General features: G+C 33.2%; 12 protein-coding genes and 1 pseudogene across 19 annotated transcripts; 5 read left to right on the top strand and 8 right to left on the bottom strand.

Moving 5' to 3' along the window:
* Positions 1 to 14448: 14448 nt before the first annotated feature.
* On the bottom strand, positions 14449 to 20825 carry LOC132033001 (probable serine/threonine-protein kinase PIX13). Of its 3 annotated transcripts, XR_009408646.1 has the most exons (7): positions 20579 to 20825; positions 19803 to 20134; positions 16936 to 17071; positions 16010 to 16149; positions 15771 to 15894; positions 14843 to 15393; positions 14449 to 14788 (listed from the first exon to the last, which is right to left on the bottom strand). XR_009408646.1 is itself a non-coding variant. In XM_059422836.1 (6 exons), exons 1-6 carry the CDS (start codon positions 20646 to 20648, stop codon positions 14939 to 14941), a joined length of 1257 nt encoding a protein of 418 aa, XP_059278819.1. In that variant the 5' UTR covers positions 20649 to 20825; the 3' UTR covers positions 14449 to 14938. The 3 variants fall into 3 exon arrangements, 2 of the variants coding, with proteins under 2 accessions (XP_059278819.1, XP_059278820.1); XM_059422836.1 differs by having other exon boundaries at positions 14449 to 15393; XM_059422837.1 differs by having other exon boundaries at positions 14449 to 15393; positions 16010 to 16146.
* Positions 20826 to 32211: 11386 nt separating this feature from the next.
* Positions 32212 to 38321, bottom strand: LOC132033002 (probable serine/threonine-protein kinase PIX13). 2 transcript variants are annotated; one of them, XM_059422839.1, is made up of 6 exons: positions 38071 to 38321; positions 37327 to 37649; positions 33912 to 34047; positions 33522 to 33658; positions 33294 to 33417; positions 32212 to 32881 (listed from the first exon to the last, which is right to left on the bottom strand). In XM_059422839.1, the coding sequence occupies exons 1-6, from the start codon at positions 38138 to 38140 to the stop codon at positions 32427 to 32429; spliced, it is 1245 nt and encodes a 414-aa protein (XP_059278822.1). In that variant the 5' UTR covers positions 38141 to 38321; the 3' UTR covers positions 32212 to 32426. The 2 variants fall into 2 exon arrangements, with proteins under 2 accessions (XP_059278822.1, XP_059278821.1); XM_059422838.1 differs by having other exon boundaries at positions 33522 to 33661; positions 38071 to 38316.
* An 8844-nt stretch (positions 38322 to 47165) lies between these two features.
* On the bottom strand, positions 47166 to 51207 carry LOC132033003 (probable serine/threonine-protein kinase PBL21). Its single transcript, XM_059422840.1, has 5 exons — positions 50444 to 51207; positions 49692 to 49870; positions 49325 to 49514; positions 48271 to 48662; positions 47166 to 47800 (listed from the first exon to the last, which is right to left on the bottom strand). Exons 1-5 carry the CDS (start codon positions 50529 to 50531, stop codon positions 47543 to 47545), a joined length of 1107 nt encoding a protein of 368 aa, XP_059278823.1. The 5' UTR covers positions 50532 to 51207; the 3' UTR covers positions 47166 to 47542.
* A 5040-nt stretch (positions 51208 to 56247) lies between these two features.
* LOC132035251 (glycosyltransferase family 92 protein RCOM_0530710-like) lies at positions 56248 to 58307 on the bottom strand (annotated as a pseudogene).
* Positions 58308 to 62724: 4417 nt separating this feature from the next.
* On the bottom strand, positions 62725 to 68223 carry LOC132032998 (uncharacterized). The gene is made up of 9 exons (XM_059422831.1): positions 67780 to 68223; positions 66895 to 66934; positions 66693 to 66771; positions 66547 to 66592; positions 66372 to 66470; positions 64967 to 65035; positions 64548 to 64890; positions 64320 to 64474; positions 62725 to 63828 (listed from the first exon to the last, which is right to left on the bottom strand). Exons 1-9 carry the CDS (start codon positions 68134 to 68136, stop codon positions 63010 to 63012), a joined length of 2007 nt encoding a protein of 668 aa, XP_059278814.1. The 5' UTR covers positions 68137 to 68223; the 3' UTR covers positions 62725 to 63009.
* Positions 62725 to 74418, bottom strand: LOC132032999 (uncharacterized). Of its 2 annotated transcripts, XM_059422833.1 has the most exons (10): positions 73930 to 74418; positions 73170 to 73209; positions 72955 to 73033; positions 72796 to 72841; positions 72621 to 72719; positions 71186 to 71254; positions 70769 to 71111; positions 70535 to 70689; positions 69261 to 70075; positions 62725 to 62970 (listed from the first exon to the last, which is right to left on the bottom strand). In XM_059422833.1, the coding sequence occupies exons 1-9, from the start codon at positions 74332 to 74334 to the stop codon at positions 69305 to 69307; spliced, it is 2007 nt and encodes a 668-aa protein (XP_059278816.1). In that variant the 5' UTR covers positions 74335 to 74418; the 3' UTR covers positions 62725 to 62970; positions 69261 to 69304. The 2 variants fall into 2 exon arrangements, with proteins under 2 accessions (XP_059278816.1, XP_059278815.1); XM_059422832.1 differs by lacking the exon at positions 62725 to 62970 and having other exon boundaries at positions 69029 to 70075.
* A 13609-nt stretch (positions 74419 to 88027) lies between these two features.
* On the top strand, positions 88028 to 93543 carry LOC132032996 (uncharacterized). The gene is made up of 4 exons (XM_059422830.1): positions 88028 to 88341; positions 89207 to 89413; positions 92698 to 92895; positions 93180 to 93543. Exons 1-4 carry the CDS (start codon positions 88075 to 88077, stop codon positions 93318 to 93320), a joined length of 813 nt encoding a protein of 270 aa, XP_059278813.1. The 5' UTR covers positions 88028 to 88074; the 3' UTR covers positions 93321 to 93543.
* A 385-nt stretch (positions 93544 to 93928) lies between these two features.
* On the bottom strand, positions 93929 to 98131 carry LOC132032995 (probable trehalose-phosphate phosphatase 6). Its single transcript, XM_059422829.1, has 10 exons — positions 98051 to 98131; positions 97293 to 97374; positions 96964 to 97104; positions 95968 to 96039; positions 95766 to 95861; positions 95602 to 95658; positions 95383 to 95484; positions 94958 to 95035; positions 94700 to 94840; positions 93929 to 94280 (listed from the first exon to the last, which is right to left on the bottom strand). The coding sequence occupies exons 2-10, from the start codon at positions 97359 to 97361 to the stop codon at positions 94134 to 94136; spliced, it is 903 nt and encodes a 300-aa protein (XP_059278812.1). The 5' UTR covers positions 97362 to 97374; positions 98051 to 98131; the 3' UTR covers positions 93929 to 94133.
* Positions 98132 to 108290: 10159 nt separating this feature from the next.
* Positions 108291 to 121367, top strand: LOC132032993 (uncharacterized). The gene is made up of 13 exons (XM_059422824.1): positions 108291 to 108838; positions 112511 to 113696; positions 114674 to 114892; positions 114981 to 115204; positions 115704 to 115778; positions 115936 to 116007; positions 116118 to 116216; positions 116552 to 116623; positions 116724 to 116838; positions 117525 to 117593; positions 117715 to 118015; positions 119881 to 119953; positions 120478 to 121367. Exons 1-13 carry the CDS (start codon positions 108719 to 108721, stop codon positions 120904 to 120906), a joined length of 3054 nt encoding a protein of 1017 aa, XP_059278807.1. The 5' UTR covers positions 108291 to 108718; the 3' UTR covers positions 120907 to 121367.
* A 209-nt stretch (positions 121368 to 121576) lies between these two features.
* LOC132032994 (uncharacterized protein At5g43822) lies at positions 121577 to 126238 on the top strand. Of its 4 annotated transcripts, none has more exons than XM_059422826.1 (7): positions 121577 to 121593; positions 122225 to 122373; positions 122676 to 122794; positions 123768 to 123947; positions 124511 to 124567; positions 125111 to 125178; positions 125810 to 126238. In XM_059422826.1, the coding sequence occupies exons 2-7, from the start codon at positions 122242 to 122244 to the stop codon at positions 125851 to 125853; spliced, it is 600 nt and encodes a 199-aa protein (XP_059278809.1). In that variant the 5' UTR covers positions 121577 to 121593; positions 122225 to 122241; the 3' UTR covers positions 125854 to 126238. The 4 variants fall into 4 exon arrangements, with proteins under 4 accessions (XP_059278809.1, XP_059278808.1, XP_059278811.1 ...); XM_059422825.1 differs by lacking the exon at positions 121577 to 121593 and adding an exon at positions 122097 to 122158; XM_059422828.1 differs by lacking the exon at positions 121577 to 121593 and having other exon boundaries at positions 122165 to 122373; positions 125128 to 125178.
* Positions 126239 to 128072: 1834 nt separating this feature from the next.
* LOC132032991 (uncharacterized) lies at positions 128073 to 130782 on the top strand. The gene is made up of 4 exons (XM_059422822.1): positions 128073 to 128180; positions 128856 to 128994; positions 129641 to 129774; positions 129856 to 130782. Exons 2-4 carry the CDS (start codon positions 128908 to 128910, stop codon positions 130520 to 130522), a joined length of 888 nt encoding a protein of 295 aa, XP_059278805.1. The 5' UTR covers positions 128073 to 128180; positions 128856 to 128907; the 3' UTR covers positions 130523 to 130782.
* A 1400-nt stretch (positions 130783 to 132182) lies between these two features.
* LOC132032990 (U-box domain-containing protein 44-like) lies at positions 132183 to 138136 on the top strand. The gene is made up of 4 exons (XM_059422821.1): positions 132183 to 132471; positions 133208 to 133776; positions 133888 to 134197; positions 136193 to 138136. Exons 2-4 carry the CDS (start codon positions 133222 to 133224, stop codon positions 137767 to 137769), a joined length of 2442 nt encoding a protein of 813 aa, XP_059278804.1. The 5' UTR covers positions 132183 to 132471; positions 133208 to 133221; the 3' UTR covers positions 137770 to 138136.
* Positions 138137 to 138945: 809 nt separating this feature from the next.
* LOC132032989 (F-box/kelch-repeat protein At5g42350-like) lies at positions 138946 to 141951 on the bottom strand. The gene is made up of 2 exons (XM_059422820.1): positions 141592 to 141951; positions 138946 to 140823 (listed from the first exon to the last, which is right to left on the bottom strand). The coding sequence occupies exons 1-2, from the start codon at positions 141601 to 141603 to the stop codon at positions 139087 to 139089; spliced, it is 1749 nt and encodes a 582-aa protein (XP_059278803.1). The 5' UTR covers positions 141604 to 141951; the 3' UTR covers positions 138946 to 139086.
* Positions 141952 to 142559: the final 608 nt, after the last annotated feature.

Genomic DNA, 142559 nt, shown 5'->3' with positions numbered 1-142559 from the left:
CTTTGTTGACATATATATTTGTGACAACCTTCAATTTAATTCTCCTACATTTGCGTGTTACATTTTTATATTAAAAGTATCAATATGTTGGATATACTCTTAATAAATTAATCAAATGTTGGAGTAATTTATGTTTGTTTGCAGCTCCTGAATACTTAAGAGACTGGTCACACGTGTTTTGACGTAAGCTAAATGGCTATTTCATATTCGACTTCTCCTTTTCTATAATTATAGATGATAAAAATATATAAATTTTATTCTTTATGTCCTGACATACGTACAAATCCCTGAATATCTACTACTTTATATCTAGTATTCAAAATTAGTAATTATTGTAGTACAATATACATCTCAAGTATAAACACATATTTACAGATCACCGAATACCTGCTTCTTTATAAGTTGTATCTTCAACTAACCTGATACATTGTATAGTATAATCAAAAAAGACAATCACATGAATTAAAATATGTTTTAAGCGTGGATTATTATCATAAGAGATTTTTAATATATCATATGATTCATGAATTTTAAAATTCAAACATTCTCAAATTCATAATTCTAGATTATTTCCAGTAGACGGTCTATAAAAAAAATCTGTAGATTAAACAGATAAATTACATCATGTTCAAATACTACAGGTTTTCCTTTTATTTTCATTTATTTAAAGCCACTGAAGATGTCTCCAAGATAGTTTATTACTCCCTCCTTTTCATAATAAGTGTCACCTTAGCCAAAAAAAAATATCTCATAAGAAGTGTCATCTTAGGAAACCAAAACATAAATTGACTAGCTTTTTTCAATTCTACCCTTAAACAAAAAGTGACAAGATAAAGATATATCTAAATGGTGATTGGAAAAGTCACATAGTAACTTGGTATTGTTGGATTATCAATGTCAAAATGTTTACTACTTGTGCATGCTCTAAAAAGAGAAAAACGTAATTTATTTTTATTATACAGGGGTAATTAAGTAAACTTCACATTACATTATTGGTTTCTAAATATGCGTGTTTTTTTGCTAAGGTGACACTTATATATTATGGGACAGAGAAAGTAATACAATAGAGTTACCCGGTATATGTACTATGGATCAATAAAATATTTTTTAGAATTAGTCGAGACATACGTAAACTGGTCCGGGGCCACAATTATAAAAAATATATTTTTAATTGTACAGTATATTGCCTAGATATAAAAGCGGATTTAGTACTAAATTGCCACCAAATCATGGATTGACTCATATGAGATTAACAGTTAAGAGACCATCATGAGGAATACTAGGAGTGCTTTTCTTTAATCTATTAAGGATAATTGATTTTTGCTGTAAGGCACTAGAGTTTTTAATGTGACTATAATTAAAATTTCTGCCTGCTTTTATGGAAGAGTTCTTCTTTAAAATAGAATATGTGCGAAAATAGGAAATGTGCAATTATTTTATTTTTTTCCTGGTCATTTAATTCCAGTAGAACCTAGTAATAATTGTTGAAACTCTAGGATAATAATTCAGTTTCCTATCCTTTCTCTCATTTTTTTCTTCTTTTTTCTTTGTGGAAAAAAAGTTTATTATCATAAAATTCTGATTTTTTTTCTTATTCCAATAGATCAATACACCTTACATTTATATCAGCATCTTTAGTGATATTGAAATTCTACACCTATATAGATAATTCAATAAACGGAAAAAGCTCAAATATGCTATTAAACTATCGGAAATGGCTTTCTTATTCCACTAGATCAATACACCTTACATTTATATCAAAGATCTTTAGTGATATTGAAATTCTACACCTATATAAATAATTCAATAAACGGAAAAGGCTCAAATATCTTGCTATCAAATGGAAATACATCTACATCTATGCTAAATCGTCATAGTTTGGCTCGTTTATGCCATCGCCATTATCAAAATGGCTCATTCACGCCATCGTCGCTACCAAAATGGCTCATTCATGCCATTTTTCTTTAACACCAGTTTTTCAATATTGGATATGACACGTGGCCTCCAATTAGAGGTCCATGTCGTTTAATTAAACTAGCCCAATTTTAAATCCCAAATTAATTTAAAAAAAAAAAAGCGACCCAAATTAATGAAAAATGGCATGAATGAGCCATTTTAATAACAAAAACATAAATGGTACCCAAACTTCGACAGTGACATAGATGAGCCATTTTCGATAGTTCGATAAAGATATTTTGAGCCTTTTTTCGTTCAATAAAATCAATTGTCACCAAAGACGTAATAGGTGCGGTGGTATGTCGTATTTTCCGACTTAAAACTTATTGTCATTTATGTTGCATGTAAAAGGTGCCCACTCCTCTATTCAGACTTAAAAACTATTGATTGTTTAAAATATTTTTTCTATACAATTAACTGATATCTTCATCTATTTATAATTATTGTAATGGCACTCCATCCGTCCCAATTTATATGAATGTTAACCTATTTGAGGAGTTAAACAACACTTTCTTTGACTCAATTTCAAACATAGATTCTTTAAGTATTTTATAATAAAATCTAAATAGTTGAAAACTTCATAAAAAGTACTATAAGTCTACATAATTAATAATTCAGAACATATGAAAAGATTTGAAGAAAATCGTAATCAAAGAAAGAGTTATTTGACTCCCCAAATAGGTTAACCCTCATATAAATTGGGACTGAGGGAGTAACATTTTTGAACTCTTATCCTGAATTTATTTATGACTTTTCAACAAGAATTCAATAGGGCCAAAATTAATCTGGTTAACGTAATTGGGGTAATGAATGGTTTACTGAATGTGGTAGATATCTTTTTTTTTTTTTTTCTCTGTCGACCATAATAGCAGTAGTTATTTGTTGGCGTGGACAAAATTGCGAAGAGCACTAAGAATTCTAGGTCCAGGCCAAGTCCAAATGTCCCTGTACGTGTTTAATTCCCCACTTTGTTTCAACAACCAAGCGTATATTATCTATGAAGGTTATATTGGTATGAATAGAATTTATTCTTCACCTTTAATCAGATGTCTCGTGTTCGAGTTTTTATTTTGAAATGAAAAAACGTCCCGATAAAGAGTGTTTCTCCTTTAATAATACTGATTAATTACGATTTAAAAACGAATATCGAACGCCGAATGAAAAACCAATCCAAAAAACTACTCCCTCCGTCTCAAAATATTTATCGTCCTTACAAAAAATACTTGTCTCAAAATATTTGTCGTTTTATTTACCCAAGAAAAACCTAAGTGGCTTTTTTCCATTTTACCCTTGTATTGATTACATCAATGGGCTGATTTTATGAGTTGACATACCAACATTTAAGAGGTTTCATCTAATGAAGTAAATATTTATTGAGGAGAGAGAACATGATGAAATATGTTAAGAGGATAAAATAGTCAAAATGCTAGTTTTATAAATGCTTTTTTAATGAGCGTGTAAATAAAAAATGCGACAAATATTTTGAGACGGAGGGAGTAGCAAACTTGCTAACGTCTTGAAGCCAACAACTGGGAGATAAAGACATCTGAGTGAGTGCAGCACTTCTAGAATCACCAATGCAGTTCAACACCTAAGCAAGTTAGTCATTTTGTAAGATCATTTATGGCTGCTCAACCACCACACTCACTCTGTGGGAATTTAATTTCTGGCTACGAGTGTGTTTGGCTTGACTAAAATAACTCTTCATGAAAAAAAATATTTTTCGTGGAAAATGACTTCTGCTTGTAAATAACTAAATATGGGGAATCATTCTCCCCTGATGGAATTTTTTTTTTTCCCAAGGATAACATTTTCTATCAGCCAAATACCAAAAAATATTTTTCGTGAAAAACATTTTTCTTGAAAATGATTTTCCTCTTTCCAAGTACACCCCAACTAGTTTTTTCCCCCTGTTTCTTAACATATAGCTGGAGCTTATTTATTCGTATTTTTATGTTGGATCAAGAAACATGTAACCTTAATCCTGTGGATTATGGATTTCTGCAATACGAGGACAAAACGAATTTCAAAGGCAGCATTACGATTAGATATAGTAAGAAACATAAATAATATTTAGTGGCATTTTCGGGCAAAATTGGTGGTACCAGTTGGGAAGATTGTTAGTGGGATTAATGATGATAGATGCAATTTTTTAACTCAGACCTTATATTCCAATTAAATTTCCACTTTTCTTTTAAAACTTTCTCCTATCGTTTTGCAAATGTATGTGTATAACTATATGATCTTCGGTATCCACGAATTTGATTAATTCAAAATGTACTCCACGTAGCGCCTATTAATAAGAAAAGCGCTCTCAGTCCATAGTGAAGCCAAAATTTTTAGTTAAAAGTGTTCAATTGACATGTTTGAGCCTATGTAGTGTGGCTCCGCAACTACTTCCTATTAAAAATTTTATCATTTTTAGAGCTCAAACACGAAATTTTATAATTAAGGATGGAAAAATCTCTCTTTTTTCATCACATCCGTCGATGTTGAAGTTTCCTAGTGAACAATTGTATCTAAATTGCATCTAGATACGGTACTTCATTTTTTCCTTTTAGAAGTTTTCAGGCTTTGGATATATTTTTGGCACCTCAATTGATAAGATTTACTTCAAATCGACAAATGTCCGTTATATATAATTGTTTAACTCATGTTTGGAGCCATCATAAATCAGAAAAGGAAAATAAAATAAAATTGCATGACTACTTCATGTTAAAATTAATTAAATTGGAATAAAGTCAAAGAGGCCTAACTGATCGAAATAAGCATTAATGTGATGTAAAGTCATGTAATGAGAAAGTAAGTGATGCTTTTTATTAGCCATTACCTTATGGATCCAGCTGGAGTTTGCTTCTTCAAAGTCGAAATGTTAAAATTAGGTTGATGATTAAGAATAAAGCAGACCATATATAATAGCACTAGTATTTTATATGCACTTCTAAATGATGTTAGAATGGAAGTTTTGACGAAAAGTTTTTTCTTTTTTTTTTTTCCGTAGAAAAAAGCTAGTATTTGATGAAATTGAAGAAGATTTGCACATTCATGAGATTTGAGGAATGAGTTAGAGTAGGATTGTATGATTTGCCATCTTTTTTAAACAATAATGAAAAACTAATTAATCGGGAAAGGTGTGAATTTTTTTTAACCTACGTTAATTAAAACCTGTCTTTATTTGTTGTAGAAACTCGAACACCATTTTTGGTGCGTTTTCAATTAATTACTGATAATTTTGACTATTTAGCAATAGTCCAGACAGAAATTTCACTAAGTAGTTCAATATTTATTGTACATACATAAGAAAAATTAAGTTTATACATATTATATAACTAGTTAATTGACCCCGCGAAACATTTCATTGTATAACTTAATTGATGTAGAAAAGATATGAAAAAAAATTATAATACAAAAAATAAATGTATAATCTTAGACAAATATTAATAAGATGAAAAGTTAAAAGCATAAGGATAAGATCGATATGCAAAAAAATAAAATAAAATAACAAATCCAAAAAAAAAATTCTATTGTGAAGGGAAGCTAACTCTTATTTCATAGAGAGAAAAGTTATATAAGTGTTCTCGCTCTTCCTTTCCGTTTAAACGCTTTTCAGAAATGTTGTTATTAGTTTAATAATATTTTGCAAATAAAATAGTTAAACTCTCTTTACCTAGTCTCTTTAGAAGATAATGATTTTATTAACACATGAACGAATAATTAGTAAAATGAACACACCAAGTAAACATTTTTCATACTAAAAGTCTATATTTAAACTCAAGTTTCTATTTTATTTTCACTTTGTAAAAGAATAATGTAAGAAGTAAAACCAAAATATTCTCGATGCATTTAGTTAACCTTCTAAGGTCAAATAGGGCTTCTTGTTCTTCATTAATCGTCAATTTCTTGCTCATGCCTATGCACAATCTGACCCATCCTTGTCCTTGCACTTTATTGTTTGACGGGCTAGCTAGTATACATGTTGATTTCCAAACAAAAAATTGTTCTTTTAGCTTATTATAGGTGTGGTAATAGCAAAGGTAAAGTTGTTATATTATAAATTTTTAACGTTAGAAATAAATAAATAAATTAATTAATTATTTCAAAGAAATCAAAATAAGAGTGGTAAGCGTAATATTATGAATCACATGAAAGGTTGGTGCTATGAAGTAAAACATGGAAGGAGGTTGTTGAAAATTATCTGTAATTAGTATATAGAATATAAAAAAAGGCATCTTTAAGAATTTCATAAATTTAATTTATGAAATGATATTTTTCAAATACTCTAATCTCAAAATAACCAAACAATAAGTTTTGTAAAAATTAGAATATCTTTAAGTTTTTTTCCCAGAAAATAATGTAAGTATACAAGTTTGTAACATTAACATAATTGTAACTTAAATTTTCAATAACTAAAAAAATCAAATCAAATCATAACTTTAACCAAAATAGGAAAAAAGTGATCTTTTTTCTTAACAATAATTAAATACAAACAAAAACTAAACAAAAGTTTGTTGATATATCTAATCATTCAAAAGATAACAAATCAACAAAAAAGCACAAATCTTAGTACCTAAATCAGTGAAGGTGTTTTTTAAAAGTTGCTTGGTATTTTGATAAATGAGGATGAAATAATGAATGTAAATAAATTCGACAATGACAAGCAAAATCGTAGTGAATAAAGTAACACTGATGAAATGTCTTTCTCCAAAATAAAAAATAAAAAACTAAAAAATATTTTTTAAAACTATTGTTGACGTACATTTTGATTTGTTGGCGATATGTTGTTTCCTAACGTAAAGTTGATCTTAATAAGAGAAGTGGATTAATGTGAACTGTAATGGAATTTTTTAATGAAAAGAGCTTTTGCTTTTAACCACAACCCATTGCTATTCGTAGGCATTTGTAGCGTTTATTGAAGAGATGCAACCGTTCAGCCTTCACATTTTTAAACGAAACAATTGATATTCCCTCTATTTCATAATAAGTGATTTTTTAGGCTTTTCATTTTGTTTCAAAATAAGTGGTGCTTTAGGATTTTCAAGAAGAAATTGATTTTCTACTTCCAAAATGACTCTTATTTACATAATCAAGAATCATTAAGCTTTTTCTTTTCTAAGCATTTAATTAGGGGTAATTTAATAAAAACACTCCTAATTTTCTAAGAGTGAAAGACTTTCTTAAGGGGTGCGTATAAGCCTAAAAGTCACTTATTATGGAATGGAGGGAGTAATAATTAATAGAAATATGTGGGAAAAGGCAAAAAAAAAAAAAGGGAAAAAAGATAAATAATAATTCTGATACGTGAGAGCGCCATGTCGCCGGATCTATGTCCTGCAATTATATAGATATATAGATTTTTTTACGAATAGGGTACGAACGAGCCCCTTACGTTCTCTAGCTTCGGCTCGTGAAAATCACAACAGAATCATTAGGAGCAGAGGTAGAAGCTCCGATAAGGGTTCGACAGAACCCATATACCTTTTGTTTAAATAATGTATTTTGTTAAAAGTTCATTAAATACGTACAAATATTAAAGTTGAAACCCAATTATTATCTCATCCTAAAATTCAGAACACATAGAGTTAAAATTTTGGCTCCGCCTCTAAGAAAAACTATTAGTCGCTAGGGTTATGAAAATCTTATACAATGTTTATGATTTGATTAATTGTTGAAGGACTCGATCTTAGTAAGGACAGCAAGAATAATATTTAAATATTTATTTTAAATACAAAAATTCCATAGTTACATAAATTTAAAAAATAAAATAAAATACAGAATGACTATTTTGTAGAGTTTTGTAATACTCCTAATTCTTTTACCGCAAAAACAAATTTTCAATTATTTGTGTGTGAGCAGGAAGAAGAGAGATGGAAAGGCTAAAGAGAGTAATGATTGACACTCATATGAGGGTTAATCATAATGTTTATGTCTTTTGTTTTTTGCTGGCTCATACATAGCCCACGCCTTGGATCATGCAGCTACCCATACGCTGCTAACTTTAGATTAGATTCTCTCTTCTTCTTCTTTTGTTTCTTTGCTTGTAATGTAATTTGCCCCTGACCATTGGGGAGCCAATTATCAACTGTTTTGAACCCTCAAATTACCTTATTCACTTGTCACTTTTTTGCCTGAAAAGTCCTAAGGATAGTACTAGTATTTGTTTTTGTTGCTTTTCTTTTTTGTTTAGTAGTATTAAAGTCAAAAGTGAAAATCCAGGTCGATTTTTATACTTTCTTGTGCCACTCTCTACTCTTCATTCTTTTTCTCAACCAAAAACCCTTTAGTATGTATATACCTATGGATAGTATAGGAGATGCTGGATAAAGGAAAGGTAACATAGGAGTTGATTTTATGATCCTTTTGATTTCTTATCCAGTGTTCAATATATGCTTTTGAGCTCGCTTAATTCGCATTCACATCCGAAAGTAGAGGCAGATTTAGAATTTAAATTTAATAAATTCAATTTCATCTCTGAAATTGTAGGCTCATGGTTTAATAATTGGAAAATTCCTATTGCCTTTTGTTGTTTTGATTTCTCATCTAGTGTCCTCGATTTGCGTTTACGCCCGATTAATTTGAATGCGATTGCTTACCAAAATCACAAGCTTTCACAAAGTCTTATGACCATATATGAGATGAGGCTAACACCTGCATAGTGCTAGAAGGTCAAGAAAATTTGTGACCTAATGAAAAAGGAGCCGACGATTGAAGTCACGGTGAACGGTGCTCATAACTATAAAGATCTTAAAATAGCAATATTTTTTATGGGGTATTTGCATTGAAAAGTTCACTTTAGAAAATAAAGGGCTGAGTGCAGATAGTAGCTTATTTTCTAGAGCAACCGCCCATCAACATCCAATGACCATAGAAAAGCTTAATACAACTGCTTTGAACCCAGCATTAAATGCCTCTATTAATGAAACTGGATTCCAAGTATAATTTGGGCAGGAAAAAGCTTATACCGAGAAACTCTGCAAAATACTGGACCTCCTAACTCCAATTAATGCTTCCCTGAAAATGAAATCAGTGCAATAAATATTTTCAATTTTCAAACAGACTTCCAACACATCTGAACTTTGCTGTCATGAAGTTTTTTTTTTTTTTAAATGAATGTAAATCATGTATTTTATGATATTAATGAAATTAAACTTGAAAGCTACATGCACCAAATAATATGTGCTATAATTGACGATGCAATGTATTTGGTAGGGTTAATTGGTTCCAACATATCTCGTAACCTTTTTTTTTTGTTGTTGTTAATTAATTGTCATACATTTAATAAAGCTTTCGAAGATTCTACATAATTGAGATAATACATAATACATATCATAATCTGCCTAGCTAGATTAAGCATGTCATGTTCTTGTGGTCCTTGAGAATTAAAGTGGCATCCTGCTTTCTTTTTTCTCTTTAAAGTTGGAGCATTTAATTTCTTTTTTCTGTGATGACCATTACTAATGTATCAAATTGTCATTGAAGAAGTTTATATCAGTTATCACATGCTTCGAAGCCCTTTCCAGTCATCTACTCATTCAGAAATGATGTCGCGAATAAATGTCCAAATGGAATTTATAACTTAGGACCAAAGTTGCGAACGAAATAATGCAAGGTATTTATGACAATTGTTTGAAGATGTTTCTTGAAGAAGTATTTGTGGGGAAAGACTTCAAATTCTATGCGCTGACGGGTACTATAACAGATATTTATATAATTAGGTTACTTATAAAGTAATTAAATGTAAAAATCAATAATAAACATTAATCGATAACTTACTAAAAAAATGTAATCATTTACTATCATAGATTAAAATTCACAAATAGTTTTACGATTCTTCGCACCATCAATGCATGTAACTTGAATAAAGTTATAAGCTTCAATGTAGCACCCATGACGAAGGGCAGACTGACAAGGGCAAACCAAAGAAAGAACTTACAGGCTTCTAGGCTGGCAAGTTTCTGAAGAAAAGATTTACATGACAACTTAGGCAAGTAATTATGGGAATGGAGAGAAACGTGAAAAGCTTTATATAAGTCAGGTATAACACAAATTCACATAGTCCGCTCTTTTAGACTTGATGTTAGTATAGCCGAAAAAACAAATCCGTAAGATCTGTTGAGCCAAACGCCCAAACAGACAACACATGTTCTGCGTGGACTTGAGCCCTGACAATCAATTTTTCCTTTTCTTTCTTTTTGAATATTTGTGCTTGTTTCAAAACCAAGGACAATTTTTTTTTTTTTTTTTAAAAGAACTCATAGGACCCTTGAGGAAAACCAATCATGTGTAACTGCAAATTTGCGCAATATGTCAAACATTTCATCCTAAGAATTGATGCTTTTGGCGAGACAGACCAAAAAATTCCACAGCCGTAATGATTTTGTAAGGATTCATATTTCACAAGCTGTCAAATTTAGTTTCAACATTTCGTTGCAAAATAAATAGTGAAGAATAATAGTAGTACATCACTTAAATTTGCTTCAAAAGATGTAACACACTAGGCAAATCATACTCCTCTTAAGTAAAAATGAGAAAAGAACAAGGCCCATGAAAAAGCCCCTTGAAAATCATACTGTAGAATGGACAAGCTAACGCCAATATTCAATATGAACAAAGAGAAAATCTTTAACTACAAGTGATACCAATATTCAATCTGAACAAAGAAAAACTATAACTTTTTTGGCGTATTAAAACAGATAGAATCTATATATCACCCCCACTTAAAATTTCATAGCCGGACTTACATCTCTTTCACACTGAATACCTCAATCAATAAAGGGTCCACACTATATAGCAACACATCTATCTATAACATATAATCAAACTCAGTAGCCATCTCAATGAGAAACAAGAAAAGCAAACCAGAAAAGGAGAGACAAAAATAGAAACAGAGAGATCAATTCTCTACTCTTTTAATAGGCCAGTAAATTAACCTGATTTTGCTTGTATACTATTTGAAATTGTTTAATTTTATCCCCGTTATATCTTGAGTCTACTGATCACGTTGTTTGCTATTAATAAATCATTTTGTATTCGTAACGAGCTTATAAATAGAGCTCCAACGTCAAAAGCCAACTCCATATGTCAAAAATACATTGAGAAAAAATATCTAAATTTGTCCCCCTACTTTTGACTATGATTTAAAATTGGCGTCAAATTAAAGCTCAATTACAACTCAAGGGCAAAAATGAGACTTTTTCATTAACGCGGGATAATACATATAATTAAGAGCAAAAATTGCACAATTTCAAATAGCTAGTACAGGGACAAATTTGATCAATAATGATAATAATGACAAGATAGAATTGCATGTTAAATAGGGACTTTTTGATCATGCTGAATTGCTGAGGCATGATGGGTTTTAATGTTATTAATCCCCAGAGATTTACATTGTACTATAAGAAGACAACTTTACATCTATGGGCTCAATAGTTAAATGATTAAGCATGCAGTTCCTTTTTTTCTTTTCTTTTTAAATTTTTTGGGTCGAATCTCAACTTTAAGTTCAAGAACAGTACTAGTACAAATTCAACTCTATTCTTAAAGGACTGCACACACTTAGACGCATGTTTCTGCAATTAGTAGACTTTAGCTTTGGGATTTGAAAAATGATTATTATATTATATGCTTTCCCTTTTTGTTAAGGGAATGTTTATTATTAAATTCATCATGCTACAATCTTCATTATACTTCCGGCGGACATGGATTAAAGTTGACAAAAATAAACGGATGTATATTTGAATGCAACATTTGCATGTTCAATCGAGCACAACTCCTGGATTAAAGTTGACAAAAATAAACGGATGTATATTTGAATGCAACATTTGCATGTTCAATCGAGCACAACTCCTTTTTTTTTTTTTTAACCTCACCGTATACTATATTACTACTATAAAATTATTAAACATGTACATATGTATTGTATCCTAAAACAGTGTCATCGAAAAGGTAGTTTCTTATTATCTATGTACTAGATTAATAAACGCTAAAGGTTCTTTTAATAAGTTAAAATTAGACATAAGCCGTATGTTAATTACTTTTAACTTATGATTTTTCAGCTGATATTCAATTTATTTTAACCAATTTTTTTTTAGTTATAATAGTTCTTGTGATTCCCGAAATGCTCTTCTCAAAACAGAACTCTTTAACTCCTCCCCGAATTCTGTTTCCATCATCCCTCAATCTCTTTGTTTAGATCCTTTTTAACTTAATCTTTTAAAGTAGCTTAAAACGCATTTAAGCCAATTTAAGAACAAATAAATTTTAAATTTTCAGATGAAACTGAGAACTTATTATTTTTGGGTAGGGTTCCCTTTAGACGTGCTATATAGGAAAGCAAGTGTGTTTTCATGGGAATAATTCGAGGCCTGCAATTAATTGACTGCTGAAAAGACCGTTGAACTACCCTCCCAAAATGATAGAATTGGCACTCTCTAATCATTTCTTACTGCTATGTAAATCATTAATAACACTTTTGAGTAATTTTCAAGCAACTGTATATGACCCCATTACTCTTACTCCTATCTCTAGAGCCCATTCGTCTACCTATTCTGGGCTGATGATACTTTTCGGAGAAATAGATGACGAAAATTTATATAGCTTAGTCTAATCACTAGTTTGAGTTTATGATCTAAATAGTGTCATTAACTATCTGTTAGTTGTCCAAATAATACAAATTAACGAAAATTCAAATTTCTGGCATTAGAAAATGACATATCATTGCCGCCCATCATTTTGCCACGGTGTAGATGTCATGTGAATTTTTTAATTAAAAAATCCACACTGTCATAACCTATATTTTAAACAAAAACAATTAACTAAACTTTAAAAATAAAAGATGGAAAGTAAAACTGCCAAGGGTTTTGATTTGCCGCAGTACTACAAAAGCCGGAATCTAACGAACTCTCAATGAAATATCTTCAAAAACTATATGAAGATCAAAACTCTAACTTTAATATAACCTCATAGATTCTGCTTTTGACATTTCAAAAAGTCGGTCGAGATGAGGTTGGAGATCACATTTATGCTTAAATATTATGTAAGAGCTATCAAAACACGCTTCTCGTCATCGTCGAAAATTATCTCCATTTTCTTTTTTGGGAGACTCAAAATTCGACTTATTAATAGTATCTATTACGATCAAGTAGCAATCTACCCGATATGCTTCATACATACTTTGAACTACAAGAATATTTAGGGCCTGTTTGGAAAGCCACCCAGGTAATTGGAATTAGATGTAATTGACTGTAATTACACAGTTAGGTGTGAACTGGGTGTAATTACACTCTCCAATTCTCAAGGGGGGAGGGGTTGAGAATTGGGTGTAATTACAGGGTTACAGTTTAGTTTATTTCTTTTTTGTTTATTTTGATTTCTTTTTATTTTTAATTTCTATTATTTTAATTTCTTTTGATTTTTTATTTCTATTATTTTTATTTCTTTTTTAATTTTACTTTTTATTTTTTTTATTTTTTTAAATGTATTTTTTTTATATATATTATTTATTTTCATTTCCTTTCTTATCATTCTCAACCTTTACTTCTTGTGGTTCCATGTAATTGCTCGTATTTTTTTAAAAATTTTATTTTATTCATTTAGCATAACCGTGTTATTATTCCAATTTTGAAACTACACCTCTTAATATTGGAAAGAATGCGTCATTAAAAACTTGGCATATAACGAGTGACATTATTAAAGTAATTTCGTTGTGAATGAGGTTATAGATTTATATTTTCCCTTTCTTTTGAATTATTTACTTAAGTTGCATTGGAACTTACTTATGTAATGTTGGAATTTGACATAAGAGTATTATGTTAAACTTTTCTTTTGGATTTTGAATTTAGGTTATATTTCAATTTTAAGTTATTTGCTTTCACATTGCATGTTATTTATTTTTCACTTACATTTGATGGATTTTTTGTTTCAAACATTTGAATAATGTTATATCATTATATTTATAAATATTATTTTTTGTCAAACATTCAATGCATGACGTTATCACAAAAAAAAAGTCTTCTTTTAAGTTTTATAATTAATTAAAATTAAATATTATTAATTTGAAAAATATATATCAATTATTTTTACAATATTAGTTACAAATATATGATTATAAGTTAATATATTTTCAAGAAATGATATGTTATTAAATAACTAATTTAATATCATTTATAAAGACAAATATTTTTTAAATATTAATTTTAATTTTTTTATAATTGAATTTTATTTTTAAATTAAACTAACTGTGTAATTACACTCGTGCAACCAAACAGTACGCTTGTAATTACATTGTAATTACGTTATGACAAACAAACAGGTCGTTGTAATTACACTACTGTATAATTACTACCCTAGTAATTACACCAATTCCAATTACCAGGTGGCTTTCCAAACAGGCCCTTAAAATACTTTTTTTTTGTACATACCCCTGCAATCAATCTGCTTGGCCCTTACTGAAAAAAAATCTACTTGCCCTTTCTTAGGAGAGAGTGACCCAAGGGATAAAGACAAGAAATTAATAAAGGTAAATCAATGTTGAAAAATATGATACATGATCACCCTAGAAATGGATCCAAAAATTTAAAATATACAGACAAAAGCAATACAATCATATCTATTCAGAAGAAAAGGTAAGTTAAATGGGCCTAAAAAAAAGGTAAACATTACAGTGATAAGTGGAATTGCCCTTTTTTGTTGACGTTGACTATCTTCAGTCTGAATACAGACATATGCCAGCTTTCTCATGATTACCTAAGACCATTTCAAAGTACCAACAGGTCTCAGTGGGCCCCTTAAATGGGCCTGACAATTGGGCCTTGTTTGGATAAAAGTTGGACTGGGCCTATGGTGTACACAAGCCCACAAATCAAAAAAAAAAAGAACATTTGTGACGGACACATAAAGATATTTTGTGAAATCGACCATATAACTAAACGAACGTTTGTAACAGGCCATTTAACCGATAAACTCATTTGTATCTCCCTTTCGAGTTTCAGTAGCTGCGGTTGATAGGAGCATGATGTGCTTGATTGCCAATGTAATTACCACTAGCCGTTTTCTTAACGTGCAAAGGCGACCGATGCCCAGAATTGTTGTGATTTCGATGTTCCCGAGGGTTTTTTTTTCCTCGCGTTCTCATCTTGATACCGTTACATTGTTCCAAACACTCCAAAATTTCTTCCATGGAAGGTCTAGTTTTAGGATCAGGCTCAAGGCATTGTAGTGTGATTTCTGCTATTTGATATGCAGCCTTTGATGGGTACTGTCCTTCTAGCCTTGGGTCCATTATTTTCCTTAGCTTCTTTTTCTCAGATAACATGGGCCTGGCCCAAGCCACTAAATCATGCTCCCCAGTGGGCCTGTTAAGATCCAGTACTCTCCGGCCCGTAAGTAATTCTAGTAAGACTACTCCAAACCCATATACGTCACTCCTCACGTACAAATGGCCTGACAAAAATGAGGTTCCATAAGACTTTTTCAATAATGAATAAAAAGGTATAATAATCAAGATTTAAAAAAAATTAAATAAGGATTAAAGACCAAAATAGTTGTTGAAAATAATGTGCCAGATTTTCCGGCCAATATTAATAAATTAGTTAGGTATATGTGTTCTTGGAATTTAGTGTTTGGATACTAAGGAGTTCACATTTATTTCATAAAGGTTGATTTTTTCACTTATGACTAGGTCAAATCTGCAAATGTGTGAACATAGAAAAGTCTGGGGAAATAATATAATTTTAAGAAGTCAAACCTAAGCTTTGATTCTCCTAATAAGCAGATGGTCTAATTTATAATCGAGGTGTGCATAAATTTGTTGAAATTACCAGTAGCCATGTACTCAGGGGCAGCATAGCCATAAGTGCCAACAACTTTAGTGGTCACATGTGAGTCACCATTTACTGGACCCATCTTAGCTAGTCCAAAATCAGAAAGCTTTGCATTATAGTCCTGTCACAAGAATAATATTTCAAACCAAACATTCATTAGTAATTGTAAGAACTGTATTTTTTTTTTATTTAAAAAAAAAAAAAAACTAGAATGATAGAGAAGTAAAGAAAATTACCGCGTCCAGTAAAATGTTGGCAGCTTTGAAATCACGGTAAATAACTTGCTTCTCTGTGGTGTGTAAAAAAGCAAGTCCTCTTGCTGCTCCTATTGCTATGTTCAACCTTGTATCCCACGACAATGCTTCTGCACCTTCTTCTAATATATACAATATCCAAAAATAGTGTTATAACATTTTGAATTAAAAAAATAAGAGTTCAACCACTATACACCTATCAGATCACTTAAAAGATAACTACAGGTAATTGTTTATAATAAGTAGGTTTGGACATGCAATGTCATCTCATGAGATGAAATCAGCGTTTGGACATGCGATTTCATCTCATGAGATGAAATCCCAAATTATCCAAAAAGACATGATTTGGGATTTGAAATCATGATTTCAAAAAATATAAATGTAAAATTTGACCCATACGCTTATATTTTGTAAAAAAAGACCCTTAAGTTGATAGATATATTATTCGTACCATGTGGGAGGATTATATTAAAGAGTAGTTACATTACTTTTCATGTTAAATTTTCCTTTTCTTGAACTAAAGTTTGATCAATTGATGTTGTATTTTTTAGAAAGGTCTTCTAGTAGCGTATTAATTTTATTATGAACTATGATTTACTCATTTAGTCAGATTGTATAAGAATTCGAAATTTTTTGATGGTTTTCACAATTTGTGGGGTTTTTATGTTTATAAAAAAAACTGCAACTTAAGAAATCCAAATTGCATATTCAAACAAGATTATATTTCATCTCATGATTTCGTCTCATGAGATGAAATCATGTCCAAACGGCTCCTAAGAGGAACTTGTAATATGAGAAAATAAGGCAAGTAACCTTTACAACATATTTTATATAAATTGTTGATGTGTATAAATTAAATCAAGCAGGTTGACAAAGTTATAAGGATTAGTAAAATAATAAGGGCTTACTTCTGAAAAGATGACTTTCTAAGCTTCCTTTCGGCATGTGTTCATACACAAGAAGGAACGTTTTTTCTTCCCAGCAATATCCAATTAGTTTAACTAGATTCGCATGACTAAATTTTCCCAGAAACTTTACTTCAGCCTGCAAAAACAAATATTAAATAATCAATTATCCATAGATTACAATAGATATTTTCTTATAGCCATCGCTATTTTAATGATGTAATGATTTATGCTTAATCTAATAATTTAGTAATCAAACAGTTGAATCGTTGAGTAATCGATTAAAAGTGACATAATAAATAGGAAACAAAAAGACGAAGAAAAAAATGACAATTTTACCGTTTCAAATTAGAAAGTTAACTCATAACGTTGACTTCTGGATTTCAAATCAGGGCTTGTTTCTTGTGTTTGACTTAATAAGTTTACCCTTTTTCAAATCTCCTTTCGAGTCAATAATTTAACTTTTTTTTTAACCTAAAAATAACTATAGGTAACTATTCAAAATAAGTCATGAGATTAGCTATCTTAAAAATAAAACAGACAAGTTGTCATAATATGTTGAATTGTACCGTGTATATAAGTTTGGACATAAGATAATTTTTTTTTTCTGGTTTTCAAAAATAAGACAGACAAGTTGTCATAACATGCTGAATTGTACAGTGTATATAAGTTTGGATATAAGATAAAAAGTTTCTGATTTTCATATTTAACAGCAACGACTGTCTAGAGAGGTAGAATATATACAAAACTTACCCTACCATTGTGAGCCGGAGAGCCAAGAAAAAGTATCAATTTCATTCCGTATAATTTTGATATTTGTGTTGAAGTGGTGATATTTCTTCTTCGTGACTTAAATTTGATGAGCATATCTTCCACATCGATAGTACGGAGCAGGGGCGGAACTACAGGGGTGCAAGGGGTATCAATCGAACCCCCTTCGTCAGAAAATTGCACTATATATACGGGGTCAATTTTTTTATTCATGTATAAATATTAATGTTGCATCCCCTTTATATAATGCTGAACTCAGCTCAGCGGCTGAGGTGCTTACTATTGAGCCCATGGTTGCAGGTTCGATCCTTTGTAACAACACTTTTTAACTCTTTTTCATTCAGTCCCTTTTTCTTGAATCCCCTTATCAAATGTTACCCGCCCCTGGTACGCAGAACCATGTGGATACTTTGAACAGTCAAGCTATATTATCTTCAGGTGGAAAAAAAGAAGCTATATCATCTTCAGCATTTTAGGCAGTTAATTTTGGACTGGTCCCCTTTATTTATTTGCTTTCCTTTTCTCATAGAAGTGACTGGTCAGTTATTAGCTAATCTCTCCGTCTCAATTTATATGACACTTTTTATTTTTCGAGAATCAATTTGACTAAACTTTAAAGCTAAATTGGATTGGATTAATTTAATATTTTAAGATTAAAAATTTTATATTTGAAAACTACATGAAAAATACTATAATTTTTAACTTTTCTCATATCAATTTGATGAAAAAATACATCTTAAAATATTAATCAAAGTCCATGCGAACACGGGAGTGTAAAGAAAAAAACCACATTTTAATAATGTGAAAAAAGTTATAATATAATAAAATAATCAAGAGATGTATACAGAAGTGACAAGACTATCCGAGATCATAATGTCAAGAAAAATCAATTTCAAAGAGGACATACAACATACTATAATAATTCTATAATAAAAGTAACTGAATTCTCAAAAAATCACAAGTTTGACTTTGAATGCTCTATTTTATTGGTTTAGAATTTAATATCTCTAGTGTTAGGTTATTTTTTACACAGTTGTAAATTTCCCATTGGTCGAACGTCATGGCATGTATATCCTTAGCTTCCATGACCGTGAAATATGGGAGAAAATAAAAGAGAAGGAATTATTCTGACCAATATTGCTTTATGAATAAGAAATGCATAGACCACCAAGGGTGTAGTGCGATGGTCAAAATAACTTTAGCTTCCACTAGAGATCTCGATTTTGAGCGCAAAATATGAAGGTGCATTAGCATAAATGACCTTTTCTAAGATTAAATTTTAAATTATGTATTCCGTCAACATAGTGGACTAAATTCGTAAAGAGCACTTTCAAAGACAGAATTTAGCCTTTAAAAGTGTATTTTGCACAAAAAATCAGAGGTCTTGAGTTTTGAATGCAACGAATGAAGGTGTATTAGCACAAATGACCTTTTTCGAGACCATCTGTAAAATCATGTCTCCCGTTAGCTTAGTAGCCTAAATTTGTCTACAGAAAAAAAAAAAATCATTCAACTATTTTAAATGTGATATTTAGCCCACTGGAAGATAGAATTAAAAAAGGTGCTCTAAAAAAATATCATGTGGTGCATATAATCTAAGGAAAAAGGGTCAAATTTACTATTTTGCTATGTGAAAATAATCGATTTTACCCTCCGTTATACTATTCGTAGAAAATACTTCCGTCGTTTCTTAAATAGTTTAAATATACCCTCCTCCTTTAAGGTTGTCCAAGGTGGAGCCCACGTGACATGTCACCTCAGCCTAAGCTCATTTTACTCCCTCCCCACCACTTGTTCTTCCCACTACTATCTTTTCTTTCTCTTCCACTGCCATTATCACCTTTAAACAATGTTCTACTCATTTAGTCAGCTTACTCAACTGACTTTGAATTAGTCAAGCAGCAGCAGCACAACAACAACAATAATATATTCAGTGTAATTTTACACGTGAATGGGAGGATAGAGTGTACGCAGACCTTACCCCTACCTCAATTAAGAGATAGAGAGGCTGTCGACTGTGAATTAGAGGGGCCAATAAATTTCAGATATTATACCAATATTGCATGGGAAACCAACGAAGATATATACGAGTAACAAACCTGCCATTCCTTGAGACCTTGTTCACTCTCAGGATTTGATTTTTTAACAGCAACTGGCATACCAACTCCAACTTTTGAAGGAGCAAATGTTTTATCATCAACCCATCCTTTAAATACTGTACCAAATCCTCCTTCTCCTAACACTGTATCGGGTCGAAAATTCCTCGTTGCACTCTTCAATTCTGCTAAAGTAAATATTTTTAAATTTGGAGTAATTATTTTCCCACTTGCCGGGACTTCCACTCTCACGGTTTCACCGCCATCACCGCTAGGCTGCGCCTCCACCGTCCTTGTGTAACTTGCCGAAGGAGTACTGACATGTTTCTTGATCACTAGCAAGGGATCAAAAAGCATAAACATATAAATTAGAGTATGAAACTTTTTCTTTGGTACAATCAAATTAGGGAACAAAAAGTGTAGTCTCCAACCGTAGCGGTGAAGTCAGAATTTCCACTAAGGAAATTCAAAATATAGAGAAGTAAACGCACGAAAAATTCAAAAAATATCAACATATATACTATATACATATATTTTTTTTATCTTATATATATAAAGTGTAATTTTACGGCAAAGGGGTTCGGATTGCGCCAGACGGTACTTTGACCAGGTAAGAAGTTTAAGAGTGGATGAAAACTTTTGCTATACATATACATACTATACCATTTTGTAGCTATAACAACAATATGAGAGTTTTCAAATATAGAAACTAAAGGCGTTCTTTCTGCGACATACTAACAATGACGAACTGATATATAAAGAGAGTATAGAGTAAATACCTGAAGGAGGGCTAGAAAACCTGGAAGTGGGAGGAAGAACATCTACAGGTTTTGGCCAACAATTTCCCATTTTTTCTTCGGGTTTTCCTTTGTTCTTTCTCTAATATTTTTGGGAGAACAAGTTCCGGTGCTGCTACTAATTAATAGTAACAATCTTTATGGTGAATAGCTTGTAGTTTTCTTGAGGTTGTGGTGTGGATTAATTTCTTAGAAGGAGAGAAGGAAGGAAGGAGGAAAGATGGTTGGCCAAATGAAAACTGAGAGACGTCTCTTTTATATTCACACTTCATACAAAAAATAAAGACTATACATACACACTTGGTTGTATTTTTTTAAAGGGAAAAGGGTCAAAAATATCCCTCTACTTTGAAAAAAGGGCTAAAAATATTCTCTGAACTTATTTTGGGTCAAAAATACCCTCTCATCCTTAAAGTTTTCAAATGTACCCCACTGACGGAAATTATCCCCAAAATAACCCAAAATTATTTTTTAAACCCGTTTCATCATTTAAACCCGACCCAACTAAATAATAACCCATAAGATCCCTTATTCCCCCAATTCCCTCAAACTTCAAACCTACATATTGGGGGAATAAGGGATCTTATGGGTTATTATTTAGTCATTTGTTTAAATGATGGAGCGCTGTTTAAAAACCGATTTCGGTTATTTTGGGGATAATTTCCACAAGTCAAGACAGTATATTTGAAAACTTTAAGGATGAGAGGGTATTTTTGATCAAAAATAAGTTCGATATATTTTTAAATTTTTTTTCCAAAGTAGAAGGGTATTTTTGACCCGTTTCCCTTTTTTAAATTATTGATAGCACTACTTTTGGTTTTATGGAGTTATTCAATTGTATCCTCCCTACCCATCCCTCTTAGATCTTGGCCAATAAATTTTCCTAACAATATTTTCTTCGATTTTTTCATTCGTTGTTTGATATTTACTTTGAGATATCGATTAATTTGAATTTACGCCGCACAAAATTTATTATAGAGATACTTTATTGTGAAAAAAACGATAGTCCGGTGCACAAAGCATTCCGTATTAGAAGGGTCCAAGGAAGAATCACACCCTAAGGGGTGTGATGTAGACAGTTTAACTGGCTGCTTCCAAGGCTCAAACTTGTGATTTAGACATCTCAAGAAGACAACTTTACCGTTGTTCTATTGCTCCCTTTCATGCACATTATTACAACAACAACACACCCATTGTAGTCTCACAAGTGGGGTCTCGGAAGGATAGAGTGTACGCAGACCTTACCCTTACCTTGGGAGGTAGAAAGGTTGTTTCCGAAAGACCCTTAGCTCAAGAGTGTACGCACTTTAATGTATTTTTTAAAATTATTACTACTTTTGCAGTTTTATGGGCTTATTCAATTGTTTCCTTTGCAACCAACACCTCTTCTGTTGCCCAATAAGTTTCTCTAACTACTTTTTCTAACAAAAAAATATATATATAAAAAAAAAAGTTTCCCACCTTATGTTTGATATTTTTTTGGGATCTCGACCAATTCAGATCACACTGGATAAGATAGTTCTTAAAGTGTAAAATTTACAAATAGCTGATTTTTAGCTCCTATAATAGAATACAACCGGTATCAAGTATTTTCAAATTTTAGAGATGAAACTCCACAATATGATCATGAAGTTTTACTTGCAGAATTTAAAACTCTATAAAAGTGGCTATTTTTCAAAGACTGGATCGAAAAAATGGCTACCTGTGCACTGTTTCTACCTCATTAAAAAGAAAATGCTCTTTATTAGGATTTTCTTCATTCCAAAAAAATTGAACCGAAACTTTTATGTTAGCGTGGACGTGTTCCATCCATCCCATTACAGTTTTGACCGGTTCTAGCTAACAAGACTAGGATGTCTTCTTCGGATCTGATAAAGATAAAAGTAGACATGAGTGTAGAAATTATCCCGGGATTATAATCCCGGGACTAATTTATCCCATATCTTGGGACTATTTTATACCATCTCTTAGAAGGTATAAAATAGTCCCAGGATAAGTGGTATAAGAAGGTATATCCCAGCTTATACCATGAGATGTATTTTATACTTTATTTGGTACAAAAAATTAGTGCTGGGATATCCCAACTTATACCTTCTACCAAACGGCCCCTAAGAGATGATGCATTTACGTTTAAGTTTGACATGTGAAAGTTAGTAACTGATTCATTTAGTTGCTCTACTTTGAAAAAACTTTCTTCAAGGTCATATCCCAATGTTAATTTTATAGACTATTAAATAATAGTAGAAAATGTTGTTTGGATATATTGAAAATATATTCTTCGCCATACCAAACATATTCTTAGGAACATTAATTTATTTTTCCTTGATATCTAGCCACTGCTGTGTTTTTAATTTTTAAAAGGGGGTTTGTGGAAATTTAAAGTAGTAATTAGTTTATAAGTCAGTACAAATTAAAGTCGAAAATGCATAGCAGTCGTGTGAAGTGGTAGTACGCTGACTTGATGATACTCTTGTGAATTTTATTGAGGTTCATTAACTCTAGTTGTTTAGCATTTAATTTTCTTTTTGTTCTAATTAATATTATCTCCTTTAGCTATTTGCTTTTATTTTAATTTCAGTTTGTTAATTTATTAGCCTTTTCACGACAATTCAGATGAAATTGTCGATTCCTAAGAACCTTATACTATAGTCATCTTGTATATGTATTTTACAAATAATTTTGTGTGTTCTCTCTAACAGCTTAAATTTTTAGATGAGACGGTCATACACTTCAACATGATATCAGAGCAGGCAGAGGTCCTGAGATCGAATCTCACGTCCACACATTATAAAAAGAAAATTCCACGTGCTTGACTTATGAAAAAGAATCAGGCCCGCGTGAAGGAGCGTGTTGAGAATATAATGAAATAATAAAAATGTGCTCTCTCTAACAGCTTAAGCTTTTTGATGATATGATCACTCACTTCAACAAACATAAACAACCAAAGTTGCTCTGAAAACACACATGCAAACTGCAATGGGAACAAATTATTAATTGTATGGAATATAATATATGCTCTCAAACATGAAAATGTTGGTTCTTATATTACAGACGGTATCTTAGATAAGACAAGGTACCTGAATTTAGGAGTTTTTTTTCTTTTCTTATAAAAGGTGCGTGTAATTAAAAAAAGGAGTCAACTATACCGCGTCACACGCGTCGAAAATATATGTACTATAAGCAGATCTTCGTGTACCTTCTAAAATTGATTGAATTCGTCAGAAGTTGTAAATATAATAACAATGATCCTTTGAAATTTAAAAGAAATTCTTGAACTTTAGACTCCCATTAAATCCGGAAAGCAAATTCATTTATTCCACCAAAAAATTGCGCTGCCCTTCTTTTGGGATGGTCTTTAAATATTATCCGTCATATTTGTGATCTTTAAATTTTGCCCTTCGCTTGAAAAATGGCATTATACCTGAGGTTCTGGGTTCGAACCACCACTCAAGCATAAATTAAAAAAGAAAAACGTAAGGCAAGACTTGGGTCGCGTGTATGCCGGACCCGGCATACACTTGTTAAGGAATAATCAAAGTTATGCCGGACCCGGCATACTTATGCCTTATAAGCAAACTTTTAGTTAAGTCTTAACTAAAAGTCTGCCCATCAGGCAGAACTTTTCCTTAAGACATAGTTTAGTTGTGCCTTATGGGACAGACTTTTAGTTAAGGCATAACTAAAAGTATGCTCCATAAAACATAACTTTTCCTTAAGACATAGACTTTGCCTTATAAGGCAAACTTTTAGTTATGCCTTAAGGAAAAGTTCCGCCCTTTTATGATACTTTTAAGTTATGTCTTATCGGCGGCACTTTCGATTAACGCATAACTAAAAGTATGCCCCTAAGGCGAAACTTTTCCTTAAGGCACAAACTTTGCCTTATAAGGCGGAACTTATAGCTATGACGGGTCCGGCATAACTTTAGTTATTCCTTAAGAAGTGTATGCCGGGTCCCGCATACACGCGATCCAAGCCTTGTTTTGCGATTTTTTTTTTAATTTATGCCTGAGCGGGGGTTCGAATCCAAAACCTCATGATTTCTACACGAAGTTCAGGATTGCAACACGAAGGGCGAAAATTAAAAACCAACATTTTGAGGGGCAAAAACTAAAGACCATCCCAAAGGAAGGGCAATCCTGCGAATTGCCCTTATTCCACATTCTGACAAGTGACGGCCATTTACCATATATTTACTTCTAACATTGAAGAGGCGAATATAAATTTTGAGCGTAATTTTTTTTACACTATCAATGAATTTTAATCTATAATCACATAGCTAGTTAATTATCAATGTTTATATTAGAAATTCACTTGTGTGACTTCATTTCATGCGTATATATATTCTTTAAACTGACTTAATCTCGCGATGTTAAACTTCATAAATTTTCATCTCAAATTCTCAATATATCCCGTTACATTTAAGATTTAACTTATAAACTAATGGTAAAGAATTTATGTTGTAAAAAATTAACTAGTTCTATTGGGTAATTAATCAATCTTTATTTCGGATTATTAATTCACATTTTATGGCGGTTATTTGTAATTTTCATTTGATCATACTATTCAAAACAATTATCCAAGTTACAAATCGCACTTCTGAAACGTGATTTATAAATTTTCTGTAATGCGATTTATAAATTTAATTTCTAATAAGTCATTTCCCAAGCAATCAATTACCTTTGTTAATATAAAACAAATGTAAATTGCACTTCGAGTATGCATTTTACATATTTTTGAAATTCTCAAAAAAAAAAAAAAAAAAAAAAAACCCAACTGTAAAAATTTCCAGCCGAAATTGCTCAATTTGGAAATATTTTCATGTCCTTGAATAAATCAATGGTTGATTAAGTTTTTTCCCCCACGAACCACCTCAATTTGAATTGTTGGTAAATTACTGTACCGTTTGACTCTTTTATAGTATTAAATTTTATTTTCTCTTTCAAGAATTAATTTATGTTTATTTTATTTTCCACAATGAGAACTTGTTCTTGATTGGAAAAAAAAATAGGGTCAACACCATAATTAAATACTCTAATTAATGTTGTGTAAACCAAGCAATATATGGCTAATGAAAGAGATAGTATTAAGATGAGAATTGGTTTATCAGACTCAGTCAATTGGATCTTTATTTTTAGTTTTACTTTACTTTACTTTACTTTATTAGAAGCATGAGTGGAGGTGGTTTCGTCGTCCACCTCCAACTCATGTTATTTAAAAAAAAAAAAAAAAAAAAAAAAGCGGACCCTATATTAAAAACTCTAACTCATGTTATTAAAAAAAAAATTAAAAAAAGGTGGACCTCACCACCTCCAAACTCATGTAAAAAAAAGGTGGACCTCACCACCTCCAAACTCATGTAAAAAAAAGGTGGACTCCATATTAGAAAATCAAGCAATATAAAAAAAAAAGTAGACCCCGTATTAAAAAATAAGCAATATTTTAAAAAAAACGTGGACCCATATTAAAAAAATCAATCAATATCCATGTAATTTTCAAAGTATCCCATTAAGTCAATAATGGTGGATTAATTGCCACATGCGTATCAACTCATTAGTGGGAGTAGATGAGATCATTGTACAGCAAAAAACGTGGACTCAATATTATTGCTTTTCTTCAAAAGGTTAAGTAGCCAAACTATACAATTTTCTTTCTTTTCTTATATTAGCCTGAGATCTAATCTAGATATTTAACTGTTGTATTTGCTATTCCGCCATGTCATTTATTTGTTATGTTTGCTAAAATATATATATATATATATATATATATTTCTTACTCTAATAAATGTGAAAAGCGATTAATGTCGTAAAAGAAAAAATAATATTAAATGGAGATCAAATAATAAATAAGGTAAATTAGTCAAATTCTAATTCTAATTGACGTTTTCTTAAAAAAAATGTGCAAAGGACAACACGATAAGTAAAATGAGCTAAACAATATTCACCAAAAATTAAAAAATAGTAGTTTTTCGTTTAAATAGAAAATCAAATTTCTACTTTGTTTCGTTTTAAACATGTAAAATTAATTTAATAATTTGAACTAGAATTATCCAAATCAAAATTTGATAAAAAATAATAAGTATTGTTTAGGTCCAATCTACATACATTAACAATAGAATATTTTACACCTTTAAATTAATCGAAGTAAAATTCAAAGTATCAACTGATGCTTAAATATTATTATTGTTTTGTCTCAAAGAGAGGAAAATAGTTTCCTTTTAAACAAGTCTTCTCGTTTAAAAAGTATTAGTAAATTTTTGCAAACTTTATATTCGTAGCAAACACTAATATAATAAAGTTTTGAATACGGAGCACAAAATACAATGTTATATTAATCGTGTTTTGAATATATATATATATATACGTGTAAACTTATGTATGTTTATTAGCAATATAATATATATATATATTATCACTATCCAAACACAACTATGATAGAATACCCATTGGAAATGGAAAGTAAGTCCCAAATAGACTTAAAACTAGATGGTGTATGCAGCAAGGGCCCAACGTTTTGGATTATAATGTATCTATGTGTATGTAGTTGTGTTTGGGTAGTGATAATATATATATATATATATATATATATATATATATATATATATATATATATATATATTTATATTGCTAATAAACATACATAAGTTTATTTGTTTTTATGCATATATAGTGATAATATATATATTTTATATTGCTAATAAACATACATAAGTTTGCACTATTTTTATGCATATATAGTGATAATATATATATTTTATATTGCTAATAAACATACATATATATATGCATAAAAACAGTGCAAACTTATGTATGTTTATTAGCAATATAAAATATATATATTATTACTACTCAAACACAATTACATACACATAGATACATTATAATCCAAAACATTGGGCCCGTGCTGTATACGCCATCTAGTTTTAAGTCTATTTGGGACTTACTTTCCATTTCCAATGGGTATTCTATCATGGACCTACACATGAAGCACAGAGTCTACTCTTCCATTTATTTGAGGCTTATGTTGTCACTTACCCAAACTATGAGGCACGAGATATTTTGAAAATAATAATGAAATACCGAAGGATACAACAAACACACACTCAATCTCCATATGTGTAACACATATATATAAGCAAAACTAAATGCAGAACTCAATTATGTACTAACATCCCGTGTCGGCGCTATCCTAGAATTTGGAACTTATAAAGTACGACTCTTAGCTTTGCTTCTGCATGCATGTACGTTATGTATGTATGCACGGGCAAATTTTTATTGAAAAAATGGGTCATGTGAACACATGATCCTCCGATTAAACTCGGTATATTATGTGTATAATTCTTGAAATATATTTAATATTAGCTGAAGGAACCCATGGACAATTAAGGTTTAATTCCTCAAGGTTGAGGGATGGAAACCTATTTGTTGCACGTTTGCATTTAAAAAATATAAAAATTCCAAAACAGCATTTAATTATGCATATAAAACTACTTACTTATCTTTTGCTCGCCAAGTTGATGTCGCTATAAAATTCTATATCTTATCTTAAAAGCAATAGTAAACCCATCCATTTAAAACCCTGAATTCGCCTCTGTATGTATGCATGCTAATAATTAATTAACTTAAAGGGTTTGCTGAAGACTTTCAGAAAAGTTCCTTTAGTTTTGGTTAGGGAAATTTGCACTTTTAGTTCTTAAAATATTGGCAAAATTCTGATTTTAATCATTGGAGTTCTAATTAAGCGCATTTTGGTTTTTATTCTTTTGCTTATTAATCTTTATAAATTTAATGAACTATTAACTGTTACACCAATTAATAACGCATATGTTCTGCTAATTTTTGTGTATTTCCTACGTAAAAGAAACAAAAGCAAACACCTTGATTGATCAACGATTAAACTTATCTAGTGAAACATTACAAGGACCAAATTTATGATTTACTAATGGAGTAGTTAATATGTTACAAGTGCCATTATCCCATTTGGTTAATAAACAGAATCGATATTAATTTTACCTAACTTGAGGTTTAGTTTATCAAGATTAAAATGCGATGCGGATATAAAACTCATAGCAAATTCAAACTTGACTAACCCTTAAACTCTCTTTGCTAAATTGGAAAGTTTAACAACTAAAAACAACACGTTGACCTATGGAAAAATTTGATCTATTTAGTCAACCATTGTTTGCCTCTTCTGCTGGAAAAAGAATTGATTAGTATTACAAGTTTTTTGATTTTTTTTTTTTAAAAGCAACAACATACAAAGAATAGCTAATATACAATTTATTTTACTCTTTCATCCTAAATCAGAAGTCTCGATTTCGAACCTTGGTTATGGAGTCACCTTTACAACTCCCAATGTGAAACTTTTCGGGTCCCAATGAGATTACTGGACACCGGATGACAATAACAATAATGAAATACAATTTATTTTCATATTCTAAGAAGACCTTTTCACATTTTGGACTACTAGTTCGAGAGAGACATGTTGAAGAAGAAGTTGTCAACGTTAAGAAACAAATTACTACAGTAATATTTTTTCCTTTTTGGGGGATAAATTGCAATTTTACAGTCTCTCGAATAATTTCATGTGTAATCCATGACGCAATCATTTGATAGTTTTCATATTATTCAACCAAAAATACAAGAAAATGAATGGAAACAAGCAAGTCACTCCTAAATCATAAGTTTAACGAAGTCTGTTTTTTGTTTTTGTTTTTTATATACTTCTTCTCAGACAGACATGTCTCACGAAAGGGTTATTTTTACAACATTTTGACTTTATGGTTAAAGGAATGCAAAATAAATCAGACAACTTGATCTGAAACGTACTTCATACTAAAACATCTTTTATATACGCCAAAAGAAAACGTGAAACACTTCATATATATAAACAGAAGACTAGACAGCTATAGTACAATAATTATATTTAATTCAACAAATGGAAATTGAACTGCTAAAACAGATACATACTCCTCTGTTTCAATTTATTTGAACCTATTTTCTTTTTAATTCGTGCTAAAATAAATAATGTCTTTCCTAATTTGGAAATAAATTCACTTTATGAATAATTTACAGCCACACAAATTTTCAAAGCTTATTTTGAACCACAAGTTTCAAAAATCTTTCCTCTTTCTTAAATATTGTGCCCAGTTAAGTGAGTTCATATAAATTGAAACGGAGGAAGTATTAGAGAAAATAAAGATAATAAAGTTGAGAAAGATTGAAAATTGTGGCGTCTATGATCTATAAATTAAAAGCCGGCAGCTAGAGGAACTTTCTTAGAAAAAGAGAAATGTGATAGGTTGACTCTGTGAAACTATGGACTAAATGAGATGTATCCCTTTTTAATCTTGGATATAAGCTGTATTAAACTACTCATAACATCAAGACTTAATTAACCGTTATATTTTGAACCATGATCTAGTTTTTTAATGTTCTACCTTCACTTATGGTTTATTGTTTTTTCAGGTCATCATGCGATTGTCATTAAAATTAATAATTGGTTTCCAATGTACTCCACATGATTCTATAATACTAGTTGCATTTAACTTCCATACCATTATTTAACGTGTGTGTTTTTACATTACCAATCTAAAACTTAGAAAAAAGATCAGAATTACGGTAGGTTAACAATCAACATAAAATTTGTCAATATGATGATTCCATTGTCAGTATATTATGTGATATTATAATATTGTAATTTTTCATTGAAAAACTAAAAGAGCTACCGAAGAAACATAATAAAGTCTTTGCTTGACTTTTGTATAGGAGAGATTTTGAGATATGTGACCAGATACTCCTCTTTATCTGAAGTCTCTATCAACTAAATTCTCCTTTTTTGAGATATGTGATCATCCTCAAAGGCAGTTTCGCGAATATATTTACCTGTTCAAACATCATAGTCTTATACAAATAAACAAAGATTAGAAGAAATGAAAACTTCCTCAAGCTACACACGAACCAAACAGGTGAAAAAGAAAAGATGTAGACCAGAGAAGCGTAAAAGAATGTTTCTAAAAATATATCAGCATCAAATATATCTGCATCAACCTACCTTTATCGAATCCAACACACTGTAATGGTCAGAAATATATTTAACTAACTTTCACTTGGAACAAAATCCCAACTACAATATTTAGTTAACATTCTGTGCATCTTCTTTACTAACTCATCATATCAGCGGAAGCGCATTGGATGTGAAATTTCTTCTTGCCTCATACTCCTCAAAAGCCAAGAGTATTTTCTTAACTTTAACACGGAGCAGATTTACTTTCAAAAGTTCGTTTTCTTGAACTGACGTTTAATTCTCCTTGTGTTGATTTGTTTGATTTCCTTGCGAATCAGACATTTCAGCTTGTGAGACAAGATAGTCAAGTGCGACAACAATATCACTGATGTTCGAGTGAACTTTGGCATGTTCCTGAATACACATTGCAGTGATTGCAATTGCCTGCCGCAAAGAGCGAACAGAGAGCTGACCGTTCAACAAAGGATCAACCATTTGAGCAAACTTATTTCGGTCATTTAGGAAGGGAAGAGACTGCAATCAGGCAAACAATTTCTCAGATCAAGAATCCTAGATGGAACACATAAAGATAATAACATCTTTTACTTTTGGGTCCGCAAATGTTAAACTATTAATAAGGCTATCTGCTCAATTTTGCCTACTTTAAGAGCATATTTGGCACTTTTGTTTATCAATCAGCTAATTAGGTTAATTGGGGCTTCTATTAAATTAAGGGCATATTTGAACCAGCTTCCGTTAAATTAAAAGTATATTTGGACCAACTATTGAACGGTAAGAGCATATTGGGACCAACTACTGAACGGTAAGAGCATATTTGAAATGAAACTACTAACAAAGGGCATATCTGCTCAATTTCGAATACTTTAAAGGCATACGGACCTTTTCCCAAAAAACAGTTAATATTAATTACAAAATCTGAAAAACATAGTGCAGAAGTTTTAAGCTGGACGAGTAAGTAGACAAAAATTAATGTGTAGGGACATTCGATAATATAAACTCGCCCAAACAAGAATGCATTTTACAGCTATCATAAGCCTTTCGCCCTGCCAATACTATTCTTATTCATACTATTCTTATACACCCTAGTCAATATTATTCTTATATATAGTAAATCATGGCATTAAAAATACCAGTACTATTATTATATACGCCCTATTCATTACTATTTAGAAGTTATAAATCATGTTATTTTTAATACAATAAACCAAACGATCAATAAGAAGCTGATTCCAAAGATAACCAATCCAACATTACTAACCCATCATAACTTGTCTTCGAACCAAACGACCCCTAATAGTACTAGAATTCGGTTGAAAATATGACCAATCTTTTAAATGTCATTTAGACATGAGGATCAAGATTTGTGATTCAACATCTTCGAAGTTCAAATGGAAGAAGAACAAAACTTAGATAAACAAAGCAGGAACTATAACATTTCTAAGGATCTATTCAGAAGAAAAGGAAGTTAAACGGGCCTAAAAAAAGGTAAACATTACAGTGATGAGTGGAATTGTCCCTTTTTGTTGACGTTGACTATCTTCAGTCTGAATACAGACATATACCAGCTTTCTCATGATTACCTAAGACCATTTCAAAGTACCAACAGGTCACAGTGGGCCCCTTAAATGGGCCTTGTTTAGATAAAAGTTGGACTGGGCCTATAGTGCACACAAGCCCACAAATCAAAAAAAGTACATTTGTGGCGGTCACATAAAGATCTTTTGTGAAATCGATCATATAACTACAATAACATTTGTAACGGGCCATTTAACTGATAAACTCATTTGGATCTCCCTTTCGGGTTTCAGTAGCTGCGGTTGATATGAGCATGATGTACTTGATTGCCAATGTAATTACCACTACCCGTTTTCTTAACGTGTAGAGGCGACCGATGCCCACAATTGTTGTGATTCCGATGTTCCCGAGCGGTTTTCTTTTCTCGCGTTCTCATCTTGATACCCTTACATTGTTCCAAACACTCCAAAATTTCTTCCATGGAAGGTCTAGTTTTAGGATCAGGCTCAAGGCATTGTAGTATGATTTCTGCTATTTGATATGCAGCCTTTGATGGGTACTGTCCTTCTAGCCTTGGGTCCATTATTTTCCTTAGCTTCTTTTTCTCAGATAACATGGGCCTGGCCCAAGCCACTAAATCATGCTGCAGAGTGGGCCTGTTAAGATCCAGTACTCTCCGGCCCGTAAGTAATTCTAGCAAGACTACTCCAAACCCATATACGTCACTCCTCACGTACAAATGGCCTGACAAAAATGAGGTTCCATAAGACTTTTTCAATAATGAATAAAAAGGTATAATAATCTAGACTTTTAAAAAATTAAATAAGGATTAAAGACCAAAATAGTTGTTGAAAATAATGTGCCAGATTTTCCGGCCAATATTAATAAATTAGCTAGGTATATATGTTCTTGGAATTTAGTGTTTGGACACTAAGGAGTTCACATTTATTTCAAAAAGGTTGATCTTTTCACTAATGAGCAGGTCAAATTTGCAAATGTGTGAACATAGAAAAGTCTGGTGAAATAATATAATTTTAAGAAGTCAAACCTAAGCTTTGATTCTCCTAATAAGCAGATGGTCTAATTTATAATCGAGGTGTGCATAAATTTATTCAAATATTAGCATTATTAATCAGAATATGAGTGTATAAATTACCAGTAGCCATGTACTCAGGGGCAGCATAGCCATAAGTGCCAACAATTCTAGTGGTCACATGTGAGTCACCATTTACTGGACCCATCTTAGCTAGTCCAAAATCAGAAAGCTTTGCATTATAGTCCTGTCACAAGAATAATATTTCAAACCAAACATTCATTAGTAATTGTAAAAACTGTTTTTCTTTTTAAAAGAAAACTAGAATGATAGAGAAGTAAAGAAAATTACCGCGTCCAGTAAAATGTTGGCAGCTTTGAAATCACGGTAAATAACTTGCTTCTCTGTGGTGTGTAAAAAAGCAAGTCCTCTTGCTGCTCCTATTGCTATGTTCAACCTTGTATCCCACGACAATGCTTCTGCACCTTCTTCTAATATATACAATATCCAAAAATAGTGTTATTACATTTTGAATTAAAAAATAAGAGTTCAACCTCTATATACCTATCAGATCACTTAAAAGATAACTATAAGTAATTGTTTATAATAAGAGGAACTTGTAATATGAGAAAATAAGGCAAGTAACCTTTACAACATATTTTATATAAATTGTTGATGTGTATAAATTAAATCAAGCAGGTTGACAAAGTTATAAGGATTAGTAAAATAATAAGGGCTTACTTCTGAAAAGATGACTTTCTAAGCTTCCTTTCTGCATGTGTTCATACACAAGAAGGAACGTTTTTTCTTCCCAGCAATATCCAATTAGTTTAACTAGATTCGCATGACTAAATTTTCCCAGAAACTTTACTTCAGCCTGCAAAAACAAATATTAACTAATCAATTATCCATAGATAGATATTTTCTTATAGCCATCGCTATTTTGATGCTGTAATGATTTGTGCTTAATCTAATAATTTAGTAATCAAACTGTTGAATCGTTGAGTAATCGATTAAAAGTGACATAATAAATAGGAAACAAAAAGACGAAGAAAAAAATGACAATTTTACCATTTCAAATTAGAAAGTTGACTCATAACGTTGACTTCAGGATTTCAAATCAGGGCTTTTTTCTTGTGTTTGACTTAATAAGTTTACCCTTTTTCAAATCTCCTTTCGAGTCAATAGTTTAACTTTTTTTTAACCTAAAAATAACTATAGGTAACTATTCAAAACAAGTCATGAGATTAGCTATCTTAAAAATAAGACAGATAAGTTGTCATAATATGTTGAATTGTACCGTGTATTTAAGTTTGGACATAAGATAATTTTTTTTCTGGTTTTAATAAGACAGACAAGTTGTCATTACATGTTGAATTGTACAGTGTATATAAGTTTGGATATAAGATAATTTTTTTTTCTGATTTTCATATTAAATAGCAACGACTGTCTGGAGAGGTAGAATATATGTAGATCTTACCCTACCATTGCGAGCCGGAGAGGGAAGAAAAAGTATCAATTTCATTCCGTATAATTTTGATATTTGTGTTGAAGTGGTGATATTTCTTCTTCGTGACTTAAATTTGATGAGCATATTTTCCACATTGATAGTACAGACCTTACTCCTACCATTGTGAGGTAGAGAGGCAGGTAAACGTATCAATTTAATTCCGAGTACTCATTTCAACAACAACAACAACATACCCAGTGAAATCCCACAATGTGAGTCTGGGGAGGGTAAAGTGTACGCAGACCTTATCCCTATCTCGAAAGATAGAGAGAGCAGCTTCCGAAGACCCTCGGCTCAAGAGAAACACGACAAGAAAAGGTCGGATAAGATACAAAAGCCGAGTTCAAAAAAATGAAAATGAAACTAAAGACAAGAAAAGTCATGATAGATCGATCGAGAAAAGGAAAGTGGCTACGTATAAATAAGATAATCGAAGTACAAGAAATAACATATAGTAGCAAGAATCAAAGGACAATAGACTATACATCAAAGCTGTGACTACCTACTAGCCTTCTACCCTAATCTGAGTCATCGATAACCTCGTATCTAAGGTCATGTCCTAGGTAGTTCCTGAATCGCGCTACGTCCGTTCCAAGACCTCTCTCCAATACTTCTTCGCCTTACCCTTCTCCTCGTTCTAAAACCATCCATAGCTAACCTCTCGCACCTCTGCATTGGGGCATCTGTGTCTCTCCTCCTCACATGCCCAAACCATCTCAATCTCGCTTCCCGCATCTTGTCCTCCACTGATGCCACTCCCACCTTATCTTGGATAAGGTGCCACTTCCACCGAGTACTCATTTCATTCCTTATAATTTTGATATTTGTGCGCGAGTGGTGATATTTCTTCTTCGTGACTTAAATTTGATGAGCATATTTTCCACAAGTTAATTGATAGTATGGAGAACCATGTGGATACTTTGAACTAGTCAAGCTATATTTTCTTCAGGTGGAAAAAAGGAAAAAGCTATATTATCTTCAGCATTTTAGTCTTTTAATTTTGGACTGGTCCCCTTTATTTATTTCCTTTCCTTTTCTCATAGAAGTGACCGGTCAAATATTAGCTATTTCATTCGTCCCAATTTACATGACACTCTTCGTTTTTTGAGAGTCAATTTGGTAAAAACTTTGAAGTTAAATTGGATTGGATTAACTTAATATTTTAAAATTAAAATTTTTATATTTGAAAACTACATGAAAAATACTATAATTTCTAACTTTTCTCATATCAATTTGGTGAAAAAATTCATCTTAAAATATTGGTTAAAGTCCATGCAGTTTGAATCTCGAAAAATGAAAAATTTCACATAAATTGGGACACAGGGATGTAAAGAAAAATATCACATTTTAATAATGTGAAAAAAGTTATAATATAATAAAATAATCAAGAGATGTATACAGAAGTGACAAGACTATCCGAGATCATAATGTCAAGAAAAATCTATTTCATATACTATAATAAAAGTAACTGAATTCTCAAACCAATCACAACTTTGACTTTGAATGCTCTATTTTATTGGTTTAGAAGTTAATATCTCTAGTGTTAGGTTTTTTTATACAGGTGTAAATTTCCCATTGGTCGAACGTGATGGCATTATATCCTTAGCTTTCATGAACGTAAACTATGGGCGAAAATAAAATAGAAGGAATTATTCTGATCAATACTGCTTTATGAATAAGAAGAAGAAATGCATGGACCTCCAAGGGTGTAGTGCGATGGTCTAAATATCTTTAGCTTCCACTAGATATCTCAAGTTTGAGCGCAAAATATGAAGGTGCATTAGCATAAATGACCTTTTCTAAGATCAAATTTTGAATTATATATTCTGTCAACATAGTAGACTTAATTCGTAAAGAGCACTTTTAAAGATAGAATTTAGCCTTTAAAAGTGTATTTAATAACTAGAGGTCTTGAGTTTTGAATGCAACGAATGAAGGTGTATTAGCACAAATGACCCTTTTCGAGACCATCTTTAAAATCATGTCTCCCGTTAGCTTAGTAGGCTAAATTTGTCTACAGAAAAAAACATTCATTCAACTATTTTAAATGTGATATTTATCCCACTGGAAGACAGAATTAAAAAAGGTGCTCTAAAAAATATCATGTGGTGCGTATAATCAAGGAAAAAGGGTCAAATTTACTATTTTGCTATGCGAAAAAGGATCAATTTTACTCTCCGTTATATTATTCGTAGAAAATACTTTCGCTGTTACTTAAATAGTTTAAATATACCCTCCTCCTTTATTGGATTATACAAAAAATTTCATGACATGTCACCTCAAATTTCTAAATCATTTTACTCCCTCCCCGCCACTTATTTTTCCCGCCACTATCTTTTCCTTCTCCTCTACTACCATTATCACCTTTAAACAATGTTTTTCTCATTTAGTCAGCTTACTCAACTGACTTTGAATTCGTCAAGCAACAGCAACAGCAACAATAACAACAAAAATAATAACATATTCAGTATAATTTCACAGGTGAATAGGGAGGTAGAGCGTACACAGGCCTTACCCCTACCTCAATTAAGAGATAAAGAGGCTGTCGACTATATATGAATTATTGGGGCAATAAATTTCAGATATTATACCAAAAAAAAAAAAAATTGCATGGGAAGCCAACGAAGATATATACGAATAACAAACCTGCCATTCCTTGAGACCTTGTTCACTCTCAGGATTTGATTTTTTAACAGCAACTGGCATACCAACTCCAACTTTTGAAGGAGCAAATGTTTTATCATCAACCCATCCTTTAAATACTGTACCAAATCCTCCTTCTCCTAACACTGTATCAGGTCGAAAATTCCTCGTTGCAATCTTCAATTCTGCTAAAGTAAACATTTTTAAATTTGGAGTAATTATTTTCCCACTTGCCGGAACTTCCACTTTCGCCGTATCACCGCTAGGCTGCGCCTCCACCGTCCTTGTCTTACTTGCCGAAGGAGTACTAACATGTTTCTTGATCACTAACAAAGGATCAAAAAGCATAAACATATAAATTAGAGTATGAAACTTTTTCTTTGGTACAATCAAATTAGGGAACAAAAAGGGTAGTCTCGAAATATCAACATATATACTATATACATAACTTTTTTTTTTTGACCTTATATATATAAAGTGTAATTTTACGGCGAAGGGGTTTGGATTGAGCTAGACCGGCCCCTTTGCTTCAGACTGCTTCTGACCTCCATTTACTTTTAGACAGTACTTCGACTAGGTACGAAGTTTAAGAATGGATGAAAACTTTTGCTATACATATATATACTATACCATTTTTGTAGCTATAATAACAATATGAGAGTTTTCAAATATAGAAACTAAAGGCGTTCTTTCTGCGACATACTAACAATGACGAACTGATATATAAAGAGAGTATAGAGTAAATACCTGAAGGAGGGCTAGAAAACTTGGAAGTGGGAGGAAGAACATCTACAGGTTTTGGCCAACAATTTCCCATTTTTTCTTCAGGTTTTCCTTTGTTCTTTCTCTAATATTTTTGGGAGAACAAGTTGCGGTTCTGCTACTAATTAATAGTAACAATCTTTATGGTGAATAGCTTGTAGTTTTCTTGAGGTTGTGGTGTGGATGAATTTCTTAGAAGGAGAGAAGGAAGGAAGGAGGAAAGATAGTTGGCCAAATGAAAACTGAGAGACGTCTTTTATATTCGCACTGCATACAAAAAACAAAGACTATACATACACACTTCGTTGTATTTTTTAAACGCCAAAGTCATACACCCTGAACTTATCCTGATTTTTCATTTAGACCCCTTAATTGAAATGTTGATCATCTGTACCCTCGAACATAAGATAAAATGTGCCATTTGAACCCCTCGTGCCAACTGGGCACACGCGTGCAGTGCACTGCTTTAAACAGAGCGTGAGTTACCAAATTTTTTCTTTTTTTAAAAAAAATTTTTAATCATTAAAAATTAATTTTAATAAAAACTCTATTTGAAAATCTATTTAAATAATTAAAAAATATTGAAAAACTCAAACCATCCTCTCCGATAGCCCACTTCGCCGCCACCACTGCCTCCGCCATCGCCACTGCCGCCGCCGCCTCCGCCGCTACTCCACTTCAAAATCTATTTAAATAAATCTCCGACAAAAAACGGCACCATTTTTTTAATTATTTAAATAGATTTTGAAGTGGCGGAGGCAGCAGCGGGGATGGCGGCTGTGATGTGGGCTATCGGAGAGGATGGGTTGGGTTTTTCAGATTTTTTAAAATTATTTAAATAGATTATAAAATTAATTTTTCTTAAATTAATTTTTTTTGTTGACATGACTTATTTTTATTGGTCTATTTTTCCATGTCACTGGTCTATTTTTCCATGTCACTGCAAGTGGACTGCACGCGTGTGCCCAGCTGGCACGAGGAGTTCAAATGGCACAGTTTATCTTATGTTCGAGGGTCCAGATGATCAACGTTTCAGTTAAGGGGTCTAAATGAAAAATCAGGATAAGTTCAGAGGTCCATCTATGACTTTGGCCTTTTTAAAATTATTGAGAGTACTACTTTTTGGTTTTATGGAGTTATTCAATTGTATCCTCCCTACCAATCCCTCTTATCTTGGCCAATGAGGTCTCCTGACAATATCTCCTCCGATTTTTCACTCAGTGTTTGATATTTATTTCGAGATTCCGATTAATTTGAATTTACGTCGCATAAGATCTATTATAGAGACATTTTATTGTGGAAAAAGAAACGAAGTCACCCCAAGGGGTGTGATGTAGACAACCTAACTGACTACTTTCACGACTCAAACTTGTGATCTATACATCTCGTGAAAACAATTTTGCTGTTGCCCCAAGGCTCCCCTTCACGTACTTTATTGTTTTTTTACAATTATTACTACTACTTTTGTAGTTTATGGGCTTTATTCAATTGTTTCCTCTGCAACCAACACTTCTTCTCTTGCCAATCAGTTTCTCTAATGCTCATTCCGTCCCAATTTATGTGAGGATTAACCTATTTTGAGAGTCAAACAAGTCTTTTTTTTACGACGATTTCAAATTTAAATATTTTATAACAAAATTTACATATTTGAAAGCTACATAAAAAGTACTATAAGTCTGTATAATTAATAATTCTCAATATATAAAAAGAGTTTGAGAAAATTGTAGTAAAAAAAAGAGTTATTTGACTCCCCAAATAGGTCAACCCGCATATAAATTGAGACGAAGGGAGTAACTTCTGTATAATTAATAATTCTCAATATATAAAAAGAATTTGAGAAAATTGTAGTCAAAGAAAGAGTTGTTTGACTCCCCAAATAGGTCAACCCGCATATAAATTGAGACGAAGGGAATAACTTCTTTTAACATTTTTTTTTAGTTCCCCACCTAACTGTTTGATATTATTTTAGGGTCTCGACTAATTCATATTTACACTGCATAAGATTTATTACAGGGCAAAATTCACAAATAATCGCTTTTTAGCTTTTATAATAGAAAAATACTAGCTAGTATCATGTAATTGCAAATATTAGAGGAGAAACTCCATAATATTATAATGAAGTTTTACTTGTAGAATTTTAAACTCTATGATAGAGATTATTTTTTTAAAGACAAGGTTGAAAAGTGGCTATCTGGGCTTTAATTGTACTTCATTAAAGAGAGAAGCGCTTCTCATTAAGTTTTCTTTATCCATCCGATTACAACTTTGACTGGTTCTAGCTAACAAGACTTGGTATCTTCTTTGGATCTGATGAGATAAAATTAGACATGCGTGTCAACTTTTCAGATATAAATTAGTAGGACTACAATATCAATATTAATATAATCCAAATTTATCATATTTAATCTAAGAGATGATTCATTCGCGTTTAATTTTTGACATGTGAAAGTTAGCTTCTCCAAAAAGTTGCACCTGGCACATCAAAATTACTTTACTTTGAAAAAACTAGACTATCTTTTAGATCATATCCAAATGTTAATTTTATAGAATACTGAAACATAGTAGAAAATGTGGTTTGGACATGCTGAAAAAATATTTTTCGCCATACCAAACATATTCTTAGGAACATTAACCTATTTTCCTGATATCTATCCTCTGCTATGTTTTTAATTCTTAAAAGGGGTTTTGTAGAAATTTTAAAGTAGTGATTAGTTTATAATGTCACGTCCAAATTAAAGTTGAAAATGCGTATTAGTCGTGTGAAGTGGTAGTATGCTGACTTGATTTATACTCTCTGAATTTTATTGAGGTTCATTGACTTTAATTGTTTAGCATTTAATTTTCTTTTTGTTCTAATTAAAATATTATCTCCTTTAGCTATTTGCTTTTATTTTATTTTCAGTTTGTTAATTTATTAGCCTTTTCACGACAATTCAGATGAAATTGTCGGCTCCTAAGTACCTTATACTGTAGTCATCTTGTATTATGTGTTTTACAAATAATTTTGTGTGCTCTCTCTAACAAAATTTTTTTAGATGAGATCTTCACACACTTCAACACGTGTCAGGAAGAAAGAGGTCGCGAGATCGAATCTCACGTCCGCCATTATAAAAAAAAAAATTCACGTGCTTGACCCATGAAAAAGAATCATAATTGTATAGAATATAATATATGCTCTCGAACATGAAAATGTTGATTCTTATATTACAGACGGTGTCTTAAATAAGACAAGGTACCTGAATTTTGGAGTTTTTTTCTTTTCTTAAAAAAGGTGCTTATAATTAAAAAAAGAAGTCAACTATACCGTGTCACACACGTCGAACATATGTACTACAAGCAAATCTTCGTGTCCCTCTAAAATTGATTGAATTCGTCAGAAGTTATAAATATAACAATGATCCTTTGAAATTTAAAAGAAATTCTTGAACTTTAAACTCCCATTAAATCCAGAAAGCAAATTCATTTATTCCACATTCTGACAAGTGCCAAATTGCAAGGGCCATTTACCATATATTCACTCCTAACATTGAAGAGGCCAATATAAATTTTGAGCGTAATATGTTTTTACACTATCAATGTATTTTAACCTATAATAGCATTAGCATAGATAGTTAATTATCAATGTTTATATTAGAAATTCACTTGTGTGACTTCATAAGTTGACATGATTGCGTTTATATATATTCTTTAAACCGATTCAACCTCGCGATGTTAAACTTCATAAATTTTCATTCAAATTCTCAATAGATCCTGACACATTTAAGATTTAACTTATATAAACTAATGGTAAAGAATTTGTATGTTGTAAAACATTAACTAGTTCTATTGGGTAATTAATCTATCTTTATTTCGGATTATTAATTCACTTTTTATGGCGGTTATTTGTAATTCTTATTTGATTATACTGTATAAAACAGTTATCTGAGTTACAAATCGCAATTCTGAAACGTGATTTATAAATTTTCTGTAATGCGATTTATAAATTTAATTTCTAATAAGTCATTTCCCAGGTAATCAATCACCTCTCTTATTATAAAACAAATGTAAATCGCGTTTTGCATATGCATTTTACATATTTTTGAAATTCTCACAAAAAATACACATATGCAAAAATTTCCAGCCGAAATTGCTCAATTTGGAAATAATTTCATGTCCTTGAATAAATCAATGATTGACTAAGTTTTTCCCCTCTATAGTCTTTGAATTCTTGGTAAATTACTGTACTGTTTGACTCTTTTGTAGTATTAAATTTTGTTTTCTCTTTCAAGAATTAATGTATGTTATTTTATTTTCCACAATGTGAATTTGTTCTTGGTTGGAGAAAAAATAGGGTCAACACCATAAATAAATACTCTAATGTCGTGTAAACCAAGCAATATATGGCTAATAAAAGAGATAGTATTAAGATGAGAATTGGTTTATCAGACTGAGTCTGTTGGATCTTTATTTTAAAGTCTACTTTGGGACATCTTTATTTTAAAGTCTATTTGGGACTTAGTTTCCATCATTTTCAGTGGGTACTCTATCATGGACCTACACATGAATCACAAGGTCTACTCTTCCATTTATTTATGGCTTATGTTGTCCCTTACCCAAAATATGGGGCACAAGATATTTTGAAAATAATAATGAAATTTCGAAGGATACAACAAACACACACTCAATCTCCATATGTGTAACACATATATATAAGCACGGAACTAGAAGGTTACATATGGGTTCGATCGAATATAAGTAGGACGGAGCTAGAAGGTTACATATGGGTTCGATCGAACTTAATCACTTTAATCTAAATTTTTTGTTTCTATAAAAATGTTCATTGAATATATATGAGCAAAAGTAAATGCAGAACTCAATTACTAACATCCAGTGTTGACGCTATCCTAGAATTTAGAACTTATAAAGTATGACTTTTAGCTCTGCTTCTGCATGCATGTACGTTATGTATGTATATATGCTAATAATTAATAAACTTAAAGGGTTTGCTGAAGACTTTGAGAAAGGTTCCTTTGGTGTTGGTTAGGGAAATTTGCACTTTTAGTTGTTAAAATATTGACAAAATTCTGATTTTAATCATTGGAGTTCTAATTAAGCGCATTTTGATTTTTATTAGTTTGCTTATTAATCTTTATAAATTTAATGAACTATTAACTGTGACACCAATTAATAACGCATGTGTTATGCTAATTTTTGTGTATTTCCTACATAAAAGAAACAAAAGTAAACATCTTGATTGATCAACGATTAAATTTATCTAGTGAAACATTACAAGGACAAAAGTTATGATTTACTGATGGAGTAGTTAATGAGGTCACAAGTGCCATTATCCCTTCTGTAAAATTAATCAATTTTTCATATTATTCAACAAAAAAGACAAGACAATGAATGAAACCAAGAAAGTTAAATCATGAGTTTTACAAAGTTTGCTTTTTTTCTGTTTTTTGTTTTTATAAAGGCAAAAGTCATAGATAGCTCCTAAACTTTGTTACATTTTTCTCTGGGCTACCTAAATCGAGGGTTGTACCTATTGGGTATTTAAACCAGTCTAAATTGATCCTATTGGGTACCTTTTGCCTATGTGGCGCCTACGTGGCACAACAATTGATTCCACTTTTTGTTGGGTGCGTGGACAACCCTTTCATCCTTAATTTTTTTTTTTAATTAAAATTTTACCTCTTTTAAATAAAATTTAATAGATAAATTAATAAAAAACTAACCCACCTTCCCCCACCCCCCCAAGTCGCCTGTCTGTCCCCTGACCCCACCCCACTGTACGTTCCTCTTTTTTCTCTTCTTCTTCACTGTAGTTCTCTTCTCCTCTCCTTCGTCTTCCTTTTTTTTTTTTTATCCACTGTTCGTTTCTCTTCCTTTCTTCTTCTTCTTCTTCTTCCTTTTTTTTTTTTCCTCTTCTTCTTCTTCATTATAACACTTCATTTCTTTTAATTATTTATATAAAATTAATTTTTGAATTGGATGGTATTTTTTATCACCATTTTTTTTGTCCTTTTTAGATCTGAAAAGTAGCATTACCATCTTGTTCACGGAAAAAATGGGGATTCACCATTATTATGACTCGTTCTTGGAAAAAATGGGAATTCACCATTACTATGACTCTTTTTTTATCTCACCTTTCATTAAAGGTTGATGGGTCTTGTAAAGACATTGATAGACCTAAATAAGAGAAGAAAAGGGAGATAAATTATTGGTGGGGTGGGGAGATGGCGGTTGGGGGCGGTGGTGCGGCGGCCGGTGGTGGAGGAGCGGCGGCCAGTTGGGGGGGGGGGGCGAAGGAGATGAAAATTGGGGGAGGAGCTGTATAATTTATTTTTTAATTATTATGATGGACCCCACCGCCAAGTGTCACGTTTTCATTGGACAAAGTTGTCACGTCATGAAGAGTGTAATACACTCTCTTAATTTTGCTGATTACTGTGAAAAAGGTACCCAATAGAATCAAATTTAGGGCGATTTAGAGTGATAATGTCTACAACCTCAATTTAGGTAATTCAAGAAAATATGACAAAGTTTAGGGGGCTATCTATGAATTTTGCCTTTTATAAACTTCTTCTCAGACAGGCATGTCTCACGAAAGGGTTATTTTTCCAACATTTTGACTTTAGGGTTAGAGGAATGCAAATCAAATCAGACAACTTGTTCTGATACGTACTTTATACTAAAACATTTTTATATATACGCCAAAAGAAAACGTGAAACACTTCACAAACATAAAAAGAAGACTAGAAAGATATAGTACAATAATTATATTTAATTCAACAAATGGAAATTGAACTGCCCAAACAGATAAATTAAAGATAATAAATCGAAAATTGTGGCATATATGATCTATAAATTTAAAAGCCGGCAGCTAGAGGAACTTTCTTAGAAAAAGAGAAATGTGAATAGGTTGACTCTGTAAAACTATGGACTAAATGAGATGTTTCACTTTTTAATCTTGGATATGAGCTGTACTACTCATAACATCAAGACTTAATTAACCTTTATATTTTGAACCATGATCTAGTTTTTTAATGTTCTACCTTACACTTATGGTTTATTGTTTTTTCAGGTCATCATACAATTGTCATTAAAATTAATCATTGGTTTCCAATGGACTCCACATGATTCTATAATACTAGCTGCATTTAACTTCCATACCATTATTTAACCTATGTGAGTTTTACATTACCAATCTAAAACTCGGATAAAAGATCAGAATTACGGTAGGCTAACAACCAACATAAAATTTGTCAATATGATGATTCCACTGTCACTATATCATGTAATATTATAATATTGTAATTTCCATACCACTAGTGTAATTCTAACAACTCTTAGATATATCATTGGAAAATTAAAAGAGCTACCGAAGAAACATAATGAAGTAGAGATTTTGAGATATGTGACCAGATGCTTCCTCTGTATCTAAAGTCTCTATCAACTAGATTCTCCTTTTTCACCGGATACTAGCTCGAGATCTACCTTAAAATTTTATTGGATTATATCTAATGAAAGATTTGAGATATGCGACTAGATACTTCCTTTAGATCTATAATCTCCTATCAACTAGATTTTCTTTTTTTCACGTTTACTAACTTTACTAGCCTTGCATCTATCTTAAAATTTTGTTGGACCAAATCTCATGTAGTTCATGGTCAATTCACAGTTCGCTAATCAATCTGCTTGTTCAATGTTCTTATTCCTTTTGTTCTCTGAATATTTATTCAAGTACTTATTAGAATGCACATTTGCCCTGGGTCTAATAAGGGGTAGTAAATCTGTAAATGGTACTATTATCAAAACTTCAATCGTGATAAAATCTGTTTAAGATATCATTCAAAAAAGAGTCGTGTAAGTCCTTCATTCTTTCTAAGTAATTCACTTCAAAACTCGTTATGAAAAGCCCCGTAACATCAAATTTAGCTCATTCACTTCAAAACTGATTATGAAAAGCCCCATAACATCATTTTTAGCTCATTCACTTCAAGATTGGTTACGAACGTTGTGTAACATCATCTTTAACCACCTTCCAGTGTACGCAACCAGTAAAACAAACAATTGGTCCGACTGCTAAAGAATATACACTAAACAACTGATTATATATGATTCCTAAAAGATTGACTTTTATTTATTATCATAAGTCCAACATGAAACAATGAATTAGAGACTGTTTGTAAGCAAATTGTGAACACTAATAAAATAGGAGAAATGGACACTTTTTTGAAATCCCCTTAGAAGCACTTGAGGTGACATTATTGGGTAGTGAAGCAAAATGGATCTTTATGAAGCAAAATTAATATTGAAAATTCAATTAGCCGTCATAGTTGTTGTAGGAGCAATAAAGTTCTTTACAGCAACAGTTTCTCTTCAAAGCTAATCTAAACTCACAATAAACTTAGTAGTTTTTTACATTGGTTTATTTACTTTATAGACAAATAAATAAGCAGCCCTGACCATAAACTTGTGTTTTAGAGTATCCAAATAATGTGAAATAAGACTCATTCTTGACCTATGTCACAGTAAAAATACATAAGACAGACCACTGTACATTTTTCTTGCTAACTTCAAGGAAACATCATCTGAAACACCAAAAAGGATTGTACTACTTTAACAAATCCTATATGCTAATAGAAGAACAAAATTGGAACACATGTCTGGATGGAGGTCAAGTGAGAAATGAAATAGCCACTATATCTCCACCTAACACAGCTTGCATCTGTTCATACAAGTCCAAAAATTAGCAAATTTGTCTCACCTTCCACTTTATAAATCTGACGTCAACAGATTTGCAACAGGGGGATAGCAAATATCTAAACGGTAAGAGGCACTAGAGCAATATGTAGCAGTTACCTCGTCGAATTAGTTAAGGTGTGACCGAGCTGGCCCGAACACCACGGTTGTAAAATTAAGAAAAAATGATGTCTGCAGGATAATAGTAGTCTTTATATTACAGATTTCCGGTCCACAATCAAATTTGTATTTCAAGGCATATAAATTACATATTGATCTGATCATCCTCAAAGGCAGTTTCGCGAATATATTTACCTGTTCAAACATCATAGTCTTCTACTAATAAACAAAGATTAGAAGAAATGAAAACTTCCTCAAGCTACACACCAACCAAACAGGTGAAAAAGAAAAGATGTAGACCAGAGAAGCGTAAAAGAATGTTTCTAAAAATATATCAGCATCAAATATATCTGCATCAACCTACCTTTATCGAATCCAACACACTGAAATGGTCAGAAATATATTTAACTAACTTTCACTTGGAACAAAATCCTAACTATAACATTTAGTTAACATTCTGTGCATCTTCTTTACTAACTCATCATATCAGCAGAAGCGCGTTGGATGTGAAATTTCTTCTTGCCTCATACTCCCCAAAAGCCAAGAGTATTTTCTTAACTTTAACACGGAGCAGATTTACTTCCAAAAGTTCGCTTTCTTGAACTGACGTTTAATTCTCCTTGTGTTGATTTGTTTGATTTCCAGTATGTGAACCACCTCCTTGCGAATCAGACATTTCAGCTTGTGAGACAAGATAGTCAAGTGCGACAACAATATCACTGATGTTCGGGCGAACTTTGGCATGTTCCTGAATACACATTGCAGTGATTGCAATTGCCTGCCGCAAAGAGCGAACAGAGAGCTGACCATTCAACAAAGGATCAACCATTTGAGCAAACTTATTTCGGTCCTTTAGGAAGGGAAGAGACTGCAATCAGGCAAACAATTTCTCAGATCAAGAATCCTAGATGGAGCACATAAAGATAATAACATCTTTTACTTTTGGGTCAGCAAATGTTAAACTATTAATAAGGCATATCTGCTCAATTTTGCATACTTTAAGGGCATATTTGGCACTTTTGTTTACCAATCAACTAATTAGGTTAGTTGGGGGCTTCTGTTAAATTAAAGGCATATTTGGACCAGCTTCCGTTAAATTAAGGGCATATTTGGACCAACTACTGAACGTAAGGGCATATTTGAGCTAAACTACTAACAAAGGGCATATTTGCTCAATTTCGAATACTTTAAGGGCATACGAACCTTTTCCGAACAAACAATTAATGTTATCTATGTATAGATATTACAAAATCTGAAAACCATAGTGCAGAAGATTTAAGCTGGACGTGTAAGTAGACAAAAATTAATATGTAGGGACATTAGATAATATAAACTCACCCAAACAACAAGGTTCTGTTCTCCTGGCATTTTAGAGGTATCATAAGCCTTTCGCCCAGTTATTAGCTCCAACAGGACAACACCAAAACTATAGATATCAGATTTCAGAGTCAATTTTCCACTCATAGCATACTCAGGGGCACAGTATCCATAGGTTCCCATCACTCGTGTTGAAACATGGGTGTTTTCGCCAACAGGTCCCAACTTTGCAAGTCCAAAATCTGACAGTTTTGGGTTGAAATCATTGTCCAACAATATGTTTGAAGATTTCAAATCACGGTAAATGACAGGCGGATTTGCTTTGCAGTGAAGATACTCAAGTCCATGAGCTGCACCAGCAGCAATTTTAAGTCTTGTGCTCCAACTCAGTGGCTTCATTCCTGGTTCCAAATCTACAATATCAATAGTAATATACTGTTCAGAGTACCGCACCAGTAATTAAGATAACTCCAAAAATTACAATAAAATCCGTGATTAGAAGGAAAATTGCTAATGTCAGGTATTATAACCATAAGGGGTCATTTGGTACGGTTTATTACGTAGAATAATGCTGGTATAAAATTTTAGTATAATGTTGGGTTGCAAATTTAAGTCTAGTACAACTAATACCAATATTACTTATACACCCTATTCAATACTATTCTTATACATAGTAAACCATGGCATTAACAATACCAGTACTATTATTATATACGCCCTATTCAGTACTATTATGCAATGCATGTTATTTTTCATACAACAAACCAAACAGTCAATAAGAACTGATCCCAGCATAACTAATCCCGATCCCAGCATTACTAATCCCATCATAACTTGTCTTCGAACCAAACGACCCCTAATAGTACTAGAATTCAGTTGAAAATATGACCAAATCCGATCAATAGCACTAGAATTCAGTTGAAAAAAATGTCATTTAGACATGAGAATCAAGATTTGTGATTCAACATCTTCGAAGTTCAAGTGGAAGAAGAACAAGTTGACTAACAAAACTCAGATGAACAAAGCAGGAACTCCAACATTTAAGGATATTACAAGTGGAAAGAAATTAAATTACCAAAAAGATGATTCTCCAGACTACCCATTGGCATGAACTCATAAACCAAGAGCCTTTGGTCTCCATCAGTGCAGTATCCGATCAAGTTGACAAGATTTTTGTGATGTAGTAAACTCAACATGAGGACCTCCACAATGAACTCCTGGTTTCCTTGAATGCCGTCGAGATTAAGTTGTTTGATTGCAACAACCTGTTCACAAGATTTAAACAAACAACAATAAACAATCACCAAGTGCAACATGAAGACCTCCCTTGTTTTCTTTCGAATAACATAGAAAAACGCTATACCTTTTGAGACGAATAATAGAATGTTAGAAGTATGTATGAAAATCAAAAGCCAATTAGCTGGAGAAAGTAGAAAACTTGCCAGGTTTGATTCTAGGAGGCCCTTGTATACACTTCCAAAACCGCCTTCGCCAAGACGATTAGCTTCCTTGAAATTCTGGGTTGCTAAGGCAAGTTCTTTGAAAGTGAACTTGCGTGCGACATTTTGATTGTTGCTTTCCCCGCCTTTCCCTCCTAACGAATGTCCTTTTCTACCTTTACCTAAACATGAACAAAGCACCATATTTCAATAACATGAAAAACAAAACATCACATGATCAAATTCCACATCTCCCAGATGCAACTCAAATATCAGATATTACTCCCTCCGTCCCAAAAAAACTGTCACGTTTCGCCTTTCAAGAGTCAATTGACTGATCTTCAAAGTTAAATTGGACTAGTTAAATTTTACAATTTAAATCAAAATTTAGATATTCAAGAACCATACGGAAAGTACTATAAGTTGCAATTCTTCTTGTATCAGTATGGTGAAAATTACATCTAAAATGTTAGTCAAAGTTCATGAAATTTAACTCTCGAAAAGCAAAACGTGACAAGTATTTCGGAATGGAGAGAGTATTAACAACATGGATTATACATAACCTTAACCAATTCTAGAATCATAAAAAAACAGGGCCAGACTTTAATCATAACATGAACCACATTGTGTGACAGCCAAAAAATAATGATAAACAGAAATTGTACTATGACAGTAGTTCCTACATTGTATCAGAAACTAAAAATTGAATCTTTTATCTAAGTAGCTAATAACAAAGGAATAATTAAGAAGCAAACCTGAAGATTTAATGGATCTTGAAGGCATGTCTTCATCAAAATCTCTTACATCTTCTCGATTAAAGCTCATGCAAGAAAAGCAAACCATTTTTTTTTCTTCTAATTACTTTACAAACAAAATGCAGATTTTTCAAAAACAACAAAACCCCACCTCAAATTTTAGCTAGAATTACAATATATGAGCTCAGAAAAGGAACATAAAAATGGGATTTTTAAAATGTGAAGAAAATAAAAAATAAAAAATAAAAACAAGAAAGGAAAGAAGAATTTGGAGCTTAGAAAAGAAAGAAGACTTCTAAACCTAATTCTATGAAGAAAAAAATATATGAAAACGATTGAAGCTTTCACATTCATAGATCTGCACATACAATAAAGACAACCAAACAAATATAAATAAATATATTGTTAACAATTACATTGAACTAAAAATGGGTCCTAAATATTATGAGTATCTTCTATCAACATATGAAAGAAAAGAAGTAAAAATATCAAATTTTTAATAATTACCAAATTTAAACCCAAGCTAAAAATAGCATTAAACCAAAAATGGGTCCTAAACAACTGTCAGAACACTTTGAACAAATAAAGTAAAAGAATATCATAAAAATCCCAATAAATTTCTTAAAATCAACAAATATCTTCCAGCTCCTCATTTAGTGCCAGCTTTAACGGTAATCCTTATTTACCACCCACCCCCCAAAAATAAAAAACAAAAATAAAATTTAATCTTTTTAAAGTGGGCCTTTTTGGGTATAAATTAAATTTGAAGGGGGGGAAATTTTACTAAAGCAAAAAATGAGCATTAAAAGTTCATTTTGATTATAGTTGCAGGTCGTTTTCAATGGCAAACTCGCATTTAAACGTTTGGGTGAGGGAAAGGATGAAATTACACATCTGACCTTCTTGTTTGGTCTATTTTTTGTTTATAAATTACTTAAAATAATAATACCCTTCATTCACTTTTACTTGTCTTATTTGAAAAATTAAGACATAATGTAATCATTTAGTTTCTAATTTAACTTTATTATTAATTATAATCATTTCTCTATGTATTTTTTAAAATATTAAATTTAATATATTCAAAGGGTGATAAAGTAAATTTATTATTATATTAATTACTTTTGGAACAAGAGTAATAAATAAACATTATAGAGAAACGCGTTAGCGCCGTTATAGATTCTGCATGGAATTTGAGTCCTAATATTATTTTAGGTGGGAGATGGGGTCATCCTTAATAATTTATTCAAATAAAATATTGCCTTTAAAAATTGATTTTGGAGTTTGTGATACGTTCGATGTAAGATCCTTTTTCCAACTTAAAAGTTGGTATGTATAATGAATCAGACGAACTATTTTATAGAAGGTGAGAGAAATAGTAGAATTTCATGCAAGATGAGTTTGAACAAGTTAATAGGCTACATTCTAGAGGATAGATTTAGAATGATTTATTGAAACTTAATTTATTATATAAGAAGTTGATTCACGGACAACTAGACAAGGTCGTATTTTAGGCTATTTAAATTCCACGCAATGGCAGCTGTAATGCGTACAAAAATAAGCTTTTTAATAGATTTATATGTCGAAATATAATTTAGTATAAATAAATATATGTTCATTAACCACTTAAATTTTTGGATAAAATAATCACGATAAAATATGAAAAACCACCATCAAGTTAAACAACCTTTCTATCTCCAAATTAAATAACAATAGCTATCAAAATATAGTGAAACCATCACCCAGAAAAGCAAAGAAAAATAAAAATAAAGTAGGAATTTTTTTTTCCCCCAGATTGCCCTTCATATGGACTGGTCTTTAATTTTTATCTCTCAAATCGCTGGTCTTTAAGTTTTGCCTCTACTTCTCATTTAATGAAATTTGTGGGCCAAAGTATCCTTATTTGATGATCCACGAAACTAGAGATACTGGGTTCGATCCCCAGCATAGCAGAGGCGATGAATTTGCTATTTTCTTTACCCAAAAAAAAAAAATCACAAGGCATAAGTTTAGAGAACCTTTGCCTTGTTCGGCATAAGTTTTGTAGGAATTAAATTATCCGGCATAAGTTGTGTAGTAACTAATTCGCAAGGCATAAGTTTATAGAAACTTTGCCTTGTCCCAAGATAATTTCTTTAGGAATTAAATTTTCCGGCATAAGTTGTGTAGTGCCAAGCGAATTAGTCACTACACAATTTATGTAGGAAAATTTAATTCCTACAAAAATTATGCCGAACAAAGCAAAGTTTTTATAAACTTATGCCTTGCGAAATTAGATGGGTAAGCCGATTTTTTTTCGATGTCAGGGTATTTTCGGCCACTTCATTATAACTTAAAGTGGCGAAAGAAAAAAATATAAGACCAGTGATTTGAGGGCCAAAAATTAGGAACCACCGCCCCCCCCCCTCCCCCGCAGCAAAAGATAGGGCCATCCGTGTGAATGACCCAGTAGGAAAACCTACCATTTTTTTGTGCACATTGTCCTTCAAAGGCACTGGTCTTTAATTTTTGTCCCTCAAATTGATGGTCTTTAATTATTTCCGTTCGCCCAATATTCCGAAGTTTTGGGTTCGAATTCCAGCTCAGTAAAAAAAAAATCGCAAGGCATGCAAAACTCTACCTTAAGGTAGAGTTTGAAACTCTGCCTGAGGCTTAATTTTGGCTCGAATAAGCCTAACTTTGTTACGAAACTCTACCTTGCAATTTTTATTTTTTTTAACGGAGCCGGGGTTCAAATCCCAAACCTCATGATATTAGGCGAAGATAAAAATTAAAGACCACCAATTTGAGGGCCAAAAATTAAAAACCAGTGCCTTTGAACGATGATCATGCAAATGACCCAAAGCTACTTCTTCTTGGGCATCTGTTGGGCTGCACTCTGACTGCTAAGATGGTTGAAGTAGGCCCATATCTTAACTTGTTGATCTATGGACCTTTAAATGCAAAACTGGGCTAATTGGCCCTCTAGATATTGGTCTGCAGCATTGGAGAGGCCCATATAGGAAACAGAGATAAAAGGGATGTCTATCCATCTATATATCATTTTTTTGCGCGGATTGCCCTTCTTTTGGGGTGGTCTTTAAATTTTGCCCCTCATATTTGTGGTCTTTAAATTAAGCCCCTCATATTGCTGGTCTTTAATTTTTGCCCTTCGTATTGCAACTTTGAGCTTTCACGCAAAAATCATGAGGTTTTAAGTTCGAACTCCCGCTCAAGCATAAATTAAAAAAAAAAAAAATTGCAAGGCAAGGTTTGGGTCGCGTGTATGCCGGACCCGGCATACTCTTGTTAAGGAATTATAAAATTTATGCGGACCGGCATACCTCGTACCTTATGGGCGGACTTGGCATAAGTATGCGGTCCGCATAACTTTGATAATTCCTTCACAAGTTTATCTTGGGGGGCATACTTTTAATGGGCAAACTTTTATGCGGACCGGATAAACTTGTGAAGGAATTATCAAAGTTATGCCGGACCGACATACTTATGCCAAGTACGCCTAAGGCATAAGTATGCGGGTCCGTAACTTTGGTAATTCCTTCACAAATTTATCTTGAGGGCATACTTTTATACGGACCGGCGTAAACTTGTGAAGGAATTATCAAAGTTATGCGAACCGACATACTTATGCCAAGTTTGCCCGTAAGGCATAAGTATGTCGGTCCTATAACTTTGGTAATTCCTTCAAGTGTATCTTGGGGGGGCATAGCGAAATTTAAACTACGCCTTGCGATTTTTTTTTTTAAATTTTGTTGTGTGTGGGTTCGAACCTGGAACCTATGGGTTTTAGCCGAAGGGTAAAATTTAAAGACTTCAAATATGAGGGGCAAAATTTAAAGACCACCCCAAAAGAAGAAGAATTGCCCTCTATATATTGCATTGGGCAATTTGCACGATAGTCCTTCAAAGGCTGGTCTCTAATTTTTGTCCCTCAAATTGCTGGTTTTTAATTTTTATCCTTCGCTTTAAAAGGTGGCCGAAAATACCCCGAGGTTCTGAGTTCGAACCCCCACTCAGTAAAATAAAATAAAAATCGTAAGGCATAAGTTCATATGCAACTATGCCTATTCGCTATGTAGTTACATAGAAACTATGCCGGACACGGCAAAGGTTTCTATGAAACTACATAGAATCTATGCTTATAGGCATAGTTCTGAAATTAAGGCAAAACTTCATTTCCACGAACATTTGCCAGACAAGACATAGGTTCTATGTCTCTTCTCCCGAAAAGGCATACATGCCTTGCGAAATTATTATTATTTTTGAATTTGCTGGGGATCGAACCAGAATCTCTGGTACGAAAAGGATACTTTAGCTCACAAATTTTCATTAAATAAGAAGCAAGGCAAAATTAAAGACCAACGAACTGAGGGGCAAAATTTAAATATCACTCCGTATGAAGGACAATCCATGCAATTTTTTGTATTGCATTGACAAACCAAACTGTGGCCCAATACCAATGGTAACAGATATGCTGCTAGAAATTACAAAAAATGACACCGTAAGAGCGGTCTTAAATTTTTTCCCTACTTAACAAGATCTTTGAAAGTGGCTTATGTCGCCCGTCAAACATGACTAAAATCCACATTTTATGTGCATAAGCGAAGATGCTAACAACGTTAGTTATCTAGCTACATTCTATTACTGGTTGACGCTATTTTGAAAAACTTTGATTCTAGTTACTGCTTGTTAAATTCTGTTAGGTTCTTTGTCAAATATTACCTGATTTGAATCCATATTCTTTATTACTTTTCCATATCTAATATTTATATCACATCAATAGATGTATGAGATGTATTTCAGATGTAAATTTTAACATTATTCACTTCAATTTAATTGATATTTTTATTGAAGTTAAATTTATTTGATTTAGTGTAAATACAGATCTGAACTGTCCTTTTTTATTCTTCACCCCGTTGAGGATAGAATTTCTTCCCAAAATGTCGAGACTTGAGGGGACCAAACTTTTTGTGCAATCAAAGGATAACATCCACTTTTGATAGAGTGAAGTGAACTAAGTTGGAGAAAATTCTACAGTTCATTCCTACAAGTTAGCATAAAGTTAGTAGGAATTTGCAACTTTTTGTGCAATTGAAGTACCCTCACATTGCATACTATACACTTATTGTTCTTGACTTCTTTCCTTCACAAAACTATTATTCTTCAAATCATCACATGGTGCAGTACTCTATTTTCTTATTTAATATTTAGACTTAATTAAGATAAAAAATAAAAAAAAATCATCACATGGCCATGGTGACTAAAATATTCACTTAATATTTCCTTTTTGCTTTCCAATTTACACATATCACACGTCTTCATACTTATGGTTATCCTCTGTTTATTTGCGAGCTTTTCTACCCGTAGACCTAACACATATTTCCTCTTCATTTATATCGTTCTCTTGATTTATTTTCATTTTTTCTGATTTATTGAGTTTCATAATGACACATATATATATTATTGGAGGCAGATTCAAGATGTTAATGTAGAGTATTATGATATTCACTATTTCATTGTAAATATATTCTTCGTAACTTTTCAAGCCGTAATGGATACAATAACACTCTATCATTAGAGTAATGTGAAGAAAATGAAAAACGTTACCTCAATTAAACATAGGATTAAGTTGAATTTGTCATTCCAAAAAAAAAGGCATTTCCATGTTTCATGTTATTCCACCAAATTAATTAACGGTAGGATCTGATTAAGTAGTGTAATAAAGATCCAATTCAATAAGGGGAATCTGATTAGTAGGCTTACTGAGAAGAGCGGCGCACACTAATTAATTGTACCACTCAAAAAAGTAAGAAGATAATACTCCATTAATGGGGAAAAGACAACATTAATCTTCTAAATTCTATTGAGGAGAATAACAGTCATTCCTATCTACCCCACTTACAACAACTAACAAATATACAGCCAAAGAATCAAAAGAACAACACTGGCAGGGCAAAAAACAACAAATTAAAGAGAAAATTAAGAATAAAGATAAATCAAAACGAGAAACAAAGAAAAGCTTATATTCTATGTTGCCTTCTATCACGGTAAATTCTAATGTCCCTAACATCTCAATCCAGTAGTGATAATGTCTGTTTTGAGCCTACTTTAAGTGTTATCTTGAATTTTTTCAAATGGTTCATCTCAGTCAAGACATATTGTACTCTGATGGAGCAGGGGACTCGATTATGAACCATCTCCATGTCAAATCTCTTAAACCATTATCATATACCTCACAAAACTTCTCCTTCCACCCTTTAGGCTCAATAGGACTATACCCTAATCCTGGAGTCCGATCATTCGAACCAAGGTTCGATGGTTTAGTCCAATCGACAACATAAGCTGACACCCTTCTCCTAAACTTAGCCTTAAACTCAGGCCAAGCTTGAAACTTATAATGATTCACCACCATTTCAAGAATATTCAGTTTCTTCACAAAGGTATCCTCGTTTCAATTTAAAATGATGAATCACATTAAGCAAAGAATGATCCACAGCCGATAACAATACTATAGACTTGTGTCGATTCTTCAATTTTCTTCTACAATTGTAGCCTTGTATCACTCCCATTGTTGGATGTTCCTTCTGATTCGACGGTCCAAATTCATAACAAGGGATGCTAATTTGTGCAACATTTTTCTCCTTTTCCAATTTTGGTAACATAGAAGGTAACAAAGATGTTGATGGTTGAGTTAAATTAGACCATGATGGAGAGTACACAAATTCATCAACATCAATGTACATCATCCATAAACATAAATCCTTCGCAAAAATTACACTATGTGAAAAACCAGCTTCTTGAGTTTTTGGCCATAGCCAAAAATGAGTTTTCACATCATAGCCTTCTTCAACAAGCTCTTCAATAACAGTAGCCAAATCATCATCACTTCCATTATCATACAATATAAACCTATCAACCCCAATTCTTGAATGATACAAAACCCATTCTCTTAAAAACTTCCCCACATTATACACCATAGTACAAGCACAAAGCTTAGCTTTTTTTGCACTAGAACTAGAAATTCCACGTGGCGGCGTATAATAGGCTACTGTAGGGACCACCAATGCAGTGGGCCCCACAATTTCAATTGAAACATTAATTGGGCCCCTCAAATCCGGCAATTTGCACCGGAAAACTTCTTGGACTGAACTTGTAACGGCGGTTCTAACGGCGTTACCAAAAATACAGTTAAATTCTGTGGGTCCCCTGTTACTGCCACGTCGTTTATTTAACCCTTTAACGAATAAAACAACATCGTTATCAGTTGTAATAGAATCATACACAAGAAAATTCCACCTTAACAGCTCCGAATTAACTGAATTCCGGTAATTAGAGGCATTATTTGAAGAACTAATCAACATGGGTTGTTTAAAAGGCAAAACCCGACGAGCCCGACCCGGAAATTTGCACTTGAAAATGGACCTCGCCGGAAAATCAAGATCTCCGGCGGGAATCGCCGGAGATTTTTCGCCTGAGTAAAAAACACAGTAAAAATTAGAATTTTGAAAATGGGTTTTTGGAGGGGAGTAATTTGGTGAAATGATGACGTGGATTTCCCAATCGGGCATGAGAATAGAGACAGATGGAATTGGAAATGAAGAGGTAATAATGGTGGTATTAAAGTGATTGGAAACAATAGAGAAATTATTTTGAAGAAAATGGTGATATAGAGTAGCAAAGAAGATGAAGCAAGTAAAAATGTAGAGAAAATTATAACGAATTAATTTTCCTGTCATAGCTTGTTAAGATGATGATAAAACGAAGTCTCTTTTGATTTTGCTAATTCATTATTGTTAATTATGAGGAGTTTAGGAATTGGAAGAGAAATGGTGGAACTTCAATTGAAGAAGAAAGGAGGAGATATGGACTTATGGTTGTAGTAGGATTTATAATAGAAGAATTTAAGTAATACATTAATGGTGGAGAAGTGTTCACATACACAGTAGTTTAATAAGTTGCCAACATTCTGTTTTAGTAATTTACACACTACTATAAGTTCACGTACTTCAATAGAGTTACTATTAAATTTTGTTTTAGGTCACTATGTTTTCTCTTGAATTGGAAGTTTAAGGAGTTGCAGAAGTAAACCATTTTAATCATGGTAATTTTATAAAGTTTGGCGTTTAAAATTTAGTGTGAACACGCAGTATGAATGAAATGCATGAACATAAGTCAATATTAATATGCATGATAAAGACTAAGACTTTACTCAACACCAGTCCTCTCAGCGTTAAACTACGAGCACACTGCCTAGAGTGCTTGGATTTTACAGTAATTCATGAGAGACGAGTAGTCGAGTACATATCCACACTCCCATGACCAACTCAACGTATCATAACATAATTCACATAGATATTAAATTTTTAGTTAATAAAGTTTAATATAAATACGCGGTACGGGTAAATTTTGATCGAGGGGTAGAGCCAGGGAGTGGAAAAGATGAGATCATATATTTTTGGAAAGCGTTTAGCCAAATCTTATTCAGCCGCTGCTGATTTAGTAATGCATTTATTGTTAAATAGCATGTCATTAAATGCTAAATCAGCAGCTGCTATAAGTAGTACTAGTTTTGTTAGTGCAAATCTTGAGAATAGTAATAATAGGACGTCTAAACATAGGATTGAATCTATGGAAAATTTATTAGTGTAAATCTTAAAAGAACTGCAACATTTAGGTCGTCAATGAATGAAACATAATAATTTTGAAATTCAATTGCTAGATGCTGGTAATAATGTTATTAGTGTAGTAATATCATTTCATAAACAAAAGTCAGAATTTTAGGTTTAGTTGTATTGACTGTCTGACTTCCTGGAGTTACTCTCTAAAAATTAATTTCACAGATAACCATTCAACTTAAAAGCAATCCGTTAAGAATAATTTCACGGATGATACTTCAACTTAAAATAATCTCACAGATAGTAATTCTAACTTTCAATTTTGTTGCACTAGATTATAAAACTAATTTTTGTAATGAAATATGGCCAAAGGTGCAAATATACCCTCAACTTTGCGATTTAGAGCAGATATACCCTCATTAAAAAAGTGGTGTATATATATCCTTACCGTTACAAAATGGTGCAAATATATCCCTGCTCTTAGACAAATAGTGCAGATATAGAGCCTGTTTGGATGGGCTTAAAAAAGCAGCTTATAAGCTACCCAAAAAAATAAGCTAGTCCGTTTGGCTTTTAAAAAAGAAAATAAAATTTGGCCAATAAACACTCAAAAGCGAAAAAGCTTATAAAACGTTTAAAGAACTTATAAGCTAAGCCAAACGGGCTCATACCCTTTTTTTCTAACGGGATTTTTAAAAAAAAATTATTTAGCTTATTTTTTTAATTAAAAAAATGCTATGTGGCTTTAAGAAAAAGTCTACCCATTTTTTTAAGTAGAAATATTTTTCTATCGCCACATGGTAAATCTTTTTCTGGTGGGTCGGGTTTGGTTCATTTTAAAAAAAAAAAATCCTTGGCTTTAAAAAAAATAAGTCTATCCATCTTTTTAAACGAACCAACCCGACCCACTAGAAAAAAATTATCATGTGGCTGTAGAAAAATATGTCTACTAAAAAAAATGGGTAGACTTTTTTTTAAAGCCACATTTTTTTAATTAAAAAATATACTAAATGATTTTAAAAAATAATTTCGTTAGCAAAAAATGTATATTTGCACCATTTTGTGATGGCAGGGGTATATTTACACCACTTTTATAACGGGGGTATATCTGCTCTAAATCGCAAAATTGAAGGTATATTTGCACCTTTTCCCATGAAATTATAACTCAACTGTGCTTATATATGAAAATTAAAGACATCGAAAACATTTTTTTTTTGCATGGATTACCCTCATTTGGGGTGGTCTTTAATTTTTGCCCTCTGCCTAATGCCCCGAGATTGTGGGTTCAAACCCCAGTTCAGTAAAAACAAAAACAAAAAAAAATCACAAGGCTGAATTTGGGCCTTAAGGCAAAATTTGCATGGGCAAAATTCTGCCTTTAAGGCTGAAATTCTGCCTTAAGGCTGAAATTCTGCCTTGAAGGGCAAAAGTTAAAGATCCCCAGAATGCTCAAAACCGAAAAAGAAGGCTGCTTCCGAAAACTAATTAATCACCTAAAGTATTTATTATCAACAGTAGTCTTGTGAAGTCCGTGCCGAGCCCGGGCCCAAGATCCATGTAGAAAACCTTATAATAGTTTAATTAGAAAAAAGATATTTTGATATATTGTAAACTAAAATAGTTGGAAGTATTTAAAATAATTCCAAATTGACTACAAGAGTAGTCGACAATTGTGTTTTGCTTCTTCTTCATAGTGATTCAAAGAAATCTATTATTTTTCAGCTAAGATTTTCGATAAGTAAAAGGATCCTTTTAATTCTTCACCACAAATTCTTGCATCATTTTCTTAAAAAGATATCATATTGATATCCGTAAAGGCCTATGTTTAGCTAAACTAAAATGGTTTAAGAGTTAGAAAAGATTATAACAAAATTAAACTTCAAAAGTTACAACATTATTAAAAAGGTTAAAAGTTATTAAAAATAGATTAAGGAGCTGATCACTTAGTAAATACAGTTACATCTCTCTCCTTTTTACTCTCCTCCGCCCCCTCCCCCCCCCTGCCCCACCCCTACCAGCCCTCCTCTTTTTCCTCCACTTAATTAAGAACATTAAATAAACCTTAAAAATTCTTTTATTTTCAAAGATCCTAATTTATTAATTCTTGAAAAGCTTTGATACCATAATATACTAAAAGCTATTGCATCAGCAAAAACTAAGATTAATGCAAAATCTCAACCAAAAAAAATTGCTAGAAGGATTGGTGGTTTACATATGCATGATTAGTAAAAACCATGTTTTATGAACTATAAACTACTTTTTACCAAAAAAAGAATAATAATATATAATTTGATTCAAGAAAAAAATATCAAACCATACATTTTACATTTATTCTTCTGTTGAAAAATTGGTGAATTTACTTGTACATAAAGATAAAATTTTAAATTTTAAAAATTGAGACTTAAAATGATATTAATATATGCTAATTCTAATTAAATCATACAAAATATAAAAAAATTGGGACTTTTCTTAATTTAAACTTTCTTTTTCTTTTCAAAAGATGCATGTGAGAAAATGACATTTCTTTTCTATTCTTTTTTTAAAGTCTAAGTGGAATATAATTTTAATAATTTATGTCATAATAATATTATAACTATGCTATCAGTCCAAGAATGTTAGGATCAACTAAATTTTAATAAGTAAGTCATGTCTCAATGCAACGAGTACCTAATAATTTTGTTCGTTCTCGCTTTTATTTTTCCGAAGGATCAATTTTGATTTTCTTTACTATACAAAATTATGTTAAAATACCATACCTAATTTATATTTTCAAAATAAAAAGATTATTAAGAGATAAGATCAGGATAAATCTAACTATAATCCTAAAATTTACGAAGTGAAAATATCATTTAAAGAGTTCGCTCTCAATACCAATGAGCTCTTCATAGTTACTATTCCCTATGTACAATTTACGTGATACACTTTTCTTTTTAGTCTGTCCAAAAAGAATGTTACTTTTCTACATTTAGAAACAATTTAACTTTATTAAGTGAATTACAACCACACTAATATCTAAAACTTGTTTTGGATCACAAATTTCAAATGTCTCAAACTCCCTGCTCACAAATGTGCAAAACTCCGTGTCTAGTCAAACGGTGCCACAAAAATTGGGACAGAGGGAGTACTATTATTTATTTATCTTTATGGATCGTTGGTTCTTTTGGATGACATCATTACTATTCACAACTTTTTAAGTATCTTAAAGGGTCTCAAACTTTACTATATTTATCAAATTGAATGTGGCAACCTAAGTAATAAACGAATATAGTAGGGCTAAATATATGACAAAAAAAGTTATGGTACATATTTCACTTACAAAAAGTTGAATAAAGGGGCCATGTATAATATTACCAAAAAAGGTTTGGAAGTATCTTGATTTATTTGAAACATACTTTGATATATCATGCAATAAATAATAAGTGCAAGGGTAGATGTGGAAGAGAAAATCCTTTTAGTTAGCAAGCACATAACTAAATGATTGAGATCCATCTAAGGACTACAAAATCTTTGCATTGTCCCTTATTATATATAGTAATATTCGAGTAACATGACTCAAAATATGAGAACAGAAAATAAAAAGGACCCCTTTTGCCTTTATGAACAAAATTTCATGAGAACAGCTTAGTATATATTTGATACTCCTAAAATGTACAATTAATAATGTATGCCTAAGGAGAAATCAGCACTGGAAAGGAGTTTATTGTTGTCACAAATTGCAGAATATATTCCGCAGCTGGATAACAAGCCAATGATCACTTGTTCTATTTTAGATCACGGGTTCAAAATTTCAAATCTTACATAAGAAATTCCCTAGCTTTACTCTAAAAAATTGAAAACATAATCTGTACAAACTTTCCTCCTGACGCTCCTAATACAATGAAGCCCTCACTTTAGGTCACTGTCAATCATAGTAACCTGTGTTATATGTTCTAAAGCAATAGGGCTAACTAAAAATTAGAGTTGTAACGCTAAATCTGGCTGCTGGGAAGATCCAATCTGTAAACTAGCACTGGGGGTAGGGGAGCCCGGAGGCTGGACTCGTACATTCAGGTCAGGTGGAACGGACATTCTGCTCCTCTGCTGAACCGACACATTCTGTTCTGTACAGAAGTCAGGATTTTTACCTTGTGGTAATGAATTTCCAGAATACAATGTTGCCCAGCTTTCTAACAACTTATTATTTTCTGCTGAAGCGACATGCTTTGAAAGTGCGGGATGAAATGGATTATCTCGTCCAGGAAGCGTCCCAAGTACTTGATTAGGCCTAGATGCCTCCTGTGGGCCCGACTGTCCCTTAGACACAGAAAACCTTGACAACTCCGCTTGGGGTGAAGACTCATACCCAAACATGCCATTGAAACCGTTTCTTGGCTGAAGCAAAGCTTTCTGTGGAGCTGGGGAGGAAAAGCCACCATCACCAGAACCCTGTCTGGTTAGCTCATTTTGACTATTCAATCTCTTGACAGCTTCAAAGATTTCAGCAGAAGGTTTGCACATTACAGACGAATTTAATCCAGGAGGTGTTGGTGTTACAGGTCTACTAGAATGGGGATCAGTTGTCAAGCTACCTAATGACTTGTGGATCTCAGCTGGACAAGCGGACGGCTCTATGGGCCCTCCACCTTCTCCCACCCATCCAGGACCAAACTTTACTCCAGCAGGCAAAAGAGTTTCTAACTTCTTAGAAGCCACTTTCCAAACAACAGGCCCAAGATTTGCAGCAAATCTGGCAAGGCTTCTCGCATAAACATGCTGCTCCGCGAAAACACCTACCTGTAATATAATCAGCTGGCATTTTTAGTCTCAGTAAAGCAAAGACCAACGTAAAATCTCTGCAAACACATAAAGAAGGCTTGGGTTGGCAGGCAATTTTATGGGGATGGGATGAGGATGGAGACAATGATAAACAAAAGAATGATAAGAGATTAGGCAGGGAACCGGTTATATCCAGTTGTTTGACTTATCCAGACTTGTCCTGTGTAGTAAACTAAATATGGGAATGTAGACTATATAAAAGTCAATGTAGGAATTGGACAAACAAAGTGGGACCAGTATGTAGAAGTTAGATATTGGACACGCTTTTCTTGATTTTAAGGGGAAAAATCATAGGTTGGTTCTTATATAAATTTACTTAGAAGCGTAAGTTTTAACAGATAGAAACGAGTAATTTCAATGGAAGACCAGAGCCAAGTATTCCCTACTCTTTAACCGGCCAAGGAAAAATGAAAACTGGAAAAGTAGTAGTGTAAGATCTTAGGACATACAGCCATTAACCGCTTCATATCTCCATCAGTATTCCACAGAAGAGATGGCTCACTACAAGAAGCTGAAGGATGAAACTGTTGGTATGTGTCGCGCCTGTTCTCGTCCATAGAAAAATGTTTCTTTCCATACTTCATGTCAGCCCTCAAGATTTTAGCTGCAAGCAATAAGATAATTACTCGTTTTTCCACTAAAAATTTGAAAAGAGTTGAACAGTGTTAGATTTAAACCTGGAAACTCATTATTCCAATCAGTTGAACATTCAGAATAGCTTTCACCATTACGCGAGCGATGGGCAAAAGATGCATCAGGGGAATGAAACTTAGGAAGCATAGGCCCCTTTCTTAGACTATAAGAATTAGATCCAATAGCTTTGTCATCCCCACTAGCAAGAGTAGCACCTGAAGAAAGCTCAGGGACAACACGATCTATTGGTGAATTTTCAACCGACTTCTTGAGGTTTTTGCCTGGAGGACGGCCTCTACGAACTACCTTAGGCTGTGGCTCACCATCCTCTCCTGCATGCCTCAAATTTTCAAAATCTCTTCTTGCTAGATCTTGAATGGTTCGTGCCTACAGAAGGAGGTGTTAAGGATGAAGCGGAAACCATGAAAAAGGAACAAAAGGAGTAGAGAGATGCTAAAAACACCTGCCGGTAGTAAACTGTATCTACGGAATTATACTGCATTGCATTTGAACATATCAAGTAAACATCAGCCTGCATGAATCAGAATAATGTCAGTGATATCAACATTATCTTCAAATGACATATAGAAGGAGAAAAGAGACGTATCGCAAATGAAAGTACGAAGCAAGAAATATGAAAAGATCTCTGTATAAATTCCACGCACTTTACTTTATCCAGTGAAATTACTTTTATACATAATTTTCCAAATCCTTCAAAACTTCCAACATCAAGAGTATATGCCACATCTTCTTTTGACCTTCATTATACTTTTCTGTCTTTTTTTCTTTTTGGATAAGGGTAAACTTTCATTGATGTGTAACAAGAATAAGAGAGTGCTGGTTGCGTTTTTACATCTTAGGAATACTTTTTTGCTTTTTATTCCACTAGGTAGCTCTGGATTCACAAACTGATATTTAAAAAAAAAAAAAAATTGGCCACCATAAAAAACCAGCCAATAGGAGACTGGGAACTGACAATATAGTGTATCCATTCATCAGCAAGCAAGTGCTAAATTTGAAATGCAAAATATTAGATACGGCCTTGGGCTTCTTCACCAAGAACCAACACACGAGGCTAAACACAAAAATACATGAATTTCAAATAATGAAAGAGTTCCATAAGAAATTAACTCCCATAGAATGTTAACTGTTTCAAAAAAAAAAAAAAAAAAATTAACTCCCATAGATTAGGTTAAAGGATTAGAATACAAACTAAACGAAGAGACCGGAAAAGAAACAAGTTCATTCAGCTTCAGTTTCTATCAAGGACAACACGACAAACACAAAGGCACTTAATATTGTCGTTTCCTGCTGTAAGAGAATACTGTTCAACACTAGACTTAACCATCAAAATCCAAAAAGAAGTATTTCTGCTGTATCTTTAGGAAAACTCGCCTAGCCCTCCATCTTCTCCTGACACTACAACAACAAGATACCCCGTTTAATCCCACAATTGGGGTTTGGGGAGGTAGGATGTACGCAAACCTTACCCCTACCTTTGAGAGGTAGACATCTTCCCCTATTAGAAATGTAAAATAAGCCAACTACTTTTAATCTTCTCTAAACTTTTAACTTCCAAATACTATGCCCAGAACAGTGCAACATCCAACTGACATATGCAAGATTCTTAATCCTTTAGCTACCTCACTTTTCTTTGGGTTTTAACAGATTCTCCAACCATTTGATAAAACTCAAGATAACCGAATCAATTATACTAACAGGAAAGTTATGGGTGCTGTTCTCAGCTCAAACTGCATTTGCAGGCACTTCATATCAGTACAATAAAAGGTGCCACTGAAACTAAATCCATTATAATCAAAATATAAGCAATTGTGCTACAAAATTCAGCTTGGCAATCCATAACTGACCTCCAATTCTTCCACGTGTGAGTAGAGTCCTCCATCAAGTTTCTTCCTTACGGTTCCAAAATCCATAGGATGCTCTATAATCTCATGATAATCGGGTAGCTGCAAAGAAGTTATTTCAGTATCTCCAGAGGATACAGTAACAGTTCAATAAGACTCAAAATCTTTAAAAACGTACCTCATCCGGATCAACGGGCTCCGAGAATACACCATAAGTGTCCTTCCTACATTTTATTATTGAAAGAAAGAAATGCTTAAGTATACTAACAGCCCAAGTACAAGAAATAGAAGGATATCCACAGAGAAAAAGGTAAAAAAACATACTTTTGAAGTCTGTCAAGAATGAAAACCAACATTTTCTTGTCTGGCAAAGGTGTTGTGGGGCCAGACACCAATGGGGATTCTGTCCACGAATAAATATCAGCAATTAAATATATAAGAAACAAATTTTTACTAGGAATTCCCAACAAATTCTTTTCATTTTTCTGTCAATTTTTCAAGAATGAAAAAAGGATTAGAGTTGAACCATGTGGAGTGTCCGTCACTATCAAAGGCTTTTCTTCTTCCTGCAAATTCAACACAAAAATACACTTGTTAGCTCAATTATTATAAACTTAAATCAAGTTGGTATCTAAAAGATACATAAATACTAAAAGTTATAGTAAAGGGGTCTCCTTGAAGTTTATAATTGATCAAAACGTCTCCACAAAAGACACATCAAAGTACAATTGAAAACACCAACAACTAAAACTAACTGAAAAAGAAACAATCTTTGCAACTTTCCTAAAAACTGATTGAACCAGAAAACATAAAGTATAACAAGAAACTAGTGGTCAAGAAGAAGAAGAAGAATTATATATACCTATAGAAACTGGAAAGAAAAAAAAGAAAGTACCCAAATTCAACTATATAAAATAGGGAAAAACTACTTCTTTATGTAAGAAATATAGATCTTGAAAACCATGAAAAAAAGGGACGTTGTGGTTACGCGCCAAACCCCAAGAAAAGTTATAGCATCACACCTAGGCACAGAAACTTCAGATAATTTTCCCACAAAAAAAAAAAAAAAAAAAGAACCACCATCTTCTTCCTATATTTTCCAAAAATAGAAATACATTAAATTGAGTAGCTTGCTTTAATTTTAATTTCGAATAAACTTCCCCTCCAAAACAAATAAATACTCCCTCTGTCCAGTGTCACAATTTAAGTGGCACCGTTCAGATTTCGAGAATCTAATTTTTTTTAATTTTGACCGTGAATTTGAAAACTAGTAAAAAAAAGTCATATAAGTTAGAATAATTAACAATTCAAAGTACATATGAGAAAATGACGGTGAAAGAAAAAAAATGGTTTAAATTTCAAAATCCGAAAAGTGACACATAAATTAAGACCCAACTCCAAAATACATCACCTGATCAGAAACGGCGTCGTCAGATCTACGATCAACGGTGCTGATCTTCTCGTGATTTACGCCTAATTCAGGTTCGGAGTCCGGTTCGGAGTCAGGTTCGGATGAATTATCCAAATGTTGTTGGCTTTGATTCGATTGGTTCGGAGGCAGACGAACAACAAGCTTGACTTTCTTCTGCTTTCTCTCATCTTCATCGTCGTCCACGTCATCAAATTCCGGTGCCGGAGAATTCGAATTCGGGTCTAAATTAGGGTTCCGGCGAGATGAACGGCGAATAATAGAGGCCTTATTATTTTCTCTTTTTGAGAGATCTGATAAAGATGGCCTACCTTTCTTCTTCTTTCTCTTCATTTCCATTGTTGTTGCTATTGATGATGTGATTTCAATTGTGGAACTATAATATTCAAGATGAGTTATGCTTGTGATGGTTGTACCTTGTGCAGTTCGAGTACTACACCTGTTGGAGAGTTTTGGTTTACAGAAAGATAACACAAGTTCTATTATTTGTATTCAAACCCCTCAAGTTTAGTTTTTCAGTTACGCATTTACCCATGTTCATTAGTTAAAACTTTCTTCCTTTTGAAGTTGGCTCATTTGCACTATTGTCCCTATTTTGTGTTGGTCTTTAATTTTTGCACTTCAAAATAGAGCTTATGCGTAGAGGGCATAAGCTACGCATCATAATATCCATTAGTTATGCCTACACTTTTAAAAAAATTTATGTCGGGCATAATTTCAATTTTTAAGGGTATCTGAAGGGGAAACCGTGCAATTACATGTTTGAAGTTTTATGAATGAAAATCCTCTTTTAGTTAAAACAAAGTTGTAGCTTAGCCGAGTTTCTTTTCCTTTCTTCTTCCTTGTGAAATTTAGTATCTGTATCATTGTTGTTGCTATGGATATTGTTTCTCTGGCTGTTACCTTTACCCATTTCAATTCCACTTCTTATTTCACTCTCTATACAAAGAGATTTTGATTTTCTAATCTTTTTTTTTCCAGTTTTATTTTTGTAACGAAAGAGTGACTCAGCTTATATATCGCGGAAAACCAAAGCCGCAAAAAATGCTCAAACCAACTTATTCAAAAAACTACTACTACTACTATTAACTATTATTTTGCCTAACTTGATTCAAAAAATGTGAACAGAAAAATAAAAAGGATCCCTTTTTCCCTTATGAACAGATTTCATGTGAACAGCTGAGTATCTATATAATACTATTAAAATGTACAAGTAATAATATGTATGCCCTGATGGAAAGGAGTTTATTGTTGTCACATATTTCAGAATATATTCTACAGCTGGATAACAAGCCAATGATCACTTTGTTCTATTTTGGATCTTGGGTTCAAAATTTCAAATTACATAAGAAATTCCCTAGCTTTGCTCTAAAAAATTGAAAACATAATCTGTACAAACTTTTCTCCTGAAATTCCTAACACAAATGAAGCCCTCAATTTCAGTTACTGTTAATCAAAGTAACCTGTGTTATATCTAGTACTCAAAAGCAACAGGGCTTAATAAAAATTAGAGTTGTAACGCTAAATCTGGCTGCTGCGAAGATCCAATCTGTAAACTAGCACTAGGGGAGCCCGGCGGCTGGACTCGTACATTCAGGTCAGGTGGAACTGACATTCTGCTCCTCTGCTGAACCGACACATTCTGTTCTGTACAAAAGTCAGGATTTTTACCTTGTGGTAATGAATTTCCAGAATACAATGTTGCCAAGCTTTGTAACAACTTATTATTTTCTGCTGAAGCGACATCGTTCAGAACCGCAGGATGAAAAGACGGATTAACCCTCGATGCCTCTTGTTGGCCTGATTGTCCTTTAGACGTGGAAAACCTTGACAACTCCGCTTGGGGTGACGACTCATACCCAAACATGCCATTGAAACCGTTTCTTGGCTGAAGGAAAGATTTCTGTGGAGCCGCATCACCAGAACCTTGTCTGGTTAGCTCATTGTGACTATTCAATCTCTTGACAGCTTCAAAGATTTCAGCAGCAGGCTTGCACATTACGGTAGAATTTAATCCAGGGGGTGTTGGTGTTACAGGTCTACTAGAATGGGGATTAGTTGACGAGCTATCTAATGACTTGTGGATCTCAGCTGAACAAGCCGATGGCCCTATGGGCCCTCCTCCACCTTCTCCTACCCATCCAGGACCAAACTTTACTCCAGCAGGCAAAATATTTTCTAACTTCTTAGAAGCCACTTTCCAAACAACAGGCCCAAGATTTGCAGCAAATCTGGCCAAGCTTCTCGCGTAAGCATGCTGCTCCGCGTGAACGCCTACCTGTAATAGAGTCAGATGGCATTTTTAGTCTCGTTAAAAAAAAAAGACTACGGTAACATCTCTGCACACAAATAAAGAAGGCTTGGGTTGGCAGGCAGTTATATTGGGGGGGAAGACGATGACAAACAAAAGAACCATAAAAGACCAGGCAGGGAACCAGTTATCTCCAGTTGTTTTGACATATCTGGACCTCTCCTATGTAGTAAAATAAATATGGGAATGTAGATTTAGATTATATAAAAGTCAGTTTAAAGATTGGACACACTTTTCTTGATTTTAAGAAAGAAAAAAAAAATCATAAGTTGGTTCGCATTTTAATTTACCTAAATGCCAGTTTTTAATATATAGAAATGAATAATTTCAATGGAAGACCAGAGCCAAGTATTCCCTACTCTTTGACCGCCAAGGAAAAATAAATTAAAAATAGAAAACCAGTAGTGTAAGCTCTTTAGAACATACAGCCATTAACCGCTTCATATCTCCATCAGTATTCCACAAAGGAGATGGCTCACTACAAGAAGCGGAAGGATGGAATTGTTGGTATGTGTCGCGCCTGTTCTCGTCAATAGAAAAATGTTTCTTCCCATACTTCATGTCAGCCCTCAAGATATTAGCTGCAAGCAACAAGATAATTAGTCGCTTTTCATCTAATTTTTTTTTTTAAGAGAATTGAACATGGTGTTAGGTTTGAACCTGGAAACTCATTATTCCAATCAGTTGACCATTCAGAATAAGTTTCACCATTACGCGAGCGATGGGCAAAAGATGCATCAGGGGAATGAAACTTAGAAAGCATAGGCCCCTTTCTTAGATTATAAGAATTAGATCCAATAGCTTTGTCATCCCCACTAGCAAGAGTAGCACCTGAAGAAAGCTCAGGGACAACACGATCTATTGGGGAATTCTCAACCGACTTCTTGACGCTTTTGCCTGGAGGACGGCCTCTACGGACTACCTTAGGCTGTGGCTCACCATCCTCTCCTGCATGCCTCAGATTTTCAAAATCTCTTCTTGCTAGATCTTGAATGGTTCGTGCCTACAGAAGGAGGTGTCAAGATAAAGCGAAACAATGAAAAAACAACAAAAGGAGTAGAGAGATGCTAAAGACACCTGCCGATGGTAAACTGTATCCGCGGCATTATACTGCATTGCATTTGAACATATCAAGTAAACATCAGCCTGCATGAATCAGAACAGTGTCAGTGATTTCAACATTATTTCAATTGTTTATACTCCAATAACAATTTTGAGAGGTGGTAACATGAACAATATCCCCTCCCACTCACCAAATCACACCCAAATGATATGTAGGAGATAACGACGTATCACAAATAGAAGTACAAAGCAAGAAATATGAAAAGATCACTGAATAAATTTCACGTTTATCCTGTGAAATTACTTTTTTTTTTTTTTTTTTTTTTGGTAAGTATCCAGTGAAATTACTTTTAAAACAACATAACTTTCGAAATCCTTCAAAACTTCAAACATCAAGACTTGTGTATATGCTATCTTCTTTTGAACTTCTTTGTACTTTTTTTATTGAGGCGTAACAGAATTAAGAATGTGCTGCTGGTGTTTTTACATCTTAGGAACACTTTCCTTTTTGCTTTTCCCACTACGTAGCTCTAGATTGGCTATTCTACCACAAATCGATATAAAAAATTTGGCCACTTAAATAACCAGCCAAGAGAAGAATGGGAACTAACAATATTCACATTCACCAGCAAGCAAGTGCCAAGTTTGAAATGCAAGATATTAGATACTGCCTTGGGCTTCTTCACCAAGAACTAACACGATGCTAAACACAAAAATGCATGAATTTCAGATAATGAAAGAGATCCATAAGAATTGAACTCCTAAAGATTAAGTTAAAATATCTTAAATTGAAAGGCTGATAACACCAAGGAGCCGAGGGTCTATCAGAAACCATCTCTCTACCCCACACTCCCACAAAGGTAGGGGTAAGGTTTGCGTACATCATACCCCTCCCAAACCCCACTTATGGGATTACACTGGGTAAACGAAGAGAAAGAAAGAGACAAAAGTTCATTCAGCTTCAGTTTTACCAAGGGCAACACAATAGCTCTTCCTATTGTAGTTTCCTGCTGTAAGAGAACACTGTGCGACACTCGACTTAATAATCAAAATCAAAATAGAAGTATTTCTGCTGTATCTTTAGCAAAACTCACCTAGCCATCCATCTTCTCCTATTAAAAATGTAAAATAATCCAACTATTTTCACTCTTCCCTAAACTTTAAATTCCAAATATTTTGCCCAAAACAGTGCAACATCCAACTGACATATGCAAGATTCTTATCTTCCTTTCGATACTACACTTTTCTTTGGATTTTAACAAATTCTCCAACCAAAAACTCAAGATAAACAAATCAAATTATATTAACAGGAAAGTTCAGGGCACCGGTCTCAACTCAAAGTGCATTTGTAGGTACTTCAAATCAATCGACAATAACAGGTGTCACCATCCATTATAAAATCCAAATACAAGCAACTATACAAATTTCAGCTTGGTAATCCATAACTGACCTCCAACTCTTCCAGCTGTGAGTAGAGCCCGCCATCAAGTTTCTTCCTTAAGGTTCCAAAATCCATAGGATGCTCTATAATCTCATGATAATCAGGTAGCTGCAAAGTAGTTCTTTCAATATCTACAGTGGATATAGTTACAATCCAATACGACTCGACATCGTTAGAAATGTACCTCATTCGGATCAACAGGCTCTGAGAACACACCATAAGTGTCCTTCCTGCATTTTATTATCGAAAGAAACTAATGCTTAAGTATAATATGGAACCAAAAGAAACAGCCCAAGTACAAGAAATAAAAGGATATCCATAGAGAAAAAGGAAAAAAACATACCTTTGAAGTCTGTCAAGAATGAACACCAATATTTTTTTGTCTGGCAAAGGTGTTGTGGGACCGGACACCAATGGGGATTCTGTCCACGAATAAATATCAGCAATTAATTTTATTTTATTTTTTAAAAAAAAACGAATTTTTCCTAGGAATTCCCAACAATTCTTTTTCTTTTTTCTGTCAATTTTTCAAGAATGTAAAAGGGATTAGATTGGAACCATGTGGAGTGTCCGTCACTATCAAAGGCTTTTCTTCTTCCTGCAAATTTAAGAAAACATAAGTTGTTAGCTCAATTATTATAACCTTAAAATAAGTGGGTATCTAAAAGATACACATAAAAACTGAAAGTTACAGTAAAAGGGGTCTCCTTGAAGTTGATAATTGAGTAAAATGTCTCCACAAAAGACACATCAAAGTACAATTGAAAACACTAACAACTAAAACTAACTGAAAAAGTACCAATCTTTCAACTTTCTAAAAAATTGATGCACATAAAGTATAAAAGAACTAGTGGTGAAGAAGAAGAAGAAGAAGTATATACATATAGAAACTGGAAAGAAAACAAAATAAGAAAGGACCCAAATTCAACTTTATAAAATAGAAAAAAATTACTTTTTTATGTAAAAATATAGAAGATAAATATATAAGTCAAAAAGAACATGCAGATCTTGGAAGCCATAAAGAAGAAGAAAAAAAAAAAAAAAAAAGGAACTTGAGGTGACGCGCCAAATCCCAAAAAAGCTTATACGCTGTTGAATTTTCCCACGAAAAAAAAACAAAAAGAAGAACCAACATATTCTTCCTATTTTCCAAAAATAGAAATACATTGAATTGACTCTCTTAAATTTTAATTTTGAATAAACCTCCCCTCCAAAATAAATAAATACTCCTTCTGTCCCAACTTTTTTAATTTTTGACCGTGAATTTGGATATAAAATCTTTTTAAATAAAATTTGCATATCTGAAAAGTAAAGTCACCTGATCAGAAACGACGTCGTCAGATCTACAATCAACGGTGCTGATCTTCTCGTTATTATCCCCCAATTCAGGCTCGGAGTCAGGTTCGGATGAATTATCCAAATGTTGTTGGCTTTGATTCGATTGGTTCGGAGGCAAACGAACAACGAGCTTGACTTTCTTCTGTTTCCTCTCATCCTCATCGTCATCAAATTCCGGTGCGGGTGAATTCGAATTCGGGTCTAAATTAGGGTTCCGGCGAGATGAACGGCGAATAACAGATGCCTTATTATTATTATTATTTTCTCTTTTTGAGAGATCTGATAAAGAGGGTCTACCTTTCTTCTTCTTTCTTTTCATTTCCATTGTAGCTATAGATACTGTTTCTCTTCTTGTTGTTTTGGTTATTGTTGTTACCTTACCCATTTCCTAGTCCTCCTTCTTCTTGTTTTTTTTTTTTTTTTTTTTTTTTCCTCTCTCTATAAAAGGGATTTTTATTTTTTATTTTCGCTTTATACTCCTATTTGTTATAGGAATACCTTTTTTTTAACAAAATTGATATATATTAAATTATTTGAGCGAATAAGAGAGAGGTTTAACGCGTGACCGAGGCGTTACAGTACGATGACGAAACGGTGCTTCACTCACGCGCCTTGTTACTTGTGAAGCGATGGTGATTCCTCTTTTTTGTTCTTGTTTACCAACTCTATTTTAAGAGCCCGTTAAGCTATTTTTATCTTTTTTGAGTGTTTGACTGGCCAGTTTATAAGTTATTTTGTGCTTAAAATAAGTTCAAAAAAATAATTAGGTACCTTTGACTTAGCTTATCTAAAGCACCTTATAAGCTGAAAATAACTTATAAACCAAAAAAATAAGTTGGGCTACCCCAATTTTTTTTTTTTGGCTTATAAGCTGCTTTTTTTAAGCCAATTCAAACAGGCTCTATTTTGTATAAGAATTTTTACTCTCTCCGTCTTGATTTTTGTGGCACTTTTCGGATTTCGAGATTCAAACAAATCTTTCTTTGATCGTAATATTTTTATATATCATTTAAGTTTTTTAAAATTATCAATTATTATCATAGTTTTCAAATATGAATTTTATTTCAAAAAATTTAAAATTTTCATGTTCAAATTCACGATCAAAATTGAATTGTTTGACTCTCGAAATTCGAACTGTATCAACATAAATTGAGATAATAAGAAAGTGATAGTATATGATAGTGAATATTGAGTCGTTAAAGTTCAATATGTTCATAGTATGGGTGTTTGATGAATTTGTAATTATCTAAAATTAGATAAATTTGAAAATTATCACATCCCTCAGAAAATATAGATAGCATGTAATGTGGATAACGTGAGAGAAGAATGTATGGGATGATTTGGTCATGTTCTCGACCTATATATTTTCTGAGTCATAAGTATGCTATGGTGAGTGAATGTATTAAAAAGGGTGAGGCACAAGTTCGGCAATTCCTTAGAATCAATGTAAACCTGGTCACGTCTTAGTATTGCCTATCTAAGAATATTTTGACCTTATCATCAACATGTCAGTAAGAATATAAAGGACTTTGATATTAATGATATTATGTATAATTTGTATATATTTAATTTATTTTTAGCTTTTAAGATAATATGAATTGAACTTAAATGAAGATATAACTAGTGAGAAGTTATCATGTTTGGAATTTAGACATGTTAAGTATTCTCTTGAAGCTTGTGTTCAATGTGAGCTAAAACATATTCTAAAAGTCATTATTATATGATTGTGCATGTGGTACCAAAAGAAGATGTTTTAAATTGACCAATTTTAATTTGATATTCTACTCATGAAGGAATAAAATTCTCAAACAGAAGATGATAAGTATAAATAGAAAATAATTTTAGGAAATCATAGGTGTACGACACAGAGAGTCCTCTGGATATTTTTCTATCAACGATTTCTAGGTCCACAAGTTCACTACGTAGCTTTTAAGATTTTAGTACAACTTTTGACAACTGAGTTAAGAATATTGGTTCAATTAACTTTCTAGAATTAGGCGTTTTAATCGACATAACTGGCTAAGTACACAACAAAAAATGAAAGATGAAATTTTCCAAAGACTTTGAAAGTAAAGACGAGTGTTTTGGAAATACTTGTCAATATAAGCTAAAAGGATGGTACTTTCTAATTATCATTTTTTGTAAATGAGTACTTGAGGTGATTAGGACATGAAAGTACGTGAATCGGGAATATGTTGATGTACTTTATTTTCGACTTTAGAAACAAAAATTATTATCATGGTAGTACGTCATCTTTCACTTTCTTTTTTTGATGAACTACATAGTTCAACTCTAAACATTGTTGTAGACGTCTACTTCAGTAGGTTTTCTTAATTGTAGAAAAAAGATAAATGAAGGACTTGGAGAAAATAAAATGTTAAGTGAATGAAAAAGAGTACTTTCTTCTGATTACAAAACTATGGTATTTGGACCAACAAAACCTAAACAAATAGGCACGAGGTAGGTATATACGTCCAATTCCAAATGGTGCAAATTCTTAACAACTTTAGGTAATTAAGGTACAACGAGATATAAGCCCGTCAACCGGTTAAACCGGAACCGGACCGGTAACCGGTTAAAGAACGGGCCGGGCCCAAGTCAAAAGCCGGAACCACCACCGGTTCCTTCTTTGGTTTTAAACCAAACCGAACCGTCCGGTTCAAACAGTCCAAAATCCCTTTTTTTTTTATTTTTTGTATAGTATATATATTATAGTATTTATTAGTATATTGTAGGTATATTTACATATGTTATATAAGTTTATAAGTAAAGTTTAAATATTTACTGACTAACAGGCTAACAAAGAATCAGCAATACAAAGATATACGTGTATATATATATTAGTTATATGCTTAAGCCTTAAGTTATACTACATATACCTAAAATATAGTAAGAATATACTTATTATATATATTATACTTAGGTTATATAACTTATATATATATATATATAGATATATGTTTAAGTTATATATATATTAATATATATATGTTTAAGTTATATGTATACTATATATACTTATAAGTTATAACTTATATTATATATATATATATATATATATATATATGTTTAAGTATACTATATATACTTATAACTTATAATCTTATATATTATAACTTATATTTATAGCTTAATTTTTTTCTAAGTTTATAAATTCGTATATACGTATATATATATATATATATATACATGTATAACTTAAACATATATATATATAGTATACTTATAACTTATATATTATAACTTATATTTATAGCTTAATTTTTTTCTAAGTTTATAAATTCGTATATACGTATATATATATATATATGTATATACTTATAAATTTATAATATATAATATAATGTATAACTTAAACATATATATATATATATATATATATATATATATATATATATATATATATATTATAAGTATATTCTTAGTATATTTTAGTTATTTTTTAAGTATATAACTTTCTAGTTTTTAATTTAAGTAGATGTATATTATAAGTATATTTTAGGTATATTCCTAACTTAATATAAGTAAAAATATGAACACAAGTAAATAGAAGAAAGCTCAATGAGCCATATATTTTATTCATTCTTGGATAACATTTATTTGCAAGTTGTAGTTTTTTTTTTAACTTGCAAATAATACATGAGTTGTAAAGAAATAGTAGAATAATAAAATCACCAATTGTGAATCATTTCGTTAATTTCCCCCATATCATATTCGGCCATGGAGATATCTTCAAAGTCTTCCATTTGGTCCGGTCCACTTGCTATCAAATCTTCATTTCTTCCTCTTCGCCTTCCTCCGCTTCTAAGTTTTGGTTGCGTCGCTCCGATCTAATCCAATCGCGAATGCACACACTAGTACTTGCAAGCTAAAGCGGGATAATGAGTGTCTATGGTCTCCATTTCTCGTCTTCCTTGGCTAAATGCGCTCTCAGAAGCCACGGTTGATACTTGAACCGTAAGGATATCTCGAGCCATTCTTGAGAGTATCGGATGACTTGCCTTGTACTTCTTCCACCATGCTAAGACGTCTAATTCATCCGGTTCCTGATATCCACATTTGGCCGCATCAAATAAAAGTTATATTCATCAAAGTTTGCACTAGAAGAAGGAGTTGGTACAGAATGTAAAACTTTTAAATGCGATAAACCCGACAAGCCCTTTTGCTACTTTGAGAAGTAGTAGGGCGTGAGCAACGGGTGTAGCACGTTCTCCAAATTAGAATAATGAGTAAAAACTTTTCTAAACTCATCATCAATAGCGAGTTCGGCTTGTTAAGATGGTTGAACTCCCGCTTCAATTTCTAAAAATGTATAAATTTGACCAACCAATGCTTTAGTATAAGACACTTTTAAACAAGGATTTAACGAAGAACCCAATATAAATAAAGTTGGGATGGGAAAAAAATACTTCTTAAATTTGATTATCATTTCAAAAATAGCCGCTTGATAACCGGGTTTATATTTATATTCTTGTAAAACTCTAGCTATTTCCGCTAAGTAGGCTAAAATTTCGGTTACCGTGGGATAGAATTGTCGAGAAAAAGCAAGAGTTGCATTATAAAAATTTTCTAAGAGTTCAATATATTCTTTAACATCTTCCCAATGCGTAAAATTTAACCAATCATCACTATTAATATTATATTTGTTGTGAACTTGTTGTATGGGAGTCCTATACTCATATGCTTGTTGTAGCATAATGTAAGTGTAGTTCCACCTAGTCTCAATTTCTACTTGAATTTTCCTAGGTCTAAGGTTATTTTCCATACAAGCATTCTTAAAATCTCTAAGCCTTCTCCTATTAGCATTACAAAAAAGAAACGCAACCGCATCTCTAACTTTTTGAACAGAATCGTCAAAATAGTCAAGACCATCTTTAACAATTAAATTTAAAATGTGATAACTACATCTCACATGAAAAATATTTTTTAGCGGAGGGTTTAATTCTCTTTTTAAAAGACTAATCGCCTTTGTATTATTAGAAGCATTATCTAAAACAATACAAAGTGTTTTTCTATAAATATTAAAAAATCTCATAATAGTAGATATTGAATCCGCTAAAATTTTTCCATCGTGACGACCTTTTCCTTCATCATATAAAAAAGTTATAATTCTTTTTTGCATAATCCAATTGTCATCAACCCAATGACATGTAATAGCAAAAAAATCTAATTTGTTAAGACTAAGACCTAAATCGGTAAGAGAAACATTACAATTTAAAGAATTAAATACATGGCGCAAATAAAATCTATATTTTTTGTACAAATCTATAACATCCGCTCTACAAGTATTTCTAGGAATACCCTCAAATAACGGATTATAACAACGTTGAATGTAAGTAACAAACCCCAAACCCGAAGGAAAGGAAAATGGTAAACAATCATAAGCTACCATTTTAGTTATTTCTACACGCTCTTTTTTCTTGTCATACTTAAAATTTCTACCGGTTCGTGGGTCTATCGTCATTTGAATACCCTCCACATTTGAACCCGTTTGCTCTCCCCAAACATCCATATGTTTAAGTCTCATATGATTATTTAGTGTACCCGTTTCACCATCTTTACTAGTTTCTTGCCTAAAAGCAAATATTTGTCCACATAGGCTATATTTAGTTGTTTGGCTTTCCCTATCTTTAGTCATAAATTTTCAAATTTTAGCGGTTGACTTTCGAGTTCTAGGCGGTTTGTCTTGTGTATGTGATTGTACAGGACATGTATCTTCTATGGGAATCTCGGGGGCTTGTGTTTCATCATCATCAATTTCATTAAAAGTGTAGGTAAAATGTTGTTGCATTGCCTCATGACCTAAAAGTGGATTATTTCCACCAACATCAATACCTAAATTAGGCGTTTCTTCCACAAATGTTTCCTCATTAAGCCCACCCCTAACAATACCACTACTACTACCGGCACCACGTCTAAATCTCTTTGCCATTATTAAATAGAATTAATTTAAATAACACTCAAATAAATCACAAGAAAATAAATTGCAACAAATTAAATTGCTAGAATTAAATTGCGAAAAATAAAGATAGAGTTGGAACGAAGGTACCAAATTGCCGATTAATTTCCAACAAAGTGAAGGCGGCTAGAATTGCAAATCCACCAAATGTACTTGATTGTTGCAAAATCACTAACTCCACCAACAATATTATAATTGCAAAATTAATAATTGAAACTATAATAAGACTTTATAATATTTATTTGAGAGAAATTTAAAGTGGCTAATTGTTGCAAATTAACTATAATTGAGAGATTGAGATTTGAGAGAAAGAGAAGAGTGAATTGATATGGATTAAAATGAAAATGAAGAAGGATTTATATAGGGGTGGAGGATGGGTTAAAGTGTTAAAAAAAAAAAAAAGTTTGGGGGTTGGGGGGGGGGGGGGGCAAAAAGAGTAAATGGCTTTAAGCAACGCCATTTTTTATAATGGACCGTTGCCAACGGTCCACTGATGACCAGGCAGACCAGCCCAACGGCTATAAAAAAAAAAAAAAAAATCACCGGTTTAACCGGACCGGTAAAAAAAATACGGTTAACCGGTTCAATCGTTCGATTAGGTTCCGGTTTTCTGATGCACGGTCCCCATTTACCGTTGAACTGGTGAAACCGGCCCGGTTGACGAGCTTAAGATATGTCGTATATAACTCATGATCTCATGCAACTTCTGTTGCTACATATTAGCCAATATTATTTGCTTCTCCCACAAGAGACTTTACTTTCCAAAGATATATAACGAAAAATATTATTCACGCTCGATATTCAACTCCAAGAAATAAATACATAAATAAAATATTTGGAACTTAATTATTTGAAGTTTATTGCATTCAAGTTTGGATAACCTTTTCTTTTAATCTTTTGCGAAAGAAAGGGGAGGTGAAGGAATTTTAGATAGAGTTTTTACTTATTTCTCATGTGTTATTCGAAATCTGCTTTGGGGTTTACCTAATTCAAATTTGTGTTGAAAATACCACTTTAGAGAGTAAAGCGCTCTCTATCAAAATTGAGTTCATTTTTACGGCTCAAACTCGAGACTTTCAGTTAAGGACGAAGAATTATTTTTTTGTTGTTATACCTAATACACAATTTATGTCTCAAGTGTCATGTTTTTGCCCGGATTGCCCTTCATATGGACTGGTCTTTAATATTTGCCCCTCAAATCGATGGCCTTTATTTTTACTCTTGTTTCTTCATTTAATGAAATTTTTTGGGCCAAAGTATCTTTATTCGTACGGTCTACGAAACCAAAAATTCTAGGTTCGATTCCCAGCAAAAGCGATGAATTCGCTGTTTTCTTACCCAAAAATAAAATAAAATCGTAAGGCAAAGTTTGTCTTGTCTGGCCTAAGTTCTGTAGGAATTAAATTATCCAACATAAGTTGTGTAGTAACTTATTCGCAAGGCATAAGTTTATAAAAAAATTTTGCCTCGTCCGGCATAATTTCTGTAGAAATTAAATTTTTCGGCATAAGTTGTGTAGTGCCGAGCGAATTAGTTACTACACAACTTATGCCGGAAAATTTAGTTCCTACAGAAATTATGCTGGACAAGGCAGGATGAAACTTTGCCTTGCGAAATTAGGATCATAGATAAAGGTAAGCCAATTTTTTTCGATGTCGGGAATATTTTCTATTACCTTTTTGTTACTTAAAGTGTCGAAGGATAAAATTAAAGACCAGTAATTTAAGGTGCAAAAATTAAAGACCGCCCCAAGATGGCACATTCGTGCGAATGACCCTCACGTGTTGCTACCTCGAGTACCACACATAGTTTGATAACTTTCCACACGTGCTCTCCACCGCGACCACTTGGCCATTTTCATAACATCTTCATATTAGTATTGGGCTGACAATCATCATAGCCAATTTTCAGCCCAAATAAAACTATAATTTTGATCGGGTCATTGTCACTTTTGTCCTATTTTGTGATGGTCTTTAATTTTTGGCCCTCGTACAAATAAGTTTTTGCGGAGCATAAGTTTATATAATCGCATCCTAACCACAAATTATGCTTTGTCCTATTTTGGATGGTCTTTAATTTCTGGCCCTTGTACAAATAACTTTTTGCGGAGCATAAGTTTATATCCTCGCATCCTAACCACAAATTATGCCTGCAAGACTTTTGCCCTTAAAAAACTCATGCCTCACTAGACTTAAGTTTGATTGCTAAAAAACAAAAAAATAAGGATCAGCCCATTTGAAGGCTAAGTCGTGCAATTTCATCTTTGTTCTTTTTTGCCAGTGTGTGTGTGTGTTGTATGTACTCTCAAATACAGAATTACGGGCAGCCACTTGCCCAATCGACTTTCCTATACCCCAAAAGAGAGAGGATGTTTATTTAAGTTATTAATTGTCACTTTCTAATTTACCCTATTAAGGTTACTAGGAAAACAAAATATTTTATATGAAAAAAATCTCATAGATGATTTTCTGGTTTTTAGTCGATGTAAAAGCGATGACAAATGATAATATAATATAATTGATAGTGTTTTGGTGAGAGTTTTTGTTGGAAAACTAGAGATGATCATATTAAGAAGAACAGATAAGAGACAAATAAAATATTGTAAGCACAATAAACATGAGACAGAGTTGAAATTGGGAAGCTCGGTTCAAGACATGCTATAGATGGCGCTGTCTTCAAAGTAGATTTTTGTCGCTACCCTTGTGCAAAATAAGAAATGACGTTCTACTCCCACGATATAATGAACTACTCAGAAATCTTCTAATGTGCACTCAAATAGAAGTTCCGGAGTATCCTTTTAATCTCTCAACTGCTTTTGTAAGAATTCAGAATAAAGAGAAAAACGGATTCTTGAAGAGATAAAACTATTAGGAGCCTAAAGATCTAGATTTGTTGTTGTTGATTTTCTGCAGAGAGATAGTATTTATAAAAAGTGAAACACACCTATCATGAATAGGTGTACCCCTTAAGATCGGATGACATGCTTTCACAATGAATATGTGTATTCTTTAAAAAATGGGTAACAACTTTTCATTATAAATTGTGTCTTGCCAAATGTGCTTTTAAATTTTGAATCACTTCTAAAACATATTCCAACAGTTTTGAGTAATAACAATATAGTACAACATTGATTATATATTGATTGAAGCTAATGATATGAAACAACAGTTAGAATCTATGCAATAGAAAAGGGACTTTCGTCCATAGGTGATTCGATTTCGTGGATTTGCATCTACCTATTTGCTGATATTAGAGTAGCAATTTAATAGGCTGAACGAAAATGCGTCCAATCTCTTACAACACTTGCAATATCCTGAATTTAGCAAAGTCTAATTCAGATTGCTAATTTTGCCCAACTTAAAGTTAAAAGTACATGTGATGAGTAATAATTTTAATTGCTGATTGAGGACAAGCATGTATGACAACTAGCTAAAAAGCAAGCCAACTTTCTGTATATATTATTTGGAACCACAGTAAATAGCAACCCTACTTGTTCAACAATCAAACAACAAAAAGGGAAAACAGGAGTTTAACTTCTATGAGCTCATCATTAGGACATAAAAGGGGTGAGTTGAGTCGTACTAAATTTTCGAGGTCTCTTAAAAATTTGCCTAACTTCAGTTCAAAAGAACCCAGTGCTTTACGTGTTGCTAGTCAACTAGTGAAACCAACAATAACATGTAACACGCGACATATAGTCATACAAGCACATACAAGTCGGTAAAAACTTACCGCCCGCGCTGGGTATTTGCACCAAACTAGTGTAATTTACTTTAGTTAAGTAATTTAATGTAGTAAATATATACATTTACTAACCATGGTTAAGTAATGTTATCATATATTCGTACACATGGCATGTATCCATTAATTTAGTCTAAACCCGGTTCAAATACGTTTTTACCCCATACAAGTCCAGTTAGCTTCACACAATAAACACTCCTGGGCTTCAACACTAACTCGAATTAATATCCAGTCTATTTTGTTTACTCCATTAATTATCAAAACACTCTAGAATCAGCAACTTTGTTTGGTACAATCATTAAAGAAGACTTAGAGCCCGTCTGAATTAGCTGGAAAAAAAAATGGCTTTTAAGCATAAGTGTTTAAAGTACTTTTAAGTACTGAAAGTTATTTTATAAATAGCGATTCGTGTTTGGATAAAAGTCTTTAAAAAGGTTTTCAAGAAATGTAGTATTGGAATTAACATAAAATATAAGGGATAAATGGGTAAAGTTGTTGGTCAAATCAAAATGGCTTTTAAGCCAAAAAAAAAAAAAGGTTAGGGTTGAGCAACTTCTTGGTTTTGGCTTATTTTAAGCACTTTTTAACTTAATGTAAGTTGTTTTCTATTTTTATCAAACACTTAAATAAGTTAAAAATGGCTTATAAGCAGATTTGACCAGCTTATAAGCAAATGGGCTCTTAAAATATATAATATAAAACTCGCTATAACAAGTTAATTCAGTAATATAAATATAAATTAAGTGATCTACTATATCAAGTTAAAACTGTACTGATAGTGTATAATATAAATTACACTTTTAGTGTATACTATAAGCAATGGCGAATTGCGAATCGATAGCACAAGCTATGGTTTCACAGGAACCGAGTAGTTTTAACCGAGATCTTGAATATGTATTAAGAAATATGTTAAGTATCTATAATTATTTAATTATGAATTCAGTTATTATTGAATATTAATTTGAAGTCGTTAATGGAAATCTTAAATTTCAAATTCCAGATACTATAAGTTAAATTAAAAGAATGACATAAGGTGGGGGGCCTTTTTTTTTTTTTTTTTTTTTTTGGGCCAGATTAATGAATAGCTGAAAAGTTTGTTGAGTAGAAGCTAAGTGAGAAACTAACACTAGTACAATATATAAGATAGCAACAAAAGAGAGAAATTAATAAAATGATTGGTTACCAACTTTAATTGTCACATGGGAGGTTTAATTTGTACTAGCTTTTCATTTAGGAGCGGCTCCTTATAAAGTAAATGATATAGACTTTACGGTTAAATGGGACCAATTTCATAGTTTTGTAACTCGTAGAATAGTAATAATTTGGCACATGCATGCAATTCTCCTAACATGTGCCAACCATATTAGTGACTACTTTAATTTAGCGTGTTTTAAAGTTTATATAACCAATATAATCGGTGCAAGGCTGAAAGATTTAATATTATTAATCACCTCAAAATTACTATTTCATTAGTTTCTCGTTTCCTTTAATCAGGACCTTAATTATCCAATTCGTAGGAGAGTTATATACCTTAAATTTTTGAGAGACGAAACCTACTTTGCGTAGACATCCTTTTCCGCTCCTTGTAATTTATTACTTCATGAGAAAATGAAGTAATATTTCAATATAAATACTCGTTTTGAGATTAAGGGGTTTATTTTTGCGGAAGGGGATGGTAGTAATCACGACTTACAACACTAGTAACAGTGGCGGAGCCAGGATTTTCATCCAGGGGGTTCAAAAATTCCAAAGAGGTAAATATACGAAGAAGTCAGGGGGTTCAACATCTACTATATAGACATAATAAAATAATTTTAACTTTGAAAATACACTGTAATTTTTCACCGAGGGACCCCCTGGACATAAGCTGGCTCCGCCCCTGACTAGTAATCATGAATCGTCACGATAAATGAATGAAATTTCTCTGTCCACAACCTAGAACTTTTCTAGATGTAGAAAATGTATTGGCTACTTAGACCCCTATTTATAGTTGGCCTATGAGAAACATGGTCCACGAATGATGCCCTCTTAATTACAAATATGAATGTCTGCAATAATGCGTAATAATAACTGGAGAAAGTCTCGGGATCTTCCGTAACAGTTGTCTGCTAGGCTCAGAGGCGAATCCAGGATTTCAAGAGAATAAGTTCACCTTAGAATTTTTTTAAAAAAAAAAAAAAACAAACAAGACACAAAAGTGCATTTAGTTGGGTTCGATCCCACTACCTTAAGGGATTAAAGGTAGCACTTAGCCTGTGCTCCATTCAAAGATAGTTTAACCATGTGTTCATTCAGTTAATATTAGATATATTTTAAGAATTATATACATAATATATCGAGTTTAGTCGGGTGACCATGTGTTCACGTGACCCATTTTTAATACATGGATTCGCCCCTGGCTGGGCTTCCTCGCACATGACTGGTAAATTAGCACGCTTCCTTGGATCCTCGTAGCCATCATCTCCGGAGGCTACAAACAAGGCCAGTTCCTTCACTAGCCATGCATACTTGCCCGCAGTGGCGAATCCAGGATTTATATTAAGGGGCGTAAAAAAATATAGATATGTCATGACCCAGGTTTGAACACGGGACCGTAGGAAATTTTTGCAACTCCTTAACCACTGAGCTATACCTTCAACTTGTGTCAAGGGATGTCAACACCGGTATATATACGTATAAAACCAAAATTTCACATATCTATACAATATAATTTTCTGGCGAAGGGGTGTCGCTTCCTCGGGCATAGGTAGCTCAAACTCTGCTTGCCTGATGCCTCTCACTTGCTGACTCCAGTTTGATTTGTCACTCCACTACCACGTGTCAACAGCCGATACGACTACTTGAAATTTCCAAATTTTACCCAATACAGTAAATACCTATAGTATTATTATTACATGTCTAAGCAATTTAATTAACAATGAAGTTATTGTTAATTATGAATGGATAATAGCTAAAATATAAATAAACAAAAGAACTAAATGAAATGCCCTATAGATGTAAAGGCGTCTTGAACTAGGAGCTACTAGCTAGCAGTAGTTTTTGCCGCGTCCCAGTATAAAGACGGTATTGTGATTTTTGGTTATATATGCAAAAACCAGGCACACAAAAACAAATAAAAAAGGCACAGCATCTGGTAATACTATAGGACAAAAAAGCAGTTCAACACTTATCCAAATTGCCAAATTGGTAAACAAACACATCATTCTCTTTTGTAATAAATTCATAGTAGTAGTATATATCTCGCGAAAAGGTCGATAACAATTAGAGAGATAAGAATTGTTCCATCTTTGCGCACATGTATTTGGTGAAAAACCATTACAAGAATAATAACCAAACAAAGGATATAGTACTAGTTAATTATTGTGCCGTCCTATTCTTAATAGTAATTAAGTATTTCTATGTAGCATTAGCGGTGAAAGATGAAAAATATAATTGGTTGCTCAATCCTTCACCTGATGGCACAAAAAATGCTCCAATTACATAGTTATTTATAAAATTAAAATTAAATGATAATAGTTATTTTTGAGCCGAGGATTTATCAGAAACAACATCCTCTGCACAACGTCGAGGTACGAGTGAAAAGGATGTGTGCTTTCTACCCTCTCCGCACTCCCGCTTTATTAATTACACCTGAGTATGTTGTTTAATATAGTAATTTTTTAATTACATAGTAAAAAGATGACCAACAAACGCTATTAACATCCGTTATAAGGGTTCGTAAAATTTGCAAAATTCAATATTTTGCAATCGAATTCTATATTTACAAAAAAAAATAGTTATTACGGATATAATAGCAAATTCTAAATTTAAACTCCATACATCATGTCTTAAAATTATGAGTTCAAAATTTGCTATTTGTTCACACACACATATAAATTCCAGAGTAAATATTGAATTCCATTAAATCTAACTTAAAACTGCGTACTATAATATAATAAATAGCTAGAGTTAAATAGGGCCCTTATGGACATTTTTTTTTTTTTTTTTGGCCTTTTTCCAAAAAAAATCAAAACAACGTTTTATAATATATTAAACTGACTTTTTGAAAAAGTGAATTTTGACCAGTTTTAAAGTGAATTCCTTTTTTACTCATAAAATTTCTGTTATTTTCATATTAAATACATGTCTAAAAAATTTCCCTTTTTTTAGATATCATTTTTCAATTTTTTCAAATATCACAATTTTTATGTTCACACTACACAGTAATATACCGTTATTTCTGCACCCAGAGTCCATAAAATATTTAAATTTAATTGAAACCGCCGCTGGCAGCATATGGAATCAAGAATACCGCCGTCAATTAAAATCAAGTACTTTAGTGTAGCTTCTAGAGTTAGAACTACTATATAAACCATGTGACTACTCCCTCATCTTCTTATTCTTATTGTTTAGAGAAGAAAAAATATTTACAAGTACCAAAATAGAATGTGCATAGCAGTGTTTATATGGCAAGGTGATAGTAGATATTCATTAGTGTTATTGCTTAACAGAGATGAATATCATAATAGGCCAACAAAGGCAGTTCATAGATGGGAAGGTGGAGAAATTGTTGGTGGTAGAGATGAAGTTGGTGGTGGTACTTGGTTGGCTTCTTCAAGAAATGGTAAATTGGCTTTTCTTACTAATGTTTTGGAAGTTGATACTATTCCTCATGCCAAAACCAGAGGTGACCTCCCTGTCCGGTTTCTTCAGGTACGATAATTATTTATATTATCAGCGTATATAAGTTAAAAGGTCATAAGACCTTAGCAAGTATGTCTGATCTTTCATCTTGATTCAGAGTTGATTTCTCAGATCGTCGCTAAACTAGTAGTTTAGAATCAAAGATTTTTTAGATAATAACTATTAGTTGAGTGACAATATGAGAAATCAACCTTCTTGATTCATATATCTTGAGCTTAAATTCTTCTCTATATCATTTATTATTATATTCAACTTATTGTTACTGATAACATAATAAAAAAATTACGTTATTGGTGTTATTTAACTTGTTAAAAAAAGTTACTTGCCTCATTTTGAAAGTTACTAGATTCACTCATTACATATAGTTACTTTTGAATTATCTAATGGTGTTAAAAAATGAAGTTGTCGATTTGTGGAAGTTAAACACTTTTTTATTTAATTGGTTACGTCAGGATTAGTAAGGTAAAATTCAATTATATTGTTTATGCTTCTCTCTTTTGAAGATTTATTTATTAAGAATAAATGAGTTATTGTGACTCTTGCCAATTGGTACATCTGCTTAAAAAAAAAAAAAAAAAAAAAATAGAGTTACAACGGCATTGGCATGAGTAGTGGTGGATGTAGTTTTTGATTTTTGACATGAAATATTCCAACCAATACTAAATTTTGAATTCAAATTCAGAGTTATCATAAGTTCAGTGCTAAAAATTTATGAGTCGAACTCACTAAACTTAAATTCTGAGTTCGTCTCTAGACATGAAAGATGTTAACAATCGTCCTTATTGGACAACTCAATGGTCAATAGATCGAGATTCAAATTGTAGTAAATGGCGAATTTATAATTTGATATTGTAAATTTGATGGTTATATGCAGAGCACAAAAAGTCCAATGGAGTTTGCAAAGGAGTTGGTGAATGAAGGGAATGAATACAACGGATTTAATTTAATTTTAGCAGACATTGAAACTAAGAAAATGGTGTACGTAACAAACAGGCCCAAAGGTGAGCCCATGGTCATACAAGAAGTCCATCCAGGTATTCATGTGCTGTCCAATGCAAAACTGGACTCTCCTTGGCCCAAGGTAAGAATTTTAATGGGCTTTCTACACATTTGACCGTTTGGCCCCTAGCCGACATACATAAATTATATATAGGTAAAATTTCTTAAATGACTACCTTATTGTAGCTTCCTACCATTTGTAGCTACCCTTTTTAATATTACCATTCGTAGCTAAAAATCGGTTGATTTGTGTATGTTTTCGCATGTATTTGTTGCCGCAAATACATGAGCATGCTTGATAAAAAAAAGGAACAGGCTCCTTTATTTTAGGCTGTAACGGTGGTGGTATTAAATGAGTAATTAAGATATTTTTTTACCTTCTTTTCCGCAAAATCTCCTGTAATATTCCCTTTCCTTACACATTTCTCTTCTTCCATGCATTCTTCAACATTCAAACGTAAAAATTCAAATTTCAAATTAAATCTTCAACACCTCTGAAAATACATTGACAAAACAAACACGATTAATCAACAGCCAATGTATTTGAAGTTTTCAATATTGATTTCGTTTTTTATTTACCCATGTATTTGATAGCATAACTAATGTATTTGACGTTTCCAATCAAACTCCATGTATTTTATATTAAATATCATGTATTTGTGTGAGTAACAATTTGCACCACCCATGTATTTAGTGGTAATGTATTTGAAGTTTTCAATATTGATTTCGTTTTTTATTTACCCATGTATTTGATAGCATAACTAATGTATTTGAAGTTTCGAATCAAACCCCATGTATTTTAAATTAAATCTCATGTATTTGTGTGAGTAACAATTTGCATCACCCATGTATTTGAAGGGATTAATTTGAACAAAATACATAAATATATAGAAACTTACCATGTATTTGCGTCACCCGTGTATTTAAAACTAGATGAACTGATGGAATTAATTTAAACAAAATACACAAATATATAGAAAAACTTACAAAAATACACCAACAACCACAACAATTGGTAGTTATATCATAGAACATACACAAATATATATATTTTTCGTCTTCTCAAAACCCTAAAAAACTTTTTCTCTCCCCTTCTCTCGTGTGCGCTGCCATAACCACCACCATGGCCTGAAGCAAAAACAATCACTTCCACCAAGTTGATTTTGTGGAAGAATAATAACACAAATAGCGAAAATTTCACGAAACAAAGGAGATGGGATAGAACGTGAGTACTTTAAGGCTTCTTTTTCCTTTTTTTTTTGAAAAAAAGAAAAAGAAAGAATACGACGAATCTTCGTGATTGGTGAGAATGAAAGTGAAATTTTTGCAGAAGGGTGAAGAGAGGAAGAAGACGATCATAAAAGTAAGAAGTTATGAAAAAGGAGAAAGAATGGTAATGTATATTAAGTGATTAATATTGTTACCATTAAAAGGGGATATGGGATTGGGGGTGCTAATTTTTAGGTGTATTTGTGAAATGGTAATTCAAAAATTCTTGTGTAGCTATAATAGTTAAATTAGAAAAGTATTTAGTTATTATTAGTAATTAAAATAAAAGGTAGTTATTATCACTAATTATGTATTAGAAGTAGCTATAACACGTAAAAATTCCTATATATTAATTATACATGGCTGTTATATACACTAGTTGCATTGAGGCCCGTGCTAACACCGGGCCCAAACTCATCATATAAAAATAGTAATTTTAATTAAGAAAATATAACTTGTGTCACATTTTTCTACTGCATAATTAACTTAATCTAATGTTACATTAATCTTTTCTTGTTGATAAGTCTTTAAAATTATTAGTTTCCTAGTCACAAATTGAATATTTTTTTTAAAGAAAAAATTATTTATGAGGAAGTTTGGAAGGAGATTTAATAGATACAAAGGAAAGCAAAAATTCAATATTCTATGAATAACATGATTTAAAGTATGAAAATAATTACGATTCGGTGAGGATCATAAATTGAAAAACATTAGCATTTTTATGAATTTGTGTGCAGTTAATTTTTTGAGAAAATTACGCTGTATGTCAATTAGGGTAACAATGCTACCAAAAGTAACCCATTTTTTCAATTCTTACAAAAAATGACCCAAATTTTCTGTATATGTTTGTATATATTTGTATATGTTGGTATAAGTATTTGTATATGTTGGGCTATTTTTTGCAATGTAAGTTTTGGGTTATTTTTTTGCAATGTAAGTGACCAACTTGTATATTTATGAAATTTTCCCTAATTTTTTTAGTATAAATGGAAATAATTATTTTGGTATTTATTAAGTTTTAGTTTCACTCATAATTTTATGTGACAAGGTTTTATGCTAGTTAAATATGGCGATTTAAGCTTAATTTTAAACGAAATTAAGGGAAAGATAAAACCATAAAATGAACCTCAATAATCAATTTAATTCTTCATGTATATTTTTTGTGCTTAAAAATATTCATTCTTATTTAACCAAATAAGAGATTTAAAAAAAAAAAAAGATTGTGTTGACTGATAATACTACATTCATTTTCAACACTATATGACACCAATTAATAACTTTTACTTTTAGTATTTGTAATACATCATAGATCGTTCAAAGGTGATGGATAAAATTGTTCACAAAATCTTCTTATACAGTTTAAAAAAATTAGTTAGGAAAAAAATCAATTACAAGAGAATCGTAATGATTCAACACGAATACAATATGACTTTATACAATCACTAAAATTCAAGATAGTTATAACTTCTTCAAAATGATAATTGAAATATATGTGTTTCTAATATTATATATATATATATATAATTTATGTGACACCATTTGACTTGGCACAAAGCTTAAAAAATAAAGGAAGACTTTTGAAATTTGTGGTCTAAAACAAACATTAGACACTTGTGAGTACTGTAAATCATTTCATTAAGGCAAAAGGAAAATTTTAAAGTTAAATTGTTTCTAATTATAAAAAGGTAACTTTTTTTAGGACAGACTAAAAAGGAAAGGGTGCAACATAAATTGAGACAGATGAAATAAAAGATAAGAAAAAACCATAAAGTTACACCAATTAAAAAGGCCTACGTGGATTGTCTTAAGAAAATGAACGAGGCAAAAAAATGAGAATTCAAAAGTTAAAAGTGAAATCCACGTGGAGGAGCTTCATAGGATCAATTGGTATTGTGAGGATGACAAAATTTCTTAGATTGTCGCTTATATACTACAGTAATATACTACACAGTACATCCATTCTTTTGTTTGGCGATTGTGCTACTTGAAAACCCCGACTTCAATTTAAGTAGCTATGACTAATAATCATTGTCATATTTTATTTTATTTTATCATGTGATTTGAAGTTTATTTTCTATATTTGATTGTTAATTTCAGGCTCAGAGGTTGAAATTGAATTTTAAAACAATGTTGGATGTATACAGAGCAAGTAATGAACAAATTAGCGTCAAAGAGATGATAGAAAACTTGATGAGGGACACCACCCAAGCTGAGAAAAGCAAATTGCCTCGTATTTGTTCTTCAGATTGGGAATTGGGACTTAGCTCCATATTTGTCGAAGTAGACACTCCATTGGTAATTGATATTTTTCAGCAATATGAATAATTTATTTATTCAGTTTTAAACTTGAAGAATGATAAAGGTTAAAATAAACTGACGATCAATATAAAAATAATTAACTTATGATAAATTGTCCAATAAGTACAAGTGATATAATCAGCTCCAACGAGTTTGAGATTGAAGTGTGCTTTCTATGATAGAGACTTGTGAAAATTGACATTTTGATAATCAAATTTCATGCATTTTCTTTCTTACTATAAAATGTTTCAGCAACTTGTTTTTGTGGTGTAAATTTGTAGGGGGTTTATGGCACTAGAAGTACAACAGCATTGACAGTTGAAGTGGGAGGAAAAGTAAGCTTTTATGAGTTGTGCCTTGAGAACAACTTGTGGAAAGAGCAAATTGTCAACTATTGGATTGAAAAGCTCCAAATGCAATAGATGTCAAATTTCATATATTTGTTGGACAATTGATGTTGAGATATGTTGCATTTTCATGTTTTGTTTTCTAAATTCAAATAACATCAAGTGACTATTGTCTTTGTATTGCATTTGCAATTTTTTTTCCTCTTTAGTTTTCATTTTCTTTTTGGATTTTGTTATCCATACTTGTAATCAGGCAAGGATAATTATTTTATTTTATTTTAATGACTATTTCTAATTATGTGAAATCATGCAAATTCTATGCTCCCCCAAACCTCTAACATGCTCTTTTTTGAGATTGTACCACAATTTGAGGAGTTGGAAAGATATTATTACTTATTAGTAAGAATACTCTCCCCTTTTTCTCTATTTTTCATTATTTGTTATTTTGATATTGTTCGTCTGTACATTCTTTGTGCATCACAATGCCTCATTCTGTAATCGATTGCAGAGCAACCTTTTGCCTTTACAGACAAGGCTTTGTTTGCCGTTGAAAATGGCAAATTACAGAGGGAGCGACAAGAGAGAGATATTATCCAAAATGGCGCGAAACATTAGTAGCAATGGATGCAGCAATATTTGGCAAATGCGATTTATAAATTGCATATAGGAAATGATACTATAACTGCCTTCGTCAAACGTGACTTATAATTGCATTGGTCGAACGTAACACTTTTAAAAAATGCAACTTGTTAAACGCATTTATCAAACACAACTTATAAATCACATTCATGATAGCATTTAGCAAAAAAGACTTATAGAGAACTTTGTTCGAATTATGACCTCTTGATCACTTAACTATTATGTTGAAGACATGTAAATAACTTAAATCTACGAAGTAGTACTATTGCTCCAAATCACTAGACCTAACAAAAACTCCATAACTTCCTTTGGTTCACGTAAAGAGTATAAAGCCTTGGTGTCTTTTGGAGCAGCAGAAACAACTATTGAAAAACCTTGTCCTCTTTTCCTTAATACCTGCAAGTATTTCATATATTAACTTAGAGTAAAATCATTTAAAAAAAAAAAAATAGATATGACAGAAGACATATCCAACATATGCAAAGAGAAAAATCATTCATAAATTTGGAGAAGAAATTTTATGGAGTATAATATACTATAAGTAACACTTATGGTCATGAATGTTACCTCCTACGTACGCTCCATTTAAATTTAAATGTACGAGAATTTTATCACTTGGCTAGTGAAGCAATTTCATTTGAAATATCTTTTATTATAAGAAATTATAATCGAGTACTTTGTGTGCTATATTAATTTGTTTTAAAAAACTGAAAAGTATTGTTTGATTCAAGCAAAAAAGTGGATGCTTTGACTTTCATACACGAACTTTTCGTTTTACATGTGAAATAGAAAGGAGCAATTTATTAATTAATTACCCTGAAAGCGTCTTCATCAGTTCGATCATCCCCAATATATATTGGGAGGACATCATCTGAATTTCCAAAACCAAGAATTTCTAAGAAATACTCCAATGCGTGACCTTTGTTCCACATAATATCTGGTCGAATCTCAAACACCTATTCACCAAAACAAATGTTTGATATATTCTTGTTAATTTAGCTTGAAATAATCAATTAATTTAAACTAGATATGACACATACAAATATTTAACAAATTCAGTGATCTTCTTTTACCTTCTTTCCAGTTGATACACGAAAGTTTTGGTATTCTTCTAACACAACTGCAATGACATTCTCAAGTGTGCCAAGGTCCTGCCATATTTAGAGTTCATATATTTAGTTAATAAATAGAGAGACGGTGACAAAATTAGAAATTTCGCTACATGTATTCAAGATTTTAATACATATACGTATAAGTAATCTATAATCTATACGTACAGTAATATAATTTTACGGCAAAAGGGTTAGTGTTTAACTTGTGACCACCCTTCGCTAGATCTAGAGACGGATTCAGTATTTAATTATTATTTTTTTTTAATTCAGTCCGCAAGATTCTTAGCACGAAACTCTTACATTTGAACCTATGCATGTGTTCATAAGCTAGGTAATATATTGAAAATTTTCACATGCAATTAAAGGTTTAATGAAGAAAAATATACCTTTGTGTGAACATGCCTAAAGTGTACAGAAATGCAGAATTTGTTGTCTTCAATATTTACGCCTTTAATACCTTTGGTTCTCTCACTCAAGATATTAAGAACCTAATAATTGAAGCACATAGGGGCAAAAATGTTAAGAGAAAGAAACAAACAATTATTGAAAAAATCCCAAACATTATTTCTTCTGATTAATTATATGCAAACCCCATGCACTCATACCTTACGTTTTTCAGGCAAGAATTCTTTTGCCGGTTGGTAGAGAACAACCTTATTATCCTAAAATTCCGAAAAAAGAACACCAACAACAAAAAAAAAAGTTAACAACCTTGGAGTTTCACAGAATACACACAAAACAACTTAGAATTCGTTGCAGAAAGAACAACCATTTCATCAAAATTTGTTGAATCCAAGGGAGCTTCAATATCTAGCCCATGACTTCCAGCATAATACACATTTTTCAGTTGTACAAAATCTTGTACCTAAAATCCCCCCCAAAAAAAAAAAGAATAAGTAGGATTAATTATAATAACTTGAATAATTTCATTTTCTGTGTCTAGGATTTATTAAAGTGTGTAAAATATTTACCCTTTCTCGTTCTCGTCCACTAATGATTGCTGTAGGAAAGCGATTAGCAACTTCACGTAGCACCATTCTCATCTGCAATTTATATGAAACCCTAACTTATCAATAATAATATCAATATGCCATAGTAATTCGATAATTATAAAAGTTATATATGCCCTCAAAAAATGTGCATGCCATCTTCTTCTTCTCTTGAGGAGTACAAAATGTAGTGCTAGAGCAAAAACAATTGTGCCGTAATTCCAAATAAATTTAAGAGGGTAACAAAGGCAGATTTAGTATTTAAGTTTATGCGTTTTAGATCCTAATACAGAAGGGCCGATAGAATATCAGTTATACAGAATAAGTGATTTTTTGAACATATAAGTAAGAGGATCTGGATTGAAGCTAATAAGTCTTGTCTATAGCTAGTGGCATAGATTCGGCTTCCCTGACCGTTTATATAAATTTTCAACGACGATCATGTGTTTTCATATAAACTAATCTCAAACAAATATACAAAATAAAAACAAAAATAAAGAACTACACACACTCTCTGTGTGTGTATCCTATTTTGTTCCATATAATGCACTTTAATTAAGTAATTCACACTCCCTCTTTTACTTTTAAAATTAAATGTCTTAGCTTGACTAGAAATGAAATAATAAGACGAGAGTAAGAAACCTTATTCTATTTAAAGAAGGATGATCAAAAAGAGGAGAAAGAGGCGATGATCTATTGGAAACAGTCTTTCTTTCATGAAAAGATTTGCATACATTCTATACCTTCCTCAGACCCACTTATGGAATTAAGTGAGTATGTTGTTGTTGGTCAAAAAGAGGAGAATATGAGATTATGAAAATCTTGAACTTCCTTTAAAAAAAGTTGGTCCGATGATCTTTTTTGACTTGGCTATTCTAAATACAGTTTTCTTTTTATAAGAAATGTGAATACAATTTTGAGACAATTAAATACAAAAAGTAAGACTAGTAAATTAAAGTTGAGAGAGCTTAAATATACCTTCTCAGTCATAAAAGCTTCTCCAGGGTTGGGCACAATATCAGACAAGGTGCCATCATAATCCAGGAAAATTACTATTTTTCTCCCTTTAGCTATGCTCGTCATTTCTTCAAATTTATCCAATGCAGAAGGATGCTCCATCTGAATGAGAAATTAATTTGTTCAAAATTCAAAGTTAGTACTACTAATATATAATAATCAGAATTAACATCTTCCCCTTCAGATTAGAGTATAAAAATAAAATTCAAAGTTAGTACTACTAATATATAATAATCAGAATTAACATCTTCCCCTTCAGATTAGAGTATAAAAATGAAAAAAAGACTGACCAGCCAAGAAGTATACTCAATTGAGAAAGCATTTTCACATTCAGTCGATGAGAATCTTGGCAATCCCATATCTTTAATCAACCTGAAACAAATAATTGATCTAAATGTCACAATAAGAACAGTCCGTATCTTTCATTTTTTCCTATGACAGCAGTGTCCGAACCAACTGATATGTATCTCGATTATTTTACCACTACATATCTCCCCACAAGTAATTAATAGTAACTCGTTTCACACCAAGACATACGCAGATGGTCGGGAGGACTAAGCCTTTTTTTTTTTGTTTTTTTTTTTTTTGTCAATGCTAGAAGTTGGACTTTGATCTTCAAGATTTTCACTTACTTCATTGATCCTTGCTCATATAACTATTTCTTTTGGTGTTGAGATTATGTGTTCATATAACTATTTCTTTTCGTGTGGAGTTATGTCCAATAGCCATTTCTTTACAATTAGACATAGTTGTTAATATGGATACTGTTAATTACACATAGTTGTTAATATTGATACTTTTAATTAGACATAGTTGTTAATATTGATACTTTTAATTTGGTGAAGTTTACAGCAAGCATGTCTGAAGAACAGTGTAAAGAAATACTACTACTACTAATTAAACAACCCGCCCCTTTTCAAGAAAATTCACATATATGGCTGTAGTAACTTGATAATTGAACCAAAACACATGTCGCTTATCTAAAGTATATGCTACAATTAAGACTAGGAAATCACATCACATACAAAGAAAAAGAAAAAAAAAATACCTTATAGTACAGTTTATGGAGAGGGAATTCTGTCTTTTGCAACAAGTTCTTTTGTGTTTAATTTCTCTGTCGGAGAAGAGGGAGTAGATAGAGGAATATTTTGAGCCTATTTATAGGAGTCAGAAAAAAAGTATGTTCCTTATTTTAATGTAGTCAAAAGTAAGTCTAGATTCAGAAATTTAATTTAGTTTAGTAGATCTCAATCCCCCGTTAGTTTATTTTATGAGACCACGTAAAAATTATTTAAGGTAATTACACAATAACTAATATGCAATCATAGGCTAAATTATACTAGTTGTGTGTCAAAAGAATCTTTAATTATAATGTATATCTTTTTTGTTGCACAATTATCGACTAATTATTTAGCAAATCGAGTCAGCAATTTGTGAATGATTAATTATATCGTCATTTACCATATCAATGTTTACCATACAAGTATATTCTGAAACTGTTAAGTAGCATTTACATTTATATTTGGTAACTTCGTGGTTTTCCTTTTTCTTTTTGATTCTTTCTTCATGGAGAAGTAATTGTGAAGACTTGGGCACATGTTAATGGAAAAACATCAGTTCCACTTACTAATATTAATGATTTCTTCATCATGCTCTCTTACTTAGCTTTATGAAACTATAACTTAATTAGCTAATATATTGACAAAATTAAGATGGTCTAATTAGTTGCATAAATTTTTCCAATGATATAAATATGAGGTGTTGAGATATACGTGTAAATAGATTTATATATATATATATATATATATATCCAAATTCCTTGTTATGTTCAGCAGTAGCATGATTGCTTCACTGCTATACTTTTTCTTTCCATACTTGATTTTATTATATGTATGCTTTGCTGGCTCTTAGAAACAATCTCTCTACCTTCACAAGGTAGGGGTAAACCCTCCCTAGGCTCCACTTATGGGATTACTCTGGATATGTTACTGTTATTATTGGTACCCTTAGAATTTAAGTACACTAAATAAAGATATTTTACATAATTAGTATAAATTAACTTATCATTACATATTTGTTACCATTTATATTAAGTTAATGAGTAATGTTTACTTAAATATGTACTTGTAATAATCACTATACAATTACGTAACCGACTTATCTAAATATTGTTTACATTGTTAATATGGAAAACTTAAAGTACTCCTCTTCATCGGTATTCTTTAGGACTCCGATCCACATATTTTCATACAATATATAGTAGCGGCAAATTAAAATATTTTTCCAGTAGTTAAATCATTCTTAATGACTTCGTTGATAACTTGTTTGAATTATGGGATAAAGTACTCTTATCACTTCACTTGAAAAAAAAAAAAAAAAAAAAAAAACAACAACAACAGCAAATGGGAACAAATTAATAATGCATTTCTATTGTACGTGTTATGATACACAAGATATTGTAAATTAATTAGTAAGATACACTTTAATTAGTTTGCTTCCATTAGCTTTCACCCTTTTTTTGTCAAAAAGAAAGAAAAAAAAACACCATTGATATGTACATGTCTCTTGCAAACAAAGAAGCTGCAAGAACATCACCGCCCCATTAAAAGTCCTTTTTAGTGATTTAATTTCAGTTTAATGTATATATACATTTTATACAAAATCTTCTGTTGAACAATAAATTGATGTTTTCCCCTTTCAAGTTTAGTTTTTCAAGCTCTACTTTAATTATTTTTTTTACCACCATTATTGCAATACATTAGTAAAATTAACATCTTAATCTTTGCATCTTTTCAAATTTTATCATATAAAATGGACAGAGAAAATAATTATATTTCCTCCGATTATTTTTTCTTGAGTTTGAAACCAGAGACCCAAGCGGCAGAGTTGTTTACCAAAAACATAGGTCTTCGCGAAGTTATAAGAACATCTATGGGAATTGACGCATAACCACTGCCGCCTAAAGTAGGAGAGACAACAAGCGAAGCCCTGATGTATAGTGGTTGTAACTATAACAGTTCTAAGATAGCGAAATTCCTTCTCGGGTAAGTTTTGATCCGCACGAAAGATGTAATATTGATTTAGACATTGTCTAGAAGAGGGACTCAGAATGAAATAGACGTGTCTGTGAAGATGTAGACTATATGTGTGTCTGTTTGTGTATTTGCTTTCTAAATTACCTGATTATTATAAGTATATCTAATTTATATCCTGATGTGAGTAAAATTTAATATGAATTAATGAACGACCAGGAATAGCCATGCATCCATCACCTTTTTGCATGGTTCTACTGTCTAGCTATCTCTCCTTCTTATTAGTTTTCATTTTACGTATTATTTAATAACTTTTCAGATCTTATTATGAGATACATGTAAAATTAAAGATACAACTTTGTTACTTTAAACTTGTATACATTAATTATAAGGTACTTTATGAGAACGTATACTTTATATGAATATCATTAGTCCACTAACTACAGTATTATAATGCACCTCTGAAGAATAATTGGGACCAATGATAGTCGAAGTAGCACTTGTAGTTTGTACTTTAATTTGTAAGTTTTATATTGATTTCATTTAATCCATAATGTAGTGCTGTTAAACTACATCTTCGACACGTATTTACTTATAAGCTTAGTTTAGATGTACAATTACAATCTAAAGCAAGATTTGTCGAAAAAAGAGAATTGTCTTAACTTTTTTGCTATGTTAGTTAATTTTCTAATGTGTCCAACCATATATACAGCGAAAGATCACCAATTAATTTCACAACTAATAAAGTGTTTATGTTAGCTTCAAATGCATCCACGTGGAAAAAGCCAACATTTTAAAGTTTTTTTTTCCCGACAACGCTTTAAAGTTATAAAACCATCAAGAGAATGACCATTTCATTGTTTTAATTAATAGGATCTTTATGCTCTATCTTTTTTGATCTTTATGCTCTATCTTTTTTGAAGTCCATATCTTTGCAACAAAATAGATTTTTTATTATTAGCTAGAAACTGCGAAGTACTTTGGACTTATTATTTCTTTTAACTAACTGACACATTTGCTTTGGATTCTGAAATTCTATGCTAAAATTTTATTAAAGAATGATATTTAATTTTCTTAGTTATTACTCCCTCGTCCCAATTTATATGAAGGTGCATGTTTGACTTGACACAGAGTTTAAGAAAGAAGGGAAGATTTTTGAAGTTTGTGGTCTAAAATGAGTCATAGATATTTGTGTGGTTATAAATCATTTCAATAAAATATAAATGTAAAATTGTTACTTTAAATTTAAATTGTTACTCAATATAAAAAAGTGTCATTCTATTTAGAACTGACTAAAAAGAAAAGAGTGCAATATAAATTTGAACGATATCTTTTTCTTTGCAATGTGAGAGTTGCTGTATACGAATTTTTATTACTATGGTTACGCGTGATATCATTAATTTTTATACAAATTGCTAATTTTAGTGAAAACCCAATGTGTATACAATTAATAACAAAGGTTCAAATGCTCTTGTTAATTAGAGTTCATGAATTGAAGTTCAATTAGGGACGGTTTGAGACTAAACAGTAAACATGGCATTATCTGGAGGCAGAGTCAGAATTTTAAATCTATAAATTCATAATTTTAGCCCTTTTAAATTACTGAGTTCTAAATTAATAATTTATACATATTATTATATTAATTTGTAAGATAAACACAATATTTGAACAAAGATTACTCAATTCGTCGGACCCCGTACCTTGGTGTCTAGCTCCGCTTCCCATCACCCATTGGCCGCACTAATGAATCATGTGGAAAAAGGGTAGTAGTTTTTTTTTATTTTTTATTTTCTTCAATAAGGTAGTAGCTTTTCAGTTCCATTTTGTTTTATTAACTATTTTATGATCTAAAGTTAGGTAGATCAGAATAAAGCTCGTGGTAAAAGGATTCGTCTAAATAGTGGAATTCATCGTAAGAAATATAAGATTTTATATGAATTAAATTCCAAAGAAGCAAAATAAAATTAAAAAGTCTTAGCCAGCCTGAAATTAAAGTGTGATTGGAAAAAGTATTTCCTCCATCTTTTAAAAAAAAAAACTTCGCCGTTAATGTATAAAAGTTAAAAATCTTTTTTTTTTTTTAGTTGCAATTCTATTAGGACGGTGACATTGTCCAATCCTATCGTAATGGTAAAACGTTGTTTTTAGCAGACAATTTAATGATCCAAAAATCACAATTCAAATTATTGCTTTACAGATTAATCTCCGATGGTCTACTGATCACTTGTGTCTAGTTCAACTTTATTTACTCGTTTATTTAACTATGTAAGTGAACAATGTATATAATATGTTGCATAAAAAGGAAGAGGAAAAGTAAAAGCAAATTTTGATTTATTAGCTTACTTAATTTGTTTTTCACTGATGTTCAAATACCTGCTTTAGGGTTCGGACGCATCGGGAAGTTCCAACTTTAGGAGCTAAAGAATTCTTACTAAACACTACTCCACATCCGAAACTCGATACTAATCACTGATTAAAGATTGAGGATTTGTATCGGTAAAAAACATAACTAGGCAGTATTTTAAAAATAATTGCACAATTGTAGCAGCATTAGTTAGTTATCATTCCATGTCAATTAACTATTAAGAGTCCGGAGCCTAAAGGGCACTAAAATGCACAAAATAAACCAAAAGGGGTACATTCTCCATTCCACAATATACCAAAAGGGGTATAACGTGGAGGGGCCAACGTTATACCCAAAAAAAAAAAAATCGCTGTCAGACCAAAAAAAAAAAAAAATTGAAAGTATAACGTGGATCAGTCCACGTTATACAATCTTCCTATATACAGAAGGAAACATGATTCCAATACAAGTCATATATATTGTATAACGTGGATCAACAGTCCACGTTATACAATATATATATTTTACCCCCCAACGTTTTACAAAAATAGTTTGTAAGATGTTGGCCAGATTTAAATCATATCCGGCTATTTTTTTAATAATTTTTTTTTCATAAAGTCCGGGCGGAAATATCCATAAAGTCTGTGCCGAAGGGAAAAAGTGTTCATGTGGGAAGTGGAGAAACTACCATATGCGCGAAATTCAACCAAAGACCTATGTTGGCAAGTACTACAGTTGCTGGTATTACAAGCAAACGTACAGTGGAAATTTTTCACCATTGGGTGATGAGGCATATTGGCCACCTTCTCCCTTCAGTTTAATTGCAAACATTGAATACGAGCGAACTTCGGAGGCGGAGTACAACTAGAAGGAGGAATGAAATGGATATAGCTCTGCTCGCATGACTAGGAAGTGTAGTACGTCGAGCAAACGGTCATAAGAATCGACATTCCCCGACGGAAATCGGTAGTTGTTGTTGCTTGTTGGTTCTTATGTTTTTTCCTAAGTTGTACAATTGTTGTTTCCTTATGTAGTCTTCCAAGAATATATAATATGTCCTGTGCCATTTAATAACGTATGTAATTTAACACTTACTACTCAGTTAATGTGTGACGGTTATTTAACTTATACTTTTAGTATTTTTTTTTTTATGTTCGCATAAATAACACATATTTAATTATTGTATGAGTTAAAATATTTGTTTGAGTTAATTATTATATGACTTGTGGCGTATGTTTGAGTTAAAAATTAAAAAATCACTGAAATTTTTTTTATTAAAAAAACAGCCAAATATGATTTAAATCTGGCCAACATCTTACAAACTATTTTTGTAAAACGTTGGGGGGTAAAATATATATATATTGTATAACGTGGATCAGTCCACGTTATACAAGATATATGACTTCTATTGGAATGATGTTTCCTTTTGCATATAGGAAGATTGTATAACGTGGATCACTCCACGTATACTTTTAAATTTTTTTTTTTTTTTGGTCTGACAATGAATTTTTTTGGGGGTATAACGTTAGCCCCTCCACGTTATACCCCTTTTGGTATAACGTGGAATGGAGCAACCCTTTTGGTTTATTTTGTGCATTTTAGTGGCCTTTAGGCTCCGGATTCTAAATATTAACACATCTATGAGCTTCCAAATAACCATCCTAAATTTAAGCTGGATAAAAATCAACCACACGAAACTCTTCCTATTTTCCTGGTCAATTTTTTTTTTTTTTCAATCTTTACAACCATTCCATTATTTTTCTGTCATTTCCTTTTCTCATGCCTTTACCAATATAACGTATATATACAATTTATATATTTAGTATAACATACATATAAGCAAAAATATATGCAGTATATTTAACTATATATACAGTGTAATGAAGATATACCTGGTATAATAAAGACAAACATGGTATAATAAGTATAATATATTTGAAATATATTACAGGTATATTTTTAAAAAAAATTGTCCAACATTTTATGTGGGTATATCTAATTATATTTTCAGTATAATAAGGATATACATGGTATAATAAAAGACATACATAGTATAACAAAGATATCCCTAAGGATATGCATGGTATAATATATATAACCAAACTGAAAACACGGATAATTAGTGGTAAACGAACTCCTTAATTACTGGAAAGGAATGTATATGAACATATTAATTAGAATTATTAGCGTAAACTAATTTCTTAGTTAGTGAGAAAAATGATGATGAAAGAGAAAATGATATGTACTAATTAGGATGTAACTTAATTTGTTAGTAAATAAGGCCTCATTTGTTTGCAGAGGTATATGAATGGTTAAGACCTCAGGCCATTGAGCGCATTTAAGATTTAAACACTTATTTAATCTGAATTGGTCTTAATCATTAAGATCTAGAATAAAGTTTTGTATGGATAATTTTTACCACCAGCTCCATCCCCCTTCCACTATCCACCCCAATCCTACCCCCCCCCCCCTCCACTCACCACCAACTCCACCCAAACCCCCACGCACCTACCGCATAAAGCCACCCAACCCCACCCCATTCACCATCCCCCTACCCCTACCCCCAACCACCCCCACCCTACCCCCAGACCTATCGCACCACCACCACCCACCCCGCTACCACCCACCCCACTCCCAAAACCACACCCACACCCTTACAAACATCTCCATCATTACTAGCAAACATAAATGTTTCATTTTTTATCAAATAATATTTTTATTTTATTAAATTTGTATTTATTGTTTAATATTTAGTTACTTTTTTATTTGTATTGTATATTTATTATGTTTAAATAAATACATTATGCACATTCAGATGTTAAAAAAGAAACAATCTTAATTATTCAGTGTTCAGATGTAGAGATAACATCTTAATCATTCAGATTCAGACGTCTTAATCTTAATGAAAACAAATAAGCCTAAGGTGATGACAGATTATAAGAACAGATGTATAAGGATTGAAACAAATCCCTTGATTTGTGGGAATTCTATCACAATACGTATGGCTAGTAATATATATGCAGCTGCTATTTTTGAAAGAAAAAAAGAGTAATGTGACTTTTGAAAATATTTATAAAATATTGACTCAGAACGTAAATTTCTCTACTTAGTGCCTCACTAAGGTCAGTGATAACATTGCCAACTTCTTGGTTATGTGCAAAGCAGAAATAGTCCAAAGGAGTTGGTGAATGGGCAATTCGCAGAATTGCCTGGCAGCTTTCTGATAACTTTAAATTTTCTTCATATTTGAAATGTTTAAATTTTCTCCTTCGGCTAATACCCATAAGTTCCAGTTCGAACCTATCATGCAGCTAAAAATTTTAAAAAAATTGCAAGCGGTTAAATTTCGCTATGCCGCCAACAAAGATACAACATTGTTAAGGAATTACACATTTTATGCCGGACCCGGCATACTCATGCCTTATGGGCGTAATTGGCGTAAGTATCTTGGGTCCCAAGATAACTTTGATAATTCCTTCACAAAGTTATGCCGGGGGCATACTTTAATGGCAACATTATGGGACCCGATAACTTTTGTGAAGGAATTATCGAAGTTATACGGAACCGAAACAAGCATACGGGAAGTACGCATGCAGGCATAAAAGTATGCGGTCCGGCATACTTTGATAATTCCTTCACAAAGTTACGCCATGTAGGCATACTTAACGGGCAAACTTTTATGCCTACCGCATAACTTTGTGAAGGAATTATCGAAGTTATGCCCTGGGACCCCCGCATACTTGCCAAGTCTCGCCCACAAGGCATAAGTATGTCGGGTCCCATAACTTTGGTAATTCCTTAACAAAAGTATCCGGTCCGCATAGCGAAATTTAAACTCGCCTTGCGAATTTTTTTTAAAATTTTGACTGCGCGTGGGTTCGAACCTGGAACCTATGGGTGTTAGCCGAAGGGCAAATTTTAAAGATTTCAAATATGAGGGGCAAATTTTAAAGATTTCAAATATGAGGGGCAAAATTTAAAGACCACCCCAAACGAAGGGCACTCCGCACAAAAAAATGTTGGTGAATGGGCAATTTGCACGATTGCCCTTATTCGGGGTGGTCTTTAATTTTTCCCCTTAAATTGCTGGTATTTAATTTTTGCCCTTCGCTTAAAACTCCCAAGTTCCGGGTTCGAACCCCCACTCAGTCAAAAATTAAAAAAATAATCGCAAGGCAGAGTTTGGGATTCAGAAGACAGAGTTTCCAACTTTACCTTAAGGCAGAGTTCTGCAAACTCTCCCTTATCAGGCAAAATTTGACTGAAAACTCTACTTAAGGCAGAGTTTTGCCTTCAGGCATAAGACAATTTTTTTTTTTTTACTCAGCTGGAATTTTGCAAAACTCTGCCTTAAAGACCTAACTTTTGTCTGAAGAGGCCTAATTTTGCTACGAAACTCTGCCTTGCGATTTTTTTACTGAGTCAGAGTTCGAATCCCAAACCTCGAGACATTAGGCGTAGGGCAAAAATTAAACACCAGTGCCTTTGAAGGACAGTCCGCGCAAAAAAAATAAATAAATTGGTGAATGAAGGGATGGATACAATGGGCCTTATTTTATTCTGATTGGACTTTGAAACTAGATCAACGATGTATTTGTCAAACAGGCCAATAGGGAACCCATGGCTATACAAGAAGTCAATCCATGAGTTCTTGTGCTATCCAATGCAAAGCTGGACTCTCCTTGGCCCAATGTCTCAATTTTTATTGACCTATTATGAGTGATTAGAAGTTAGGACTAATCTACATCAAAGTTCCTTTTATTGTTGTTTTCTCTTCAAATAGTTTGGAGTTTCCTTATCATAGATAATTTGAAGTTTCTCTTCTACTTCTGGTTGTTATTCTCATGCCTAAATTCTTGAAATTGTTTTTTTAAAAATAGTGTTAGATGTTAAATAGAGCAAGCGAACAACACATTTAAGTTAAAGAAATGATAAAAAACTTGATCAGAACAAACTACTTTTTTTTTTCTCTTTTGCAACTTCACTAATTTATATAGTCGATTTCAAACTCAAATGAGTGACAAGAGTTAAAGTAGATGAGAGCCCTTGCAAAACTAATAAAATTATAATAATTATGGGATGGATGCAAATGATTCATGCGATCAAATTCACTTAATTTGAAATTATGGCATATTTGATTGATATATATATATGGTAATTCATTGATAAAATTGACATGTTATGACATGATATAATCAATGATGACTAAATGGATCATAAATTAAATAACCAATTTTCACCATCTTCTTTCTTAATCTAAAACATTTCCATAATCTTTTTGTTAGCGGTATAGATACATGAAAATGTTACAACTTTAGAAGTACAATAGCATTGACAAATAGATTAAGCAATCGAGTACGACTTCAACTAATTTATCCATTCCTCTCTTTTCCGTGCATAAACAAATGTCAGCTAATTCAATTAAAAGAAAGTTGATAAATTTCTCTTATTTTTATATCCCTCATCTCATTTAACATGATTCTTCGAACGAAAAACCTCTATAATATAATTAGTTTTGTGTTTTAAAAATGAACAAAAAGGAATGTAACATGTGAATAAAACTTAAAAGATAATGCTACTCTCTCTGTCTCAATTTATGTGATATTTTTCGTTTCTGGAGTTTCAACCTGTAAGAGCTTTGACCAACATTTTAAAATGTGTTTTTTCACCACATTGATATGAGTAAAGTTGTAACTAGCATTTTTCATGTAATTTTTAAATATATAAATTTTAATTTTAAAATATTGAATTAATCTATATAATACAATTAACTTCAAAATTTAGTCAAATTGACCTTCAAAAAGTGAAAAATATCACATAGATTGGGACGAAAAACGTAGTAATAACTAGATATGCCCTTGAGACGGAGAGCGTAATAGATAACTAGACATGCCAATGGATCCTCACACAACCAATGGACATAGTTCTAATTTCTAAACCTCTAATTAATCATTTTAATTTCCCATTAAATTAAATTAATAAAATTATGAAAAAGAAAAAATATGGGGGTGGATTTGTCAAGTTATGATTAAGAAGGGAGTCCATTCAACAAAATGCAAAGTATAATCAATTATGATTCAAAATTATTAATCTGAAATTCTAGATCGGGTAAAACCTAGAATAGTAAATCAAACCCGATTTATGCTTATTCACTCTCTAGATCTCCAAAATTCTTCATAATTTTCTCAATTTATCTATGCTTAGCTTCATTTCTACAGCATTTAATCATATACCGGTCGATACAAATCTAAATTGAAACCAAAAACACTTTAATCGGCTAATTTTGTTTTGTTTTTGGAAGTGTAATGTATTGATCTGTGACATTTGTGAGTGATTAAGTATGGAGCAATTTGAAGCTTATTTTCGTAGAGCAGATTTGGATCAAGATGGAAGAATTAGTGGTGTTGAAGCTGTTGGTTTTTTGAAAGGATCTAACTTGCCTCAACCTGTTTTAGCTCAGGTATCTTCAATTTTTCCTTTTTTTTTTTTACACTTGATGATGTGCTTTGTGTTGTTATTTTCAAGTTTTTAGTTGTGTTTATGGTTGAATTTTGTGTTGTATTGATCTCGAAGGACTCAAAATAGTTAACTAAATTGTTAGAGCAATGTAAGTGAACTCAAAGAACATAATTGAATCAACTATGCACTTTTTGTTCCTATATTAAAGTTTCTAGTTGTGTTTGTGGTTGAATTTTGTGTTGTATTGATCTCGAAGGACTCAAAATAGTTAACTATATTGTTAGAGCAATGTAAGTGAACTCAAAGAGCATAATTGAATCAACTATGCACTTTTTGTTCCTATAGTAAAGTTTCTAGTTGTGTTTGTGGTTGAATTTTGTGTTGCATTGATCTCGAAGGACTCAAAATAGTTAACGGAATTGTTAAAGCAATATTAGTGAACTCAAAGAACGCAATTGAATCAACTGTGCACTTTTTGTTGGTACTCAATGTTTCTAGTTGTACTCGTGGTTGAAATTTGTGTTGTATTGATCTCGAAGGACTCAAAATAGTTAAGTAAATTGTTAGAGCAATATAACTGAACTCAAAGGACATAATTGAATCGACTATGCACTTTTTGTTGCTATCTTTATGTTTCTAGTTGTGTTTGTGGTTGCATTTTGTGTTGTATTGATCTCGAAGGACTCAAAATAGTTAACTAAATTGTTAGAGCAATATAAGTGAACTCAAAGAATACAATTGAATTGATTAACTGTCAGAAGCTCAATGTACTTGGTAATGTTGAAGAACAATTGTATCATGACTATGCGCTTTTTGTTGCTATCTCGATGTTTCTAGTTGTGTCTGTGGTTGAATTTTGCGTTGTAATGATCTGTAAGGACTCAAAACAGTTAACTAAATTGTTAGAGCAATATAAGTGAACTCAAACAATACAATTGAATCAATTAAGTGTCAGAAGCTCAATCTACTTGGTAATGTTGAAGAACAATTGTAGCATGGATTATAAGGGATTCGGTGATTCACCTTATACAGTAAAACAATGCACAAACTACAATGAAGAATGTACTGCAGATCTTCTAAGTTGTTGGATAGGAGGGGAGGTAGCAAGAGCCAAAAGACATGGTGGAAAACAGTACCTGCTTGCATTTGGTGGAACATTTGGAAGGAAAGAAATGAAAGAATTTTTGAAGGCAAAGAAAGCGCCATACAGAAGATCAAGTGGAAGGTCATCACTTCTTTATGTTTGTGGTGTAAAGAGCAATATATAGAAGAGGAAGTTCAGTTAGTGGACTTTATAGGATTACTGTAATTAGTTTTTGGTAAGTGTAAATTTTTGGAGGTGGCCAGCATGCCCTTAATGCTCTGAGGAATACAAAATTACCAGTTTCAAAATAAAAATAAAACTACAATGGAGAATCATGTCGGTGATTGGGTTCTTATTTGACATGATAAGATGAACTCTGATCTTCAATCACCTGCAGTGCCTCAAAAGGGGTTTCAAGATATTAGTTGTTGAAGGTAAGAGAATGAAGAGAGAGGTCGAGAATGGGAGAAGCAGAAATAGAAGAGGAATAATTGAAGCAATTTTATTTTCAGATACTAATGGTCACCCCTTCTGTCACAGCTCTTGGTTGCTTATACAATTGATGAATGATTGTTAAAAGTGCTTACAAAAGGGAGTGTAATCTACAGAATAGAGAGCAACCGAAGCTTTGGAGAAACTTATGGAAGTGCCCAGCTCCAAACAAGGTGAAATGCTTCACATGGTTGGTGGCAAGGAGGGCTTGTTTAACACATGAAGTTCTAAAAAGAAAAGGTGCCATCATAGTTTCCAGATGTTTCTTGTGCAAGGAAACAGATGAAACCAACAAGCATCTATTTCTACACTGCAAATTCACTGCACAACTGTGGTCCTTATTTCTCAACATAACAGACACACAATGGACTATGCCTGAACACACTGCAGATTTACTTAGCTGTTGGATGAAGAGGGGAGGCAGTAAGAGTCAAAAGAAATGGTGGAGGATAATCCCACACTGCATATGGTGGACAGTTTGGACGGAGAGGAATGATAGGTGTTTTGAAAATAGATCCAGTTCCCTTCAGAAAGTCAAATGGAATTGTATAGTATCTTTCTACTTTTGGTGTAAAGAAATAGGATTAGAAGATATAAATCAGTTTATAGATTTATTAAAATCTCTGTAAGTATTTCTATTCCCTTTTTATGTTCCTGCTGTAACACTTTTGAAGGTCTCCAGCATGTCCTAAATGCTGATGAATACACAATTACCAATTTCAAAAAAAAAAAAAAAAAACCCATGTGCCTTTTACTAACTCTAGAAAATCCGGGTTCAAAATCTAGGCCTTAAGAACTTTAACTGGGTGACTAGCAATTTCATATGATTATGTGTTTCATTCGAAGAGTTATTGATGGCATGAATAGAGGGTTTAGACAACCCGGTACTTGTGCTAGTGGGAGGTAGTAGGTACTAGTGTAATAGTTGAGGTGTTGTCGGTGACACCACCATTATCTAAGAAGAAAAACATTTCGACAGTTGACACATTGGGGTTGGAGGATCAAATAACTTTTAAGCGGCTTTAGCGTCGCTTTTCCTGCGCAATAGATGAAGAGTTATCTTGTGACTGCAAGTTGATGTTGGCCATTTTGAGTTGGATGGTTCTTTTTATCTTTACTAGCATTCGAAATCGGTGATGTAGGTTTCCGTGGCAAGGCACTGAAAGCAAGTTCAGCGACCTGGTCACCTCTTCAAAAAGTGTAGCAGCTCTTTATCTCCTTTGCAGGATGATCCTGGGTTTTGAGATAGTCTTATATTTATTACATACCTCTGATCCTTTTTGATTTCGCTTCCAAGCTAAGTTTGCAGTTTCAGAGTTTTGTACTTGCGACTTCAATTCATTAGCTTTCTTTATTTTGAAGTCTCTGTTTCTCATCTTGTGGTTTATGTCATAGGTTCTTTGGATAGGTAAGTATGCTTATGGTATAGGTTCTTATGCATCATCTATTTTTTTTTGTTTTAAGAGACAACTTTTATCGAAGTTAGTCATTTAGCTCATGATAAAAGTCAAACTGCTTACTGGCTACCATTGCAATGTCCTTAGAAGTTCGTAAGTTGCTTTTATCATGTTGGACTTATTTGATATACGATATCAAACCGTCTTTCTGGAAAAACCTTGTTGCAGAAATTGGTTGGCATTCTTGATAAATCACCCCAGCTTTTTGCCTGTGGTGGTTGACTATTTTTGGTTTGTTAACTGTTTGCCAGGCGTTTGATTACTGTATAATGGTAATATTTTCTGCTGCTGGTGTGTTTAGCATGGTAGAATATTCTATATGAGAAGTTCTTTCTAGGCATTAGAGTTTTCTTCTAAGCTTCTTTTGTGCTGTGAATATGCAGATTTGTTTCTTTGGCATATTTGCAGCAAGACTGGAGAGTCTTATTTTGCTATCTCTATAGTTCTGAAAAACGATATTTAACATGCTTCCATTTCTCTCTTTTTGTTATGCTTTTTTGATGTGTCTTTCTGTTATGTAAATCCCACTACAATAAGCTAGTTATGACTAGTTTTCTTCAAATTTCCACAAATTTTAACTCTTCCGAGGTAAATATGATTTCTTTAACTGTGCATGCACATCGTGTTTCTTTGATTGCAGATATGGACACATGCTGACCAGAGCCGTACTGGGTATCTTAGCCGTCCGGAGTTTTATAATGCTCTTAAACTTGTAACAGTGGCACAGAGTAAACGAGAATTAACACCAGATATTGTGAAAGCAGCTTTATATGGTCCTGCTTCTGCTAAAATCCCAGCTCCACAGATTAACCTTGCAGCGATTGCTTCCCCCCAGTTAAATTCAGTTGGTGCTGCACCTGCACAGCAGATGGGTGCTGGTGTACCAACAGCTTCTCAAAATCTAGGCATCAGAGGACAACTACCTCATACAACAGGTATGAGTGCTGCACCTGCACAGCAGATGGGTGCTGGTGTACCAACAGCTTCTCAAAATCTTGGCATCAGAGGACAGCTACCTCATACAACAGGTATGAACCAGCAATATCTCACTTCTCAAGCCAGCCACTCAGTGAGGTCACCTATTCCTACTGCAGCTACTGCGTCACGTCCCCAGCAATCTGTTGCTGGAATGGGTTTCCCCAGGGCTGGTAGTTTGACAGGTCCTGGTCTTCCAAACGCGAACATTTCAAATGACTATCCGGGTAGCAGACAAGCAGCAATATCCACTGGACCTACTATGCAACCTCCTAATAGAGGAATGAGCCCTTCGATCCCTCCAGTTACGCAAACTCTTCAGGGATCTCTTTCTCTACCTTCCATGACAGCTGCTAATACAAAAGCTACTGGTAGTTCTGGAAATGGTTTAGCTTTGGACACAATGTTTGGAGGTGAAACCTTCTCCGCAAGCCAATCTGTACCGAAGAAGTCTTCGTCTACTCCAAACTTTTCTCTGATTAGTGAACCAACCTCTTCAGCTATGGTTCCAGCAACCACTGAGTCGCAAACTTCAGCCAAGCCTGACCCCTTTGCTGCATTTAATACTCTTACAAGGCAATCTCCTGGGAATCAACAGCAAGTAACCCCATCTGTGTCTAAACCTAATCAACAGGTTTCTGGTCAGAATATTTTGCCAGTTTCATCATCTGGAACTCCAGCGGGTTCTGCCCATCCTACTCCTGAGCAGTCTCAAGTTCCTTGGCCAAAAATGACAAGAGCAGGAGTTCAGAAGTATGCAAAAGTGTTTATGGAGGTAGATTCAGATAGAGATGGGAAAATCTCCGGGCAACAAGCGCGAGATTTATTCTTGAACTGGAGACTGCCAAGAGGTAAATTAACCTTTTGCAGCCTTTTGGGGTCTATTTTCTTTGGTGACGATCTTGCTATCGTTAGAAATATTTATTTCCTTTGATCCATTTCTTTTTAGTAATGCACTTTCAGGGCATCTTACTTCATGACATAGCTCAAATAACGAGTACCATCTGGTGTTTAGATGAGAATCCGATCTACTCACTGGATTTCATCCCATAAGCTCTGTTAGAGGACTCTGGTTACAGATTTGAGTAGTCTATTTTATGTTACAGAACTGAGTTTGTAAAGACCCTCCATCTCCATCCATAACGTTTGGGTCCGAGTCACCAACAGAGCAAAATGGGAAAGGGACATTGTTGGGCTTGTGGGAAGTAGGGTCCGAAGGATGGTGTTTACCATATCAACGAAGTAAATTTGTCAAAATTCAGAAGAGTTGTTTTCCTTTTCTTTCTTGGACAAGCTTCAGACCTGAGAGAAGTCCCTTTTTAAACTAATACATGCAAATTTGAGGTTCAGAGATTCTTTTATGTGTTCAATCATTCTTTTTTACTACCTTGATCATGTTTTGTCTGAGGCACAAATACAAATGTAAACATCTTTATCTTGGTTCATATGTTTTAAGCTGGATTGCTGCCACAAATTTTATTGGAGAGCTATCAGAGATGTTGTATTTTGTTACCTCAGAACTTTTGGATTATTTTTCCATATTATACATGTCATTCTGATAAAGAGTCTAAAAAGAAAGTTTTTTTGGAATATTTTATAACTTCAGTTTTTGGACTTTGGATCTTGACCAAGCTACACAATAACTTACTATTTTCGCACTTAGCCACTTTTTTGTTTTTCCAAGATTAGTACATTAGGACTCCGTATTTCTTTTCCCCTAAGAAGCATACCAAATCCCAAACCATGTACCTAGTTGTCTTATTTAATGTCATTTGGAGTTTTTTGCGCATTCGTAATGTTCAGTAATGTCATTTGTGGTCTCTGTCAGAGGTCTTGAAGCAGGTGTGGGACTTGGCTGATCAAGATAATGACAGCATGCTCTCTTTGAGGGAGTTCTGTGTAGCTCTGTATTTGATGGAACGATATAGGGAAGGGCGATCTCTTCCATCTACACTACCGAATAGCATTATGCTTGATGAGACTCTGCTGGCCCTGGCAGGTCCGCCCACTGCTACTTATGGTAGCACTGGCTGGGGCCCTGCTTCAGGTACTGCCTAAACAGCGTTTTAGATGTTTTAAGTTTCAAACACTTTGTTTGTATACTGAAATTGTTTAATCATTCTGGTTATGCTTAGGCGTAAGACCTCCACAAGGGTTGCCAGGTGTACAGCCAGTTGCACATCCTGGATTAAGACCTCCTATGCAGGGTGCATTCCCTCAGCCTGACCGATCGATGCAATTTAATCAGCAAAATGCTAGAGCAACATCAATGGATAATTCTCATATGGACCAACTAAGTAATGGGGAGCAGAGTATGCTGGAGTCAAAGGGAGAAGAGACAGCCGCAGGAGAGAAAAAGGTATTATTTCCTTTGTATTCTAGGTAATTTGTCCCCTCTTTGGGTTTTCTTGTAACTGGTTACAGTCATCTTGAGTGCACCTAGTGAATAAAAGAAATATTTTGGTTACAATTGCCCCTCAGCCTGGTGGGGATTGTTAACCTCAAGACTCTCCCGTAGTAAATTCAGGCAGGTAGTGGTTGCGTGCAGCTTAATGCAGATAGTGATTCCTCACAAAAATAAAATCAAACTTTTGATGATACTGCAGCCCCTCCTAGCTTTCCCCTGTTCAGAAACCAAACGTGTCTAACAACAACTGATAGGCTATCTCAATGCCATACCATCTGATACTTAAGATTCAATTTATTAAAATGTTACGAACTTAGTCAGCTAATTAGCTGCAAGGAATTCTAGGATGCGGACATATTCAGGTTAGAAGCTGTCTGTGTGATGAATTCTAGCACTCCATCTACTTCATGATATTGTTGATGTGGTAAACCTAATTCCTTTGTTTGATAAGGATGAAAGCAAGGACAAGATGCTTCTGGATTCCAGGGAGAAGCTTGAATTCTACCGCACAAAAATGCAGGATCTTGTGAGTAGTTGCTGCCTTCAATGTACAGCATTGTCGCATTTCTAGTGTTTCCAGCTGCTTTTGCTTCACTATCACCTATTCTTTATTTCATATTTATCTCTATATTTTTTTTTTCCGATCTCAATTCATTTTCTTTGTTCATTGGGCTTTCCTCCAGGTTTTGTACAAAAGTAGGTGTGATAATCGACTTAATGAAATCACTGAAAGGGCATTGGCTGATAAACGTGAGGTACTGTTTCAGCCCATTGATCTCTCTCTCTTCCACTCTTTAAAGTTCATAACTTTTTTGGGTCAGTTTCTCCCCTCTTATGCACTTTGTCAATTAATGAGTTATTTTAGGCTGAGCTGCTTGGCAAAAAATATGAAGAGAAGTACAAGCAAGTTGCAGAAATTGCTTCTAAACTGACAATTGAAGAGGCATCATTTCGTGATACTCAAGTAAGATGTTGCTCCATATATTCTTTTGAATGTGTACTGTAGTTATATATCCCAGCTCCTTCACAAATGGAAAGATTTGAGTTTACCGCTGCAAGATGCTATACACATAGGAATATATCATATCCTCCTTGCAGCTCAATGATTAAAGGCCTTCCCTGTTTCTTCTAATATTCCAATGCTTTAATTCTTTAGCTGGCTTTTATGGGTTTTTCTAGCTTGTCATTTGTTCTACATATGCCTTTATTCTTTTCCAAGTATTAGTCCGTGTTGACTTGTTGGAGTATATAAGTTTCATTTTCTTTGAGATAAAAGGAAAAAAAATTTCCCTTATTCAGGAGAGGAAGCTGGAGTTGCAACAGGCAATCACTAAAATGGAACAAGGTGGCAGCACTGATGGTATTCTTCAGGTGAAGATAACAGGCCTTATTAATTTGGTTTCTAAAATATTGGGACATGTAATTTTTCGTGGGAACTTATGCTTTATTTTGGCCACTTTTGGTTGTCTAGGTTCGTGCTGATCGCATACAGCATGATCTTGAGGAGCTACTGAAGGCCTTGGCGGATCGTTGCAAGAAACACGAGCTTAATATGAAGTCAACTGCATTAATTGAACTCCCCCCTGGTAAGTTGTTTTTTCCCTTGTTTTGCTACGTCACGACAGTTTGTTCTCCTTTTGTTCTGTTTTTCCTGCTTCTAGTGAGTCTCTTTTAAATGCTGAACATCCTACTCCGGGTAAGAAGTCAACACTACCAGTTTCTTCTGCATATTGTGCAGAATGTCCACTTCAGTTCTTGAGGTTCTATGTTTTCTGTGTTTGCTACTTAGATAATACAATTGGAACTCATTCTCCCTCAATTGTTGCAGTTATTATTGAAAATGATTCAATTGAATATGTTCTCATGGATTTTGAATTTATTGTGTTAATGTTGTTTATCTCCCTCGTCCCAATTTATGTGGCACCTTTCGGATTTCGAGATTCAAACAAATTTTTCTTTGACCGTAATTTTTTCATGTCTTTTAAATACTTTTGAATTGTCAATTATTGTAACTTATAGTACTTTTTATGTATTTTCCAAATTTTAAATTTTATTTCAAAAAACTTAAAGATTTCATGTCTGAATTCACGGTCAAAATAGAAAGGTTTGACTCTCGAAATCCGAACTGCCACATAATTTGGGACAGAGGGACTAAGATTTTTTTTCTTGAAAACTCGATGATATTACTTTTCAATTTGTTGCATGACATTTGCTTATTATGTTTTCTATCTAATTTCTTTACCTTATTTTGGTCTGGAATGTTCTTCTCTAGGCTGGCAACCTGGAATTCCAGAGATATCAGCTGTTTGGGATGAAGATTGGGATAAATTTGAAGATGAAGGTTTGTTTTCTTGAATATATTCCCTCCGTCTTTTCCGGTTCATCTGTTGTCTTTCTGACACCATCTTTGAATAAGTTGCAAAATATTTGACATATGTGCATCCCTATGCCACTATCTGCAGGATTTTCTTTTGATGTAGCTGGGCCTGCAAATTCGAAATCCACCTCTATTCAGAAGGAAAGTTCTCCAACTCATAGTGAAACCCCTGATTCTATGTCAAATGCTGATGCCAAGTCAGAAAATTATTCTGCTAAAGGAAATAATAATTTTGTTGAGACTGATTTGATGTATATGCATAGCGACGAGGAGTCAAAAAGTCCACAGGGCAGTCCAAGAGAACGAACAGCATTTGATAGTCCATCTGGTGAATACTCTGATAACCATTTCGGCAAGAGCTTTAAAACGGAATCCGAAACTGACAGGTATAATTTGGCTATTACGTGCAATATCTTCCATCTGTATTTCTCCATTTCTACAAGTTTCAATTTAATAGCTGTGAAGCTTTTGGCACTTTGATGTCCAGCACAACGTCCGTTTAAATCCAGGAGGACATGCTTGATGCACATTTCACTTTGTCTGAATCTTTTGGCCAGTGTCTTTGACCACTGCTCACTAGCGTCTTCATGCATCCTTAGTATGTCTTGCGTCTGTCTCATTAGTTAAGTAAATCAAAAACAGACTATGGCATTTTATGTTCCGAAAAGTAAAGATGAAATGTATTGTTAATTGATCACACCTCCATCAAGATTTATGCTACTCAGTCTCACCTCCATTCTGGTTTTGAATGTTAGCGCGTTGCCCTTAGAATGATGTTCTCCAGAAGCGGAGAGGCTTTCCCACCCCCAGTAAAAGAACAAAAGCATCCCATGCTTCTCTCATCCTCTCATCATCAGAGTCACTTTCTTGTCCCCTCTTCCCTTCTGTCCGCTGCTTGCTTATCTTTCTTATTCCAAAGGGAAAGAGAGAAGAAAATCACTTTATTCTTTCCTGGCCAAAACATGTTATCTCGACCTCAAATCCTTCATGGTAGGTATTTTGAGTTGGTAACCAGAACAAGATAGCAGTGAGGATAGTGGAGTAGTTGCTATACCATTGAAAAGGATTGTCACACCGAGTGCAATTTTTTTGGACGACTAGGACTTTGTACGCATAGTTTTGTTGCATTCACCCACTGGTGAAACTTCGTTTGCTTCATTGAACTTTTGCCTCCAGAGTTTGTTAGTTTAAAGACTAAGATGCAAGCCAGAGTTTGTTATGCAAGCTATGTTGCTCAGATTCTCCAAAAATGGTGCCATATCCGTGTCGAATCCTCAAAAAATGCACTACTTTTGGAGGATCCGACACGAACATGTTGACATTTTTGAAGAGTCCGAGCAACATAGGATGCAAGAGATGTAGGAGGGTGTTGATGTGAAAGGGTGTGCTGGAGAACGTGCGCTTGGTTGCTGAGTATTTTGGTGTGAAGTTGTTTGGCTAAAAATATTGGTTTTGAATGGGCAATTCAGTTAGTTTTATTAGCAAAAGTGCCTCTCTTAACTTTACGCTAGATAGCTTCTTTTGGTACTGAAATCGCAAAGTAGAAATCGGCATAAACTTAAGGGGAAGTATGTGCAAGTACCTCGAGATTTTACATTAACTCTGAATTTTGAAGAAATTTCTAAATTGATCAAGGAAAAGGAGGGGAAAGAGAAAATCATGACTTAAGGTAGGAAAATGCTCCAATATGTTATAGTGAAGCCCATATATATCTTGTATGCATGTTTTTTCTTGTCTTATCTAAAAAAGGTAGAAAATGCTCCAGCTCTTCTGCTTCAGAGTTGCTTTTCAAGGCTTGGAGAATATTTTCCTTTAAGGTAATTACCAAGGAAAAACTTGAGTAGGTGGATGGGGAATAAACAACCATTTGTTTGTACTGGCATTTTATACACGGATGTTGACTCTTTGATTGGATTTATGTAATACTAAGATGATGAAGTTACCTGTAGGTGGGCGGGGAATAAACAACCATTTGTTTGTACCGGCATTTTATACACGAATGTTGGCTCTTAGATTGGATTTATGCATATGAAAATAGTGAAGTTACCTACTAGCACAAACATGTTTCTTCAGTGCCCTCATTGAGTCATGTTCAACAAACTTTTTTATAAAGTCTTCCTGTGTGTCCTTGCTCTTGTTGGACATGCCATATCTGTACTTGTGCCAGAGGTCTATAGTTAGTTTTGCATAATTCATATTCATGTCCTTTTCTTCTTCTTCTTCTTCTTCTTCCCTTTCATTGGGTAAACAGATTTGATGAACCTGGCTGGGGTACGTTTGACAATAATGATGATGTGGATTCTGTTTGGGGCTTCAATGCTAAGGTGAGTAGGCAAACCCTTACTCACATTTAGTCCTGTTCAAAGTGTTATTAGACGTTGCATGTCTTGTTATTTTGCAAATATATGCTAGTGCTGACTATTCCACTGGAATAACTAATCTGCAGTATAGATAATCTGAGCTAAAATGTCGTTTAAAAGTTTATAGCAAAGCGATAATGCTACCTCCTTTTACCATTCCGATATATAATTGATAACTTCATTGCTTCTATTATGTGAAATAACGTCATCCTCTTAACAAGACGAGATATCCTAGTTCATATTTTATATGGAACTTTTTCTATCATTTCCCTTTATTATTTATTTATGAGTTTCCATTTTAATAGTTGTATTTTGTAACTTGGTCGCTCGATTATGAAAATTCCTGCTTCGCCCTTGTACACACGCAATAGTGATCTCAAGGGCACAGTGGGATTCTTTTTTTTGATACTCCATCTGTTGATGATGATAGAATGCTAGAATGCTCTGTTGCAGAGTCTCCCTGTATATTGACTAATTATATTCTGCAGGAGTCGGATCATGTCAATCATGGAGAGAAACATTTCTTTGACTCAACTGATTTTGGTGCAAGTCCAATAAGAACGGAATCTCCTGGGGCTGAGAGTAGATATCAGAAGAATAGCCCATTTACCTTTGAGGATTCAGTTCCTGGGTCACCACTTTCTAGAGCAGGAAATTCTCCGAGATATAGTGTAGGATCGAAAGACCCTTTCTTTGACAGTTTCTCACGGTATGATTCCTTCAGTACACAAGACCGTGGATCTTCCCCGCGGAAGGAGACTCTCACGAGGTTCGACTCCATAAGTAGTGCCAGTGGGTTTGATCATAGTCGAGGATATTCATTTGACGACACTGACCCATTTGGATCCAGTGGCCCATTTAAGGTATCTGAGAGTCAAAACACCAAGAAAAGTTCTGATCATTGGAGTTCATTCTAGCTTGTGGCGATGATTTGTTATATTTGATAGACACGGGGCTGGTGTTCCTCGGCATTTGTTATGCCACCTATTTGCATTTATGTGTGTTGTATAGCCTAGAAGGACAGGTAAAGTCTTGTCTTGATAAGATACAGCTGATATTGGTTTTCAAAATGTTTCAAGAATCCCCAGTGTAGTCTGGTCTTCATGACAGAGAATCCAAATTTTTCGGGGTTGAGTTATTTTAGTCATCTTTTTCTGCTTAGAGGGGAAGAGAGAAGGTAGAATGAGAACGGGAAAGGGAAAATGAGAAAGGGAAGGGGATGAAGGGTTTGGGTTTTGGAATTCATTTTTTGCTATGTACTGTCGGGAATTGCAACATGTTTGTATCACAGTTTTCGTTTGATATACTTATTGTATCAATTGGTTGCCACTCGCAATAATTTTTTCTAGTGCTAATGGGTCTTCATTTGTGTTTGGAATGGTTGTTTCCTATATAATTTCAGTAGTTATTCAATGTCAAATTTGACTTTGTTTTTCTGTAGAACTGCAAATTCAAAAATGGCTACGTACCACTAAAATAGCCTTTAAGCTACACGTCCGATATAGCACAACAAATAGGCTTGTAGCTTTGTAATTTGCCTTTTAATATTTATCAACGTTGCCGGCAACGTGGCGAGAGAATGAACATAGCACAACAAATACAAGGTTTTGTCACGTTAAACTAATTTAACATTGGGTAGGTAGTAGGGTAAAGAGTGAAGGAATTTTTATTTTTTTTTCCAAAATGTACAATTTTGGCCGGAAAATTACACAATGAGCGTTTAAAAAGAATTGCAAAATGTAGTATGTGAAATCCCATTTACAGGTCTTCGAGGTTAATTGAGGCGATGGACAGATGACGTTAGCTTAAATTGTGGGCAAATTTTTGTTTTGATACCTCAATTAATTCTTGTATACCTATTAAACACTATAATATTAAAAAAAAATATGTCTATTGAATACCCACATACAATCTTCCCAAGAAAAGGAAGATTGGCTCCAACTTGAATTTTAACATGTCAGCAAAAAAGTGTTATTTTTTAGGTGACAAAAAGAAAATAACCTCAACTAAAATTCCGGACAAAATTTAAGGGGCCTATATGTACAGCCAAAAAAATGTCGTGGGTTTCACTTATGCTTTATACAAAGTTCCGGGTAAGAATATATATATATATATATCTTCAGCCGAATTAGCACTTAATTCTCCCGCGGCTGGAATAATATCTCAGTGGTATGTTTCTCTCTATATTTGTCTCAGTGAATGATTTTTTTTAATGGTTTGATTAATTATTGATAGGTTTCGGTTAATTAAAGATGGAGAATATAGTTAAAAAGTATCAGCAGAGATTCAGGAAAGTGAAGGAAGAGATGGAGAATTGGGATGAGCTACAATTTAGATTGATTTCTCAGTTCACTAATGCTTCTTCCATCATTCAAAGGTTACAGGTACTTAATTTCCTGTGCCTTATAACTGTACTGGGTTTTTGATGTAGCTGATAAAATAATACATTTTTTATTTTTTGGGATTTTTACAAAAATTATACAACCCAACATAATATATTACACTTGCATAGCCATATTTTCAGTTTACATTCGCATAACCAACTTTTTTTTTTCTTTATACAATGTTTCCTTGTGTAAAGGTGTGTAATAGTGTATAAGGGGTGTTTTAAGGATAATCTGGGCTAAACCGGGCAAATATTCTTTCCCAGTTGGCATAGAGCGTAATTTTACATTTTTTTATGCAGATTCTTCAGGATACCAAGAATTATGGTGCTTTGAGATCTGTTGAAGGCATTCAAGAAGCAGTGTTGCTTAAGCAAATGAATTCTCTACATACTATCTTGCTTTCAATGAATGAAACTATGTAGGTCTTTCTATTCTGTGGTTCTTGGTTATGTCAATCCAAACTAATCCTTTTTCCATTTGGGCGCATTCTAATACCAAAAGAAAAAAGGTCTGTTTTTGTTAACTAGGGGTTATCTAGAAACAGTGATTTGCAAGTCTCTAACTAGATTAAAATAACTCCTGGCAAACACACTCTTATGTCAGTTTTGAATCTGTTATTTGTTTTTTCAATATTTGTTCTTCCTTCTTTTTTCTTGTACGCAATTTATTACGACAACAACATACACAGTGAGATCCCACTAGTGGGGGTCTGGGGAGGGTGGTGTATTCACATACCTTATCCCTACCTTGTATGAGGTAGCTGTTTCTGATAGACTCTCGGCTCAGGATATTGTACGTAATTGATTATGCTAGCAAAAGTAGCATCATCTTCCTTCTTCCTTCTTTATGACTTTCTTAAAACTGTGGGATGAACTTTTTTTTATTATTATTGGTATTATTTATGGTAGGCGTTTGGCCATAGATTCTAAATATTTTTCACTTTATTTGGAATTTATGAAGTTGGAGTTGTAAGATGAGGTTGTGTTTGGTTATACTTTTTGCAAAGGAGAGAATAGAGCACTTTAGTTGGAATTTATGAAGTTGGAGTTAAAGATGGAGTTGTGTTTGGTTATACTTTTTGCAAATGAGAGAATGGAGCACTTTATTTGGAGTTTATAAAGATGGAGTTGGAAAACAAGCACTTTTCCAATTTCGGAATCCAACTCCAAGTTGGATTTCGAAATTTTATAACCAAGCACTTTGAATAAAGTGAAAATTTATTCTGGAAAATAGAGAATATTTTTCATGGCCAAACGACTGCTTACATGTTATAGAGCAGTAGGTGAGTTGCTTCTGCTGGTTTCTGTGCATTTACTTCATTGAGCTAGAAGTTGATTTATCCACTAAGAGGGTTATTTTTTCCCCCTATTTATGTTTGGTTCAAAATATAGGGAAAAGTTTCATTCAGTTGTGTTGTCCCTTGAGAAGATGGTTCGTGACGGTAGACAGCTCATAAAAGGGGGATCTGTTCAGATTAGTGTGAAACAGCTGCAGCAACGTGTTGGGATAAAACCAAGCATTGCTGATTGCTTGGATGGGCTAAAACTTCTAAAAGAGATGCACCAATCAGAGTATGTATGCATAACGAAGAATATATATATTCTTCCTATTTCTCTTTTCCTGCCTTGTTTGTCTTAAATGAGAAAGTTTGTTGTCTTGTAATACTAGTAGATTCCACTATTGAGCCATTTTAGCCGCGAATATGTTGTTTCCAAGTAATTTTTGTGCTCTTTTTACTTGTGTCTCCTTCCTATCATTGCTTTTTCTTTATTATAGCTGTACTTTGATCTTTCTTCCTAAGAATTAGATAATCAAATAATTATCCAAAAAATGAAAAAGAGAAATGCTAGATAATTATATTATCCGCCATCAGCTACTCAGTATCCCAAGTTCAGTTCCTGCATCAGGAGCTTTTTCTCTTTACTATGAAAATGACTTAGCTGTGCTATTTGCTATGGTAGGTTAACCCGAACAAATTATTTGTTTGAAATCAAGTTACATCTTTCTACCCCCTCACCTCCAATGAATTTGATATAATTATGCTTTGCTATAGGAACTATTTTAATCCATGCATTATTTGTGATATGAGCATAAACCATTTTACATTACTAATTCCCTCAGTACATTTTTTCAGGTACCGTCTGAAATTATCGGTCATATCAGCAATTTCAGCAGTTGCCTTAAAACCCAGGTATGATGTGACACAGTTTTTTGCCACTTATTTCCTCTCTTGATCCCACTGGTAGAGCTAGGGGGATAGGGGGTCAATGTTTAATTGTCCTCTGTCTTCTTTTGGCTTGACTCTCCATTACTGAGCAAAAAATCAAGCTCATATTGTTTGGTTCCCCAAGAAAACGTTCAAATAATCCTAACTGATTAAAAAGAAGACACGAACTCGTATCTGGTGACGTCATTTATTGTTTCAAGTGTAATTATTAAATAGGCCTCACATTAAGGAAACAACTCTCAAAGTTAATAATGTAGCATAGAAAAAGTCGTTTCATTAGGCTTTCATTTTATGTCACTATTTTTTGTATGAATACGTCCCGGAAAAGGAACAAAATAGTCAATGAATTGCAGAATTACTTAAAAAAAAAAAAAAAAAAAGGAAATGTTAGTTTTTTCCAGAAAGAGTATAGGGATATTCAGGGACTTCATCCAAGTTTTGTCATTAGATTCCGTTTCTCTCTCTTTCTAAAAATTTATGCACATATTGAAGCTGACTTTCTTGCAGTGCAACTGATGATTTAGGTGCGCTTCAGCAACTGTTGGTTGATCAGCCTAACATCCTCAAAGAGGAAGGTGCGTATATCAGTGTAGTAAAGGAATTCAGGTGACTTGCTGATCAATATGCCATATGATATGAGTTTGAATCTGTGAAAATCCCATCATGGACGAAATTATCCATCTTTATTCATCCAATAAAAATAATAATAAAAGTGGTGTCAGTATGAATCCAACAGTCTATCAGACAGTTCATCAGTAACATATATAAGGCTGCAATTATTCTTTCCTGTGAAATGAACATCTTGTTGCCAGATCAAGCTATTATAGCATGGCAGTTTTAACTTTGCACGTTTATGAAGAGAAGAATTGTAAATGTATTTGGTTTTGTCAATAGTTGGGTGTAGTGATTACAACTTTTCTTTCTTTGAGAAAGAAAATAAAAAGTTTGTGTTAGTACATATTGTGTCAGACATTTCGGATAACTTAAAATTAGAAGGCAAACATTCTTTTGGTCTGGCCTGAAATATAGATATGGAGGTTGACTTGCTAATGGATGGAGAGTTTGTTCTGGAAGTAAAAAAAGTTATATATTGCCTCTTACGCCTGCTCTCTTTCCTTTGCTGATTAGGTATTAAGGCAGCGTTAAGATTTTAACGCATTGTTTTAAGCGTGCACCATTGACATTCTAATTGCTTCTCTTGTGCAGTACAAGTCATTTTTGATATCGTATTTGCTGAAGAGATGGCTTGATGTCTTCTATCCATGACAGTTTGGTCGATGAAGTGATTTTGGAACTGGTGAAATTTAAGCCTTTTGTTCTGAACAAAGAGAAAATAATTGTCCACATTGTTTGTACTTGGATAAAGCAGAGAATCATTTAACTCTAGTTGGAAGGTGTTGGAACTTAGAAATGGAAGAGAATCAGAGATTCTTCATATGATATATATCATTGTAAACTCTAGGTGTTTTGTATATTAAGTTCATTTATTTATATGTTTGTATAAACACCTTTTATGTTCCATTGGTCCTTAGTTGGTAGCATAGTTGTGATTGAAGAAAGAATACAGATCCTTCTCCTATGAAATGTACATGCTAATTGATGTTTTTCGAGAGAATGTCTTTTGGAGTAGTCTTTTGTGATTGTGTTAAGTTTCTCCAAATACAATTGAGGAAAACACCAAATCAAGGCGCGAATGGCTCACACTTCAATGTTATCAGAAAAGAATTGATGTTTCCCATTAAAAACTAAGTACTAACAATATATATATATATATATATATATATATATATAGGAGCAAGACAAAGCAAATCGAAAAGGCACATTTACATAAATCATGTCAAAAGAAAAAGAAAAAAAAAAAAGAATCTCTGTAGTACTCAACAGGTTTATTATGCCCCCAAAGTGGAATCTGTATAGTCCGCAGTGGGGGGAGTCAGGAATTTGGCAAAAGTATTCAAATTTTCGGCCAAGAATTTGGCGAAGGTTGTTCAAATTTTTTTCTCAGTTATGTTAAGGGTGTGCAAAATTAAATATACACTCATAATAGCTAACATGTAACTAGGGGTGTACATGGATCGGGTTGCTTCGGATTTTTTAAATACCAAATCAAATCAATTGCGTCGGGTTTTTAAATTTATACATCAAACCAAACCAATAAAATTCAGATTTTTTAACCTCGGGTTTTCTCAGGTTATTCGGATTTTTTTTGACGAAAAAGTCTTCATATAAAACGTATAACTTTTACTTCAAATATTTCTTTAGTCCTAGTAAGATACAACTATATAATTAAGAATTAAGGTGTTTCTTAATAAAATAATACAAAATGTGAGATGAGTGACGACATTGTATTAAAATATTCAACAAAAAATATAATAAAATCGGTTAAAATAAATATTGCTAATTAATAAGCCATAAAGAAAATGACCATAATCTAAAAGTACTAAGTCATGCTAAAATAAGTATTGGCTAATAAGTATTAATTACATGACAAAGAAAAATGTATTTTCATTCTCTAAACCAATTATGCAAAACTAAAGAATAGATATCCAACATCATTGTCATTCCTAGTGGTAGAATTGAATTTTTTTTGTTAGCATTGGTGTTGAGTTGGTTTCGGTTTGGACTTTATTTGAGTTACTAACATCCGTGGGATATAAAACTTATTGACATTCAAAATTCTAAGTTCAAGATCGAAATATAATATGATAAAGGATAAAAAACTACGAAAAAATTTAAGAAATATTTATAAATTACATTACAAATAAATATTTTTACGTATAAAATATTTTAAAAAATGAATACATGTAGTGTCGGGTTGGTTTGGTTCGGTTTGACTTGACTTTTTTTAGCTAAAACCAAACCAAACCAATTATGGTCGGGTTTTTTTTTTTTTTTTAACGCTGAAAGCCAATGCTTAGTCGGGTTTTTTTCTCGGTTTGATTCGGTTTATCTGTTTACTTTGTACACCCCTACATGTAACCTCTGTAGACCACATAGTTTTCCGGCGAAGGGTGTCCACCGGATCGCCCTTCACCTAAGTTGGCTCCGCCCATGATAATCCGCTCAATCGTTTTTATGACTTGAACTACAAAAGTTTCTTCATTGTCATGTAAAATTGGAAATTTAAAGTTAAATTGTGACTTAATATAAAAATACCGACTAAAAAGGAAAGAAAGTGACATAATTTGTGAGTGAGAGAGTAGAATATAAGGACGATTAATGTAAGGAAGTCGAATCAAAACTGGAGGAATGTATGTTTAAAAGTGAAACAAACACCGAATTTATAGGTGGACTGGACTAGTAACGGGCCTGCGGGTCTGACAAGGGCGTTAGTAAGAGAATGTAGTCCAGTCCACCCACCCCCAACGGTCGAATTTAGGCTGATCCAAAATGCTTCGCTGTTTGCACACTTTCACACACACATACACAAAGAGATAGAGAAACAGTAGATGGGGAAACGTAAGAACAAAATTTATTCGGAAAAAGAAGTGAATTTGGAAGATGAAGAACCCAGGTTCTTCTCTTGCTACTTGCTTACCTCTATTTGCCCCAGGTTCAAAGGCCACACTTATATTGGGTCAGTTTCCTCTCCTTTCTTTCTTTTTATTACAATTTCTAATTTTTTTTAAAAAAGATGATAATCAATCAACTACTCTCTCATAAATATCCAAGTTTTAAATGGTGTTCTCTGCACTGCTTGCTAAGTTGCTCGGACTCGGGTGCGGATCTAGAGGTCCGATCTAAAATTCGTTCAGGGGGCATGAATCCAATTACGGATGTGGGTCGGCTAAAAATAATTTAAATTTCTAAAATTAGAGTTATAAATATATGTTTAAATTATGAGACAAACTTACCACACGAAGAAAATATTGATCATGAGGACCCACAAGGAGATAAAAGGAAAAAGACTGACATAGAAATTTCTATAGAGTATTCCATTTTTTTTTTTTCAATCTCACTTTTGTTTTGATCACAAAAATCATTGTAGTCTGTCCCATATTTGTCCGTCGATTTTGGTTAGAGTATCCAAAATCGGTTGACCTGATCCACTACAGATTCCACACCCACGTCGTGTCGACAAGGGTGTGGCAGCCAAAGTGAAGAGTCCGAGCAACTTAGATTTCTAAGAATTTGAAGTCTTAAATTCAAGTAATAAATAAATTTATTTTCCTCTCAAATTGAATGGGTTGTTATCCATGATTGTGATCAAAATTAAACTGAAGAAATAATAATCGTTTTGGTTTGCCTTCAGATTTACAGTGAACCCTCAGCGTAGAATTAGACAGCACAATGGAGAGGTGAGGATGGGTGCTTATAGGACCAAGAAGAAGCGTCCTTGGGAGATGATTTTATGCATATATGGCTTCCCTACTAATGTATCCGCCCTCCAGGTACCTCTTGTAATACATCTTTGGATTTAGTTTTCATAATGGTCGCCGTGTTATAGGTTTATGTTGTTTAAAAAAAAAAAAAAATCATCTACTGTGTACAGTTTTGAAATAAACTTAAAGCAAAGATTATTCCAGTAAATCATATTTTTCAACCAAAGCTAAATCCAAACATTCCGTTTAAACCAATTCTCCGAATCCAAATTCAAGCATCCACATTGTTCTCGAAAGAAAACTGAAACTGTATCCAAACGCCATAAACCGTTTTTGTAACCATGAATTTTGTTGGGTTACCTTTCGTCACTGACACTGAATAGACTCAGAGTCGCTGACAATCTCTTACTGCAAAATTCTAACTGTTTGTTGTTGCCTTGTGAAATAAATAAGTGTTTTTTTTTTTTAATTTCAAGTGAACCAATTGAGAAATAGCCTAAATTCTTGGCATTTGTGAATTTTTGATGTTAAATTCAAGGCTCCTTTTTTGAAACTTCACAATTACGCATTTTCTCTTTGTTCGTGCCAGTTGGAGATTTCAAGTTGCGTTTGCTAATCTGAAACTTGAATTTGCTTCAAGGATAGACTATTTCAAGCTGTTTGGAGATATCAAACAATATCAAATTTAATCGTTCTTTTTTATTGAATGTTGCAGTTTGAGTGGGCGTGGCAGCATCCAGTAGAATCCCGTGCAGTTAGGCAGGCAGCAGCATCATTTAAAACTCTTGGAGGAGTTGCTAATAAGATTAAATTGGCATATACAATGCTTACTCTCCCTGAGTGGAGAAGGTATGTTATTTGTTTTGCCTGAGGTGGACCGACAAGTCTTATTGGATTTTGTTCTCATTAAGTTTTGTCTTCTTTGTTCAGCCTAAATCTCACAGTAAATTTCTTCTCCACAAAATACAAGATGCATTCAGCTGGTTGCCCCAGCCTCCCAGAGCACATGAGAGTCCAAGTTTGTGCACTGGATGAACTTCCCTGTTATACAGGAATTGACAGGGATGAGTATACAACCAACGAATGGGACAATAGTGAAGAATATGAGGGGAGCAGTGAAAAATTAACAGACGGAAGATCAACGGATTCTAACAGTTCTTTTAGTAATCAAGACAGGACCGAAGAAAATGTCGATGAACATATTGATTGGAGAGAAGAACTTGACGAACATGCTGAAGAAAATAGCACTCCCGGTAGAGAGGATCCTGAGCATTCATATATTATCATTGACTCCCCCGTGAGAACATCATCTTCAATTCAAAGTAGTTCCTTTGATATAGCAGACAACAAAGACAGATACGAATTGGATGATGAATTTGATGGGAAGCTGGGCAAGCAGGCGAACAGGCTGTTTTCAACAAAAACAGATGCCTGTCATGATCCATTGCCAACCAAGAATGCTGGTTTTTCTAGTGAAGTTGAGGTTATTGATCTTTTTACTCCTCCATGCTACAAAGTTGCTGACAGCAAGAAAAGAAGACTTTCTACTACTTGTCCTGAAATAATAGACCTGACAGACTCACCTATTTATGTCTAATGTACAAGCATAAGGATGCAATGCTAGGGGAACATGTGACTGAGAATCTTTAAACCGGTGGACTGAAGTTGATCCGGAAGTTAATGATCGAGAGGGGTGTGCGCAAAACACCTGGATGCAGTTCAATCGAGGTTGAAAATATTGTATATGAATTCGTAGATGGAGATACTTCACATCCTCAAATTACTGTATTCCTGAATAAGATTACGAAGGAACTATAGGCTCATGAATATGAACCAGATACAACTTCCATACTGGAAGATGTTGGAACTTGGAAATGGAAGAGATATCATTGTAAATTTTAGGTGTTTTGTATATTCATTTCAATTATTGACATGTTTGTATAAACAGCTTTATGTTTTATTGGTCCTTAGTTGGTCGCATGGTTGTGATTAAACATCTTAATCCAATAATACAATTACTATTCTCTTCTTTAAGACATACAGAAAATTCCAATGACCCAACTTCTGATTGTTGAGATTGAAGAAAGAATACAGATGCTTCTCCTATGAAATATACTTGTCTGATTGATATTTCCCTAACCTATACGTTGACCTCCATTCCATATTTTGGGTTGCGCAAGTACTGGGGACTTTCAAAGACCCAAGTCAAATTCAAAGGACCACACACACACACACATTTAGACATTAAACGCGTTTAAATTACAAGCAATCACAGTTGGTTATTTGTATTTTCACCGTCTCTGTCAATACATTTAAGCAATATCGTCAAAAGAAATAAGAGGAAAATACTCTTTTAATTTATTTTATTTTTATTTACTTTGTGCTATTTGATAATTAGGTTGTCATTATCAAATGTTGCTAAAAATTGACACCATAGACTGAAGAAGAAGTTAATGAAAGGACAAAGAAAAAAGACAAATACAAAAAGTGCATGTATCTTGAAAAAACGAAAAGCATTCACACTTGTAGGAAAATGATAGGAGAAAACAGTGAGGCACAAAGAAGGAAAAATATCTACACTTTACCAACACCAAAAACGTCTCAATTTGATCAAATTAGATTGGGTCGATTGACTACATTTATACTTTAAGCGGATTGTTATAATATATACTTCCTCGACCACTTTTTAAGAAGATCTTAAATAGATTATTTTGTTTGATTTGTACACATTTTTTGCTTCACTAGTTCAAGATAAAATTAGAAAATCTCGATAATTAGTTGTCTGAATATTACATATTTTTTCTCTAACATACAAGGACTCATGGAGTATATTGGAGCTAATGTAATTCTGTAAGTACACTAAGACAATAAAATGTTAATCCTAATTAATTTGTATATCTTACATAGATCTTTTGCTTCATTATCCGCGGTGTATGTAATATGTATATATACAGATGAAATTTACAAAATCAATATGTGTGAGAATAGTATCACAATTTTTGCTTTACACAATTAATTAAATTATTTGTCCATCAAATCTAAACATGTGACACTACAACAACAACAACATAATCAGTGTAATCCCATAAGTGGGTTTTGGAAACTCGTGACACTAAAATAGACAAAAACTTAAACTTAAATTTAGTGAATATTGTTCCAGATTTTATTTCTTTTACAAAACAATGAAAATAACAGAAGTTTTAAATGTTACCCCAATAAGACTTAAAAGATTGTGTGTTCCTCGTTAGTCAACTAAGTTTTTATTTGAGTCAACTCAACAATTATAAGTATTTAAATATCACCCAACTTACATACTAGAAAATCATAATTTGTAATTTTCCACTTGTTTGTATTCATCAAAACCTCTTCATGCCAGCTCTTTTTTCCTCTTCTTCTCCACCAACATGGTCCCGTTCAAACCCTAATTCAAGATTCATGGAAGAATCATAATTTTGCTCAATTTGATACTTGGGTTTTGTTGCAGAGTTAATTTTATAAATACCCTTTAGTTTTTATAGCTGAGTAACAGTGTCTTTTTTCATAAAGGTATGAACTTTTTCAGCTGACTTGTATAAAATTCAATTCAATTCTTGTTTTATTACAACCCCAAGTTAAAGTTTTTGTTTTTCCTCTTTTTTTGCTAGTTGAAATTGGGGTTTACGAATGGTGTTGGTTTATATTGACTTCTCTTAAGTCATTGAACTTGATCAAGTGAATTGTTAATTTTACTGTTTATAATTTGTAATTTTGATCTTAGATCAAAGAACTACTAGTTGTATGTCATTTCTCTTTTGGGATCTTCTGTTATGTTCTTGTTGTTTAATTTTGATCACATTTTCAAAGATGGAATATTTTAGATGCAGAAAGCATGATTTTGGTGTGTATTAAAGCAGAGTAATGACAACAAGTGAATAGAAGAGAAATGTCGACGGCTTGATAAAGAATCTAAGCTTAGCTAAAAGAATTCTTTAAGTGGACCTTAGTATTGTGTATTATTGTGTAGCATCCCATGAAGTCTCTTTCTGTATTGGATAATCTTTTCTTCCCAATTTTTCTTTTTATGTTGTTTTGCGTTTGACCCTAGAATATGAGTCTAGTAAAATGGATAACGGAGACTATTGCTTCACAAGTTAAATTTTGCTTTTTCCATCACATCACGGCAACTTAAGCATTTCATATTAATGGGATAAGACTCTTGCTCAATAGATCGGATTATGCATAGTGTGTCATTTGTTTGAGATTCTTGTATCGGGATTTGAAGTTATGTTTCATACTTTGACAGGTACAAAGCTTATAATGGCTGAAAGTTGGGATGGGAATCATGATCCTGGTAGCCCGTCCGAGGAGAGTTACCATCTCGAGAGACTGCACATAGAACCAATATATGATGCATTCATATGCCCTTTGACCAAACAAGTAATGCAGGATCCTGTTACTCTCGAAAATGGCATGACTTTTGAGAGGGAAGCTATTGAGAAATGGTTCAAGGAATGTAGGGATAGTGGAAGAAAGCCTGTGTGCCCTTTAACGCATAGAGATCTGAAAAGCACGGAGCTGAATCCAAGTATAGCTTTACGAAATACCATTGAAGAATGGAACGCAAGGAATGAAGCTGCACAAATTGATATGGCTCACAGATCATTATCTTTGGGTAATGGGGAGGGTGATATTATGCAGGCTTTAAAGTTTGTTCAGCACCTTTGCCAAAAAAGTCGCGCCAACAAACATGTTATCCGAAATGCGGAGCTCATACCCATGATTGTAGACATGTTAAAAGCCAGCAGTCGCAGAGTTCGATGTAAAGCTCTAGAAACGCTTCTAGTTGTGGTAGAGGACGACGATGATAATAAGGTTGTAGAACTTTGGTAAAATAGTATTTACGTTGTTACCAAAGTCGGTTTATCATGTTGATTCTTCCTATTGTTTATGTTTTCCCTTATTAATTTATTTTCCTTCTTGCAGGATATAATGGCTGAGGGAGACAATGTACGCACAATAGTGAAGTTCTTATCACATGAACAATCCAAAGAAAGAGAGGCAGCCATTTCTTTGCTGTATGAGCTATCCAAATCTGATCCTTTATGCGAAAAAATTGGTTCAGTTAATGGGGCCATTCTGATTCTGGCTGGAATGGCTAGCAGCAAATCTGAGAATCTTGTGACTGTTGAGAAGGCTGAGAAAACTCTGGAGAATCTGGAGAAGTGTGAGATTAATGTAAAACAAATGGCAGCAAATGGTCGGCTGCGACCCCTATTAAATCTACTACTTGAAGGTACTTTACTTGATGTCTGAGTCTCCATCACTTGTGCCTCTTTGTGTTACTCTAAATGTTTATTTTATTTGTTCCAATTAATGGCTTCAGAGGAGGACAGCTTGTCTGTTGTTTGTTTGTTTCCTCTCTCTCTCTCTCTCTCTCTCTCTCTCTCTTTCTCTTTCTCTTGCTGTTGTCTTTTGTTGTTGAAACAACAAACTCAAATTAATTTAGCGTCAATTAATGTGGAGAGCAAGTTGGTATACGTTGGATAATTAAGAAAAAACTCAAATAAGCTTCTTTTTTCTTAGGCAGCATATTTTACTTATTCTTATGATTCTAGTAGGTATTGTACATCATATGCTATGAGGGGCTTTATGACGTGGGAGCGTGTAGGAAGTTCTTTACTTCAAAGCATGTCTAAGCCGTATTTAATGATAGGAAAAAGTTTACCCTAGAATTTCTAGAGAGAAACATGAAGAGCCAAAAGACAAAATATCATTAAGAATAATGGTTGAATGTATTACGAAGCTGAACTACAACAATGAACAGTGAACTATTAAAGTGACTTTGTGGAGTGCTTCATGAAAGTTTTCATCTTTATTTCTGCATCAAGTTCGGACTCCGTCAATCAATAAGATGTCCATGCAATCTACATCCTTTCTTCCTTTTCCTTTGCCCTGCCAATTGAAGTTTTTCATGTGCAGCTTTTTAATTGCATTGAGTCCCCTCGTCGTAATTCACTTCCTTTTTAGCATCCTTTTCCTTTGCCCTGGCTTTGAAGTTTCTTCACGTGCAGCTCTCTTAATTTGCATCCTTTCCCCCTTCTTGTCGTAATTGACTTCCTTATCTAGCATATAAGTTGATTATAAATTATCGTGTGCTGCAAATGCATAGTTTACCTCCAAAATTGTGTGATGTTCACGGCATGACGGCAAACAATTGCTTGATGTTCCATTAATATTTTCTAAATGAAATCAGATCTGAGTTTCTGTTCTGTAGTAGATGAACTCTTGACTTTCAAAACCCTAGTAGTTAAACAGTCAGGTTACTGGGATGCAGCTGAAGACTGTTGTTAAGCCCTCCCCCATCCTACTAGGCCCATTGGTGAAAATTCAATGCTATTTGGAACTCTTCTGAAACACATGGTGGTTATTGATTTTCTCATTATCATTCTGTAGAGCGTTAGAAACCATCATAGACTAGTGGAGATCCCAAATCTTGGAACAATCCTCCCATTTTTCATCATCAGATGTTGGTAATAACTTTTCTGGAATACTTGCCTTGTCTGGAATTTCATAGCAACTATCTTGACTATCATGTAAAATTTTCTCTTCCTCCATGAACTAATCAAATATTTCGATATTCAGTAAAGTTTCCTTTGATTTCATCCATCTCTTTCTCCAACAGTGTTGACTGTATCGGGCTCTCGGCCATACTTCTCTTTTTTTATTTGACATGTTTTGGTGTGTGTCATATCTGACTATATAGTCTTGATTATACAAATAGTACAAGTTTGCCACATTCTGCTCACTCCCTAGCTAATGGGGTAGGTTAGTATGATTCCTTTTATGCACAGGATCTTTCCTTAGCATAGTTACTGAGGAATGATCTGGTAAGAGATCTAGTAGTGACGGCTTATCCCTTTAATTTCTAATTTCTATGAAACTAGCAGGGACTTCCACATGCGAGCACACGCTCATAGACATATATATGTGTCTGTCAACTTTTGTTTAGTGGTTTTGTTTTTGCCGCCGGGGGGGGGGGGGGGGGGGTGTTGGAGGCCCGGATGGGGGTTTTTGGCGCACTCCTTCTGATGATGTCTTTTCAGTTAACCAAAAAGTCACATCTGTGCAGAAACTCATCACCCATGGACATTTGGCAGCAATTTCCTGGAGTGACAGTACTTGATCTGTTGTTCTCCTTACACTTGTTATATCTTTCTAACCAAAATGATTTGCTTTATGTCATTCGACATCTTCCAAGTTAATTTTATTGTTCCATCAATTGTTCCAGGATCATCAGAGACCAAACTCTCCATGGCTGTTTTCCTTGGTGAGCTGGTTCTTAATAATGATGTGAAAGTGTTAGTTGCTAGAACTGTTGGTTCATCACTGATCAACATCATGAAACATGGTAATATGTCATCAAGGGAGGCTGCTCTAAAATCCCTAAATCAAATCTCGTCTTACGAGTCTAGTGCCAAGATCCTCATAGAGGCAGGTATACTTCCCCCTCTTGTCAAAGATCTTTTCTTTGTTGGGGCCAACCAACTGCCCATGAAACTGAAAGAGGTCTCTGCAACAATTCTTGCAAATATCGTCAACACAGGTTATGATTTTGATTCAGTTCCAGTTGGATCTGAACATCAGACGCTTGTCTCAGAGGACATAGTTCACAATTTTCTTCATCTTATTAGCAACACGGGTCCTGCAATAGAATGCAAGCTTCTCCAGGTTCTTTTTGGACTCACTAGTTCTCCCGCAACTGTTTTTAACGTTGTTTCCGCCATTAAAAGCTCAGCTGCTACTATTAGCTTGGTTCAGTTTATTGAGGCTCCACAGAAAGATCTTCGAGTAGCTTCAATAAAGCTTCTGCGGAACCTCTCTCCACATATGGGTCAAGAACTTGCTCGTTGCTTACGTGGTACATCAGGTCAGCTTGGTAGTCTAATTAAAGTCATATCAGAGAATACCAGTATAACTGAGGAGCAAGCTGCAGCAGTTGGACTTTTAGCTGATCTCCCTGAAAGGGATAGGGGACTTACAAGGCAGATGCTAGATGAAGGTGTCTTCCAGCTGGCACTCTCCAGGATAGTCAGTATCCGACAAGGAGAGACAAGAGGGAGTCGCTTTGTTACGCCATATCTAGAAGGGCTCGTGAAGGTTCTCTCGAGGATCACATTTGTTTTGACCGATGAACCCGATGCTATTTCACTTTTTCGTGAACAAAATGTTGCTGCACTCTTCATCGAACTTCTGCAGACCAATGGGCTCGATAATGTGCAGATGGTTTCTGCCATGGCTTTGGAGAACTTATCTCAAGAATCCAAAAACTTGACCAAATTGCCCGAGCTACCAACGCCAGGTTTTTGCGTCTCGATCTTCCCTTGTTTGAGCAAACCGCATGTTATAACCGGATTATGTAAGGTCCATCGGGGAACGTGCTCTCTGAGAGACACTTTCTGTCTCTTGGAAGGACAAGCCGTGGACAAGTTAGTGGCACTTCTTGACCACACAAATGAAAAGGTTGTCGAGGCATCACTTGCAGCTGTATGCACTTTGTTAGATGATGGAGTTGATATTGAACAAGGTGTACAGGTATTGTGTGAGGCTGAAGGAATCAAACCTATACTTGAAGTGTTACTTGAGAAGCGGACCGAGACTCTGCGCAGAAGGGCAGTTTGGGCAGTTGAAAGATTACTCCGTACTGAGGATATCGCCTATGAAATTTCTGGTGATCCAAACGTGAGCACAGCTCTTGTAGATGCTTTTCAACATGGTGATTATAGGACTCGTCAGATTGCTGAGCGGGCACTGAAGCATGTTGACAGAATTCCAAACTTCTCCGGGATATTCCCTAACACGGGCTGATCTTCGTTGAGATGTTTAAGTCACCTTTGAGGAAATTGTGGTCATTTCCGCTACTGAGTTTCTTAGAAGAATCTCAGTGTTTGTTGTTGTATGGAGCAGGTAAATAGTATTTTTTTTCTTCTTCTTTATAGAGGGGTTTTTGAATTCTTTCTTCTTCCCCTAGGCCACTTTTCCAGTGTTCATTTTCATTCATGTCTATTCATTCTATTTTCTTCACAAGATTATTTCCTCTGTAGAAGTTGATGTAAGATTTATTGTTGTAAAATGTGTACTACGAGTTATTGCCGAACCCTAAAAATTGCTCTATGATCTGAGTCATTTTATTTGAAGTATCTATCGAATAAAAATCGTTAGTCGTTTCAAGCTACTTGATTACCTTTCCATTTTTTCCTCATTTTTATGTGGAAGCAACCATTGAAATGGAAGAATTTTTAACAATATAATTCTTGTGTATGTGATTCCGAGCAAATGTACCCTCCGTTAAAAAAAATGGCCAATATGTACATCTACTGTTACATGAATGGCTCGGATATCCCCTTTCAAGTTTCAACTGACAAAGTGAAATAGTCGATATTAAGGCCCCGTTTGTCCATAGATATCAAAAAAAAAAAATTACTTTTTTTTGGAATTTTGGAGTTGGAGTTGTATTTGGCCATAGTTTTTGAAATTGTAGTTTTTGGTGAAATGTAATTGTAAAAAAGTGAAAAAAGTGAAATTTTTTTGAAAAACAGGTTTTTTGAGTTTTTAATATTCCGAAATACAACTTCAAGTTGTATTCGAATTTTCATGGTTAAAACGCCGATTCCGGAAAAAAGTGAAAAAAATTTCCGGAATAAAGTGAATAATTTTTATGGCCAAACGGGGGCTAAGTTTTTTATATTTTTTTATTTTCCCCCCGCCATAAAGTGCACATTTTTGGGGAAAATCAAAGTTAAGGTGTTCAACTATTCGTGTATTTCTCAAAACATATATATGGCTCATAAGGCAATCCTCATTGTGATAACGAGCTTACTAAAGGACACTAGGACCTAAAACATTACAATTATCTTTGAATGGTTCATCTCTTATGCTAGGCATAACATGAGAACCTTAAAAAACCAGAGTTATATTATTTCAATGCTCAAAAGACAAATTACAGAACAAATGAATGACCTGCATCAATAGAACAAATGGGAATAACAATGAAATAAACAAGAATATAGATTAAGTTAAACAACATCAAACGTCCAACAAATGGTAAAAACTGTCCATAACAAAAGAATATGAGAGGGGGAAAAATAACTGCACATATTGTGACTAGTTGGAGTTCTTGATCAGTTACAAATTCAGTGCCGCCATGGACTTCGTCAAGCAAGAAGCAGCATCCAATTCATGAGGGAGACGGTTTCTTGAGATATGGCTCCAGTTTATTCCAGCATCAGATACATCTCCAACAGTCAAGAAGTCTAGCACCTGCCCGAATATTTTGAACATTTCGACTCCAAATATAGAGTTTTTGTCAGCTATAAATGCAGCGTTCCAATCCATTGGGGCATCTGGATGTGTTGAAACTTCTTTCCAAGTGAGATAAACAAGATCAAGCTCCCAAAGCTTTCTTACTGCTTTGTTTCTCCTGCCAATCTGACCTTCCCCTTCACACCAGGAGACGGATAGCATGAATAGCCGACTATTACAGCATATAAGTTTAGGGTGGTATTCATGAACTCGGGTAGGGAATGGACTAGTTTGGATTCTAACCCAATAACCCTTCTCAACGTCGTACGCTGCTATCTTATCGGTTTCTGAATAAACATAAAACATTCCATTGCACACGACCCCTGAACAAGCTATTCCGAAATCCACAGGCAGCCTCTGGATCTCTGTCCATTTATTTGACATGGAATCATAAATTTCTCCAGAATCCAGAGGCTCGTCCCAGCACCCGAGACCTCCTACAGCAATCAAGAGAAAGCGTCTTTGATCTTTATTTGAATGTTCGCTTTTTTGTTTGATAAACTTATATGGTTTCACATTGGGCAAGAATGTAACCTCGTTTTCATCCAGAGAATGTCGAAATTGGCGTCTCACTGAAAGTCTATGAGGATCTTCATAAACATCAGAGACACCACCAACTCTCGGACGGTAAAATCTTCTGTCTCGAGTTTGTTGGTTCCTAATAATCAAACAATCTGAACTGATCTCATAAGTTCCTAAAATAGGGGATGATCTTGCATGCTTCATCGGTGCAGCTTTACGCCACGTTCTCATCAATGGACTAAAAATGAGCACGCTTTTATGTGTCTTGAATGAGCTCTTATCAACTTTCCCAAAGTTAGTAAGGCTAGAACAGCCTCCAACAACATAAACATCATCATGGATACCAGCAACAGAAAATAAAAACCTCCCTTTCAGAACTTCTGAATTAATTTTATGCCATTGGTTGAAGGAAACATCCAATGCATGTATTTCTGCAGAACAACAACCATCTTTTACAACCCCAAAAAGAAACAACCATGGATTTTGAAACGAACCTTCCTGCCTCATTCGCCAGAAACGAGGCATCATTGTCATGTTTCTCCATTTCTTGCACACTAACCTAGCATTCACGAGACTTATAAACGGAAGCCTCAATAAGCACATTTCAACAATATCATCTGGCAAGAACACATTCATGCTTTTGTTTGCTTCAAGCTCTTGAGATTTCCTATTAGTCCTCCTCCAGAATTTTTCCCTCATCCCATAAGAGAAGCAATCTACTGTGGTTTCTTCATTTCCACATATTGGGGCATACCCTTTGCCTTCCTCACTTGCATTTGACCTTCTTTTACCGCATGAATCTCCTAAGTCGTCACCAGTGTCAGCACCCACTTTGCAACCACCCCCTCTGCCATATAGCGTTAGACATCTCAAGGAGAAACCCCGGTCGTCATCCTCTTCTCCTCCTCCACTTCTATGGTTCTTCTTTTTCAGCTTTTGGCTCACACTTCTGACTAGCCTTTTCGACACGCTTAAAGACGCCAAGTCTTGTTGAAGAGATTCTTCTCCTGTTAATCTTTCTGATGTCATCTTATTATCCTACAATTGTATTTAAAAAAGGTAATATCTTACTGATACCTTTGCATTATATAATGATCATAATAATGTGGAATGTTTATCACACAAATTGACATGTTGGAGGAAATTCAAGTCCCATATGTTTCAAAAAGACACGAAGCCCCAATCCTCCCCCACTAAACCTTCCTTTTCTTTTATCTTGTTTGCTGACACCTAAACTTTTCTGAAGCAAACACAACAATATTACTCCTCAAATTCACATACACCTTAAGATAGAGGAGCACAAAAGCTCGGCAAATGGATAACATAGCAACTAGTAACAGACAAATGCAGTTCCCTCTTTCAAGAGTGATTGAAATATATGACACATTCTTTCACTAAAGCCACTAGGAATCTAAAGGATGACTTCCTACATATATTCCAAAGACACAAATTTTAGGTTAAAATGAACAGGATCCTTCAAATTTCGTTCCTTTTTTTTTTTTTCATTGAAAGCAAGCTTCATGCTATATTATTCCTAAATATCTTCCAGTATCCATTCCTTCACCTAGAAAATCAATTGAATCTCCAATAATTATAATCCATTCAACCACACACCCGGCTGAAAAAAAAAGGCCAAGCAGGAGCTAAAAAACAGATAAAGCAAATGCAAAAGCTTAGAGAACACAAACACAATAAGCTCAAGAACATTGAAAGATCAAAACTTTATGCCAAACAAATCTTGAAACAAGAAACATAGCCACATACCCATATAAAGCATGTAAAATTCAAGGGAAAAAAGAAGCAAACCTCTTTAATCATGTCATTTGAGCTCCATACACCATGGATCCACAATCAAGATTCATTTTTTTCTCAAACTATTTCAAGAATTTGATAAATTAAGAAGAAAAAACAGAACCCCAAATGAGATCTTGTAATCATAGCAATAAAGAAAGCATCTTTGAGCTCAGTGAAGCAAGAATCAATCATTTATGTGAAAAAAACTAGAAAGAATGTTAAAAGGAAACCCCACAATACATCTTAATCAAAATAGGTAAGAACCTAATTTTCATTCCAATTAGAAGAAGTAGTGTACTTTCCTTTTTTCTTTTTTAATTTGATATAGTATTATAATGGAGTTGGTTGGAAATGAATTTAGTAAAGCCAACAAGAGGAGCCAGATCATACTTTTTTCATAAAACAGCAAATATAAAAAGCGACCCCTCACTTTTTCCACATTCACTGCCCCATCTGCCTTTTGTTTTTTCTTTATTGTTTTTAATTATTAGTTTATGTGATATTTTTAGAAATTATACAAAAGAATACAATTTTTGGACTGTAGCACACACCTTAAATTTTTTATTAAAAATATTAATCAAAGGGTAATTTTTCAATCTTACTCTTTTGCTTCTTCTCAAACTTTTCTTAAAACTAGAGATAGTCAATGTTGGAATTTGATTATAGTTGAAAATTTTATTAAAGAAAAGGGTAATTTGAAAAGAAAAAAATTAATGCATCTTTGGGTTTAAAAAATTCATTCATTTTGGATTATAAAAAAAGTGTCAGAAATTCATTTATATTGGAAATGGAGGGACTATGAGTTTTAGTTATTCTCGTTTTAATAGGATTAAAAAAATATTTTAGAACATTGATCAAAGTTCACATAGTTTGAATTTTGAAAAGTAGAAAGTGCCACATAAATTGAACGGACGGAATACTTGAATAATTTTACCCTTTTCCATTTTTTTATTATTCATTAATCCTTTTTTAATATTAAT

This window comes from Lycium ferocissimum, chromosome 10 (assembly GCF_029784015.1).
Source record: "Lycium ferocissimum isolate CSIRO_LF1 chromosome 10, AGI_CSIRO_Lferr_CH_V1, whole genome shotgun sequence".
NCBI lineage: Eukaryota > Viridiplantae > Streptophyta > Magnoliopsida > Solanales > Solanaceae > Lycium > Lycium ferocissimum.
The sequence above is the reverse complement of the archived record's forward strand: the minus strand, read 5'-3'. Positions and strand labels throughout refer to the sequence as shown.

What these genes read in the sequence shown, in the direction of transcription:
- LOC132033001 (XM_059422836.1), bottom strand. Translation starts at nt 20,648, where the DNA reads ATGGGAAATTGTTGGCCAAAACCTGTAGATGTTCTTCCTCCCACTTCC. An exon ending in AAGGTCTCAAGGAATGGCAG is followed by an intron (nt 17,072 to 19,802) that starts GTTTGTTACTCG and finishes TTGTTTTTGCAG; the next exon opens with GCTGAAGTAAAGTTTCTGGG. An exon ending in CCCTGAGTACATGGCTACTG is followed by an intron (nt 15,394 to 15,770) that starts GTAATTTCAACA and finishes CATTTTTGTCAG; the next exon opens with GCCATTTGTACGTGAGGAGT.
- LOC132033002 (XM_059422838.1), bottom strand. Translation starts at nt 38,140, where the DNA reads ATGGGAAATTGTTGGCCAAAACCTGTAGATGTTCTTCCTCCCACTTCC. An exon ending in GTTTTCTAGCCCTCCTTCAG is followed by an intron (nt 37,650 to 38,070) that starts GTATTTACTCTA and finishes ATCCTTTGTTAG; the next exon opens with TGATCAAGAAACATGTTAGT. An exon ending in AGAAAGTCATCTTTTCAGAA is followed by an intron (nt 33,662 to 33,911) that starts GTAAGCCCTTAT and finishes TGTATATATTAG; the next exon opens with AAGAAGGTGCAGAAGCATTG.
- LOC132033003 (XM_059422840.1), bottom strand. Translation starts at nt 50,531, where the DNA reads ATGGTTTGCTTTTCTTGCATGAGCTTTAATCGAGAAGATGTAAGAGAT. An exon ending in AAGATCCATTAAATCTTCAG is followed by an intron (nt 49,871 to 50,443) that starts GTTTGCTTCTTA and finishes GTTCATGTTTAG; the next exon opens with GTAAAGGTAGAAAAGGACAT. An exon ending in GCCTCCTAGAATCAAACCTG is followed by an intron (nt 49,515 to 49,691) that starts GCAAGTTTTCTA and finishes TCTTGTGAACAG; the next exon opens with GTTGTTGCAATCAAACAACT.
- LOC132032998 (XM_059422831.1), bottom strand. Translation starts at nt 68,136, where the DNA reads ATGGAAATGAAGAGAAAGAAGAAGAAAGGTAGGCCATCTTTATCAGAT. An exon ending in ACGACGCCGTTTCTGATCAG is followed by an intron (nt 66,935 to 67,779) that starts GTGATGTATTTT and finishes TTGAATTTGCAG; the next exon opens with GAAGAAGAAAAGCCTTTGAT. An exon ending in TTGGAATAATGAGTTTCCAG is followed by an intron (nt 64,475 to 64,547) that starts GTTTAAATCTAA and finishes TATTGCTTGCAG; the next exon opens with CTAAAATCTTGAGGGCTGAC.
- LOC132032999 (XM_059422833.1), bottom strand. Translation starts at nt 74,334, where the DNA reads ATGGGTAAGGTAACAACAATAACCAAAACAACAAGAAGAGAAACAGTA. An exon ending in AGTGACGGACACTCCACATG is followed by an intron (nt 73,034 to 73,169) that starts GTTCCAATCTAA and finishes ATTCGTGGACAG; the next exon opens with AATCCCCATTGGTGTCCGGT. An exon ending in AGCCTGTTGATCCGAATGAG is followed by an intron (nt 72,720 to 72,795) that starts GTACATTTCTAA and finishes ACTACTTTGCAG; the next exon opens with CTACCTGATTATCATGAGAT.
- LOC132032996 (XM_059422830.1), top strand. Translation starts at nt 88,075, where the DNA reads ATGTGCATAGCAGTGTTTATATGGCAAGGTGATAGTAGATATTCATTA. An exon ending in TCCCTGTCCGGTTTCTTCAG is followed by an intron (nt 88,342 to 89,206) that starts GTACGATAATTA and finishes GGTTATATGCAG; the next exon opens with AGCACAAAAAGTCCAATGGA. An exon ending in TGGACTCTCCTTGGCCCAAG is followed by an intron (nt 89,414 to 92,697) that starts GTAAGAATTTTA and finishes TGTTAATTTCAG; the next exon opens with GCTCAGAGGTTGAAATTGAA.
- LOC132032995 (XM_059422829.1), bottom strand. Translation starts at nt 97,361, where the DNA reads ATGGGATTGCCAAGATTCTCATCGACTGAATGTGAAAATGCTTTCTCA. An exon ending in GTGGACGAGAACGAGAAAGG is followed by an intron (nt 95,862 to 95,967) that starts GTAAATATTTTA and finishes GGGGGATTTTAG; the next exon opens with GTACAAGATTTTGTACAACT. An exon ending in CAACAAATTTTGATGAAATG is followed by an intron (nt 95,659 to 95,765) that starts GTTGTTCTTTCT and finishes TCGGAATTTTAG; the next exon opens with GATAATAAGGTTGTTCTCTA.
- LOC132032993 (XM_059422824.1), top strand. Translation starts at nt 108,719, where the DNA reads ATGGAGCAATTTGAAGCTTATTTTCGTAGAGCAGATTTGGATCAAGAT. An exon ending in GCACAAAAATGCAGGATCTT is followed by an intron (nt 115,779 to 115,935) that starts GTGAGTAGTTGC and finishes GCTTTCCTCCAG; the next exon opens with GTTTTGTACAAAAGTAGGTG. An exon ending in GGATAAATTTGAAGATGAAG is followed by an intron (nt 117,594 to 117,714) that starts GTTTGTTTTCTT and finishes CACTATCTGCAG; the next exon opens with GATTTTCTTTTGATGTAGCT.
- LOC132032994 (XM_059422826.1), top strand. Translation starts at nt 122,242, where the DNA reads ATGGAGAATATAGTTAAAAAGTATCAGCAGAGATTCAGGAAAGTGAAG. An exon ending in CCATCATTCAAAGGTTACAG is followed by an intron (nt 122,374 to 122,675) that starts GTACTTAATTTC and finishes TTTTTTATGCAG; the next exon opens with ATTCTTCAGGATACCAAGAA. An exon ending in CTTTCAATGAATGAAACTAT is followed by an intron (nt 122,795 to 123,767) that starts GTAGGTCTTTCT and finishes TTCAAAATATAG; the next exon opens with GGAAAAGTTTCATTCAGTTG.
- LOC132032991 (XM_059422822.1), top strand. Translation starts at nt 128,908, where the DNA reads ATGGGTGCTTATAGGACCAAGAAGAAGCGTCCTTGGGAGATGATTTTA. An exon ending in CTAATGTATCCGCCCTCCAG is followed by an intron (nt 128,995 to 129,640) that starts GTACCTCTTGTA and finishes TGAATGTTGCAG; the next exon opens with TTTGAGTGGGCGTGGCAGCA. An exon ending in ACTCTCCCTGAGTGGAGAAG is followed by an intron (nt 129,775 to 129,855) that starts GTATGTTATTTG and finishes TTCTTTGTTCAG; the next exon opens with CCTAAATCTCACAGTAAATT.
- LOC132032990 (XM_059422821.1), top strand. Translation starts at nt 133,222, where the DNA reads ATGGCTGAAAGTTGGGATGGGAATCATGATCCTGGTAGCCCGTCCGAG. An exon ending in AGGACGACGATGATAATAAG is followed by an intron (nt 133,777 to 133,887) that starts GTTGTAGAACTT and finishes TCCTTCTTGCAG; the next exon opens with GATATAATGGCTGAGGGAGA. An exon ending in ATTAAATCTACTACTTGAAG is followed by an intron (nt 134,198 to 136,192) that starts GTACTTTACTTG and finishes CAATTGTTCCAG; the next exon opens with GATCATCAGAGACCAAACTC.